The 144,179-nt window shown below is 40.0% G+C and overlaps 4 protein-coding genes across 8 annotated transcripts in view; 2 read left to right on the forward strand and 2 right to left on the reverse strand.

Moving 5' to 3' along the window:
* dctn2 (dynactin 2 (p50)) overlaps positions 1 to 4,166 on the reverse strand; it is a 14,759-nt gene extending 10,593 nt beyond the window's left edge. The window contains exons 1-3 of the mRNA XM_023282930.3: positions 3,965 to 4,166; positions 3,580 to 3,648; positions 1 to 52 (exon numbers count right to left, since the gene is read on the reverse strand). The exon at positions 1 to 52 is cut by the window's left edge and continues 45 nt beyond it. Coding sequence (XP_023138698.1) covers positions 1 to 52; positions 3,580 to 3,648; positions 3,965 to 4,000 — 157 coding nt within the window. The 5' untranslated portion in view covers positions 4,001 to 4,166. The remainder of the gene's footprint in view (positions 53 to 3,579; positions 3,649 to 3,964) is intronic.
* A 2,209-nt stretch (positions 4,167 to 6,375) lies between these two features.
* Positions 6,376 to 71,828, forward strand: kif5ab (kinesin family member 5A, b). 2 transcript variants are annotated; one of them, XM_023282926.3, is made up of 29 exons: positions 6,376 to 6,935; positions 25,855 to 25,942; positions 27,425 to 27,498; positions 27,854 to 27,958; positions 28,374 to 28,422; positions 29,665 to 29,720; positions 31,377 to 31,464; positions 31,677 to 31,801; positions 33,291 to 33,395; positions 35,477 to 35,625; positions 37,034 to 37,182; positions 39,972 to 40,192; positions 41,096 to 41,164; positions 42,436 to 42,642; positions 47,812 to 47,958; positions 48,742 to 48,930; positions 49,594 to 49,711; positions 52,405 to 52,469; positions 53,162 to 53,271; positions 55,150 to 55,251; positions 55,780 to 55,840; positions 55,964 to 56,035; positions 56,124 to 56,228; positions 58,883 to 59,099; positions 60,636 to 60,900; positions 62,203 to 62,267; positions 64,753 to 64,780; positions 65,366 to 65,478; positions 67,799 to 71,828. In XM_023282926.3, exons 1-28 carry the CDS (start codon positions 6,807 to 6,809, stop codon positions 65,463 to 65,465), a joined length of 3,258 nt encoding a protein of 1,085 aa, XP_023138694.2. In that variant the 5' UTR covers positions 6,376 to 6,806; the 3' UTR covers positions 65,466 to 65,478; positions 67,799 to 71,828. The 2 variants fall into 2 exon arrangements, with proteins under 2 accessions (XP_023138694.2, XP_023138695.2); XM_023282927.3 differs by having other exon boundaries at positions 65,396 to 65,478.
* Positions 71,829 to 86,485: 14,657 nt separating this feature from the next.
* On the forward strand, positions 86,486 to 100,558 carry soat2 (sterol O-acyltransferase 2). 3 transcript variants are annotated; one of them, XM_023293025.3, is made up of 16 exons: positions 86,486 to 86,642; positions 88,905 to 88,991; positions 89,232 to 89,290; positions 89,529 to 89,668; positions 89,783 to 89,836; positions 90,944 to 91,051; positions 91,755 to 92,037; positions 93,135 to 93,210; positions 94,057 to 94,141; positions 94,536 to 94,581; positions 94,870 to 94,999; positions 95,387 to 95,484; positions 96,621 to 96,719; positions 96,913 to 97,048; positions 97,599 to 97,744; positions 99,098 to 100,558. In XM_023293025.3, the coding sequence occupies exons 2-16, from the start codon at positions 88,913 to 88,915 to the stop codon at positions 99,149 to 99,151; spliced, it is 1,593 nt and encodes a 530-aa protein (XP_023148793.2). In that variant the 5' UTR covers positions 86,486 to 86,642; positions 88,905 to 88,912; the 3' UTR covers positions 99,152 to 100,558. The 3 variants fall into 3 exon arrangements, with proteins under 3 accessions (XP_023148793.2, XP_035814426.2, XP_035814427.2); XM_035958533.2 differs by having other exon boundaries at positions 86,488 to 86,642; positions 88,889 to 88,991; XM_035958534.2 differs by having other exon boundaries at positions 86,494 to 86,642; positions 88,908 to 88,991.
* A 2,652-nt stretch (positions 100,559 to 103,210) lies between these two features.
* Positions 103,211 to 120,576, reverse strand: igsf8 (immunoglobulin superfamily, member 8). 2 transcript variants are annotated; one of them, XM_035958535.2, is made up of 8 exons: positions 120,407 to 120,576; positions 120,089 to 120,255; positions 115,942 to 116,322; positions 114,007 to 114,468; positions 110,673 to 110,869; positions 110,218 to 110,470; positions 108,294 to 108,740; positions 103,211 to 105,930 (listed from the first exon to the last, which is right to left on the reverse strand). In XM_035958535.2, exons 2-8 carry the CDS (start codon positions 120,141 to 120,143, stop codon positions 105,800 to 105,802), a joined length of 1,926 nt encoding a protein of 641 aa, XP_035814428.2. In that variant the 5' UTR covers positions 120,144 to 120,255; positions 120,407 to 120,576; the 3' UTR covers positions 103,211 to 105,799. The 2 variants fall into 2 exon arrangements, with proteins under 2 accessions (XP_035814428.2, XP_023148797.2); XM_023293029.3 differs by having other exon boundaries at positions 110,691 to 110,869; positions 120,407 to 120,575.
* Positions 120,577 to 144,179: the final 23,603 nt, after the last annotated feature.

Here is a 144,179-nt window from a genome sequence, read left to right on the forward strand (position 1 = left end):
CTGCGTTGGGGTTGACCACAATCCTCTCCACGCTGTCACTGCAAAGCTCCTCCTGTCATCGAAACACCAGGAAATGAAGTCAGACAAACATTAACAAAATCACAAAAGAGCATGGAAGACTAGAGAGACAGCAAAGACTTAAAAATGAGCCTCGGCTTACTGAACCAGTGAGCCAAAAGTCCCAAAGCACAAGGTACGCTTGAAATACGTTGACGGGCCGATAAGATGTGACGAGAAAACCTATGCTTGATCATTACCCCGAAGGATGATTTAAAACATACTGAATCAAGTGTAATATTGCTTACCAAGGACAGATAGGCTCAGAAAATTAAAGTTATTGTAGGCATGAATCATACAAATTTGCAAGCTCCCTGTCTTGGGGAGATCTGTATAATTTGAACCTAATTTTAAAATAGCAGGCAAGAGACAAATATGCTAAATGATAAATGTCACAGCCACAATTTTCACCCAGGATTGGTTGTAGAATCTTAAGATCATCTTCATGTTTAACTTTCATAGCAAAAAAAATGCATTGTCCATGTGCTATAGGCCTACTAAAATAAAACAATGATACATGAATGCAAAAGCAGAACCACAGCTGGATGTCGCTAACACCTTCTTTTCTAAATGACACTTCTTTGATTAGTGATTCTGGGGAGCACATGAAAACATGGATCATTTGATCAAAACGTTCTAGTGATCGATCAGTTATGATGAACTATGTGCTATGGATGGGATTAGAACACCACTGACACATACAAGTAGATGTCATGAGTGGGCTCACACACATCTGGACAAAAAACACACACAAAACAGAAGACAAGTTACACAGATGTCGGGAGGGAGAGGAGGAGGAGGAGGAGTAGGAGGAGGAAGAGGAGGAGAGTTAGTCAGGCTCTTACCAGCTCCTTGGGTTTCCAAAGAGAGTTAGAGAAAATAACGGAAGAGCAGAGGGAGAGAAAAAAAAAGTAGGGGGGAGAGAGAGAGACAACACAGATTAATGTGGTTATCACATGCCATGCACACAACAGGAACACTTGACCAGGGTCGAGGAAAGATAAGAAAGAAAGCAGTGTTCTGAGAGTTGCTGCTAAAAACCCTGAAGACACTTTGTTCACACAGTTTATAGTGTCTCCAGTTCTTTCTCTCTTTCCTGATTCAGGGTGGTAAGATGATCCATTAACACCAACAAGTTACTTTCTCATTTGATACCTACTGTAATATATAATAAAGAGACTGCCACTTAAAAAAAAACAATCCCTGAATCAGAATGAAGGGTAACAGGTGGTTTAAGGGTGTCTAAAATCAGTCAGGAGACAAAGGCCTAAACCCCTAAAATGCATTCTTTCACAGAAACTGTTCTATCATGAGATCATTCAGTTAAAGTGAGTTCTTTCTTAGTAACATGCAGTTCATCCTAAATGAATCTGCTAGCCTGAACCAAAGCAGTTAATGAACTTTATCCTTGTTAAAGCCCCTGTACATTGTGTGATTTGGGATTTTTCCAGTCAAACATAATGATAACCTTGATCATCAGTCCAAGACAGCAGTCACAGATCGGCTGACTTTTGGTCATTTGAACTTTGGTGACAAAAATAACCCTGTGTTAAAACAAATGTAGGACTGAATCTTCTCTGTGTGACTGATTGCTGCAAATTAATCGCACACCAGTCTAACATCTATGTTTGCCTCAAGAAGACTATGATTCTACTACTGTTACTACTTAACTGTGGCTGAATTAATACAACAGTAGAAACAAAGACATTTTTAAGACCACTGACAAAAAAAATAATGGTCTCAACTTGGATCAATCACCTACCTCCTCTATTTATTAAGATCAATATCGATGCAGACTGCAGTCTGTTACATCTCTACCTGAAATGATGTAGAACACACTGGCCAACACCATATTTGAAGTGTAATTTTTGAATAAAGTAACAGGAAAACACCACAAAGATGGAGGTAAAACAAAAATTAGCTTGTGGAACTATGGCAAAGAAGTAATCTTATGGAACAAAGAAATGCCAGTCCCATAGCCAAAGCTTAATTTTTGTCTGGCTACATTTTCAATATATGACAACAATGCAGGTGGATTGCAGAAGCAGACATATTTCTGCTTGCATCAACCTAACATTGACTCCCCAGGCATTCACTGAACTTCCTCAAAACTGATAATTACAGTCCATCGCAGATTGTGATTCATTTTATATCCTTCTTGCATATTGTGACATACAATGAGCATACAAAAAATCATCACACAGTGTAAAGAGGCCTTTAAAAAGTCCAGTTAGTCAAAATAGTGTGTGGTTAGTCCAGAAGCAATTGTTAGAACATGACAACAGGCTAAAAAGGGGAATCTCTCAAACAAATAGACAAACACCTTTCTTTCCCCTGTCAGAGCTTCACACTCACACAGATGCACACCTGAGCCTTCACTGTTTGTCAAAGCATGACTCAGTGAAAGAGTGAATTAGTCCTGCTGAAGGCCCATCAACATCATTATGCCCTTGAAAGGTTTAAATGAGCAACACAAATAGGAGGAAAAGAATCAATTTCTTGCACTTCAAAACAATCAAAACTTGATGAATTATAGAGCACAAAAAGGGTCACGCCATCGATCTATTTCTCATTTCAGCCCAATCAATAGAAGTAGAAAAAGTGGATATGAGATTTAAAAAAAAAAAAAAAAAACATGCAAAAAAAAAAAATAAAAAGCTTTAAGCTCACTGAGAGAAAAATGGAGCCAGTCTTACTTGTACAAACTAGGGTCCCGGAGGGGTTGGGGAAGTGTCAAAACAAGGGCAAGGGAATGGGGGAGAATGAATGTGGAAACATGGAAGGGAAAATGCCAATTAGGATTGACTCAGCTGATCGGTAAACAGCCCTGACATATTTAAAAGCAAAGTCAGACCAGCATCCCTTAACTTCTTAACTGCTAAAAAAAAGACTGATCTCTCGCAACTCCATTACTAGCTCCAGATGACAGAAAAGACCCATTTTTATAGGTCACAAGACCATTAACACACACAGTGTATTCTGATCCCTTTAGGACCTTCAGGATCATTTTCAAAGGCTTATTTGTCTACTGTATATATATAAATGGGCAGATATAATAATATGCATAGCAAGTGAAAGATAATTCATAGTGAAACATGGACAAAACATAATACTTTTTTGTTGAAACTCAAGATTTTCATATAAAATATTCATTAAGCATGTTATTAATGTAGAGTTAAAACATTTTTCTAAAAAATGTGACGAACAGAGTTAGTAAGAACAGTACAAATGAAAAGACAGTATTTACATTTCATAACCACCATCTCAGTGATTAGGTGAGAACACATTAGCTACAAGCAGGACTAAAGTACTGCTGACAGATCAGTGCTTTGTCATTAATTAATTGCATAGGTAGGTGTTGAGTCGTGGCAGGCATAATGCACGCCGATTACGATGCAGAAATCCCTACTTTGCTCTTTAAAATAAGTGTAAACACTGGCTAGCTAGTTAGCTTAATATGCAGCAAATCGGCTAACAGCGAACAAACTCGACACTTTGGGAGAAAACAAAACGTCCACTTACCGACTCAAACTGAGCCTGGTCATCTTCTGGGAGGTCACCGGTCTCGTACACGTCCGGCTCGTTAAATGCCTATTGAAACAATTAAGTAAACAATAAATGGTCCGGTTAGTTATCCCGTTTATTGCCGTTAGCATGGCCAACGCCCCGGCCCATTCAACGAGGACTTGCTAACCCTTGTCCCTATCCCTCCGTGGCTCCTATCACAAGACACAATATCACCTGAAGGGCTAGCAACTAATATTCTTCAGTTACTGGCATCAATTTTTTTACAGTGTTTGCAAACAGTAAACAAAGCAAGTGATGTTAGCCAACCTAGCTGTCACAGCTTGAGTTAGCATTACCAAATAGCAGTTTAGCTATGTGTTTGCTAGCGTTAGCCACTTACAATTCCTGGCAAGTTTGCGTATTTAGGATCGGCCATTGTGAGCGAGGAGCAAAAACGAGATTAACAGATGACGACTGAATATAATAACTGCCCTTAAAACGTGTAAATTATCGATGGGCCGAATTGGATTGGGACGATGGATGAGCCAGCAGTCTCTCAGCCGGCGGAGCTTCCCAGGCTGATGTGGTCACTGGCTCGGTTTGACAGCGTGGACGCTCGGTTTGCTGCTGGCACAGGCGGGTGGGCGGTGCTACGTTTACCGCATCGATGGGAAACAGTGGGACGGCTTATGAAAGACAGCATATCAAACACACCCGTAAACGGGAAGCGCCGATACGCATGCGTTCTGTTTATCCAATAAGATTTAGCAGCGTACTTCGGTTGTTTAGCATCGATTTATTTATTTTATCATCTGGTTTATTTCGCAGTATTTGCTACCACATTCACATTGTCTTCACTGGCCAATTTAAACGAATAAAATATAATAATGTGTATTTATTAAAGTATCATGATTTAATTGTATAAGTCGTCACATGATGGCGCCAAAGGTACGAGCAAACAATTTAATCAATGGACCAAAGATTGTCGATTAGGAAGAGAAGTCACTCCGTTGGAAAAAGCAATCCAATCATCTGAAGTGTAGTAAAATAAACACTGAAATTAGTGTTATGGGGAGAAGTTGTGTTGTTATCGCATTTTATTTACCACTACACAGAGAGGGGCAATAAAATTATATTAAAATTTTTATTCTTTCAAAACCAGGGAAAATTCTAAAGATCCCCAAAGTGCAATCTGTAGGCTACATTACATTACAATATGATCTAGTAATGCACATTTGTTTTTCACGTGATCAGCTATGACCTAATCTGCACAACCAGGTAGGCATCTGATCAGTTCCAAATTCATTCAACAACGAAGAACCCAAATACAATTCAAGTAGCAAGAAACATTGTGTCTAGCTGTAGCTATAGGAGAAATGGTGCTGACTTAAAGGAAAGAGTGGTCATATCCAAATGCTGATTTTATTTAGGTGCTTTCTATATCTTTTATGAGGTGAATTAATAAATAGAACCTATAAATGGTATTATTTTTTGAAGTGTTGTCACTCTATGTTCAGTGCCGTAGCCTTTAACACAGTGCTCCAAATCATGCTGCTCATTATTATTACATTTAACACAGTGGTGATGAGAATAATTACTAGCGTCTTGCAAAATATCATTGACCAGCTGTTACAGAATTTTATAGTGAATGAAACAATCCTAAGAGCTTCAACAGAAGACTTCTCTTTTTGCTTCTTGAAGACATTTCACCTCTCATCCAAGTGGTCTCTCCAGTTCTAAGTGACTGATGGGAAGTCACAAATATATACTGTCACCCCCAAATCACAGAGCTTATGGACTCACATGCCTTAAGGTGTAAATGACTGTGAAACACACCTCAGAGAATGTTAGTTTTGGATCGTTAATGAGCCATTAGAGTTGTGATGTGGGGGTGATGATGTGTATCTGTGACTCCTCACCAGTCAGTTAGAACTGGGTGAAAGGAGAAACATCTTCCATGACCAAAAAGAGACATTCAGTTGCCTCCTACTGAAGCTCTTCTGATTACCATGACTTGGAAGATTGAAAATCTATAAACACAGAATGTAAGTAATAATCTGCAGATGGGTAATCAATTATCTAATTTACACATGAAGATCTGTTTAGTCATTATGGCAGCTGTATTAACTATTTTCCTCTTTGGCTCTGAATCCTCCAAACATCTGGGGATAATAACACCTGATAATGCTGTGAGTGTTGACCTGAGATTCTTCATTCTTTAAATGCATAACAGAAAGCCTGTAGTACAAATTTGGAGCATGTAGTTTAAAAGAGGTGAGCATTTGCCAGGCAGGGAGGATCTGATGAAAGAGACAGGTGCCATTTGGAAAGTGCAAGATTAAGCATCTTTGAAGCTTGACTCAGACTACACACTAAAGGTGAGAATACCAGTGACTTTGATCTTTGTTTTGTGCGTTGCAGGTTTCTTAACTTCACGGTCCAATGCCACATCAAAGAAAAGTCCCTTTAAATATCTGGGGACAAATTAAGGCAAGACATGCATCCCACACATGCAAAACAGCATTGCCATGACGACCAGTCTGGTGCAGACCTGGAAAAAACAGAGATGCTCTCTTCAAAAAATGCAGGCCACAGAAGACATCTCACATCTCACGACATGCAATAATTTCAGCATTTGTGCAAGTTGTAAGTGCTGGATGGTTCAAAGTGAATGCTTAGGAAAGTTTTGCACCGAGGCTACTAGTATTCAGATAAATATGAAGCAGAGTTGGAGCTCTTCTCCTTGCACCTCGGTCCCTGTGCTCAGCGGTGCAGATGAGAGAGTCGCTACTTTAGTACGCCCCGCCCCCAGTGAGAGAGCAGGGATGACAGTGATGCAAGGCATGCTCCTGAGAAGCCTGCATCCTATCCACACCGCCAGGACCAGTTTGGACTACGCTCCTCATTTACAACTCTCCATCTGTTCCCCACCGCCTGTCTGCACCTGAGTTTGGCTTGAGTGCATTTTAAGCAACAGACGCTCTCTAACTGCTTCTTTTTTTGTCATGATTTTAAATTTTTTTCAATGATTTTGGATCCCCAAACTCGCAGCTGTCCAGTCTTCCAAATGCTTCGCCTGCCAGTGACGCTTCGCATGTGGGTCTAACCGGTGGTTTCAGTCTGCGTCCAGGCACTTTAGGAGGAAAAAAAAAACCTTGCACGGGGAATATTTGATTCTTATTTTTATTATTTAGAAATTCCTCTTTATCATCTGGAAGCGCATCCACTGTTTTGCTCCCACAATGGCTGATGCCAACGCTGAATGCAATATCAAGGTGTTGTGTCGATTTCGTCCACTGAACCAGTCCGAAATTATCCGTGGAGATAAGTTCATCCCAATATTTCAGGGAGAAGACACTGTCATCCTCGGGGTAAGTTATTTCTAACCGTCCGTTGCTTTTTTGCCACCTATCAATGCAGTTGGTGAACGTTAGGGATTACACTTACCATCTTATGCACACATCAGATACTCGCCAGACCGAGGTCTGGAAGCTTTAAGGCTTCTGACAAAGATCAAACTAAGTATAGCCTCTATCAATGCAATCGATATTGCTGTGAGCATGCTGCATCATTCAGGTGTGTGCTGCTGCTATTAGAAGGCAACCAAATTTTGTCAGTAGATTAAGCCTCTCTGCAAAGAAAGCTCAAATCAAAATGATGAACAGCCATTAAATGTATTGTTTTTAGATGATTTGCCAGCATCCAAAGTCCATATGCATGAGCTTTGCAAGCCTATGATGAAGGGGGAAAAAATAAAAATCTGAAAAAAATGCATCTGGACCCCACCTTTGAGATGCCACACAAGGTTCATTATTTGCTCCTTCTCTATATTGATCTGCTGGATTTTTGTCACAGAAAATTGTGCAGGATTGATTGATCTCCCTGTTGATGAATCATGCAATCAGCCTTCAATGCTCAGGCAAATTATCAGGTGGTGCAAATCTAATGAGAGTCATAATTGTGCTCTGTGGGTTGCTTCTGTTCAGTAAATGGATTTTGGCTTGGTCTCAATACAAACTAAATGGAAGCTGAGGATTATTCTCATTGCTCTAAAGCAGTAATGAAAATGAATAAAGCTGTAAAATGTTTATCAGTCTGATGGCTGCATAACTGAGGCAGAGGTTAACAGTGTGATTGTGATCCCTCCACCAATCGCATTTTAACAAAATTACTGCTGTGCAGGAGGAAGATTAAAGTCCTCTAAATGCAAATGTTCTTGTTGTTTAGGTATGAAGCACATTTGGGCCAGGGCCAACACGCACACACACACACACACACACACACACGCACACACAGAGGGAGAGAGTATGTGAGGGAGAAATCCACACCCATTTGGCCTTAGGGGTGACTTCAAGTGATGATGAAGACAGTAGAAAATCTCTATCGGCTTACTCTGTTGTCACCCACATGCACATAAACATACACACACATGCACGTACACACACACACACATTAAAATGCATCACAGTTTTGTTGGGGTAGATGTCTCTGCATGACTGTCTTGCATATCTTGGTTGTAGCAGCAGGATGTCTCTAACAGACTGAATGCTCATTATCACATGATTTTCATGCTTTTCAGGATGGGAGGTTAGCAATACAATGACTCCAAACCATTCATTCTCGCATCAGTCTTTGTAACTGTATTTAAATGTATTCTGGGTGCGCTGGGGGACCAGAGAAGAATGGAAAAGTAATTCAAATGTTTTTTCGCATAGATGATGAAGCTATTTCAAACCAGTGTATTTCAATTTTTAAATATACAAAAGACGTGAATCGCTTCATTGAATTATTTATCTGATGCCACTGCTTGCATTTCGTTCAGGTTAGAATGTGTCAGGCAGAGGAATGCGTACTTCTTGTTAGTGTACAGATGATGACGTTTGAAGCAGTTTGTGTGCAGCTGAAGTAGAATCATGCATCGTCATGTTGAGAGAATTGTCATCCATCACAATGGAAAGAACCTGCTGTTATTCCCTGCCAGTATTTCTGGCAACAGGAGCTTTCAAAACTGATAATGTCTGGGAACAGAAGCATGCAGTTCTCTCCTCTTACTTAGTAATTTCATGTACTAACCGCCCCTCAATTTCCTTCTGTTCGGAATGGATGTAATCACAAGAGCATGTGCAATTTTCATCTTCCTGAATGTAATTACTTCAGAGATGTGGGTGTACGGGATTTTTAGGTGTGCAAATGTATTCGCCGTGTGTTTTTGTTTCTTTCGTAGTGTTTCTCTGGTATCTGTGGAATACTCTTAGAGGAAGTTGTAAAGAAAAAAAACCCCTGAGAGTTGAAATGCTGCGGCCGTCAGATTGGATCAGGATTTAAAATATCAGGCCGACAGGCAGGCAGGCTGCAAGGACCCTGTAGCGACAACTAAGCACTCGCACTTTGGTGGCTGATAAAAACAATTCGCATCTAGGCGTTGCTGATGGCCCCACATTTGTCTGCTCAAGGAAGCCTCCTTCCAGAACTTGTCAGCTGACAGAGGCAATGATTTGAGTTGTTGACTGATGGTTTGGCTGTACCTGGGTGGCAGGAGTGCGAGACTTGGAGAGATTAAAGAGCGGAGAAAATGGTGTGTTGGTGTGCTCAGAATTGACGAAGGGAACCTCTCTAAGGGCCTCAAAACATTTTGAAGTCTAAAGGCATGTGCGAAAAAAACAGCAACTACTGGATCAATTTTGAAGTCAATTTTAATGACTTCAACCCACTGATTGGAGCATCTGTCAATGTGATAAAGTCTACGTTTGCAGTTAGACCCTGACAAAGAGGACAAATTACCAAACAGTCATTAAAATAACTTCTAATCAATTTGTTTGCTTTTCTACTCAAACTGTGTTGCTCATGAATTTAACTTTTTAATTATAAACTAAATAACCTTATTTATTCTCTGTCAAACATTACATAATCTTGCCTAAATGGTAATTGATTTGTGCTGTGGAAATCACCAATTGACATTCAGCATACATGGATAAACATTAGCATTCAGGGGGAGCTGTGTTTCTGGCCACCTGAAGAATTTCCAATGATTTGGTCTCCACCTACTCCTCAATGTTTCACAGTGTTCTCCTTGTACTGTGTCTGTCTACTGTTTGGTGTTGGGCAGGTGCATTTCACCTTTGAGGACTTAGAACTTTACTTGAACCTGGGGTTAGGTGACTTTTGTGTCATGACAGAAGGTCATGAGTGCAGCATCTGTTTGGTATTAGAGCTGAGCAATCAATGACATTTATCTTAAATGTAGAGCAGCAGGGCAGCAGGAGTGCAGGAGGCATGTAAAATAGTGTTTCCTTGATTATATCATTTGCAGCACAAACACAAGTAGACTGAATTTGATAGGCGGCAAAGCAGAGTCACTGATTACAGTCTGAAGCCAGCAGTAGAACATAACATGGGATCATATATTGTAGATTGTGCGTTATAGTTGTGGTCAAATAAAACTGTGCATAAATGAGACAGTCAGTCTTCTTATCAGTTCCTGAAAGCACTTTCAGATAATAGCAGCATCATTTTTCTTCTGATTAATTTTGACAACACTGACATAACAATAGCAGTATCCTCTACCTGTGTGATGCAAGATTAAATGTGTTTATTACTAATAATTTGTTCCTTATCTCTGTTTTCATCTTCACCTCATGGCCACCTGTGGAGCCCCACAGGGCCCTGTGGCAGAGTGACAGCAATAATTACTCAGCATATACTACCCTAAGGCATGGTCTTTGTGTTTGCCTCACACCGGAGTGACACAGCTGTCTCTAGTATTTCACTGTCTGGAATAATGTGCCGTCACTAGGGCCAGATTGTCCCCCCTAATCTTCTGGCAGCCAAAAGAGACTGCCGCAATGAATCGCACGTTCAGTTCTATGAATAAATAAATAATCATGGCAGCCTCAGAGGCAGAAAGATGTGGAATTTTCTCAGTCTTGTTCCTTGCCAATGACGTATGGATATCACATGCCTGTGCCACAGCATAGGCTTATTAAAAATGTATTCCATTCATATATGCATTATACCGTTGGCAGCGTAGGATGACAAAATATGAGTTAGGAGTCTGTATGAAATAACTGTCATTTCAGACCTGTGCGATTCATGCCATGTTTTTTTTTTCTTTCTCATATCGTGTTAATCTTAAGCCGCAAGAGCTTTAAGATCCTCACTAGTGCTGAAGAGGATAAACAGCAGCATTTTCATACGCTTTGTCCAAAATGTAAAAATGTTACGGTTCATTTGGCTGCCATTGTTGAGCACTCTGGTGAGTATTTTTGGCTGCACTCAGGCTCATTTTAACTAAAGGGGGTTGGGGAGGATGACAGAACTTGTTAACACACATTATTACATCTCCATTTCTAAGAATTTTAAGTAATAAAAAGGAAAAAAAATTCTCCACAGCGGATTTCCCCCGTAGTGTCTCTAAAACGGAAGGTCAATGTGTCTCTGAGGGTCCCTTTGTATCAAGGCTGCGACTTTCCAAGATTAGTGGAACAATTTAATGAGCCAGCATCCCAGAGCAAGGCCACACTGATTCAGTTCTGGACTAAAAGACAGTAAACAAGAAAATTCTTTTCTCTATGTTTGGTTACTCTAGTCCAGGCATGGGCAAACTACGGCCCCCAGGCCACATACGGCCCTTTGGGCTTTTCAATCCGGCCCGCGAAATAATTTGGTCAATATTAAAATTGACGAAATTACAGTAAAGACCACATTCATTTGGCCTTCTCCTGCAGAACCCGGCGTTTCTGTTGACCCCACTAGATGGCGCACTCCAGACACAAGTGGCCTTTGTTGGTTTATTCTCTCTTCTTCTTGTACTTTGCGACTGCATTGAGCTTCTGTAACAAGGAGTAGATCAAAGAAAAGTCGACAGTGAGTGTCGAGTAATTCAGAAGAAGTGGACTACTAAATAGTTTTTTCGTTAAAGTCCGTTCAAAGGCTGTATGTCTTATTTGCAATGAAACCGTTGCGGTTTTTAAAGAATACAATATCAGCCGACACTTTTCCACGAAGCATGCTAACTACGCTAGCAACCAGTCAGCACAAGAACAGACAGCTACGGCTCAGAGGTTAGCAGCCAGTTTACAGACTCAGCAAAATACTTTCTTCCACAAACTACGATTCAAGAGTCAAGCACGAAGGCAAGTTATTTGCTAGCATTCAAAATAGCAAAGGCTAGCAAGCCTTTTCTCCTGTGTCCAGAGAGCAGAAACAAATTTGAAAAAATTAGTTTATCACGCAGGAGAGTTACTCGCCGTGTTGAGCTAATCTGTGAAGACTTAGCTAGCTCACTGAACGAAAAAGTCCTTCAAGTTATATTCATTAGCACTGGACGAAAGTAGTGACATAAAAGACACTGCTCAGCTTTTAATTTTTATTCGAGGGATTAATGACAATTTTGAGAGAACGGAGGAATTTTTGACCATGGAATCCATGAAGGAGAAAACAGGAGCAGAGGACTTGTAGGACAGGGTGTCTGGGGTCATCAAGAGGCTGAAGCTGCCTTGGTGTAAACTTGCCAATGTCACCAAGGATGGATCGCCCAACTTGACAGGAAAAAACATTGGGCTGCTGTGAAGAATCCAGGATAAGGTGAAGGAGGAAAACCCTGAGCTGGATGTGATTTTCCTGCTCTGCATAATCCATCAGGAAGCTCTCTGTAAGTCTGTTTTGCATCTTGATCATGTCGTGAAGCCAGTTGTAAAACTCGTTAACTTTATACGAGCTAGAGAGCTTCAGCATCGTTGGTTCATTAAGTTTCTTGAAGAAACTTATGCTGATCACCAGGACTTGCTTGACCACTCTCATGTCCGCTGGTCAAGTTTGGGGGGAAAAAAAAGGGTGACCAACAACACTGTTCCCACTGAAACTGAATGTGAGTATTCTTTACTTTGTCAGTGATGTCTTTAACATGTAATTCATATTAGTTTGCACAATTTCCATCCATCTGATGCTGGCCTGGCCCATCTGTCGAATTTCAAAACTCAATGTGGCCCCTGAGCCAAAAAGTTTGCCCACCCCTTCTCTAGTCTGTCTAGCTGTTTTAGACATAGTATAAAAGGCTCATTATATCAGGCTAATAACCTCTACAGTGACCTCCCTGTATGGAGCAGTCTGATTATTGTCGTAATTGTTGACCATGATAGATAGACAAAATGTAATGAAGAGGGTTCCTCCACCCGTATCAGTGGACCCAATTGAAATGTGCACGTTAAAGAACTATTGATTCTCTATTTTCTGCACACCATTTGTAATTCTATGGATTACCTTTCCATGGCTGCTCTTCCTGTGTGTGCTTACAAGTCTTCTATAGAAACTCCAGTTGCTTCTGTATTCATAGCTGCAAAAATACACCCTGTTTACATTTTTAGGATGAATAGAGGATTATCAGTCTAGCAGGGTTCAAAGTGATAGAGGATATTCTGCACTTGAGCTTTCTGTTGTCATTTGGGCTTTGCTCTTTGCACAGGAAGGGGGTTATTCTCTCCTAATGCTTCTTCTGAAATTAATGAAAATAAATTAGGGTCATATGGTATGCTACTGCAGAAAAAAGGCATGTAATGCATTTAAAAATTAACTGATTATCCATCAGCGGCCACTTAGTTTCTCAGATGCTGGTGAGTCTGATTTCTGAAGGACCGTGGCTCTTTTCCTGCCACCCTCAGCTGAGAGATGATTTTCTTTTCTTCCATCCCCTTCTTGATGAGGCCCTGTGGTAGAAAATAGGAGGAGGAAACAGCTGCTGTTGAAACAAACTGTTGACAGTGCATGTCGGGCGCAGCGTAAAGTCATCTACCTGTCTCATACCTTTTGTTATTTATAGTTCCACTGAAGCCGTTTCTCCTCAAGGATATTTCTTCAGAATAGCTTTAACTGTCTGCAAACCAAACAGACTCGCAAATGGAGGTCTGAGGGCTCCCCTTGCTCTCTCACCCCTGTGCACACTTTAGTGCTCTAATTCTATCACTGCAGTGCACACAGCCTATCCAATTAGGCAGTGTAATGGGATTGCTGTGTAGGGTCAGGATCCGCACTCATTTCTCCTGTTGGATGCCAGCATCTGAGCAGCTACCACTTGGGATCAGACCTCCTCTTCTCCTTCTCCCTTCCTTCTCTCACTTTTTCCATCATTCTCCTTCTCAATAAATGCTGCATTTTTCTCTGTCTAGCTGTATTTCATGGTGTACTAATTCCGCTGCTCATTTCCTCGTGACTCAGCAGCAGTTTTTGGGAAGATGTGAGAGGAGAAGCTCAGTCTCGTCTGTCATCTCATTAATTTTGTGAGATGCTCCAAGCGGGCTTTAATGGTGTCAATGGAGAGACTCTGCTGTCAATCAGGAGCCAGAATACTGAGGAATCAAGAAACTTTGGTGAAGTTTACTTCATGGTGCCCTGTCAAAATATGAGGATGTACAAAATGAGAAACAGCCTTGTTCTTCAATAGAGAAATCAATATTTGAATTGCCACTGCTTTAAGGCTAATTTGTCCTATTTCACAATGTCAGACCTTAAGTATGTGTCCCATACCAATAAGGACTGCCAGCTCTCCCTCTCATCTTTTCCTTAATGTTAACATTATACTGACACCAATTTAGTCAGCAGTCACACTCGACAGGATATTAGCTGCCACTTCCTTCAGCTCATCTTTATTTTTACTCGATGTGCACACGTGCCAGGGTTAGATAAGCTTGTGCCAGTTCATCAACACATTTTCCATCCATTTTCTCTCCCCGTATGACAGAAGAAGGCTGTGACTACCAGGCATTTAGCTCTGGGGAGTGTTAATGGACCATCCTCCTCTCATTAGCCACAGCCCTGCCCAGGATGCTGCCTGGTCCCCATGTCTGCCCTCAGTGTCTGTGGGCAGCACATCGTAACCGAGCGCACATGCTTGCACACGTGTTTGCACATCCGAGCCTGAGACCCCGAGCAGTTGGTGCTATATTAGCTTGGTAATAGAGCAGCAACAAAATCCCGGAGAGAGGAAAGGAGCATCCCAGCACTCTGCATGCCAAGGCCTTCTTTTTCTTGCAGTTAATCACAGTTCAGTTTATCGAACTGACATTTGAGAACACTGACATCTACTCTAGATCACTGGTTTTATTTTCCTCTTTTCTCCCAGGGGAGGTGTGCTTTAAAGCGCATCTCCCTTTACAGTTTTTGACTGAGGTTAATCTAATTTACCCTGATTTTAGGATTTTATTCAAACAGCGTCACATAAAAGAGACTTGGGAAATCTAAGCAAACATAAATTTCAGGCTCATTTTAATCTTTGCATGGCCAAGAATTGGTCCCAACACAGACTTTAAAAAACACTTTACTCTGGGCTACAGCACCATGATGCTGTTTCTTTATGTCTCCCAGTAGGTGCATCCATAATCACAACACACCGATTTATTTGCTCTTTTGCTCCTGTCTCCCAGAGTTTCTCATTATTTCCATTTTATGTAGACTTTTAACACCAACCACTCTTTTATTTTTTTTGTCTGGAGGCCTTTTATTATCCAAATTACCTCACTGCATGGCTCCGTCATTAGTTGTGGCTGAATTACAGAGAAAATCCCCATAAGCATGTTGTTGATTTTTACAGCAAATTTAAATCATTGTTCAGTAGTTGTTGGATTGCTTCATGCCCAGCTGCTCCCATAGCTTCACTGGACTTAATAATTGCCGCCAGCGTACACAACTTGAAGAGATGTGCCCTTATGTTGCTACATTTCTACAGCATTTTCCATTCTCCCCTTTCATGATCTAATTTATTATTCATTCTCTGCCACATGTGGTCATTAACGCTGCTCCTAATAATGGTGCGATGCAGCACAGTGTCGTAGCTGGTAGATTAGTGCACGTGTCTTTCTCTGGCACTTGTGCTTTTGAGGATCAGTCACGGTGAACTAGGACCACACAAAATCTCTATTTCAATTTGGCACAGAGTTAGAAATGTCTGCAGTTGCTGCATTATAAGTAGGCTGCATTATCATTACATTGGAACATTATTTCTCGCCTAAATTCAGCCAATGCAGTTGGCTGATGGGTTTCTGTACTAATTGAATTACTGGCAGAGAAGGATCAATTCCTTAGTTAAAAGGTTTCATTGTGAACATGGCTTCGCTTTGAAGATGAGAGGGGCATTAGTGCAGTTTTTGTGCGAAATATGTTTTGGAATCAACTCATTTTACCTTTCTCTCCCTCTATTTCAGTATTTCGTAACAAGATAAATGGATAAATATATGATAAATTGATGCACTGTTTGTTCTTTGTTAGTAAGTGTTGATTGAATTACTTTGCATGTTTTGAACTGTCTTTATGCTTAGCCACAGTGCTTTTGTAAATTGCACTTGCTTTCTAAAAAAGAAGATTTTTTCGGCATCACATGCCAAATGTGTTTGGCTTTTTCTCCTGGTGTGCTGAAGCAGTATAGACAGAGACAAAGCTGCCGTCAGGAGCAATCTTGTACCCTGTGTGAATTAATTTTGACTGCATTTACTTACGTGCAGTTTGAGCTGAAAGCAGTTGGAAAGGGAGATAACTGTGAGGCCACAAGACCTTAGTCGTATCCTTTGCAATCAAATATTCCCTTAGTAAGGAAGGACAGCTAGTATAGGCTCTCAGACTGTTTGGGGTTGAGATCAGATCTGTTGTTTCCAAGTTGAGATTGCTGTTCTCAGTTAAACAAATAATTTCTTCCTCTAGGTTCATTTTATGTTCTGCGAGATTTCTATAATTATATAACATAAATAGGTGGAAAGCACGTGAAGGCTAGGCGCCCAATAAAAGTGTCATTGCATAAGCACTGGAGCAGTCAAGTGTCACTCAAATGATGAGGCATCTTTGTAATATCTAACAAGTGTTTCCTCTCCTCTTCCAGCTCTTTACCTTCCTCTCCCTCTCTTTCGGTATCTTTTATTTTCTCTGTCTGCAGCATCTGCAATTCAGCTGGTTTGGGTTTTTTTAGTGCTTTGCTGTTAGAGGTTGCTCTGGGCTCTGCTCAGTGTGTGCTTAGTTCTTCTCCATACAATAAAGAGAGGTGGGTAGAAGTGTTTGAATTTTTTGTGATCCTAGAGTCAACATATTGCCTGGATTTTAATGCCAATGCCAAAATGAATCAATACCTTGCTTGCTCTGTAAAACCTTTTTCTCTCATTTCACAGTGTCAGTCAGACTTATAAAGGGTATGGCGTCAGTGTTATTTTAACATTATCAAGTAGAGTTGCCCAAATAAAATACGAGAACACTGTCAAAATGCAATTGACAAAATAATGTAAAAGAGGCTTTTGGTCTTAGCCATTTTCATGAAACTGAGCTTGAAAACATGGAGTGGCAGCACAGTCTCCAGACTTAAACCCCATGGTGCTGGTTTGGGATGAACTGGACAGAAGAGTGAAAACAAAGGACCTACAAGTGCCACTCATTTATGAGAACTTCTGCAACAGAGATGGGAAGAACTTTCTGAAGAATATTTGATTTCCATTGTGGAAAGAATGCCACGAGTGTGTTCAGCTGTTATATCTGCCAAAGGTAACTACTTTGATGAGTCAAAAGTTTAGAATACATCTGGTTTCTAAATCGATTTGTTAAATTTCATATGTTTATCTGTTCTATGCTTTCATTTCAGAGTACAATGAGACATTAACATGCATAATTTCCAGTAAAAAAAATGGAAAAGTTGGGGTATTGTAACAACAACAACAGGTTGACTGCAATGGCTGGCGTGTTTGGGACTGCTATGAGCTGAGTCTTGTCGTCACCGTGAGATAGAGAGATGTAGTGTGTTAATTAGTCAGCTTTAAAGGTGCACGTTTGTTCGCGTCAAAGTCAGGGTGGCTGTTTCCCCTATACCATGAGGTGAGACTGTGCAACCAATTACCATTTCCAGTGCATTGATTGGTTTTAAAATTGAACTGTCAAATCCCAAATGAGAAGATTAACTTTAACAAGAATTTGATGCCATCTTTCAGTATGTCGCAGTTTCAAATAGTCTGTGCTTGGGTGACAGGTGTGATCTTACATTGTGTCATATGAAGGCACAACAGACCAGGACTCCTAGTTGAGTTGATTTAGCACTCCGCCAAGGAGCGTGGAGTTATGTGACAATCATTTGTCTGTTTGTTAATCTGTTTGTCTGTGCGCAGCATTACTCAAAAATGGACCAACGGATTTGGATGAAATTTTCAGGGAAGGTCAGAAATGACACAAGGACCACCTAATTAGATTTTGGCAGTGATGTAGCTTATAGTCTGGATCCACGGATTTGTTAAATATTCCTGTATCATTATGAGATGGCGGCATGGCATCACTGTAACTATGACAACAAGTGAACACTACGTCAGCTGCCTGCTGCGATCACATGATTGCGATCCTACTACAAATCCAGCGCTGTAGACTTATCAAGACTTATCCGTCAGAAATCATACAAGGACTGAGCAGCCTTCTGATAATAGAGAAGGAATGTCATTACTGAACTGTTCTGGAACATGTATTTCAAGCAGTATTGATACTAGACATATAGAAACACTAATTTTACCACATACGCACGCACACAGCTTGGTAATAGGTCAACTTTCAATGTAACCTACATGCTGTTGATTGTGGAACAGCTATAGTATAACAACCATGCTAAACCGTAATTGCAAAAGTGTCTTTGCTGATGTCTAAGCACTCCTCTGTACACACATTGATGTAATGTTTTGCAATCTCTTCAAATAATGTGCACATTGTTATAACCATGCCCTACCGCTTGCACGGGCAAGTTAAATTTGAAAGACCATAAGATGAGTCACTTCCTTAAAGGCAACCACGCAAGTGTTCTAACGTGATGGAAAACTAGATCAGAATACATGTATATACACTGCTGCTGCAATGGCAAATGGAAGCATTGTTACGCCTCCAACACATTTAGATGTGTATCAAAGAAACACGCAGGCAGGTCTAGCTGTGATGGATGTTTCACAATAAAATGCAAAAGAAGATATCATTTTCTAGATGTAGTCAGAACAAGATGTAATATCTGCTAAGATTTTTTCAGTATTTTATTGCTTTATGGTCTTTTTGGTGTCTATCATTTGTGTAAATCCCTGCCTCTTGTCTTAGTGTATCTGCCATGATTGTCATTCTCAAAATCCCCTTTTCTGTCTCACTCTACTCAACATGGTTTTGATGGGGCTCCAAATCCCTCCTTTTTCTCACTCCACCTCTGTCCACAGGGAAGCTGCTGTTCCTATTTTTTGGTCTGAATCTCAGCGAACAAGGCCCAATCTTTCCTTCTCTCTCGTTTCCACTCCTGTCTCCTGTTTCCCACTCACTCATCCTGATGAATTATGCAGAGTGTTTCACTTTGATGGGCAACTAATTGCTCTACTTCTGTGCGTGGATCATAGAATAAACAAGTTGACACAGGAAAATAAGTGAAATTATTAGATGAGTGATAACAATGTAATGCTGGGTGGTGGTAAGCTTCAGTTCCCTGAGCTAGTGATTAAATTAAATAGCTACAAAATTTGATAAGTACATTTTGATAAGTACAAGATAGCTGCAAGAAAACTCAAAAAAGAAATCACGACCACTGGATCTCAGCATTCAGACTTCACTGCTGTATATATGAGGCGCTGAGCTGCTTTGCCCTCGAGGCACTTTGCCAGCCGACTCTGCTATGGGCTTGTCAGCAGAGCGAATTAGGAAATACAGTAATGTTTGGTAACATTCTGTGACTAGAGCTTTTGCAGTTGTGCGGAGTTTTCTGTTGTCGAGCGAACCGCTAATGATGCTGTTATCTGGGACTCGAAGCCTGATTAGCTTGACGGACGAGGCCGACACTGGCAGCCTGAACTCTTCTCTCCTGTCAGTCTCGCTGTGCTTCTATGTGCGTTTGTGTGAGGAGAGAGAGGAGAGTTGATGAGTTTGTGGGTAAGACTGATGCAGACACAGACACTCTCTCACACACAGACCCTGATAAGAGAAAATAGGAGAACGACTTCTCTGCTTCTACCCCCAGTTGAGCTCACACACCAACACCAAACAATTGCAAACAAGCCATGGTGCAAAATTTTTAAAATAAAGCAGCCGTCTGCCTGACTGTCAGCCCACCAATGTGCTAGAGGAGGAGGATCACATGCCTTATCTTCTTATCATCTCATCCCACACTTTCTCTAAAATGTTCAGCTATGTATGTCTGTTTAGTGGGAGGGACTTGAAGTGTGAGCTTGATGGGGAGGAAGGCTGCGACAAGACTGACACCTCTCTGAATGGTAGTCTAAATTTTATGCATGGGTTGGGGAAATATTGTTCCCTTGCTGCAAGCTTTGGCAGTCACCAGTTCATCATATGCAGAGGGTGTTGATTTCTGTTGTTAGCCTTTTCTTGCTGAAATTGTCGCTGCGTCTTTGAAACTGTCCTCACCGGAAAAATGAAGGCGCCGGTCAACAGATCAGACACATCAAACAGATTCCTGGCAAATGGCCTTCTTTGGCCGTGTGAGTAATGCGCACCGTCTGTCAGATTCAAAGGTTGATGCAGCGTGAGGAAATTACAGAGCTGAAAAAGCTCTGAGGGAAGAGGTCAAGGTGGACGAGAGGCACGATGCAATGAGGCATGCGACTTTGACATGGAAAAGTGCTGTTTGCTGCTTCCGTCCTATCAGTTGTTGTTGTTGTTGGTTTTGTAACAGACTGATTTGTTGTAGTCATGACCAAAGCCCTGGAGTTTTCCTGCAATCAGAGTTCAGTGCACTGTGTGTTTACATCGACATGTTTCTCTTTCTTGACTGTCCTGACAGTGACATAGTGTTGAATTTCTTGGTGCAGTTGCTTAAATCGCTTGAAACTGGCAGTAGGAATGTCTTCTGTATTGCCTTTGTACAAGATGCAAACAGGATTATGAACCCACTCATTATAGAATCTAAAGCTACACAGAATACCCTTGAATCAGTTTCTATAAGCCAATTTAATTCTTAAACATGCAATAACAGATTTATTAGGTACTTAGGGGCAGAAGGCAGAAAATATGTGAACACGAATCCTCACATATTATCACCTTTAAAGATAATGTGGTGGACTTGTAGCATACAGCTGTCAATACGCTACCATTCAAAAGTTTGGGGTCACCCAGACAATTTCATGTTTTCCATGAAAGCTCACACTTTTGCTCATGTGCTAAAATAATTGCAAAAATGTTTTCTAATCATCAATTAGCCTTTCAACACCATTAGCTAACACAATGTAGCATTAGAACACAGGAGTGATGGTTGCTGGAAATGTTCCTCTGTACCCCTATGGAGATATTCCATTAAAAATCAGCTGTTTCCGGAGTGTGTGTGTAGTTCAATGGGTTAAGCGGGCGACTCATGTACAGGGGCCTCCCCGACGCAGAGGCCCGGGTGCGATTCCTTCTCGCGGCCCTTTGCTGCATGTCTTCCCCCCACTCTTCTTCCTCCTTTCCTGTCCGTCTCCACTGCACCTATCAATAAAGCCGAAAAGGCAAAAAAATAACTTGAAAAAAATCCGCCGTTTCCAGCTAGAATAATCATTTACCACATTAACAATGTCTAGACTGTGTTCCTGATTCATTTAATCTTTTCATTGAAAAAAATGCTTTTCTTTCAAAAATAAGGACATTTCTAAGTGACCCCAAATTTTTGAACAGTAGTGTATTAAAGATAAACTGTGTGTAAATGTAGTCATGTGTTCATTTCAAGCTGTGTTTGTGTCCAGGTAAGTAGACACATACATGACTGCGTAATATTCACTCTGATTTAGGATTATTTTACCAGCTCCTGAGGGAATGTCTGTCTTTTATCGCAGCTTAATGCTCCACTATGTTCACCTGCTACTTGTTAACCTTGTCTGGAGCTGGTCAGCCGTGGTACAGTGCGTTTGTTGTTTTTTTTTTTTTTTTTTTAAGAGATTTTTTCTCTGAAATCAGCTGCTGCAAAATGTGGTAATTTTTCTCTGGATCTATCACCACCTGCTGCCCATTTCATATAAAAGCAGAGGTTAAATTGGGATTTGTTACGTGGGTGGCCTCTGTGGGTTCTGGTTTGCTATTAGTGCACATGCGTGTGCAGATGATAACAGTGACAAAATACTTCTACATACAACTGACAGTGTTTGACAGACAGCATATGAACTTCAGCAAGATCCTAATTGTGCTAATAAACCTGTTTGCCAATGTGAGCTAGTAGAATATTGGTGTGTGAGACCCTGCTATGCCCCCTGGTTAGTGAGGAGCGTCTACAGTCCCCGGGGTCCTTAACACGATCTACCATCAGGTCCCCGTCTAAATTCAGCAGCAGCTACCGCAACCCTTCATCCTTCTCCTTTCTCTTTTCTCATCTCTTATTCTTGTCTGTAGTTGATTGTCCTTCTTGTTGTATGTTTTCCACCTCTTCCCTCTGTGATTTATGATCTTGATTGTTTTTCTCTCTCAGCCTCTCTTTTTTTAAATTTTTCTACTTTCTTCATTCTTCTCCGGTAATTGTCTCTTTGTTTTGGTTCAGCTCAGTCTTGTGCTTAATTAGCAATTCTTTGCCCTCTGCCAATGATTCTAAGAGTTTCTGTTTATTATTGCAGTTTTTAGCTCTCTCTGTGTGTCTCTCTGTCGCTCTCCCTTTATTGCTTGTCTTCCTCACCCTGCACTGCCTTCTTGTCTCCTGGCAGACAGCAGCAGAGTGCAGGCTGGACAGGCCATGTGGGTGTTTGACATGGCACATAAAGCTGAGGGCCATGAACAATCTCTGCATGTACACGCATAATTGGCCGTGTTATTTACATCCATGCATGTGTACACAAACACACGCAAACAAGCACGCTTAGGCCCTCACGTCTGCACACACTTTCCTTCCCATTCCTGCATCCTGCAGTAAATCAGCATCCATTCACATAATTGAAAAGACATCTGTTAAATTATACAAGCAGACAAACAAGCAAATGTGTCTGTACCTGGATGGACAGACAGGCCTGGCAGGAAGATGGACATGCAAGATAGAGAGCTTACAGAATGCTTTGTACATGTGTGCTATTATCATATTTATGCAGCGCAGGAAACAGATTAGCGCTTTAACAGTGGAGCCAACAGAACAAATGATTGGCAAAGGGCTGTTTTTCATCCAGCTTACATAACTAACTCATTTTATTCACCCCTATGAAGACTGCATCATGATTCCTCCCTCCTTCCCTTTTTGTTATTTAGCAGGGTTTGCATGTGTTTACTGTGTAGTGTTACAAATGGCTCATTGGGAAAAGAGTCAGTTGTAATCATTTCTGATGGGGAGCTAGCTTGTACCTGCAGCTGTGCTTTCAGCACTTGAAAACAACAGCTAAACAGTTCGGCTTATTAGGGAAGTGGAATAGAAAATGCATAAAATCGGAGCTTGGATTTTGCCAAACTGTCTCCATACTCTGTCACGAACAAATTATTTTATGCAAAGCTGGGACTGTACAGTGGGAGGTCGTTGTGGGAATGCTCCCACTCATTGTCTTTCATTCTGCAGTAATACAGCCTGATTTTCAGCTACTGTTCTTGGGAGTGGCACAAAATGTTTTTTTCCTTCTTCCTGAGTGGAGCAACTTTTCCCTGTGAAGTAAAAGAGGAAAAACGCTGTGATTCTCTTGGCAGATTAAAATAATCAGCCTTATCTAATCTCTATATCATGGTGGAGCTTTACTCAAACTGTTCTTTACTCGAGGCAGGTGATTTTAGTGTCAACTGTGGCAACACTGCAACGGTTCACAAGATACTGTGCAAAAAAAAACAAACGCTAATTTTATTTTTATTGTGGTAAATCATTCTAATGCTGAACTAATGCACTGTCAAGTGGTTTCAATAATCCAATAAAACATGTATTCCTATAACATCTTATTCACAAAGTACTTGGTCAACAGTGACTTATAAGCTCTGATAGAATACAGAGTTGCTTTTTGAAAAACCAGCAAGTCAAACTGAATTCAGAACAGATGTGAAGCTAAATAGCAGTGACTACATTCTGATTAGTTAGTCAGAGAGATTTTCTGCTCACTTAGTCAAAAATCTATTTTTAAGCTCCAATATCTTAGTAATTGAACTTAATACAACTAATTAATATGGCAGGGACTAATGACAGAGGGGGGGAAAAAGTAGCAAATAAAAGATTATTTCATTTGATCAAAGTGACAAGAGGGTTGAGAAAACACATTCTGTTTGTGGATGTAAAATAAAATTTTACAACTCACATTTCTTTTGGACTACTTGACTAAGTACCCTTAAAGTTTCAAATGATTTTTCCTCCTGGGTTTTTATCCTTCATCGTCGCTTCCCGTAATCCATTATTGATCATACAAAGAAATCTGTGACAAATCTGTTCTTATTACAGTGCTAGAAATTCTTGTACGCCAACTGACAAATAAATGCCACAAACCACATAACAAATGCGCTTATAAGCTGAAAAGGAACATCTTAAATTGTGAGTCACACCACAAAAGCATCCATCTTTTAAAGCCTGTAACAGAATGCATTATTCAAGCCACTGATAAAATTGTCTGCTTTGGGATTTTGTGTTTAGCTTGCTGTTGACTTTGTCATTTGGAAGGTTGAGAAGCAGCGGGGCCCATCTGTAATACTTGCAGGAGGTGCAGGGGATTATTGGTGTATTTTATTCAAGACCGCTGGTGCAGTGATAATCATGGTTTAGACCATCATCCAGGGCTGTAAGGGCAAAAATGCATGTACTGACTAGAATGTCACTTTATCGTAGATTAAGTAACAGTGAAAGGCACTTTCCATTTATAATCCCTAACTTATGTTTTAATGATTTCCCAGTTGAATCATTCTTGTTTGTTTAATCTTTATAGTAATAATAGCGATAATAATACATTTCCTCATAGGAAAACAGCTGCAGTGCCGCTTTCAGTTATATAGTAAAGGCTTTAAATTCTCCCCGTGTCATGAAAGAAATACTAAACGATGAGCAGAGTCAAACAAACTGAAGAAAACTTGTCTCATAAAGGCCACAAACACTTCTCAAAAAGATTTAATATGTTTGACCAGATAGAGGTGCAGTTGCTCTGATGTGTCTGCTTCTGGCAGAGAATTTCTGCAGGGTTTGTGGGTGGTTGAGATGGTCCTGCACAAACTCAGCTACTGTGAATTTCATGCACATATACAGTATATGCCTCTCTGCACCACCTACGCACACATATACACATACACTGTGCATGAAGTTAGGCCTGCGAGCTGTCAGGCATGTGTTTCTGAGGAGACAAGATTGCTCTCAGTCACTATGTTCACCATCAGCACCAGAGCTTGTCCGATGTGTGACTAAATATGCTGGACTGACTAACTGGCTTCTCAGCTTAGTAGTGTTAGCTGGCTAATTAACCGGCTGACTTACAATCCAAGCCTTGTTAGCATACTGTATCTGTTTGGTTTTGTGTTGTTTATTCCCAGACAGTCAGCTGGATGACTGGCTTGTTCAGTTCCTCACTGGATTTCTGCTTGAGAGATTTGGCAAATCAGAAAAACAGCCTCTCTTGTCTTTTTCTCCTGTCTCAGTGCATTTTTTTCTCATGCTGTCTATCTCACGTGCAGACGCAGGTTTCAGGTCATCTGCTTTCTTTTGCCCTCTCTGCATTTCCACTCCCCTGCTCTACTCTTCCACTCCACTTTCCTCGCTCAGCTCCCATCACTTCACTCTTCAAGTCCTTGAACGCTGCCTCTAATGGCTTCACTTCAGATGCAATCTCTCTCGCTCTGTCTCTCTGTCTTTCTTGGGGTGAAACGGCCCTTTTGCCCAAAAGCCCCATGCTGCAGTGCACTCATTCAAAACACCCACTGCCTCTCAATAGCACAAAACACACACAGAAGATGCATACTGTACCATTCAGAAGGAGACAGATGGGCCTCTTAATGTGATATATGCATTGTTATTCAGGCCTTAACAAACACAGATGGACACAGCACCCATAAAGCATGTTCACTACGCACTAAGGAAATATTGTTGTGATGCTTTTTTATAGTGGCAATATGGGTTTACATAATGTTTTAGTGATGAATATGATGTGGAAGGTCCCCCCTCAACCCCACCTCCACACGCACGCACGCACACACACACACACACACACACACACACACACACACACACACACACACACACACACACACACACACACACACACACACACACACACACACACACACACATATACTGTTGTGTTCTGCTTCACAAACTGCCCAGAGTGGATTTTACAGCAAGTCACAGGGGACAGTGTGGTGTTGACAATAATCTAAAGCACTCTCTTAACTGTCTCCACTGTGTTGTGTTAACCTCCGCAGGGGAAGTCGTACGTGTTTGACCAGGTGTTTCCCACGAATACCACACAGGAGCAGGTCTACAACACTTGTGCCAAACAGATCGTCAAAGGTGAGTCACATACGTGCTTTGTCTCGAGTGGCACAAAAGCTGAAGGAGAAAAAGTCAACAAACCTTGAATTAACATGTCCATAATCATCATCTCTGTATTGGCTTTTTCAGATTTACACTTCATTCACTGGTGCAAGAAAGACAATTTTCCTGACATGAAGTAGCCCCATGACCTACATGTATGAGCATCACATTGCATAAATTAACATCATGCGTGCTCATCACGTCACAACCGGACTGGTATATCCAGAAGGCGTGAGATCAAATAAAACCATGCCCTGAAGCTCTGAATTTCTTTTCCTCTCCTCCTCCCTATGTCTGCATCTCCCTACATCTGTCTGCCTCCCTTTTTTTCCACTGTTAGGGTCTCATTTTTCTTCCACCTTCAAAGCAAGCGTGGAACTCCATTGAACTAGTTCTAGATGGAGCATGAAAAAGATTGATTTGGTGGGCGAGATTACTTATAGAGTGTGAGATTACCATGTAGACTGAGGAAGGAAGAAATAAAGAGGCGAGGAAAAAAAATAAGGTTGAAAAATTTCAAGGTGGTGATTTAGCAAAATGAAGGAGTGTGATAAGAAGTGAGATTTGAAATGTGCCAGGGGAAAAGGGTAACAGAGAGGGCAAGCAAGCCCGGAGTAAGCTGGTTTGTAGGCGCATAACCATGTTTGGAGTTTCCCCACTGCATGGTCTGTAGTTGTGTTTCTCTCTCTTTGCCCTCTTCATTGTCTTTCTTTCACACTCAGGCTGTCTCGCCTCCTTTGTGCCTCCCTCTGCGGTGGCCTCTGTTGTTTCTCGTCTCCTGCTGTTTTTATTTCCTTTCAAAGACATGTTCTTTATTATTTCTTCTTTTATGTGTCACACTATGACCAGTGTGGCAGCAGAGGAAAAGTCGCTGCTGAGCTTAGAGCTGTTAAAGGTAGAAGCAGCGCAAGAGAGGAGGAGAGGAAAAAGGGTTCTGCGTGGTTTCAGCTGAGAGCCTTTGTGATTAGTCTGTGGTCAGGGAACCTGTGGCAGCAGGCCTTTCAGGGTGATACCTTTTTCTTCATCCGCAGGAGTCAGCAATATGACATTAAGCAGCATGGTTCTTTAGAGCATAAACTGGTGAGGAGGTGTTGTTTTCACTGTGGCTTCTACCAAATGAATGGAGGAAATAATATGTTAGTGCCTCCTGGTGACCTGAACCCTGCAGGTATTGTTGTTTATTGTGTGCAGCCACAGAGGTTGTTCAGCATCTGACCAAGCTGAAATACCACATATCTCTCTCAGTGCACACAGACTTCATGAGGCTCTGTTTGATCAATCTTTGGAGGCAAAGGTCAAAGATATTTGTCTCTCTGTCTTGTTTTTGCACCTGTCTGGCAGAAATCTGTAATTCAGACAGTTTTATTGACGTTTTTTATTTCCACACTGTTTTCCTCTTTGCTTCCTTTTCGTTGTTTTTCTCCTTGACACGTTTTTGTTGCTTCCTCCTGGTTTTAGATGTGCTGGGTGGATACAATGGGACTATCTTTGCCTATGGGCAGACTTCCTCAGGAAAGACACACACCATGGAGGTACAGTATTGCTAAATAATTGAAAAGGTGGCCCTCTTGCTGTGGCTCACACACACACACACACACACACACACACACACACACACACACACACACACACGTTTCTCTTCCTTTGCTTTCCCTGACAGTACAGCTACCCCCATCACAGTCATCACTCTCTATCTCTCTTTCCCAGCCTTGTGTGGGAACTAACCTCCTTTACAACTCTCTCAGGGAAACAACCCTGTTCCTTTTCAAGTCAAAAGCCTCTCTGCTCTCCTTTCTTTTACTGTTCTCCCTACTTAATTCATCCCAGGCTCTACATGTATCCCAGTCATCACTCACCTGTCCTTATCTCATCTCGTTCTTCCTGTAGGGGAATCTTCACGATCCCAAGGGAATGGGAATCATACCCCGGATCGCAGAGGACATTTTTGAACACATATTTGCCATGGATGAGAACCTAGAATTCCACATAAAGGTTTGTGTGCTTGGCCATGTGTGTCTGTTCATGTCTGCATTTGTGCAGTTGTCAATCACACACGGGGATGTACATGCTCAATTTTTTTGCTCTTACACATGATACATTCAGTGGGAATTCAGCTGAAGCTCTGATGTAATCCTCACATGGAGGGGCTGAGTGGAACCAGCCAAGCATCAATAAGTCATGATATATAAACCATGATCATCCTACATTTTTTTCCCCTTTTACAGCACTGTTTTATAATAGAGGATAATACCTCACCAGACTCGCAGGAGGACAGATTACTGCAACATCATATTGCATTTTGTGTTTGTACAATAAGCAGCTATGCCATCCTCCTCATTTATCTGCATTAGATTCTCTTTCTGTCTCTGGGAAAAATCAGCCGCCACGTGTTTCTGTTTTGCTGCAGGTCTCCTACTTTGAGATCTACTTGGATAAAATCCGGGACCTACTGGACGGTATGTTGATGCTCGGATGCTGTGAAAACACAAGACATATTTGTTGAAACTGAAGAAATTACACCCGGATCCATCATCTCTAAACATTGACATTCTAAATAACTTACTGTGTTGAGGCTATATGCAGAATGAGAGGCAGATGCAGATCTAACTCAATGCTTAAACCTCATCTGCATGTATATATTTTTTTTGTTTTTATAGTTTTATTTTCCTAAAACTGAACATGCAACAACACACAAAACAGGGCTCTTTATGGGGATCTTTATTTGTTATATCAATATTACAGCTAAAAAATCAAATTGAATTGTAAAGTTATGATTGAAAAAGCAAACAATCTTGATACCTTCCTTCATATTTTTCTTTATCTACTCCAGACAGTTAAGCTTTGTGGGTTTTATTTATTTTTTTTGTACTATACATACAAATGCACCTGAACACTGCAGCTCACTCTCACTCTCTTATCACTGACGTATATAACCAGTGTAAAATGATGGAGAGTCTTGGGTAGAGAGCTGTGCACAGCATCCTTGTGATTACATCTTTAATGGGGCCAGAAACAGCGGTGAAAGCCCCATCTGTATGCACGGCAGTTCACAGTGGCTCAGGAACATTTAAGCTACTAACAGCCAAAAAATAAATTAAAAAAAAGAGTCAACAACAAGCGAGATGAATCAAAGCAGCAAAGAGAGCAACACCCTGCGGGGGTATTTGAGAGACAAAATGACTGTAGGGTGACAAAACCCGCACACAAACACACGGTCTCCAAAGAAAAAAAGGCCTCCACAATCCGATGAAATTTAATTAACATCGACATATGACTTTCAAATGCGAAATGAGTAACGCAGGAAGTTGGGCCAATATACTCTCTTTGCCAAAAATTAGAATTTTGTTCATGACGAGGCGCATCTTTTACCCTCTCAGTGACTTTAGCAGGAATTTCTATTAAAAACATTCCTAGCGAGACCCTCCGAGATGTGTATATATATATATATATATATATATATATATATATATATATATATATATATATATATATATATTTTTTTTTTTTTTTTTTTTTTCATGCCGCATTACTGGAGGCTGATTCACAAATACGAAGGGAACACAGTCATGTCTGATTATAGTCGTGCTTGGAGGAAGAACGCTTATCTGCAGATACTCATTTGCACAAGCACACACACATATATACGATGCTTTGGGTGAAACAATGACCTCTCGCCTTGTTTTCCCTTTGCACCGCAGTGACAAAAACCAACCTGTCAGTGCACGAAGACAAATACAGAGTTCCTTATGTGAAGGTGAGTCATCTGTGGACATGATTTCGTTTGGCAGCACGTTGTCATTTTTCTCTGTTATAATGATGTTGTTTGTGTTGTGGGTGTACCTATGTCGGAAGAATAGTGCAACATACTGGAAAATACACTCGCTCACCTTCTGTCAGAGATGGGAAGACTGATGTCACTCTTATGTCTATAAAGTAAATGCTACAGCCAGCAGTCTGTTTGTGCAGCTGCCTCAGTCAAACAGGGACAAAACACACCAACCAGTATGAAGTCTCCACTGGTTGAACTGGCTTACTAATTAGACCCAAAACTGCTGGTTCATTGGAGCCATTATTACACTGTCTAGAGGATCTAAAATTATGGTTGGACATTCATTTTCTTTGTCTCAATGAAACCAAAACAGAGATTGCTGTTTTTATCCATCCAGACCAATTAGTTGACTGTGTCAGTCCTCTTGGCCCTCTGGAAATCTATAATCGACTCTCCTCAAAAAAATCTGAGTGTGATCTTTGACAATGCTTTTAAATTTGACAGACAGATCAGTTCTGTTGTGAAAACCGGATTCTTTCAGTTGAGGCTGTTGACCTAAGTACAGCCCTATCTGTCCCACAAAAAAATTGAGAGAGTCATACGTGCCTTTATCACGTCTAGGCTAGACTATTGTAACTCTCTGTATGTCAGTCTCGATCAGATGTCTCTTCGTCAGCTCCAGCTGGTACAAAGTGGTGCTGCCCGACTTCTAACGGGGACAAAGAAACGGCAGTACATCACTCCAGTTTTAGTCTCGCTTCACTGGCTTCCTGTCTGCTCAGAGTTGTTTTAAATATTTTATTGCTTGTTTTTAAGGAGTTAAATGTGTTGGCACCTTCTTATCTATCTGAGCTTTTACATGTCCAGCTCCAGTTTTAGCGCTGAGGTTGACCAATCAGATGGTCCTTAAAGTTCCCAGATCCAGACTCAGAAACAGAGGCGACCGAGCCTTTTCTGAGGCTACACCCAGTCTGTGGAACCGCTTACCTGTTCAAATTAGAACCGCTTGGTCTCTTGATACCTTCAAGTCCCTACTCTGTGTCTTTTAATTGTAGTTGAGCGTTGACACCTTGACATACGTTATTGTTTATCTTGCTCTATATATTTCCTCACAGATTATGCCTTGTTTTCTATTTTAAACTGTAAAGCTCTTTGGTCAACCTTGGTTGTTTTTTTTAAATGTGTTATATAAATAAAGTTGACTTGACTTAAAGCTGGGAAATAGTCACGCAATTTTTGTTTTCTTCAAATGAACCAAACAGCATAAATGTTGTTGGTCAGTGCAGTTTGACAGAACCAGGCTATAGTTGTTATTTGTAGCCTTACACTATATTTACTATTCTGGATAGAGAGTGGAATCAGACTTCTCATCTAAGTTAGTTTGGTTAACTGATACCAAAAAGCAAACAAATTTCCTATAATGTTGTACCTTTTCTTTTGTAACTTTGAGGATACTGATCAAAATGTCAAAGTATCAATGCGCTGCATAGTTATGTGGATCTATATTTGTGCATTTCTGAAAATTGGTGTGCATAAAGGAGAATTGATTTGCATATATGTATATGTTTCTTTAAGCATGCATTGTATGTATATTGGACTACAGTGAAAATGAATGTTTGCATGTGTGTTTGGTTCATTAAGGGCTGCACTGAGCGCTTTGTCACAAGTCCAGAGGAAGTGATGGATGTGATAGATGAGGGGAAGGCCAACCGACACGTCGCTGTCACCAGTGAGTCACATTTTTGATCTTCCTGATGTTCCGACACTCACACTGTCAGACAACTCGTGAGATTTTCCGCAGGGTTTATGTATAGCGTTATTAAGGTGTAAGGGGAAATGCATGGTTAGTACTGAATCAAAGATCTCACTAAATTCTGTCTATAAGAAATAACGACTTGATTAGAGCTCTGTGTGAAGAGTCCTGTCCTTGTCTTTCTTTAGACATGAATGAGCACAGTTCCCGCAGTCACAGTATCTTCCTGATAAACATCAAACAAGAAAACGTGGAGACGGAGCAGCAGCTGATTGGAAAGCTGTACCTGGTCGACCTAGCTGGCAGTGAGAAGGTAGGACGAATGGGGAATTTTATATAAAAATAACATGAACAATGGGAATTTTCATTACTATGAACTCACAACATTTGCTGTTGACAGGATTTTGAAATGCTTTTCTCAGAAATTGTGTTTTCAGACATCAAAGAAGCAGATAAGGACTGCATTAAAGCCCCAGACTTCACCCTTAAAGCACTCACTTTCGTCAACTGCACTGGATTTTTGTTGAATTTCAAATGATTCAAAAATTAGATTTTGCAGACTGAACCTTGTTTGGCCTTTGTTGGTTTAGTCTATCGCTGATGCAATATCAGGATGAGTGTTTGCACATCTTGAAGAATCCAATTGGTTTCGCTGATAAAGACAACAAAACATTTTCTGAGAAATAATAAGCCCTCAAAAATTATTTTTCATTTTCAGTTCAGATAAGCTCTAAAGGAGATTTCAGCCAAGGCAAATGTCACATTGTTGGGAACCACAAGCAACAAATAGTTTTATTCTTTCAAGGTCTTTCAGGTGAAATCTGAGTCAGCTCTCCCCATCACACCATCTATACAACAATTTATCTCCAGGACATAGGTCATACTCTGGAAAACAAGCAGAAAATACATTAGAGAAATAGTTGAACATTGCCTTTGGCTCCTGGATGCAGTCTTTTGTTGAAAATATTGATGTAAAAAGATAGAATAGTGGACTCTTAGAATGGTATATGGCCATATAGTCTGGATAGATGTGTATGTCTGTGGTTTAAAGCTAGTAACTGCTGAGTGCATCTCTAACTTGTCTTGGTCATCCCTGGGGGAGAATGAGGAAGTGGTTCTGCTCCAGCAACATCTGAGGCTTTGTTACAACATATTATTGACTGAGCAGAAAAGTGGTGCATGCTCTACAGAAGGCTTTGATTGGACAACTTGCTCCCCTCTATAATTAAGCCCCTCGTTATCTTGCTGTAAATAATTGTATCCCATGACGATAATGACACAATATGGTGCGTCTTTCCTATTAAAGTTAAATCTCCTGCAGAAACCTTCTCAAAAGCTAATTGGCTCCCATTGTTTCTGTTTTTAGTAATCAACAGTACAGTACACAAATGTTTTATTTTACAGGTCTGATTTCCTTACAGTTTTCTTGCAAGTTTCCATTGAAAAAAAGACTAATTTCTAATAGTTTAGTTTAACTGATTCCTCTGTAAGCAAATTATTTGTTAATTCATTGTTAGCTTTTGATTTGTACCTTATATGTCCATATAATGTTGAACCACATGTACATTTACATTGCAACTAATCAACTTTAAGAGTACCACCTATATACTGTTTCTGTTTTCTGTCTAATCAGTACCAAATCACATTATGGTGTACACAGTCATTATCTGGCAACTGTCCTATAAATTTACAGTTACACTTCGGCTACAGTATTACCAGGAAAATAAACATGGTTCCCCCCGAAATAATGTACTTTCTGAACTAATTCCTCTGATGTGTGTGTGTGTGTGTATCTGTGTCAGGTCAGTAAGACAGGCGCAGAGGGAGCAGTGCTGGATGAGGCCAAGAACATCAACAAGTCTCTGTCGGCTCTGGGGAACGTCATTTCAGCTTTGGCTGAGGGAACGGTATGGTGGAGAAATGTTCTGCAGTTTGTCTCATATGTCGGCGGTTGCCTGAGGCTGCGCTTCTTAATTGTTTGTTTTTAACAGACATTTAATGTTTGTTGCCAAAACAATACTTTTCCCAAAATGGAGACCGACCAGGCTGCAGTGAATTAGCTGAAAGTTTTCCATTAGAACGACTTAAATGACCTGAATGGGGATATTAGTTGATACCAAATGACACCAACAGTGATTCAAGGCCAAATTGTAAAGCACAATGAGTCTGGCTAGCATCTCAAGGGAAAGCGCTAATCCTACTTGAAAGGAATAGTTCATTGAGACATTTTGGGACAAAATGTTTACTAGTTTTCTTGCCAAGAGTTAAATTAGAAGATAGTAGTCTCATATATAAACAGCAAATGTTATGTGGCTGCCAGCATCTGGTTAGCTTAGATTAAAGCTGGGGTGTTAAGAAACCTGACAAGATTAAAATGCAGACAATCAAACTAAAAAACAAAACTCATTTGTGACCCTACATGGGATTCAAACCAAGCACTCCTAAGTGAAGTCCTCCATCTCTCCTACTGTGGACCTTGTTGGTGTTTATCAAACCTGCTCTGGGTGAAAAGACCTGTGATTAGCTAAAATCTCCCAATCCAAGATACGTTTCCCAAATAGGATGCAGAAGTCTAGTTCCCTCTCAGAACACTTGAATTTCAATATGCTGAAAGGTTTGTAGAACCCAATTATCCTCCTCGAACAGTACTGCCAAGATAAAGACTGTGCACATGGGAAAACAGCTTGCTTGGCTTTGTCCACGTCTTGAATGTTGCCATTATTGCAAATATGTCAAGCAATCATCGGAGATTAAGCAAAGAAAACCAAAAAAAGGGCAGTTGGTGAGCCTCGGAGGTTCCATATTTCATTTTCCCATAACCACAATCTTTTCCTAACACCATGGCAACACTGCATGTGGGACGTGCAGATCATATGTGCAACACTATAGTTCCATTATATTTCCAGAAACTGGCTACACCAGGTGTGTGCACTGTGTGTAAGTTATGCATATGGAAATGGATGGTCTTCTTTTTATATTTTTATGGTCATGAAGCGTCTACATGTTTTAAATTAAATGACCAGTTTAAAAAACATGACTGCTTTGTATCAAGCAGGAATTGTAAATCTTGGTCACCCCGCCGATGGTAGTTTTGTGTCTTTATCCCCCGCAGAGTCTGCTGTAGTCTGTAAATGTTGACTTACTCATAGTATACAAATAAAGTTTTACAGTGTTGTGCGGGGTCCAGAAATTGGAGACACAACAGTCCTAAAATGAAAGCTCATCATCTTGTTTTTCCACCATGCTATGCTGCACATGAGCTGCAGATGTAACCACTAAAAAGATGCGGTCTGCTGCACAGTGTTGCCTCGGTTTTAACCTCAACTGTTCCGTAGTTGCAATGCATATATATTAGGAAAACAGCAAATGTGAGACTTTAACACTGGAGGTAAAACCAACCTACATATATGAATGTAAACCAAGATTCTGAATGCTACCGTAGTGACATTGTTATCCTGCAGCTGTGTTAAATGATTGCTGCAGCTACTTTTCTGTCCCTCTTGTCCACTATTCCCAGTGTCGCCACAGCTGGTTACATGATCCATTGTACCCACTCTGCTGTCCTCCCAAGCTGTAATTAAAACATTTACTATCTCTTATTATATAACTTTGAAGGCTTAGGGAACTCCTCATAAACCTAATGGAAAGGCTTGCAGACTGTAAAATACCTCACAAATCTCTTCTAAATATCCTGGCATTCATTCTTCATTCATTGCAGAAGGACACAGTTTTTTTGAAGTTATTTCAGAGGTTAAAGAGGTAATATTATGAATGAGAGAGAAAGAGAAATCTCCTCTTTCTTTGTTGTCTGATGATGCATGCATGCATGATGCACAGTGCATTTTTTTAGTTTTTCAAAGAAAAGCGTGGTGGTGCAGCAATCCAGAATTTCTTTAAGCTTTATAGTCACTTCCTCTGTTCTTTTTTTCTGCCTTTTCTTGCTATCTTTGATTCCCTTTCTTCTTCCTTTTATTATCTCCCTCCGTAGAAATCCCATGTGCCATACCGAGACAGCAAAATGACTCGCATCCTGCAGGACTCGCTGGGCGGGAACTGTCGCACCACGATGTTTATCTGTTGCTCTCCCTCCAGCTACAACGATGCAGAGACCAAATCCACCTTGATGTTTGGCCAACGGTAACATACTTGTCTGCTACATAGCCACGAGTTGTTGCAGCACATCCTTGTATAAGTCAGCTGCAGCTTTTTGCGATGTTCACCTCAGATGCTGCTCACGTATTACTGCCTCCAACTTCACCTTTGACGACCCACACAGTGTTTTAAAAGGCAGAGTTTGTGTTGCAGTTTGGTCTCTGATTGTGCTGGGACTGCTTAAAGCCTGTTTTCCCCCCTAATCTAAAGCTACGTTCAAAGAATCAGAGATTTGGTGTGTTTGCCAGCTTTCTAGTTCCATTGCTCACTGTCAACTCAAAGAAGCTCACGAAGGGAGAAAAAGATTCTAAAAAAGCCTCCTTATGCATTTCCCCAGCACCATTAAATTGTCACTGACAAGGGAGTGTTGGTTGAAATAAATAATGTATTACTGACAAAGGGAGTGACAGAATTCAAAGCAGATATTTGAATTTGAAAATATCATCTCTCTGTGCTGTCAGTCACCAACTTGAGCTGTTGAACGCCACACTTAATTTCATTTGAAAAGTCTGTGTGATGTTCAAAGAATACTTGGGGATGATGTTTAACATTTTGGTAATTTAGTGTTTTCAGTGTTGCAAACTGACCAAACTGTTTCAGAAACAAATGTAGAGCTTTGAGTGAATAAAGCAGCAATAAAAGCACTTGAAGGTGACTGAAATTAAAAAAAAATTTAAAGATTCCTTTGAGAGTTTGCTTCTAAAAATAGAGATTTTTCGGTTGGATTAGCCTTTTGTTTTTTCCAGCTTTCACTTTTTGCCACCTAATGTTTGATTCTCAGCATTTCACTGTCCAAATAATGTGTTATCTAAATTCTGATGCGATGAGACAACTTTAGATAGGGTCCTTTGTCTGGCTAATATCAGGGAGTAAATGAATAAAGACAACAGGATTTTGTCACTGGAGCGTGAAATTAAGATAGCCACTGAGGGCTATGTATGTAGAGCATCATGAATGATACTGTGTTGCTACTTATTTGTGCCATAATGTAGGAATCATTTATAGTCACATGCATATTCCATCTTATTGTGAGTTATATGACGGCTATATTTTGATGTTGTGATGTGACTGTGTGCCTCAAGCAGTCTGATTCATTTTTACCTTTTGACTTTTTGCCTCTGTGTACCTCTCTCCCCTTACATGCACCATCAAACACAGTTGGCAGAAACCCAATTTGCATACCAATTAATGAGATGCAAGCCCATTCTCACTGAGCAACCAGGGCTGAAACCCCTTCTTGACAGTTTCTCTGTTCTCTGCTGTTGTCTCGCACTTTCATTTCCCCCCCTTCTCTTCTATACCTTTTTCTCATACCCTCCTACCCACATTCTGTTTCCTTCCCTTTCTGTCTTCCCTGCTCTTCCTCTGTTTCCCACTGTATTCCTCCAATTAGAGCCAAGACCATAAGAAATACTGTAACAGTGAACCTGGAGCTCACAGCAGAGCAGTGGAAGAAGAAGTATGAAAAAGAAAAGGAGAAGAACAGGTCAATGAAGGAGACTATTGAGAGACTGGAGGCTGAGCTGAACCGCCTGAGGAATGGTAATATTCGCACTCACTCACAAAAACCACTGCATATCATCTGCTTCTGTGAAAACTGTTGCAGATACTTTGACATTATCAACACTTTTTATGTTTCAAGTCAGAAGCATGACAAGTGTTTATTTTCAGCCAAGCCAGAAGCAGTAACTTTCTTAGGATGTGAGCGTCGGCCTGCTGGGGGCCAATTAATCCTCTTTGGCTCAGATTACAAGATAGATTGAAGTGAAATCTAGCACACTCTTTCGTAGTCTCCAGAGGTTGGTCTTCTCTACAGCACCCCTGCTTTTAGTTTTGATCATCTCAAGAAATATTTTATGGATTGCCCTGAAATTTGGCTCAGACATTCAGGACTCCTCAAGATGAGTGATAGCGACTCTGCAGCTCCCCTGGCATTTTATCTAGTACCACATTCACTTCCTAATTTTGTGTGCCAATACTTTGCCTAATTAAGAAATGCCTGCAAAACTAATTACATTCCCAGCAGCATCAGCTGCACTTAATCTCTAATTAGCAAATATTAGCATTCCAACATGCTACACTAAAAAGGTAAAAATGGTAAATGTTCTACCTGCTGAGCAGCAGCACGTTAGCATTGTGAGTTGTTGCTCAGCTCGTGGGACTCTTGATCCTACTCACAGAGCTGCTAGTGTGGCTGTAGACCTGTTAAATTACCACAATGAATTATAGAAAAGGAATGGAAATTCAGCACAGTTTAGTGAAAATGATTGCAAGGCAGGATCCTGAATATTTTTTTTATGTGCAGCTGAAGGATCAACTGCCTTCTATACAGTAAAAACCACAGAAGTGTGGTAAATCCATGTGAAAAGCTAGTGCTGGAGACTGATGATACTTCAGAAAACCCTAGTCTCTGTATAGAAGATTCACTGCAGTGTACAGTATGTCCTTGTTCCAGTCCCGGTAGTCACTAACAGGAATGAAAATTTTACCAGGCGGCAGACATTATTTTTCACAGAGTGTAAGTGCAGATTTAACCTCGTTTGATATCATCTGAATACCTGCCAGCAGGGATACGAGTGAAGGCACTGCCAAAGCAGACTTATTGGACTTGTGCCCAAAACACTTAAAAATTCCTTTCTGGCTATTTATATTCCATATTATTCAGACTTTTACACTTTGGATAATTGGATTCTGCCTCACACTGCACTGAAGGCTGGGAATGTTGGGGCCTTTATATTTTATGAATCCTTATGTATTAGTAATCCTCAAAGCTGCAAGGGCTAGTCACATCTACAGAGAAGTCATAACTTACACTGATCTTCTCGTGTCAGCACACACACACCTGTGTCAGTGCACACGCTCAAACACAAATATAGGAAGCGCTGCACACACACATTTACTAGTAATTACACACACATCTGCGAACACATCAATCCTCTGCTGGATTAGGTCTTTTCAAATGCCAGAGCTCTCAATGTTAGTGATCGGCTGACATTCAAGTCGGGTAATGAATCTTGTCCGATGTTTTTCTTCATCATTCCCTCAGCGATTGACCTGAATTTTAGCACATCTTTATTGAACACACATCAGTGAAAACAATTTCTTTTAATGCTTCCTCATATTCAGCAACTCTCATTCTCCTTCACACACACAATCTTTCCCTCGACTCTCCTCCTCTCTATCTCTCTCACCATTTAGTGCTTTTAATTTTGTAATGGATCATTTTGACAACATCGTCGCTCCGGTTCCCCTCTCGCTGCTCTCTATATTGTTGCCCACCTCAGGCCAGGAACTCCCTGAGATGGATGCTGTTGACCTCCATCTTGTACTACATTACCCAACTCTTTAGCCAAGGATGGGCCAAAGACAAGAACATCTGTCTCTTACACTCAGTTTCATTAGGTCACACTTCTTTACAGGCAAGATTTGGGATCTCCTGTAGTGTGCAATGGAGAGACATGTGCAATCAAGTTTTAGCTGCATTTAATTTGACGGCTGCTGGTATTGATTAGCACACCTTCATGTAGAAGGGACAACCTAATTGGTGAAAGGTGTCAGCTGGGTGCATTGCTCTAAGTATGGATGACTTGACCTTGTCTTAAAGTTTAAAGCACTCAATTTCCAAATTGATCTACTTTCCAGCTACAGTATATTTCATCAGACAAATCAGTGCTGTGCTGGAGTCACTCAAAATAGACAAAAGCTTCCTGACTGGACACAATGACAAAACAGAAAGCTACACACTGAGAAAATCTAAAAAAAAAAAGTGCATTTGTGCACAAATGTATGCACTCAGAGACTTGAGGAACACAAAAGCATGGACCGAGAGCTATTCTGGATTCAGTATGTTTCAGTCTTGATGCTCATCCTCCAACAACATGAAGATGTTTATGCTGATATGTCCGGAAATGTCAAGAAATTAAGTGATATATACATTGCAACACATAACCTTGCATCATAAAGCTCCTGATGCTGCCTGAGGAAGACCATTGAGCTTGGAAGTCCTTGCAGTTTTGTTTTTCAATGGTCTTCATGCCATAAAGTGCACAGCTAGCATGTTTAATTTTCTCCCAAGCCAACTGGCATATTGCATAAATGTGGTGTTTTGCACTGCTGTTGGGTTTGTGTATGTAGAAAAGGATGCTGAGTTATGGCACTGATACATCTCAAACCTGATATTTAAATGCATTCAGGAGTAAGGAAAGGACATGTGCTAAAGATTAATCCACTAATCCTTTTTTTATGCAGTAATCCTCAGGGAAGGATTTGCCAGTGAAAAGAGCAACATTTTACGAAAAAAAAAGATCAAATATTTTGTCCCTTGTCTTTAGGTGAGGATGCTTTGGGGCAGCTGAGTGAAAAATCGGAGAATGCCCCCCTGGCACCTCCAGAAATGGAGGAGCCGGTTCTTGATATATGCAGCCCCTGCACTCCCTGCAGCCCCTGCAGCCCCTGCTCCATTGCCTCCTCTATTGTGGTTCATATTTCTGAGGAGGAGCGACAGAAGTATGAGGAGGAGATCCGTAAGCTTTACAAACAGCTGGATGATAAGGTGAAGAGTGGATGCTGCATGCAGACCATTTGTCCATGAATGAGCTGATTGCACACCATGACTGAGATTTTTGTAATGATATGCATGAATACAAAGAGCATATCATACATGCATTATTCATTTGAATGAATTCAGGATCACACCATAGTAGTGACTGATATAGCAACCCCTAGGAATACATGTCATTGGGGAAATAACAGTGTTTGACATTAAAAAGCATTAGTACTTTAATTTATTTAAATTTTTCTGTACATTTGTACATTTCTAGGCTATATATATATATGTGTGTGTGTATATATATATATATATATATATATATATATATATATATATATATATATATATATATATGGTTTTCAACATTTTTTACACATGCAGACATATCTATGTGTGTAGATGTGCATACAGGGCAATCCACAGGGGTGGATAATTTTTTTTTTTTCTCTACCTAATGGGGTAGACCTGCCATAAAAGACCTGATGAATAATGTTCTATGCTACATGTTCATTATTTTTATACTCAAGAGATACCTTGACCATTTCTTCTACTACATGCAGTGTTTCTGGTTGAAGGTTGCTGAGTTTAGCTTTGGCAGAGTTTGCTTTCACCATTGTGGTGTGTATGATCACTTGACCATAGACCATCAAATAAATGGCTTTTAAATGGTAATTGCACATACCTTTATTAATATAGCATGTTTTTGTTTGTGGTTACATTGTAGTAATGTTTTTTTTCTCTCAAATTGTACTGAAACTACTGCATTTTATATTTGTACACTTAAGTGTAACCTGACAATGTATGGCTAGATGATGGTGTATAAAGTACCTGTTCTGCACCAGTGTTTATATCACCCTACACTGCAAATGAGCTGCAACTCTTCCATGTTTCTGTTTTCCACTCAAGGATGATGAGATCAACCACCAGAGCCAGATGGTGGAGAAGCTGAAGGAGCAGATGCTTGACCAGGAGGAGGTAAAAGATCTTGGTTTTACATCCTTTCATCAGTTTAGTTAAACAGCTCACAGTGGGCTGCAGTGCCTGCTAATGCGGCAATAAAAGTCACACTTTGAATACAAGTCAGCTGCGAGAGGTTTATTATCCTGCCCTTGAGATGAATGAGAGAAAGAAAAGACTCTCTTCAGGTGTCAGAAAGCACTTGCAGAAATTAAGTTGTCATTGTTTAATCAGACGTGTATTTACAGTACATGTTAGTGACGGTTTGAAATAGATTCCAGTGGCTGCTCAGGCACAGTTTGTTCAGAAAAGAAAAAGAAGTAAAGAGAATAATACAAAGAGGAATGAGGGACTGAATCTTGATGTGCAATACCTGCAGCAGCTGTTCATTTTTATTCATGTTGTTTCTTGATTTTTGAGAGGGGAAAGACCTTTGTTGCTTTTATTTAACTGCCATTATGGTTGATAAACAAACAAGCAAATGCTTTCTAGTGATCAGATATGCGATTTCATATGTTGCAGATGAACACAGTTCCACCATCTTTGTGAATGCAGTGTCTGTTTATGTAAGAGGGTGGTTTACTCTGCTTTATTACACTAATGTCTACAGTAAATAAGCAGGCTTGTAGAATTTGTACAGCATATTCCACTTGTGGGAAAAACAGCAGTTAAAAGACTTTGCTAAACGGTAATTAGGGGGGTATTTACAGCTTTTCCTCATAGCAGAGGCTAAGCCAGTCAGCTAGACAACCTGAAACAGGCTTTGGCATGTAGTACATTCCCAGATAAGGGACTACACATTTGCACAGTTTGCTCTTTCACATCCCAAAATGATCCTGCTGTGGGTTAAGCTGACACTGTCATAACTACCCAGCCATAGTTTGTGTATAATAACACCAAGTTACATCCATTTGTCCAAAGAGAAGCTGTACGCTGGAGTGTAAATTTGCCGGCACCCCAGGCAGAGCAGCATCTACATTTAATGACATCCATTCAGTGAAATGACCCACAGTGGGCTGCAGCAGTACAGCAAACAACATGTTGGTAAAATAACATCAGCTCTTGCAGCGCTAACTGACTATAAGATAAATATTCAAAATATGTTTCATCTGTTCAATCATACCTGTGTTGCGTAACAGGGTTTGTATACACACTTATCTCCTATTATGACAGAACAAGACAAACAGCAGCGTTATGTTTTATTAAAATCCAGCAGCTCTGCTCTGTGAATAATGAAAGGGATGCTCCTATACACTTGACATTCTCAGCTGAATCTCTGTGCCCCTCAGCTTCTAGCATCATCCAGAGGAGACAGTGAGAAGGTGCAGTCGGAGCTCGGCAGGCTGCAGACGGAGAATGAATCTGCCAAGGCGGAGGTTAAGGAGGTCCTTCAGGCCCTGGAGGAGCTGGCTGTCAACTACGACCAGAAGAGCCTGGAAGTCGAGGAGAAGAGCATGCAGAACAAGCTCTTGGCTGAAGAGCTTTCGAAGAAAATGGTGGGTCAAACTTTCAGGAGGCTCGTTGTAAATATTTCATACCACAAAGGCGAATATCTTGCATTATGTAAATAAAATGTAGTTTAAAAAAAGAGCAGTGAAGAGAAAAACTTAAAGAAATAGGAGGTGTAAGAGTACAAAGGTGTACAAAGGTGAAATTGTAAATTATTCTCCCAGGTTTTTCATAAAATGATAAAGGCTCTAATGGACAGGGGCTGTACTGTGGCATATATTGTCGGAAAGCCGATAAAGGAACCTTCAGTTAAAAAAATTATCTGTCCATCAGTCCATTTAAGCCACTATCTTACATGAATTTGTCAAACTACTGGTTCAAAATTCAATTAAAGAGATAATAAGTCAAATTAGAGCTGCCTGCTAGGAAAGATAAGAGAGAAAATTCTGACAAAATTGTGCCACCAGCAGTCATGAACAAATACATGTAATAAATACAAAAAATAGTAGGAAAAATCACTCTCACAGTGACACCGCTGACTGTTAAGCAGCTGATACTGCTGGCATCTGTACTTTCACAACCTGGTTCAGAAGGTAGGGCACAGGAGTGAGTGACATCGCCACCAATTAACTAAATTATTTGAACAAATTACATGAAATAAACACAAAACAAACCAAAAATACTGTGAGATGAAGTTGTCGGTACAATCAGTAGTGAGGCCGCGTGTGTGTATGGATGGGTGAACAGTATGATGTTAGTCATGTTGAATAACACAAAGTAAACAAAGATGTGCAGGTGAAAAGAGCTGAAGTCACACTGAGAAGGGTGAGGATTTATAGAGCTGAAACACTGAGTCCAGGTGTCTGCAGCAGACCTGATGCTCTGCTCCTGTCACCTACTGCAGAACAGAAATAGAACGTATAGACAAGTGAGCACAGCATCACATGCACTGTGGCTGCTCACAAATATGCAATACGCAAAGATGTCGACAACTGCAGGCACAGAGAGTACACTCCAAATTTTTCTTGATTAAGGTCAGAGGAATCTCAAAAATTCCCACTGTTATTTTTAATGAAGGGCTTGTTTGCATGAGGGAAACAGGCAATGCTTTAAAGAGGAATTTATGAATTTTTTGGTAATGAAATCCAGCAGTTTATCTACAAATCCTGGGAATTTATTAATGATATTCTGCTTTAATGAAGCAAGTCCTTGTAGTGGCTGTGTAGAGCATTGGCAGTTTGTAAAGCTTTGGAACGAATGAAAACAGTATTGTCAGTCTGTGATGTTTTGAAGTTGTTAGATTTTTGACGTCACCCATATGCCTCCTGAACAGCGGTTTTGAAACTCCTTGTGGTGGCTCCAGCCATCACCATTTTGGCACTGTATGATTCCACGTAGTCTGACTCACTGGATGTAGACTGGCTATAAATTTACCATTTGCCATGCATGTTAACTTCTCCCACCTTTCTGGCATCTATGTGTTACCATTTTCAAAAACCCTTCACAACAGCAAAGTATTTGAAAAGGTACACATCTGCTTGTGTATTGATCATTTTCCAACAAGGTTTGTGTGTGGTTGTCCCTTTGTTCAGCATTTCAATAAATGGGAAAGTCCTTTTGAAAAAGTGAAAAAATAGACATGGAGGTAAAACAGAAGCCATTGGCAGAGCTGGTCAGGCTTTAATACAGTTATCGTGACTTGCTCAGTGGAGCGAATGGACCATTATTCACCTTCTTAAACCTCCTCAATATTTCATGTGCTATTTTACAATCTGCCAGAGTATCCTCACCGGCCTCTCTGTCTTTCTCAGAAGCTGATCCAGAAATTGATGAAAAGAGTGGACAGTGAAACTTCTCACTGTGCAATTTATTTTGCTGGACCCAGCTGAAATCTTTTATTGTCCACATTCTTTTCACTTAGCACGATTCCTCTATGGCCTTTTTAATCCGTTGAGCCTTCACCTCTCACCTGACAGTTCGTTCTCAGGGTTGCTGCCTGGCCACCTTACAAGATGTGAAAATGAATACGAGCAAGACTACAATGAAAGTAAATGTAGGAAAACTGAAGGAGAAAAGAAATCCCTTTACCCCAGCCTCTCAGGGCCTATTCCCAGCTTCATCCTGAATCTTTAGGACTAATTCTCCACCTTCTACATCCCAGCTGTTATGCAAATGTTCAGTGTTGCTGTTGTATTTTTTTCCATATCTATTGTAGAAATGGGGCAGCATTGACCTAGAAAAATTGTGCAATGGAGAACATCCATCACTATCATCGTCCCACTGTCTCCTCAGTCGTCTTCATCACTGTTTTCAGTGGAAACTCCTCTGTTCTTCTGCAGGAGGCCACGCCATCATTCATTGTCACTGCTATTCATCTACTCCTTAAGCAACTCTTTTCATCCATCTGTCCACTTAAAGCTCTTTCTTTCATTATGATTAACTCCATTCATCATTCCAACCAACCAATTCTTCTCCTCAATATCTCTTCATAAATCTGTCTTCAGCTAATTTGAACATTTTTCATTAACCTTTCTTCTCCTCTTGTTTTACGTATTCATAATGAAATTGATTTCAGTTGATTATTTACTGGCATTTCTGCTAAGTTAATGTTTTGACACAGGAAGTGACCTGGGAAATGATAACAGGGCTCGAGGGTAACAAAAGAGATGAAGATGGAAGACATGATAAAGGATAAAGTAGTGACTGTTGCTGTATTTAACAAGGCGGTGCTTTCAATTGACTGATGACATATGGGGGCAAAAATGTCACATGTGCCATTAAAAAAAGAGCTCATGTGCATCATTTGTGTGGTAACCCGTGGTATGAATGATACACCTTCAGTGTGTGCCGTAAACAAGATTGATTTCTGTGGTGGCACCAGTTTGGAAACAGACTAATTATGGAGAATGCATTTCAAAAAGCAGTTGAAATTAATATTTTCTTGCTGCTTGTGGTCACCACGCACTTCATAACCAAGAACAGAGTTGCAGCTCTGACTGAGGACACAGAAGTCATTCATTGGTGATATTTATGAAAATGTAGGTATTTAGACAACTTGAGGAGAAATTTTACAACCTATAATTGCATACAAATTACACCAAGGAGGTTTTTTGAAGACTAAATGTATAGATAAAGGATGCAGATGTAACAAGCAAAAAATAAAAATCCCAGCATTGAGGAGAGTCGTATAAAGAAGCATAATTGTACACAAGGAAACTACTCCAATTAACAGAAGTGTTTACAATTTGTTTTGATATCTTGTGAAAAACCTTTCAGGGGAAATGAGGTTAAAGTGGGGATACCTTACATTCTCTCTCTCTCTGTTTTTTTTTTTGGTCATACCTGTAGAGTATCGACTGAACCCACATTGTTTCATTGTATTCGAGTCATTGGTACGGCACCTTTGTTTAGAGGCTGCCTGCTGTACAAAGTGGAGAAGGATAAAGCAAGCCCCATCATTCATTCTCCCAGATCCTTTCATCCTGCACCAACACCATCAACCTCTATCTCAGTAGTTTATTGATTTGTAATTTAGTGTCTATTATGTTTTCTACTTGGATTTCTTGGATGAGAATGAGGTCAGGGGTTAAGATGCGTCTCGCAGCTGTGCTCTCAGGTTAAAGGAATCAAAATCCCCTCTTCTTTTAGTGCTTTCCTGTACAATTTGGTCCCCCTTATATTGCCTTATTTTTGCATGTTCTTTCTCATCTACTGTCATTTGGATATTCTCTCTTGCTTATCTGTTTTTTCCCCCTCTCACACAACCACTCTCCTCCAGCCGGTTTTGGGGTCATTAATCAAACAATACCTGACAATGTGTGTTGCTTTTTGAAGACATCATCTGGTGAAAATCAGGTTTTTTAACCTGTTAACATGTCCAACTGTTGTTTTTACATGCTAGAAAACATTTCATGAGTGAAAGAAGCTGTGAAGTGGCTGAGTATCTCAAACTGAAACTGCTAAATACCAATGACATTCTCAAAACAAGGATTCAGACCTTCATGATTTCATAACAAACTAACCTCATGAATTCATCTTGCCAGCTTACAGGGTGTCATTTTCCTTCCTCAGAATCAGTTTCTGGTTCAAACATCCATCCATCCATCCATCCATTCATCCATCCATTATCTATACACCGCTTCATCCTCATTAGGGTAGCAGGAGTCTATCCCAGCTGACATAGGGTGAAGGCAGGGGACACCTTGGACAGGTCACCAGTCTATCAGAGGGCTACATATAGATACAAATAATCACACTTACATTCACACCTGTGGACAATTAGAGTTACCATTTAACCTCAGCATGTTTTTTGGATGGTGGGAAGACATCGGAGTACCCGGAGAAAGCTCATGCATGCACAGGGAGAACATGCAAACTCCATGCAGAAAGATCCTGGGATGGCAATGGGGTTCTGGGTTCTTCTAGCGAAACGTGCTAACCATCAAGCCACTGTACAGCCCTGGTTCAAACATGCGTGACTAAATCACTCTAATATTACAACTTGCCATTATGTCGAGTACTTTCACAGTGTTTGAGAGTGTTTGAGCGGAGCCATAGATGAGTTGGTGTGCTTGATCTGCAGCAAGAAGGCAACAATGTAAACTTACATCTAAACCATTTCATGATAGGAAGGGATTAGGTTCACTGAAAAAAAAAGTTTGTCACCTTTATTCACAGAGATGAATTTTTAGAGGTTTGATTCATGACTGGAAAGGGACTTTAAAACAGTACTGCTTTATTTAACTTATTTACTCCCTGTAGTACATAATTTATTGCATTACTCTTTACCTTCCCCTTATATTGCTCTGCAACATCATCTGATGTGCATTGTCACATACTGTAATTTCCAGCTGCCTATATATGAGCACAATTCCCTATGCTAATAACAAGGACATGCATAAGATTTTTCTTTTATACTCTTTAATGAAATATTTCCACAAAGCCAACGGCAAAATTGGTAATAATCAGCCCAAAATGCACTTCACAGAAAAATGTTGTGATGAGGCTTATTTGCATGTGTAAGACAACTGAGGTGGTATTAGCTGTAGGCTGTGCTGCTACTACTGAATTTTGAAACGGTAATGTGTTACTGCATCACTGATACACGTATTGTGACTGCAGCAATGTGTTGCTCTCAGCGTTGGCCCCGATGCCGCTCATCTTTCGTCGCTCTTCCTCAGTGTTCACTCACTTGCTTCACTGCTCTCCTCCCACAGGCTCACCTCATGGCGCTAGAGGCGGAGCTGTCCCGTATCCAGGAAGTGAGCAGCCACCAAAGAAAGCGCATCGCTGAGATCCTCAACGGGCTCATGAGGGACCTGAGTGAGTTCAGCACCATCGTTGGAAACAGGGACATCAAGCTGGTGAGTGGTGCAGAAAATGCGAGCTTGGAGACACTGTGTTCACTTTATTGCCAGTTTCCCTTCCCCTACTATCAAAGCAAGGAAGTATGCATGCATTATGAGCAGGCAAATGTCTGCAACTACTGTTTAAGAGATATAATGCTCTGCAGAATCTGTCAAAAAAAAAAAAACACACACATCCTGGGGCTCAAAAGCTCATACTGTAAAATATTTTAAGATATGTATATTTTCTAGTCTGTTGGTTCCAAAGCATCATTAAAGGTTCAACACACTTGCAGTGAATGAAATATTAAAAACTAAGACAGAGAGGAAAATTCAAGATGCGTACACTCATTTCTCTGTAATTTAGCTTGAGAATTTGGCATCTGTGTAAATTTATGTATCTTTGTGAGCATTTAAAACCGACGTCTGTGTGTTTCTGGCTGCGTTAACGATGATGCTCGAACTGAAAAGCTGTATATTATACAACATAGCCAGTATTATGTATTGCTTTTGACAATGATGTATTCCATATAAACCCCAAGGATAATTTAGAGGCATACACACTGTCATGCGTAATGTTTCGACTGATGTATATATTCCATCCTCCACTGTTCATTTCAGAGCATGAGTCGTCACGGCATCTGCTAAATGATGCCGCTAATGGCTTCGCGAACAAAATGCCAGAAAGTGTTTTTTAAGATTCCTCTCTGCCTGCCTCTGTAATTCCCTCGCTGTCTTTAAATCGCGTCCGCTACTGCTCTTTTAACGCTCTCTTTTCCTCGATACCTCATTCATCCACAGCCCATGGAGATCACTGGTGCGATCGAGGAAGAGTTCACAGTGGCTCGCCTCTACATCAGTAAGATAAAGTCGGAGGTGAAGTCCATGGTGAAGCGCTGCCGCCACCTGGAAAACCTTCAAATGGAGTGTCACCGCAAGATGGAGGAGACGGGCAGAGAGCTGTCCTCATGCCACCTCCTCATCTCACAGGTGAAAATACAGAGATGATGAAAGGGATGAAGAGGATGTTGTTGGTTATGATATATAGAGAGGGAAGAGTGGTGGATGTACTAGAGAAATGACAAGTAACTGGTGTAAGAAAGACGTTTTTATACCTGTTTGTGTAGAGGAAAATGCTGGTGTTGTCGTGGTAAAATCAGGACAAAAGACACCGAAACCTCCCAGTGCAAAATGTATTTCATCACCACAAATGACTGGGTGACATTTCAAGTGCACTTCTCTCCATCAGTCTAATTGCCATCACATTCAGTTGCCACGTCCTTTGTGTGATGTTAATTACTCTGATGAAGAGCTGTGAGCTGAAAACATCATTCATCTGTTTGTGGGAAAAGCAGATTTTTCTTTGCGTCAAAAACTTTGTGTGCAAACTGTGCCGATCCTAAAAAAATGACCTGATTTATATTCTATGTGTTGGTGTGGTTGCCTGAAGCTATCATAACGTAAATTTTTACTATCTTTGGTATTTAAAATAAATTCTCCTTTGAATAGAAATCATAAATATTCAGTGTAAACCATATTCATTCAACAGAGAGAAGAAACACCCTTTATCCTTGGTGCAAAGTGTTCTCTAAAGTAGAGGTCTTTGCTCATCAGTAAACTTTATGCGTCTGAGATCTGTGTTCTGACTTTCAGCACGAGGCAAAGATCCGCTCTCTCACGGAGTACATGCAGAATGTGGAACTGAGGAAGAGACAGCTGGAGGACAGCTATGATTCTCTGACTGAGGAGCTGGCCAAACTCCAAGCTCAAGGTAGAATTATTATAGTCATTATAGTAAAAACTCAAGCTCATAGGTAGTTCTGTCTATGTATTATGAATACCAAAACAGAGATAGCCAGTAAACAAACGCTATTAGAAGGCCACAGACATTCTCACAGGTCTGGGAGGGTGGAATCAGGCACAATGGATTCGATTACTGCTAAAGTTAGCACGCTAACTTGTGAGCATATTAATATGCAAATGTTAAACATTTTTAGTTTCAATTTTAGTTATATAGAGCGAATTCACAACATAAATCACCTCAGGGCACATCACATACTATGATCAAGGCCTTACAAAGTTATAGTACAGAGAGAAGCACAGTGAATCCAAAATCGCTTTTAACTGGACAAAAGTTCTGGCAGAACCACGCTCAGAAAGGACAGCCTGCCTCAGCCAGCTGGGATGAGAGGAGAGCGGAGAGAGAAAAAAATAGTCGTGAGAACCAGACAGACAACAAACAAGAGGGCAGGTCGGTGGGGTCAGTAACCACAGATCAGAAACATGCAGCTCCAGAGCCATAGCTTACTGCAGAGAGGACAAAACACAAATTATGTGAGAGAAAAGACACAAAGTCAATGACATACAATAATGCACAATAATGCTACCTATATGCAATAAAAGTGGAAGATTGGGATTTAGTAGAGGTACTTAGTACATCATTGGAAGTCCCTTGGCAGCACAACTAAGGGATGTTCAGGGTCACTCGAGCTATAAATACAAGCATTATCAAAAAAAAGTCTAACCTTAAAAGTAATGATGATTTTCACCTCCTGAGCCCATTTTTAACGTCTTAGTTTTGCATATTAGCATTTTGCAGGTGTTTAACTGTTAAACCAAAGTACCTGACACATTATAAAACCTGCTGGTGCTGAAGGAGAAGTGAAGGACTCGAATTATTACAGTTCATCCTTTACAATCGCTGACTCATTTCACAATCTCTGCCTTATTTATTATTAACACATATATATTATACAACACATCATCAGGGCACCATGAACACGATTTTGACACAGGAGGGAGCATCATTACATCAGCAGGTGCAAGATCATCCTCGGCACCATGAATATCTTTATAAAATTTTAGGCTTATCAGTCCTACAGGCAATCTATTGACAAGCTATATATAATCAACAGACAACAAAAACAATGTTTTATTTTAGTATGGACCAAAGTGGTTGAACATCACCAACAAACAGACACTATCCTCAGTGTACTGCAGCTATTCTGACTAAAAATACAACAGTGGCAATTGATGTAGGGCAATGCTATACAGTATACTACCCAAAAACCTTTTTTTATATTTGAAAATATATGATTCTAGCTTTTGAGGTGAAATCTTACGATGTAGCCAGACCCAGACAAGTTCAGGGCTCTGTATTGCATAAACAGTAAGTTTGGCACATAAAACATACAGGTACTACTTTTGTAATAAAGTGTCTTTGCCCCAAGCTCAGGTTGAGATGTTTTACCTACGTGAGCGGAATGCCAATCCAAGCGTAAAGATTTTAACATTTATACAGACTCTACAGTGAAGGAAGGAAATTTCAATATAGTCTGACAGGCACAACAGCAGATTTATGGTTGATAAGTCGGGCCAAATACAAGCATCTGGAAGCAAATCCAATCAACACAGTCAGACAGTCAGCAAAATAGAGATCTTTGCTTGATATAAATCCAAATAAAGCAGAGTTTACAGTCGCAAATTCTTCTAATGCACACATACTTCCAAGATGACGTTGTGCTGAAGGAATCAAAACTATGAATGATGGCTATAGATGCTGTGTGACATTCTGGGGCTCACTGCACAGTGAAGGACAACATTTAAATTGAGATGTCCAAGTCAAATATAAGGTCAGTGTTGTGACACAGTCAAACAAAATCATGTTTGGACAAGTAAATTAAAAAAAACAACAAATCTCTCACTGCATTTTAGCTTCACTGAGCTTTAACTGGGAGAAAGTGGCTACCTATTTAAAACAACTTTGTTGGCTTTAATAGAGGGATTTATTCTGTGCCAGAGGCCTTTCTATCCCGTTGAGGCAAAGAAAAACAAGCGTAATATCTGACAAACAGTTTAGGCTCCCAACATTTCATAACAGCAGCAGAAATAGGTTAATGGTACATCTGAAATATTTGCAAAGTCCAGCTGACTGCAAACACTCCCAGCACACTGACACAGTTCGCAAAACAGGCCAAAGGCAATGTAAGTCACTTTTCCTGTTGGGTCCTGCAGAATTGCATTAAGTAACCAGCGGATTTAAGGGCAGGTAAATCAATTTTGGCCCTGCTCAACACTTGAGCCAAGCGGTCCTCTAGTCATTACGGAAGTAGACAAATACAAAGTGCTGCAGCTCTCGTTGATCACACAGCCTGGTGCGAGGCAGAGAGCTCTCTAATTTCATCGTAAGACACCAGGAACAGCAGTACGTCAATATCAGATCAGCGTGATACAATAGATGTCACTTGCAAATAGATATTGTAATACTCAAGGCATGACTTAGATCCCGCTGACCGCGCTGTCAACATGAATTCCTGGTACTGCTGTGATATCAAAGTCAGGTCACTGTCACCTCTTTCCTCCACGTCAGTGTGTTGCTCCCTTTTATGTGTCGCTCTCTGTCTTCTTTCTTCCTTCCTCCCTGCACATTGGTTTTTATTGTATTTGTGTGTGTTTGTGTTGCAGAGAGCATGTCACAGGTGACCAATGGAGAGAATCGCACGTCTTTCCAGAGCTCCTGTGATGTAAAGGTAACCATGGTGACAGTGACAGCAATTTAGTGTAATGACCTTTTATCACACTGCCTCAGCAACTCAGCTTTGCATAAAGACTGAAACAGCAAGCCTGGCAATGAGCAAAAAGCATGGAGTTTCATTTACTGCCCTCAGGAAGTGAAACTTTTGACGCTCACTGGCCAAAAAAAGCCTTTTTCAATCTGAGCCGTAGGTCTTACGGATAAGATAGTTGGTAGAAATTTGTGAAAATAAGGGCTGATTTCTAAAAACAAACCATGTGTGGATAATGAAAACTTGAACAACAGAGGTGTTCAAGTTATATTTTGATACAACACAACACACTGTTACTAATGACATCAAAGGATTAAACAGATGCACTTTTCAGCTGCTAAACGCGCAGCTGACAGTGTCTGTTGTCACATTCTGCTTGTAGCTGTGCACGTGTTGTGTGTTTCTGTGCTGCAGTTTTATTAGCCGGATCTCATCGTTCTCAGTGGCAGCGTATGACAGCAATCTGGTGCGTGTGTGTGTTCAGTGCCCATGTGGCCTTGCATGTCCACATGTGCACTGGTGTGTGTAATTTTCTCCTTGTTATTTAGTCATTTTGTTTTCATCTTGTTCCCACTTCGCTGTACTCTCTCCCTCTCTCCCTCTCTCTCTCTCTGTATTTATACGTCTCTCATCCCCCCTCGGTGTCTGTATCTCAGAGGGCGCTGGAGCAGCAGATGGAGTCGCACCGTGAGGCACACAGCAAACAGCTTGGTCGCCTTAGAGATGAGATCAATGAGAAACAGAAGATCATTGATGACTTGACTGAGTCAGTACTCTTGTAATTTTTCACTTTGTCTGATACCAGATATATTTTGATATCAAGATTCCATGTTATATATTCTTAACTTGTACCAGAGTAGAAAAAACAGACATACAAGAGTATTTTAAAGCGGAGCTGTCAAATCAAGAAGTGTAAAAAGCATCTTACAAACTGAACTGTGTGGCACCGTGCCGTGCAGGTCGTGCATGTTTCCAGAGACAAGCAACTTACCAAACACTCCCATGTACAAAGTGGCATAGAAATGCTCAAATGGGGGCTGCGTGGTCAATTTTTTGACCTCAGTGGAGAGATTTATTCTGTGCCAGAGGCCTTTCTATCCCATGGAGAAAAGGAAAAGCAAGAATAAACACAGATGAGCAGCTCAGGCTCCCAAACATTTCACAGCACCAGCACAAATAGCTTAATGGTGCATCTGAAATTTGTGCAAAGTCCAGCTGACTGCAGATACTTCCAGCACACTGACACAGTTCACCCATCTTAGAGTACTGCGAGGTGGGAGAAAGCATATTTTTTTGTATCTTTGAGAATGAACTGTGTGGCAACATATAATGCGACTCATGCATGTTTCCTCAAAGAATTTACCAAACACTTTTGTGTCCAAGTGACATGGAAATGCTTAAATTGGGGATGTATAGTCTCAGTATTAAGTTGTCAAAAACATCTAAGCTCTGCCGTAGCTGCAAGAGTAGCTGAGATGAATGCGTGTGGGTGGTTTACATGTTGAAGAAACTTTAGCGTGGGAGGACTTAAGAGCTGAACCGCTGCTGAACCTCACTCTGAGGAGACGCTATCCTGCTTTGGCCTGTGTTTTAATGATGTACTGTACCAAGCATGACCATCTGGGAGGAGACCACTGGACAGACCCTCTCCGGGGAATAAAGTACATTTCCCAGCTGGCATGGGAGTGTCTGTTAACACCCAAGGAGCAGCTGCAGAGAATCTGTGTGAAAAGACATTTGGGGCTGCTCTGCTTATCCAGCTTGCACAGCCTGATTTGGATAAGCAGCTTGAAAAGGGATGGACGGATGGATGGATGGATGGACGGATGGATGGATGGATGGATGGATGGATGGATGGATGGATGGATGTCAGTGAGGTAGAACGCATGTGAAATAGGAGCAGCGATTCCTTTCAGATCCCTCAAACAAATATAAAAAGTGGCTATGCAGTTGACATTCTACTAAATTGCAAGGCTAAAAGGCAAAGAGGGAAATCAGTTCAAAAAAGTTGCCAAAATGTAGCGTACATGAAGTAATGTGTACAGGTGTGCATCTTTTTGGCAAGTGGCCAGTTACTTTGAAAACTGCGGTGTGTCTGTGATCTAATGGGACACTACAGTGATTCAGTTTTGACCTAATTACACACTCGAGCCACTCAGGTGCCTCTGTGGTCTGGCAAAATGCCTTTCTGGCTAGTACAGCTCTGATGTGAATTTAGGGCAAAAATAAATCCGAACCCAGCATGCAGAAATGGTGCTTCTTCATCATTTTTGCTGCTGTGCGCGCCGCTGAGCTTGAGCCTTATGCCTCCGACTGAAGACAGACAATTTCCCCCCCCCCCCCTGTTTCAGTAAAACTTGAATAAATCTCTGTGATGCCCCCCAATATTTCTAGTAAAATAGGTGAATGAAGAATATACATAATGGTAACATTCAAATGTGGACTTTCTATTACAGCAACAGAAAGTTAAACAGAGGAGGACTGACATCCGTTTCTAGGCTGTATTACAGATTCTGTTTGCCATAATTTATCTTCTGCTGCATCTCTTGGGGGACTTACGGCATGAGCTGGCATTAGATAAATTCCTGTATTTTCTAATATGAATGAATCCCTGAGTGAGTCACTTTTCACCTTTCCCCACCAGTTGTAACCAGAAGCAGCAGCTGGAGTTGGAGCAACTGCACAGTGACTTTGAACGTCTCCGAAACCAGGAGCATCACAAGAGCCGGCAGCTGGAGGAACTGACGTGAGTCACTAGTTTACTGCGCTGGCCAGCTTTCAAACGCTTCACCATATGGAGGCCTGGAGGCGAGCTGCCTCTTTTGATACACATCTTCCATTTCTCTCTGTCATTTGTCTTCCTTTTGTCTATTTATTTTGTTCTCGCTCTGCAGCTCTGACTGTCATTCTATTTGCAGTGTGTGAGTCTGTGGGATGGTACGCTGCTATAGAATGTGGCCAAAATTAGCTGTTTTAACTCTTTCTTTACCTGTTTCTCTCATGGTCTCTTTCTTCCATGTAATTCTCTTTGCATCTCCATTATGGAGTTTTGGAATAATGCAGCAGCTGGTTGCTAATAAGCCTCTTTTTGCACTGACCTTTGCAACATATTGCATCAGATGGCAGATGGGTAACAGCCCACGAGCGGGGCAGCCGGCCTAGGCCGCCTTTGTTCTGTATTCATGAATTATTCTGGCAAATATGTCCTAATAATTTGGGTTTTGGGGCATCATTTGGGAAGTTCAGTTAGAATTTTCTGCCTTTGTATCTATAGATTTCTCCATGAACGACATGAGCAGTCAAAGCAGGACCTCAAAGGGCTGGAAGAAACTGTTGTAAGTCATTATTTGCTGTCACGATTCACTTGGCTCTTTCAAAAAACCACTTATCCACTAAATACTCTCAAACTGCTTTAACAGCACTATTTTCCTCTCACCGGTTCTCTTCTCTTGCTTTAGGCTCGTGAGCTCCACACCCTGCACAACCTCCGCAAGCTTTTTGTTCAAGACCTCACGACTCGAGTTAGAAAAGTAAGCCAAACATAAGCTTGAATTCACCACGGCAAGCTTCCAATGTTTTTTTCACACTACAATAAAAGATCTCTGTTTCTTTTGACAGAGTGCAGCGATGGAGCCTGATGATACTGGAGGATATATCACGCAGAAACAAAAGATTTCCTTTCTTGAAAACAACCTGGAACAGCTTACAAAGGTTCACAAACAGGTACATATTATCGCAGCGCAGACAGAAAACATTTCAGCCGTCCATCACTTCTTTAAAAATTTAGACAAATGAACTGGTTTCCTTCAGCCTGGAAGCCTGTTTCTCACTGTGCAGTACTACAGCGGTAATTTACAATTGTCTTAGATGGATACCATACAAGACAAAAAGTGTGAAGCAAATTAAAACACAGAGCAGTGTGCACTGTTTGTCATCACTCTCCTATGGGTAAAGCAACGCTCAGGCCATCAATCATTTCACCACAGCAACTTCACATGAAAGTCTCCTTGAACACGGAGCAGCAGGAGGTGTTAAACCTTGCTGTCTTCAGGGAAAGGAAGCCACAGCATAAACCTCTGAGTCAGATTTGATAAACACAAATGGATTTATCCTCATGCAGGTGCAAACAAATACCCTCAGTCTTTCTCCTCCTCTCTGACATACACACAAACTCACCAGCAACCTCAGAAACATTAGAAATAAACACACACGCCTCACATCTTTCTTTAATATTCCTAAATGGACTGTAGCCATGGACTCGGTGTTGATGTGCAAAACGTTCTGCACACTGGCACATACTCTCATGCTGGCAGATTGGTGAGAGCTGCACTGCAGCAGTTTGTCAGGCAGAAAACCAAACCTAAAGTGGCTGCTGGGAGACACCATCCCATCCACCGCCTGCTGATACTGTGGGAATGGAAGACGAAAGCCGTGGTCATAAATCACCAAACTTCCAGTGGAAAGCGATAAGACGGGCAGTGGACGGTGCATGGGGGTTATGAGTTTCTCCGCCTCACAGATATAATAACATCTGTCTGTCCATCTATCGCACAACAGTCGTGATTTCTGTTACATCACCAACCTCTTGTGTGAATCTTGCCTCTGTTTTTTTCCTCTTTAAAATGACTCACTACCATATAATAAACTTGTACCGCTCAGCCTCAGGTGGATATAGTGAATTTGTGAATGCTGTGCTTGTTAGATAACTTTGCCCTGTTGCTAAAACCCTCAGGTCTTACACTCGGTATCTCTGCAGGCTAAGGATTAGTTTGCATGATCACGTAGCAGCAGACTCTCAGTGTTTAAGGCTCTCTCTCATTACGTTTGCCGCTAACAGGAAACATGCTGTGTGCCGCAATTTCAAAATCAATAAATCTCAGCATTCATTTTCCCTCATTGGTATAAACATACATAAACAAGTCAATTAAGTAAAAACAGCCATGCTGCAGTTGACATCACATGCCTTGGGATTATTTTTTTGTCATATTGTTACATTAACATATATTGAACATTCCTCAAACTTTGTAGGGAGTGTTGTATTGATCAAAGAATGAATAAACATAGAACGGAAACACTCTATTTATACAGTCCATTGTCCTAAAATATGTGTACCGATCTTACAAGTAAACAGTGAAGCATTTAGATTGCTGAAAGCAGTTTGTCGAACTGTGTTTTGAGTCAGTAAAAGTGAAGATATGTTGACACACTGCACTATTGTTTGTTAGGTAAACAATATATTATCGATCATCATTACCTCCACTGACTTGTGCATTCATATGAACAGAAGACGCTTTATATGGTAGCAAGAAAATGTATCAGAACTATTGAAATGAACAGGTTTTCTGCATTAATTATTCAGAAAATCTTCATCAAGGTTACAAGCGACAAAGACAGTGTGCTTAAGCAAATGACACATTTGATTCAAATATTGTACGTGTCTTTACTGAACACACTCATTATAGATTCACAGTCGTGGTGGAAAACACTAAGAGGAAATAATGTAAAGCAAACGTATCTGGTAGCTGCAGATCAGATGTGCACAGCGTTAAGAAGGAAGTCTGCACCGTTCGTCTTTATAGAGCTACTTTAGCTCAGCCATATTCTCAGGATGCCTCTCTCTTGAGGTCATTGCACAGTATATCTGTTGAGTTAAATCTGAGTTGACTTGTGAACAGCCACATTACTCTTTATATATATATTCAGAAATGTATTTTTCCCTTGATGCTCAGGTCCAGACTGTGAAATCATAACTTTATTTTAAGATTCATTCGTAAAACAGGTATAATTTTAAATCACTTCGCTGACTTTTTCTTCTCTAGCTGGCAGGCTGGTCCTGTGTGTTGGTGTTTTCAGGGGAGTTGCCCTTCAATTTCGGCATCTTTCCTTAAAAATATAAGGCAGTATGGCCCGTCGTTTCCTTTGACAACTTTCAGGTCACGTTTTGACGTTCTTCCGTTCCACCTCACTGCACCGATTTGGCTTTAACTGACAAAGATGTTCCACTTCAAAACAAGGGGTTATGTGGTCACATTCATCCATCGCTGTTTATATTCTGCAGTGTGGTCCTAGCAAAGAGAGGGGATCTCTCACCCTCAGGAGGATGCTTTTCCAGTGGCTGTGATTTAATAAACATATTCTGAATGACAGGAAAAATTACACATTCAAAATATCAATCCAGGGTTTCATATGTAGCCGTCTAAATGGGTTCTTTTCTATCCCCGACCAAAACATGGAAATGCAAGTGTAAAAATATTACTGGCTTTTTCTGTGAATACTGCGATTTTCTTTTGTGACTGACAAAATGTATTACAAAACCACTGGCATCTTTCGTGACACGTTGGGCATCCTGTGTATCTGTTCTTGTGTGTTTCCTACAGCTGGTGCGTGACAATGCAGATCTTCGTTGTGAACTTCCAAAGCTGGAGAAGCGCCTTCGGTCTACAGCTGAGCGGGTCAAGGCGCTGGAGGGTGCACTGAAGGAGGCCAAGGAAGGAGCCATGAAGGACCGCCACCGCTACCAGCAGGAGGTGGAGCGAATCAAAGACGTAATGAGAGCTCGTCCTCCCTTCCGACGGCCCCACGCTGCACTGATAGGTAACTCAAGTCTCAGATTCAGACACAGACGTTGACGTTAGATTACATTTCTGCATGTGTCATTTTGTGATCTGTTGTATCCATCCATTACTGCATCCATTAAAATCTGATTTGTAAGTATTTATATATATTATTCCAGTGTTATTGCACTGCTGTTTGACATTAATACCTTTCTTATAATTCCTCCTGTTAAGTCCACAATCAAATTCCATGCACGGCCCTTTTTATGCCAACAAATCCCTACATTTAATTTTATAGACACATATATCAGTTTTTTTTCTCATTTACTTAGACTCATTTTATGCACTCACCACAATAATTTATACTGGAGAGCATGTTCTGACTAAAAAGAAACAAATTCATCAACCAGTACTTGTAAATTACGGTGTCAATGATGATATTGATGAGTCTGCTGCAGTTTGATTGCTTTGTGGGGTTTTTTTTCAACTAATTTGAATTCAGATCCACTCCCACTAATAAAGCCTATTTTTCTATGCAGCCAACTGAATGATCATCATTAAAACGCATATCATTGGATCCTCATTTAACCAAAGCATATTTGTTTTTATTGCAGTAATAGTTAGAGCAATGTAAGAAAAAAAAAGGATGACATAAATGTATCCGTATGCAAAATCTACATCAATTACTGTAAGAATCATTGTTGCAATAAAATGTAAAACTATAAATCCTCTCCAGCATGTCAGCACATGTTAGGTTCCACCATTGTCTTTCCAAGAATAGCACTCCTCCTCCTTCACATCTGACATTTCCACTTGCAGTGCGTCATTATGAACACCATTCAGCCTGGTGCAACCGCCCTTTTCATGTCCCTGCTGTGATTTCTTCTCGGGCAGCATCCATTGTGTGCTTTACCTCCTCTCATAACTCAACTGTCATCTCCTCCCTTCCCCTTTACCAGATCAACATGTTTTTATTCACCGCATCAGTGAGCTGCTGAAATTTCCTGATGGAGTTTTTGCAGCTGATCTTGTTCCATATTCAGGAAGGAAAAGCGCCTAAAATGCAGATTTACCACTCGGCCCAACGGCTTGTCCCAGTAAACTAATTTCACCAACATTGGTTAGGTTGTTTAGCAGTAGCAACAATTCACTTGACTGAAAGAAAAGAAAAAAATGTTTCAAAGGGTATAGCGGCTCGGTGGGATATTTTCATGTGAGGATGCTCTTTTGAAAGGAAAATGAATCAACAGAAAAGCAGAGTAATCCATTTTAATCACAGCTCCCTTCATCACGGCTTCAGTGCATATGCTGATGCTATGAGAAAATGAGCTATTGATTTAGGTGAGTTTTTTTCAGAAAAATGATTTTCATTTGAAGATTATGCCAGAGCAGTTGAGGATAACTGTTATCCTTTGCTGTGTTTTAATAGATCGTCAGTATTCCAGGGACATTAAAAATATGATATTTCACTGCAGTGTACCGTGAAGCACCATCCTTAAGGGAAAAATAAATATTTCTTTGTCCTTTCTGGATGAGTGGCTCAATCAATACATCAGTCCCCTGTTATCTCTTACAGCCAAGCCGGTGCGTCCTGGCCACTACCCAGCCTGCTGTCCCACCAACCCCTTCTTCATCCGAGGCTACAGCGATCACCCCATTGCCTTCTGCAACGCCGTTTTCCACAACAGAAACAACCAGCCAGCTGCCGCCCCTTCTCCTCCCCGAACACCAGAGGGCGAGCCCATGTTAGCCGAGGAGGACAACCCCAACCAGAACAGCCCCGTCAAACACGTCGACCCCCACAGCAACGACACGCACGACAACGATGTCCAGAACAACACGTGAGTGGACACAGCTGAACGCATGTAGAGTTTGCACTTTAGGTCGGCTTTTGTGGTTCTTCTGACCACATCTCACTTCTTAGATGTTTGAATAGTTTGACACAATAATTGGAACTAACCAGCCTTTCCAGCTGCTTTTAACCACATCTTATTTTCTGGAAATAATGGTTTATTGAAATAGCTTTAACTTTCGTTGCTTTTAACCAGATCAGGATGATAGACATAGTGTCTAGATGAAATAATCTTCACTCAAATATTACATTTCTTTGAAGCTTTCAAATGCATTTCACTTTTTCTATCATGTAAATAGTAATTTGATGAAACAATCTGAATTAAAGGTACACCTAATGGCTTTTTCTGATGCTTTCAACTACATCCTGTTCTCTGGAAATAGTATTTTGTTGAGATACCTTTAAGTCAACATCCACTTACCAGCTTTCTCTGTGCTTTTAATTGTGCTTTTCAGGATGCTGAAAATAGTATCAGGACAAAATAATCAAGTCAAGTCACTAACTTTTTCTGGAGCTTTAAATGGCATTTCACTTTCTCAAACTAGAAAATAATACTTTCACTAAAAATCCACTTACTGGCTTTTTCCAGTGCTTTCAATCACATCTTATTTGCTGAAACGTAAGTCAGCATCCACTTACCAGCTTTCTCTGTGCTTTTAACCCAATCAAGATTATGAACACACGATCTAGACAAAATATGCTCAAGTTACACATTAACTTTTCCTGGGGCTTTAAATGGCATTTCACTTTTTCAATCTTGGAAATAAAAGTTTGACTAAACAATCTTAACTGTTTCATGGTTCTTTCCAGTGCCATGACCCATATCTCACTTCCTTGACTGGAGAAATTAGTTTGGCAGAATCTTTTAAACTCAAAGTCCCCAATCACAGTATGGTTGTCGTGACAACCACATCCACTGTTGAAGATGCAGTTAAAACCTCTAGGCATGGCCAGCAAGTGGACTTTGTGTTAAAATAATGTTGCCGAGCTATTTCCAAAGCCAAGAATGAGCTTTCTCTCTCGATTATAAAAGCTTGTTTCATCTATTACTGCTGCAGCTGCAAATAATCTGTGCTCTGCTCGCGAAAAGGTCAAATGTCTTAAAAGTTAAATGTGTGTGACGTACACGTGCAGCATGAGCATTTTTCTGTAATTTGTTTTGACACTGATGTATTATTTTCTGGCTGAGCGAACAGTTAATTTCAGTTTTCGAGTACAGTTTTATTTTGTTAAACGCAATAGCCATAATAAATACTACGCTGATGCAAGCTGTGTCTGTTTCTGTTTGCAGGTTTCCAGCTGAACCTGCAAGTCAAGCAGACAACAATACTCCAGAGATGCTCGATTCAGAAAACGGTGAGCCGCGTTCAGATAAAACCTGTTAAATTAATGAGAAATATCATGATTGCCATCAGCAGGGATAAATTCACTTATTTTTATGACGGTCTTTTTAGTGATTGCCATAATGCTATCATACCAGCCATTATGTTTGAATGTTTTATTTATATACCCTTACAGAGCGCTGGCTGTTAAACCAGTTTACAGCGATTGCCCTGCTGTGATCATAACAACTCAGTGTTTTTTTTTGCTTTTATCTTCATGTAATGCACTTCCAGTCAGTTCATTTAACTGTCGTTCTGACCCACTGATGAGAGAGGTGGAGGGTTTCAATATGAGTTGAACAACTTTCCATTAAATGTCCATATATTACCAAGACACGGATGGAGAGGTTTTATAATTCGCCAGGAAAATGTGTAGTTTCATGTAGGATTTTCCTGCCGCTCAAGGCTCCTGTACGTCTTCATGTTTGTGTGCGAGTGTGTGTGTCTGCGAGCATCAGCGACACACTCTGGAGGAGATAGATTAGGCTTGCAGTGCCATTACTCAGATAGAGATAGATAGCCAGCAGACAGGCTGGCTGCCCACCTCCGCTGCTGACCCAGTGATGACAGCTGTTGAGTTGTGTAACAACAACGCACCTCTTTGGTTCTCCTGGAATATCAATAAAAGTCAGAAACAGGGCCGTAGTCGATATATCAAACTGCTGCAATAATATCTGCCATTTGTTAAATATCAAACACCACTGATGTTGCCCAGTGAGCTCTTAAAGGATTTAATCAGGTTGTATTTTTCATTCTCCTTCCCGTGATGCTGTTTCTCCCGTCAAGAACATTTTGGGGAAACACTATTATATTCCTCTTTTTTCCACTAAAAATACCCAGTTCTGGCAGCTGTTTGACTGCTGCGATATTTGACATTGTGTCTGATTTATTTACTACTCTAGCCTCAAAATGGACACATGGCATTTCGGAAAGAAAGTGTGAGCATACTGTCATATATTCTGTAGTCAAACTTCTGAAGCCAAATTTCCTTCTGGTTCCTCGCTAGTAATTTTCACGCTGGTACTCAGTGTCATGAATTTCAATAAGAGCTTATGGGAATGTGTGTGTACAACTCAAATCCAAATGGCTCTGCAAGGCCTGTAGCCCAAATGCCTTATTTCTTATTTTTAGGTGTAGCTTTGACAGTTCAGATTGCCTCGGCAGGATAAGGGTTTTATTAACTGCCACAATATTTTCTCTACTTAGGGGATTAAATTGGACAGCCTTATAATCCAGTCAGCCATGAGGTCCCATGATGATATTCAACTCATCAAATTGCTCACAAATTAAATAAAGTTGCCTCCATGCATAACAATGAATACATTTGGACTTACCAGAGAGTGAGCAACAAATGAAGCTTCTTGTTACATCTGGTTGTCGATATGTTGTGTTGCACAAAGAGCCAAGTGAGTGTTTCCTGAAATGAATCTCTGTCAGGTTAGTCCATAGAGAATAGTGGCCTCCTAGGATTGCAGTGATACAGCAGCTGCCAGGATCAGGAGGACTTCTGACATGACACATAACACCTGGAAAATGAATTCAGTTCATCAGACTCTACTGAGTGTAACTGTGATCCAGCAACTACAAACAGGGCCAGATCCCATTTTCCAAGTAATCACAGTTCTGCTGCACTGTTGGCCTGCCAGTAATGACAGCTGTGAAGAGACACTCTGTGGATGGGAGCTTTTAAAACTTGAGGCACTTGTGGTTATTTTTTTACTATTAGCTGGACCAGTAGTAATAGTGGCAGCAGTGAGATTATCCTCATCAGAAAAAATGGCATCACTTGTCATTTCTTCCTAACATTTAAAATAACCCATGTTCATGTTATCACATGAATCTTGGTTGTACTTAATGACTTCACAGATTTTGGAGTTTTTTACAAAATCTGTAAGGAGCAAACGATTCATTGCATGGCATTTCTTTAATGAGACATATAGAATAACGTAATTTTCTGATGAAAAATGACCAATTTAAGCTTCGCTCTGGTTGATTTTACTCACTGCAGATCTCACATGATTAGTTCAAAGACTGTTGGAAAATTGAAAATCTTACAATTGCTTCTGTATTCACAGTTTCTGACTGTGATAAATGTTGTAATGTTGGCGAATTTTTAAAATGACATGCTGTTCAAACTCACCAGTGGGTTGTTGGGGTTTGGCGGATTAGTGGCGATGCCCACAGTCTTTCCCTCAGGGTAGCTGGCTAAACCTGAGAAAAGTGCCGCCTTACTGATGAGGTTGCCAGATCAGCAAAGTGCTCATAACATCCTCTATTTAGACCTCCAGGCGTGAGGCGTTGTTGTCTGATTACACATTATGCAGCTGCTTGTTTCAAACTCACGTCTCTCAAGTCGGCTGTTTCAGTTCAACCCATATGTGTCCGTTACAAACCCACCACCCCACCAACCCCATCACTGTGCACCTGCCTGCCTCCTTATGCACTCTCTCTGTCCACAGGAAACACCACAGATATCAATGACAACAGGTAAGACTGGTGTACCTTTTTCTGATTACTGCAAGACATCTGCTGCTGTCTGTCGCCGTCTTACTGCAGGCTTTTGTGTTGAGCTGAAACCTACAAAATGTAACTTGTGTTGATTTTTTAGGAAGAGATATATTTAATGGTTTATTTTGGACCTTCTATGAGTTACTGGTGGAGAGAAATATTACCTATATGTTGGAAATGATTATCTGGCAATTAATTTCTGATCTAGAAGTAAGTGACTTGATGCACATAGTGTGTTTTGGTAATAGTCAATCACTGATTGCATCTTGAAGAATTGCACTGCCACATTCACCTTGCATGCACTGTTCCCACAACATTTTTTTTTAGAATTAACTACTCTTAACATCACAGACTTGCCTCCCTCACTGCTGTCTTTCTGCTCTGTTGCTGCCCCCTTGTTGCTGTCACTGCTACTGCTGCTGTGGATGCTGCTGCTACTGCTGCTTCTTCTGCTGCTGCTGCTGCTGCTGCTGCTGCTGCTGCTGCTGCTGCTGCTGCTGCTGCTGCTGCTGCTGCTGCTGGTGATGCTGCTTCAACGGCCTGGGATTCTGCTGTGTTGTTTAGCATGTGTCTGAATGTGACTTCTGTGTCTAGAACTGATGTCTGTGACAATCAGGACAAAGCCAAACTCTACGGCCTGCAGCCCGAGGCCTCAGCCAGCTAATAGTCCTGAGCAGGTAAGAAAAATAGAGGAAGTCCTTATTTTTGTTGTCTGTGCTCCACAATATAACTGTAAGAATCACAGATCAGCAAAGTAAGCAAGGTCCTAGCTAACTAATTAAGTGATTAACAACTAAAGCATGAATAAATAAAAAAAAAACACTCTTAAAAATGCTATTATACTCTGTAAAATAGATACATTCTTGAAAAATCAGAAGAGAACAGCTCATCATTTGAGAGCTGCTATTCTGTTTCTGATGTAAGAGTTAAAAAAACATATCTGCTTTATACAGTACTGCAGTGATTTTGAAGCGTTTTCCCAATTAAATTACATCTGACACTTGATATAAATGTTTATTGTCCAAAAATCTATCTCCAAATGGGAGCTTAAGTCCAGATAAAGGGACCTCCTGAGAACACTGAGCCTGTCCTTGATTTGTAAGTGAACACTTATACCGGTGTCACCAATGTCAAATCTCATACAATTGAACCTTTTCAGATTGTAGATACAGCTGTGAGGCCCACAGGACTCTCACAACTGAATGCATTATTCAGCAGTACTGTACGACTTTTATGTTGAATAATGAAATGTGTCAGCATTAAGAGGAGATGATCTAATAGCGCAAATTGTAGGTCCTTGGAAGTTAAATAAAACAGTGCAGCTGCTTATCAAATACAACATTAATAAATGCAAGATGAAACTGAAATTCTCTTCTTTTTTTAAACTTTTGCTTTAACCCTGTTGTCCTCATTTACGGGCACCAAAAAATATTGTTTCCTTGTCTGGAAAAAATCCCAAAATTCAGCAAAAAAAAATCCCCAAATTTCAGAAAATTTGCAAATCCTTCAGGAAGAAAATTCCAATAATTCCTTAAAAATTTCCCTTGAAAGTTTTATTTTAAAAAATCCCCCAAATTTGGCAAGAAAATTCTTGTAAATATTTTCAAAAAATGAGTAAAAATCTTCCCAAAAAAATCCAAAAAATATCTCAAGTGATTACATATATATAGTAAAACTTCTAATATTTTCTTTAAGAACATTCACATAAAAATCAACCAAAATCCTACTATAAGTAAAAGATGCCCAGAAATGTATATAAAAGGAAAGTCTGTACTGCATAAAGAGTGAATTAGTAACTGTAAACATGTGCTCTTTCCAAATAAAAATAAAATGTAAAAAAAAAAAAAAAAACAACCAAAATCCAGTGAATTTCATTGGATTTTGGTTGATTTTTTTTGTGAATGTTCTTAAGAAACCTTTTTAACATTTCTTTTTTCCACCAAAAAATGTTCAAAGATTTCCCAAAAATGTTGAAAATGTGGACGTCAGAAGTTTCACTGTGAATTTTTTTTTTCCCCCGCATTTTCAAACTTTAAACGGGTCAATTTTGACCCGCAGGACGACATGAGGGTTAATATTGACTTTTTGTAGCATTTCACACATGTCTGTGGTATCCTGAAATAACGTTAGAACTGATGCGCTGGGCTGAGAGCTGTTCCCGGCTTACATCACAGTGTCTTTAGGGGCTCTTTGGTCTCAGCTCTCTGGTGCTCTGGGAGGCTGCAGCTGTAACGCTGCCAGCTGCAGGGTGAAAGAACAGATTTTTTTTCTGGGGCCTCCCTCACTAAAAATACCTCACTTGGTGCACTGTGAGACACTTGGCACAAAAATGAATAACAAGCAGCATCTGTCTGGGTCAGCATTTTCTTTTTTAAATTACCTCCAGATCCATTGCTCCAGGAAACACCCATATGAGTAGTGGGAATTAAATTGTCACTGCTTCTGTGTTTTCATCTCAATCTGCTACTTTTGCTCTCGCAGGATTTGTTTTAGTCGCCGTTTTTGCGTATTACAGTTATTGCATTTTCACCTCCGCTTGTTTCAGAGGCAACAGAGCGAATTGACCTCAATTGGAGTGGTAATTTAATGTAATTTATGTAATTTTCTACTTTAAGTAACTAGTATACCATTCAGCCTGCAGACTGAGAAGTGCACTGAAGGTGTTTTATGATGAAACATAAAATAACTTAATCTTTCAGGCTCTGTAAACTGTCATGAAGTTTTCAGCAAGCAGAGTAAATATAGTTTTGCACAGAGCTGGTGAATTTTACAAACTGTGAGGTCTAAAAGTGGCACCAGACTGTTCTGTGCACTTCCCAAAATGACTCCGAGTGAAGACACCAGACATAAAGTGACTCAAGACATGTTCCTTCTGGCAGTGTTGGCATGACTCACTGGCTGCTGCCTCATCTTCTCTGCCGTCTTTCTGTCTGCCTGTTTCTCTCAAATGAATCTGACTGTTGCTTTTCCTCTGTTTCTCTCTCTCTCTCTCTCCAGGCAGACATTTTTATCTGAGGGCCTCCTCTGTAAATCTGCATGCAGCTGATCACTGTCCCCCCAGACTCCCCTTCCTGTCCCATCCTCACCTGCTGTAAACAGACCTCCTGTGTCTCTTTTCTGTGCCCTGCTTGCTCTTCTTCAATCCCCTCTCCTTTCTGTGCTGTGGTGTGTTTGGGGTATATGTGGGTGACAGTTTGGCAAGCACAGCATCTCAAACGCCTGACCTGGCAGCCTACACCCAGATTGCCGCTGCACCCTGCTCCCCCTCGACTTGAAATACAGAAGGAACGCAAATAGAAGGTGGGGAAGAGAAGGTGCAGTGCGGTGGGTTACCACTAGGATGTACTGTTTGACTCAGTGAGGGGCACTGTGAACATGAAACTCGTGAATTCAACAGTGAGCTGAAGTTAGTCTTGAGCATTGTTAGTATTATTATTGTCATTATTATTATTATACATATGGAATATCTGGACACGCAAAAATACAGATATCTGAAAACACAAACTTGAAATGTGTTGAACAACATGAAAACAATGTGAAGCTTGTGCTCACTTTACTGATATTTACACCTTTGACTGCATGTTGATTTTTGATGTTGGTCTTCGGCATTTTTTGGAAAATACGTGAGAGAGGAGAAAGCTAGTCAGGCAGCATTGTCATGAAATGTTTCCATTCCAACACCTAAATGGAAAAGCGAAAGAAATTAGTTTAAATCCCATTAAAAATCCCATTAAAAGACCAAAAGCCGACAATACCCTTCACTGTCTGTCAGTTCTATCTGACTAACCCAGTCTGTCTGTGGCTCTGAATAAATATTTAAAAAAACAGGCCTTGATTATATTGTTTCATTTGAAAAAAGGCTTAGTAATTTCCTAAAACCACAGGGGCCTGCAGTTTTTAGCAAACATGACTCAGAACAGAGTAAATATTACATTTGTCAGGGACTATTTTCAGCCGTAGATTAAAACCCAGTCGGTGCTCTAGTGAGCATTTACAGCAGCAGGATGGAGTATGTGGGATTCACTCTAAATAAATCTGCATTCCCTGACTTTATTGTAATGAACAAGATATTAACAAGTGAAATATCATCATGTGTCCAATTAATGTGTCTTTAATAGGTTTTGCACACAAGACGCTATATCAGGCTTTGAAAACACAAGCAGTTCTTCTCAGGATCAGCAATTCATTGTTGACTTTGGTCTTTTAATGGAATTGGTTGGAAAACAAAAGAATAAAAACAGACTTTTCATTTGGCAAACTAATTCTTGAACATTTTTCTTGCATCCTCAGAATATCAGCCCGATTATTATATGAATTTCTAGTGTCAACACTGTCAGCAATCATAGTAACAATAGTCTACTGTTGTCAGTTAGACACAGCTGCATTAGCTGAAACCTGGCCAAGCTTTAACTTTTGACAAAGATGATTTCTGGCATTTGACCTTTTTTACTCAAGTTATTCAAAGTAAAATTTAGTTTATATACATAGTATAGTATGTAAAGCTCTGCAAAACTCCTGAAGAGTTTTGTGTTTTGCCAACCTACAAAACTAGATTCCATGTTACAGTGTTTTCACTTATTGGATCAAAAAGAAAAAACCTTCTGACCTCTCACAGGTTTTAGAACTTTTCAGCTTTTTAAATCTTGATGCTTTGGCTTGTTCTGGCAGTGGCATTATCTCACAAAGCACAGGGACAACATAGTGAGGAAGTTGGTTAGAGCATTGTTTAAAATAAAAATACGCAAATATTCAGTGGTTAACATCAGTCGCCGCAGCATGTCTGACTTTTGATTCACATCACTTGCTTTAACTAATCTGAACCAACCGAGTGAAGACAAAAACACACAAAGACTGATTGTTTTTAAAGGACTCATTGTGTCGTTGTAAAGAGACTTTTAAGCTGTAAATCATCCCTAAAAAACTGCCTGTCAGGGATCGTCTGTGAAATATTCAGTCATTGTCATGTCATCTAAGAGCATGGCGGAGTGATAACAAAAAAAAGTGTAGCAACTATTTTTATACTGCTAGTTTTAGTTAGAAAGGATAATATATCATTTAACATTTGCGCTAACTTGCAAATGTTATTCATTTGCTATTTATTCCTAATTTATACCAGTTGTTGAATGTGAAGCATTTGTATTTTGTTTTGATGCATAAATGTTTTATCCTCATGTGTTTCTTACAGTAGAAGGTTTCAGATTTCCACTGTCTAGCCATTTTTTAAAATGTATGCATGTGTGCGGTTCCAAAATGAATCCGTTAAGGAGACGACGACTCCTACGGTTCTTTGATGAACCACCTCAAAGTGAAACCAAAGCCTGAGTTACATAAAGAAGATCTCGGTCCGTAATTACCTGTGTCTGTTGGAGACATGCACGGAGGGTTACTGTAAGTTACCAAGAGCTGATACAGTCTTCTTATCCCACAGACACACACACACTGAGATATAACCCCTCATCTGCCAGTGAGGTGTTTCACCGTTGACCTTTTGCATACAGATAAGTTAGAAATCCTGGTTTACTTGGGGGCAGTCGGAGTTATCTCAGCAGATAAGTTGACTGACTTATGTACTGTCTGCAGCGGCGGTTAGTTATTCCACGTAACCTGTCAGACTCCCTCTATTGACCTCCTGATCAGACAGTCAGGATGAAAGAGTCAAAGGTAAAAGTGGAGGAACTGTACTGAGTGTGAGTGTGTGTTCTCGGGAAGGCCTGATCATCAGTCTCTTGCTGTTTGACTTTCTGTGATCTTTGAAGTAAAGCAGACTAATAACATTTTGTACAATAGCCTCCAAACTGCAGTGTAAATAATAATTGCACATATGGCGAACAGATGACCAACTCGAGAGAAGACTTACAGGGATAGCAGCAAACACATCTGTGTTTAAGAGGAACGTTCAGTGTTTTTTTTAACCACTTGGAACATGAAGTGAAACATTTTTTTCCCCTAAACTTATATATATATTATGTGATTCATAGACTTTAGTTGTGCACACACTTCTCTGTATTTCTGTGCTGTGTGTTGTGCAGTAAACCCCAGTAAAATTTGATGATGATTTGAAGTATTTGCATTTTGCTCTATAAGTATTTTGAGCAAAACCTCGTCTAGGTTTTTGTTCCTCATTGCAGCCGTTTTAAAGTCTCCAGCTCACCTACCATGCGTGTCTTTGGCCTGCGTGAGAAAACACCTGGAGAAAACCCGCACAACCACAGGAAGAACATGCAAACTTCACACAGTATTTGGAATTATTTTGAAAGCATACACATACATTACATCACTTACGAACATACACACAAGGTTATGATTTTGCTCTGCTGCAGTTTACACAAAATTTATAGCAATTTCCTTTTAATCGCAGAGGTGTTTCTTGTTAATGACCCTCCCCTCTCATGACAAAATTGGAAGTTTATCAGAAATGTATGCAGCACTTTATCTTATTATTTTCCTAATGCTTTCTTTTTTCCGCTTCATTGCCCTTTACTCTCAATATAACACTGCAAATGTTCAAATTGACTCATTCTGAAAGGTCAAAAAAGGTAACTGCACTTGAATTTGTTTACATAACCTATAGAAACCATGAGTTGAATGTGAATGGCCTGTGTTATGGTTTTTTTTTTTGTTTGTTTCTTTTTTTTTTTTGTCAATCTACCGTCAATCAGAGAAAACAGATATTCTCCCGACGTGCACTATGGTTGCACAAAGATCTGTAAATGTTTGGATGACTGAGTGTACGTTTCTATTACATTTCTCACTGTTCTGTTTGTCTCACAGTAACTGTAACCAAACTGAAAATATTCTGGCAAGATAAATAATATGTGATACCCTAAATATGCAGAAATAGAACTCTGAGAATGTGAGTGGTTTAAAAAAGACAGAGGCAAAATGTCTATGTTTGTATGTACAATTGTGCGTTGGTTGGTTTGTTTAAAGCGTGTGATTTAGTGCATGGAGTACTTTCTTCTGTAGCCACTGAGAAACGGTCCTGTTATCTCACGAAAACTCATTTCAATAAATATGATCCTGTGTACATAGTGTTATTACACTGTCTCATTTACCTCTCTTTTATTTTCTTTAATGCCATTTTAAAAAGCATATAAAACCCAATTTCCACTTCTATTTGATGTGAGACATTGTTTAAAACCTCATAACAAATGGTGTAGTATACTGTCACTAACTTCAGATGTTCCTGCAGGCTGATAGAGAACCAGAAGAATGAAGGCAGCTTTAAAGCAGCAGCAATGTTATCTCAGGACAAAACTAATCAGCAACAAAAATACTGGATTTGTCTCTTGAAAACTCTTCCTGTGACTAAATTCCTTAAAAATATATTAAAAATGTCCTGAAACAAAGAGCACTTTTCAGCACGTTGTTCCTAAATAGAAAGGTTTTGCCATAAATTCTACCCTTACTTCTACATTTTCAGTTTTTTATGTCAGAAAGGTGATATTTTTACATTATTTTATTATTGAGGTCATAGTGGGTGCTGGTGTGCCACAATAAAATATAAATAAATAAATAAGGAAATAAATGTGGAAATATAAAGATAAATAAATAATGTGGAAATATAAAGATAAATAAATAAATGTGGAAATATAAAGAGAAATAAATAAATGTGGAAATATAAAGAGAAAAAATTAATAAATGGAAATATAAAGAAATAAATAAGTAAATAAATAAAAAGGAAAATTTTGTCTTTGCTTTTGCCTTTTCGCTTTTTTCCTTTTATGTTTCCATTTTATCATTGTCTTTTCCGTTTTGCATTTGCGTTTTCATTTTGTCATTCCTCAGTCCACCAAGTAAAAGCAAAGACAAAAGCCTTTGCTTTTAATTGGTGGACTGAGCTGTCAATCAAATGGCTCTGGGCGGGGCTTTCTGTCCAGGATGGGTTGTCCTACCCATAGATATGAATGAGTAGATAGGACACGCCCCTTTGAGCTGCGTGCTACAGCGAGGCTAAGCTAGTGGGGCAAAGTTTCAGTGCATTCAGTTGATGTAGACGGCGTGAAAACGGAAACAAGTATGCCGGCTCACTGTGCTGCATACAATTGTACACTGCGTCGTAAGATTGAGACAAGTAAACCTGGAATGACTTTTCATAGGTAAGAATAGTTTTTGGCTCTTTTTCCAGTATTAAATCTTGTTGAGAGCTTCCAGTCTATGAGAGCTAACTAGTTAGCCACTAGCAAAACACTAACGCGAGCTAGCAGCTTGACAACCAAATACCAGACGATTAATAGTAGCTGTAGTATAGTTGTACAAGCAGTAGTAGTAATACTAAAAGTACAAGCAGTAGTAGTAGTAGTATAAACAGCTGCTAGAGTCGTAGAAGTAGTATCAGCATTTGTAATAGTATTACAAGTTGTAGTAGCAGTGCCAGTATCAGCAGCAGTAATGTACTACTACTACTACTAGTAGTAGTCACATTGCTATTACTACCACCAATACTACCAATAGTAGTTATAAAGTCTAACTCATATATATCCAGATTACCATCTATGTTGTTCCTCCAAACCGATTGTATAATTGGAATTACAGACAGTTCTTTAAGACTGCTCACAAATAATTGAAATTACTAAACAAGGTTATACTTTTCAAATTAAATAGCTCTGGTCTCCAGTATATTGGCTAATTTGGTTCTTTGTACTTAATTTATTAGCATGATTTCTTTTTAAATATGTTGTGTACAGACTTATTTACTTCTCTACTTTCTTTACTCCATGTAGGTTTCCCAAAGACGATGGGCTGAGGAGGAAGTGGAAGCAGCTCTGAGGACAGAGGGGTTTGCTGCAAATGATGAGTGGGTGCTCTGCAGTGATCATTTTAAACCTGATGAGTTTGACAGGGCTGGGCAGGTTTGTCGGCTTAGACCTGGTGTCATTCCATCAGTGTTAAACTTCCCAGTTCATCTTGGAAGAGTACGTGCCAGAAAGACCACGACCAAGCAGCCTTGAGATCTTAGGCAGCGTCTCCCTCAGGTGGGTGTCGACAGCTTTCACGGTCAGGTCTGTGGTAATCCCGTCAAAAAACAAAACTGGAAAAAGTCTACATTATAAATCAACATGTAACCAAAGCACTCTGTGTATAACGCCATAGTATAGGATGTAGTTCAGAAAATGTCAAAGTATAGTATGCTTTACTCAAGAATAACATAGTATGGCCTGTAGTTCATAGTACAGCATGTTGGCAAGAAAAAACAAAACATAGATTATGATGTGGTTCAAAAAGCACAACATGATAGGATGTTGCCTAAAATTGTCATGTATGATATGTGGTTCAAAAAATGTCATAGTGCAGTATATTGTCAAAATAGTATGCTATTCAAGAAAACATCAGAGTATAATATGTCGTCTAGAAAATGCTATAGAATAATAGTTCATTGCACAAGTAAAAGTATAGTAATTTTTAAAACTGTTCAAATTCTTATATGTTGCTACAAAACAACAAAAAAACTATAACAAAAAAAAGTCATAGTAATATGTCAATTTAAAAAGGCTATAGTATAGAGTGTCGCCCAACAAACATCATAGTATAGCATGTCACTCTAAAAACGTCACAGTGTAGCATGTCACTCTAAAAACATTATAGTATAGCATGTCGTCCAACAAACGTCATAATATAGCATGTCGCTCTAAAAACGTCATAGTATAGCCTTTAGTCCACAAAACGTTTTGTCCTGGCTGTCTGAAGTAGTTGAGGAGCAACAGAAAAACAGTCCAAACGCTGGTTTCCAGAGGGTTAGACGAGTATTTATTTGAAAGAGTAAGTTTACAATAACACAACATGTGAGGGGGTTAAAAGCAAATGGATGTTAGTAAAATAAAAATAAACAGAACTAAAAGTGAACTTCACGTTGACATTGATGGACATTCCAACCAGGAACAAAGTAAAAGATAATCAAGACGAGAAAAAAATCTTCTTGTTCACCTCTTAAAACCCAAAAACACACCGCAGTAGCACCCTAAACTAAAACCACCAATGGGTTCTCTGTTTTCCTTTCTGAACAATTCAAAGGTCCCTCTCTATCTCCCCACACATCCACCAACCACTGGAACACATCTCCAAAGTTCTGCTGGGCCAGCTCAGCTTCCCCTCAGAAGAAGTGCCGCCACCTGCCAGATGAAGGAGCCTTTTGAGAGGCAGCTGCTATCGTGATTGGACTGTACTTTGGTCTGTTCCAATCCAGCTTCAGCTCCAGAGACGGCAGGCGGGACAAGTCAACGGAGGCCGGGTGGACGAAGGCATGCAGCTGAGTTGAAAAAAAAAATGCGATTTTTCAACATGTTGTAAAAACGTGCCATATGATGAAATAATGTAAAGTAGGCCGTGAAAAACACTCCAGAAAGGTTTTCTTTGAAAAAAAAAATCATCATGAATTTTGACGCAAAAAAACGCCAACTATGTCGAAAAATGTCATTTTTCAACATGTTGTGAAAACATGCCATATGATGAAATAATGTAAAGCAGGCTGTGAAAAACACTCCAGAAAGGTTTTCTTTGAAAAACAAATCATCATGAATTTTGGCGCAAAAAAAGGCCATAGTATACTATGTCGAAAAAAAAAGCGATTTTTCAACATGTTGTAAAAACGTGCCATATGATGAAATAATATAAAGTAGGCCGTGAAAAACACTCCAGAAAGGTTTTCTTTGAAAAAAAAAATCATCATGAATTTCGGCGCAAAAAAACGCCATAGTATACTATGTCGAGAAAAAAAAATACAATTTTTCAACATGTTATAAAAACGTGCCATATGATGAAATAATGTAAAGGAGGCCGTGAAAAACACTCCAGAATGGTTTTCTTTGAAAAAAAAAATCATCATGAATTTTGGCGCAAAAAAACGCCATAGTATACTATGTCGAAAAAAAAACGTGATTTTTCAACATGTTATAAAAACGTGCCATATGATGAAATAATGTAAAGGAGGCCGTGAAAAACACTCCAGTAAGGTTTTCTTTGAAAAAAAAATCATCATGAACTTTGCCGCAAAAAAAAACGCCATAAATGTCGAAAAAAAATGCAATTTTTCAACCTGTTGTAAAAAAAGTGCCATATGATGAAATAATGTAAAGTAGGCCGTGAAAAACACTCCAGAAAGGTTTTCTTTGAAAAAAAAATCATCATGAATTTTGGCGCAAAAAAACGCCATAGTATACTATGTCGAAAAAAAGACGTGATTTTTCAACATGTTATAAAAACGTGCCTTATGATGAAATAATGTAAAGGAGGCCGTGAAAAACAGTCCAGTAAAGTTTTCTTTGAAAAAAAATTAGCATGAATTTTGGTGCAAAAAAAACGCCATAGTATACTATGTCGAAAAATGTCATTTTTCAACACTAAATCTTATTGAGAAATATGTTTTACTTAAGTCCACCTGTTTCAGCCATCTCTGCCCCTCATTAGGTACCACTCTATGGTACATTATACAAAAAAAATCCAGTAGATGTCACCGTGTTTTGAAATAGCATGCAGAGCAAGTTAGTCTGCTCACAGGAAGTTAGCACGAGCAAAATCACTCCTCACATGAGGCCTCTGCTTGCTGTGATTTTCAAAGGTAAAGTAATACTTTTGACATATTATGGTGCCTACGGAGTTGCTGAACACAAATGTGTCATTTGAAATGTAAAAAAAAAGATTTAAATAGGTAAAATAATTTTTCTCAACCATTTGGTAGAGGTCAATATTTTAAATATCGCTGGATCTCTTCATAAAAAAAAACATTGATTGTTGTTATTAGTGCCCCAAAGAGATAAGAAATATAAAGAAATAATTTTTTCATTGCCTTTTTCTTGGTGAGGATGTTTAAGGGTTAACTTAACATCTGTAAACAAAACAAAAACATATCAACAAAGTTTTCTGTTAGAGTTTGTGTTCTTGTAAGTTTAACTCCAAGATTTTAAATACTTTCATGTACTGCAAATGAATATCTACTCCAAATGTCTCAATAATAATCATTATCAGCCTTAAAAACCCACAAAACACCCCTCTATCCTGGACCACACTTAGTACAGTCCGGTTCCCCCTTCTATAAATCTGCTTGGAATCTTCCACTTCCTGTTTGTCAAAGTGGCCTTCTACCTGGACAGGTTTTGTTGGAGCTCATGCAACAAACATTTTGGGTAACTTCACTTTAATATGGATGGATGACACTGAATTAGAGTCTGTTTTAATGAGACTGAGTTAAGATGTGTAGCTCTGTCATTAAATAGGAAATTATTTCTCAGAATTCACAGAGAAAAATCTGAAATGTTTGCTAGGTTAGCGTCCCACATGTTCTTTGGCTCAGCTAAAGCTAACTCTCCAACTTCTAGATCTCTTGAGTTGCTTGTTGTTAAAATATCTTGCTAGAGGTGCTGAAGCTCAGAAAGTCTGAGATGTTTGTTCAGAATAAGCTCATTCTCAAGTCTTATCTGAACTGTCCTCTTTTGTTTGAACTTTCCCTAAACTTAGGAGTTAATGAAAGAGCAGCACATCCAGAGTCAGTCTCATTTATGTAGAGATTAAACTTTAGTGTCATTCATTGATGGTAAAGTGCAGTTTTTCAAATGTTTGTTGCACATGCTCCTGACCAAACCAGTCCAGGTGGAAGACGATGTGAAGAGAAAGCTCCAGAGGATGAATATCACACATTTACATTGGAAATAAATCACCTTTGACATTGTCATGCAAATGATGTTCAAATCTTTGAGTGTTTTGTTGATGTTGGTTTCTAAATGTTTTCTGACACTCGGCCCCAAAGATTAAAACCTTCTACGGCTCAGAAGCTGCAACGATTCACACATTATCAACTATCTTTCTGACTAAACTGAGATAAAAAGTGAAAAACTGCCTGATTCCTGCATCATGAATGTAAATGTTTTTGTTTTTTATGACAGTAAACTGAATATATTTGGGTTTGACATTTTATAAACTAAAACAAGAAATGAATTACTGGAGAAAACAACAGATTAATGGACAAAGAAAATGTGTTTTCCAACATATATGGCTGAATTACTCCATTACAAGATACATACAGTTTTAATTCAATTTTATTTATATAATTCCAATTACAGGTCAAATTGTCTCACAACGCTTTATTTTTATATTTTTTTGTCATATTTAAAATATGACAAAGTAAGAAATGTAAACTTCTTGACTAATCCAATTTCTTATTTGGTTTTTAAGACTAATTGACAATTAAAATAACTTTCTCCACTAAAACTAATAAACATGAGGTCAAATAGAAGGAAGACTTTCAAATACGTCAGTCCCACGACGACAAGAATAAAGTTTGTCAACAAAAAGTAAATCTGCTGGTGGATTCCATTAAAGTCCTAATAAATGATAAAGTGTGATACTAAAGGTTTGTGGTGCTAAAATCTCTAAAGATAGAAAGTTGAACATCTGGATGGAGGTTGATAAAATTTGACCTCCCTTCATTTCTCTGGAGCCGACTCCATGGATTTTATGGATGGTGGGTAAAGACCTGCTCTTCTAGTGGTCTTCCTTCTAGTCACTAAAAAGTCAGTCCATCCTGGCCGACTTCAACGCCTCTTCATGACAACTTGTCCTGCCTCCAACCTCGTGGAAACTCCAGAAACTCGGGGAAAACCCGTCGAGACTCGAAGAACTCGTGGAGACTCGAAGAACTCGTCGGGCGGGGGAAGGTGTGGTGGGTGGTGGGGGGAGGTGGGGGAGTAGAGGGGGGAGGCCGCCACCCACCTCCCCACCTACTCTCCGCCCTGGCTCCACCCAGACTCCGCCTCAGCTCCGCCCATGTGGTGACTTCAGAAACTACGATGCCAAAGGGACGACGAAATTATTTCTTTGTATCTGATCTGTAGCTCAGTGAGTTAAGGATTTGCCTATGGAGCTGCAGGTCGCTGGTTCAAGACCAGACACTTCTTAAATTTTCTCAAAATACTGACAAAGACAAAGAATGAAAAAGGCCGGTGGCGGGTCTTGAACCTGCGACCTTCCAGTCACTAGTCTGTCTCCTTTTCCCCTGAGCTATACGCTCAGATACTAATTCTTCTTTTTTTTGCGCATTTATCATCTATTTTTTGTCATTTTCGAGTTTTTTTTTAACTCGAGTCTTGTCTCGACCGTTTTTCTCAGGAGGTTGGACTTCAGCCTTTGTGCTGGAGGGTGGAACCCTCAGTTCCAAGACTTTCCAAAGCCTCCACACCTCCCGAGTCCTCAGGACCTGAGCTTTCACACAGTCTGAGGGCTGAAATTTTCTAAGTCCCACAGTAGTTCTCTGTTAGATTTAACCTTCAGACAGTCCAAGGACTGAAATCTTCTCAGTTCCTGAGTAGTTCTCTGTCAGTTTGAACCTTTAGACAGTCTGAGGACTGAAATTTTAAAAGTTTCTCAGTACTTCTCTGTAGTTTGAACTTTCTGGTTCACAGAAGCCTTAAAACTTGTGACCATGAGTCTTGATTTCACATTTAGACCATCCGAGTTCTTCTCAGACCTCCACCTGTGGGTTTTTTTAGAAATCCTCAACAAACTTTGATTGTCTTCACTGAACAGTAAAGTTTGTGGAGATCAGAAGGTAACATTAGTTTGATCCATGCCTTCAACTACTAGTAGACTTTATCTGGAAAGCAGTTTTCTGAAATGAGTTTAGTAAATCTGTCCACAATCAAACCAAGAACATAGAAAGAGGAAACGTTTGAAGAAACAACTTGTTTTCATTTCAGACTAGAAAACTCTTTAAGACCTTTATCTGTTTTTGATCGTTTTGTTATGTCTTCTGTTTAATTTGATCTTCTAAAATTTAACTGGTGTCTTTTCAAATGTTTTGTCTTTAGTTTGATTCTTAAATGTTTAGAAAATAATAAAAGGTGAGAAAAGAGCAAAACTAATGTCTGATTTGATTTCCAAATGTTTTGTCTTTTTTAATGTTTAATTGTTGTTTTTTCAAATGTTTTATCGGCTTGTTTGAAAAATTTCCTTTTCTTTCCCAATGTTTAATTTTTCGATTAAATCTTTGTTAAGGTTTTTCTTTTTAAATGTTTTACCACCTTTTAATGTTTAATTTTCTTTTTAAATGCGTCATTGTATTTTCTGTTTAATTCCTATTTAAAGTTTTATTGTCTTTAAGATTTAATTTTCTTATTAAACATTTAATTTTTTAATTAAATGTTTTGTCTCTTTAAATGTTTAATAATCTAATTATGTTTTGTATTTTTAAAATGTTTAATATTCTTGTTTAATTGTATTTTTTAAATGTTTAATTATCTAAAATATTTCATCTTTTATGTTTAATATTTGTTTAAATAATTGTATTTAATTTACAATTCAATTTCATAATTACATGTTTTGTATCTTCTGTTTAACTAATTAAATATTTTGTCTGTTTAATATAATTTAATTGCATTTAATGTTTAATTTTCTTTTTAAAGGTTTTATTGTATTAAATATTTTTTCCTTTCCTTTAATTGCTTTTTTTTAAATGTAGTTTATTTCTTTAATCTTTTTTCTGTCAAGATTTTAACCCTAACCTTAAAAATGAAACAAACCCTTAAATCACAATGAAAATACTTCTGTTGTCACAATCATGAGTTAGTCAATTATTCAGTTTATCAATTCAACTTTATTTGTTTAGCACCTTTCACACAGATGACAAAACTAAACAAGCGAAGAGAAAAAACTATGCAAAAATTATGATTAAAACTCAAAAACACATTTAAAAAAAAAAAAAAAAGATTTAACATGGTAATAAAATATTTTGTGTCCAGGGGATGGAGGGAGTTTATTGAAGTCTTCTTGGGCTCACATGGTAAATCATTTAAAATATAAACTTGATATTCAGTCTAAGTAAACTGCAGAGCGACAGAAGAACCATCAATATCTCCTGTTTTCTCCTTTAATGAGTCAACTCTTCTTGTGCTTTCAGACCAAAGAACTACAGACTCTTCACAACCTGCTCAAACTCTTGGTACAGGATCTCACCACACGGGTCAAGAAGGTTTCCTTCTCCTCATTTCTACTCTGAAGCTCACCTTCTCCTGCTCAAACTGCTGACAAATGTTTCTGATGCTCTAAAGTCTGGTCTCCAGAACTTCCTAAAAACTCTCAAAGTCTCTTCTGCTGCAGGTTGCTTTGTAGAACTGTTCCAGAAAACCTCACTAAACCACATGGAGGGGCCTCAAGATAGTCGTCCAAATGAAACCGTACAAAAACCAAACTGGCACAACCCAAACGCTAAAGTCTCCTGCAGTCTACCAGAGAACCTCTTTAAACAGAGAATCAGGACAGGAACTCTTACCTTCTGGACAACCAACGTGTGTATGTGTCTGACCAAAAACCTCTAAAGACTCACTACAGCCAAGATAAAGACAACTCAGCTGCACCAAATCCACTAATCACTGCAAACATTAGCACCATGTGCTAACTGTGGCTAAAGAACCACATGTACCAAGACAAGTATCCAGTACAAAGCCCTAAAACACACCAAGAAACACATTAAAGCCTATTTTACTGCTGGAAGCTGCAAGCTAACGCCTAAAGAACAAACTAAAGCAATGGAGCCAAACCCGGTTCAGTGGTGAAGAGAAACAGAGTAAATGTTTGAATGCAGCTAAATAAAGCAGGAAGACACAGAGCTGCTCAGGTGTTCCTGATAACACCAAGCTGCTCAGGTGTTCCTGATAACACCAAGCAGCCACCTGGACAGCCAATAGGAACACAGCTTACTGGAAGTCCAGAGGGCTGGCTTAGTGAAGTAAATTTAGTTTAAAGTTGAGGCAGAAAGTTAACAAAAAAAGTTGAAAACCACCTTCTGATACCTGAAATCTCTGAGTTTTCACACAAAGAACACCTGAACATGTCAAACTGGTTCCATAGTAGAACCATCATTGTAAAAACGTCATAGTATGGTGTGTTGCTCCAAAAACATTAGGACCCGGCTGTCTAGGGTTGCAGAGGAGCAACACAAAAACAGGACAAACGCTGGTTTCCAGGGGGTTAGGAGGATATTTATTTGAAAGAGTATACAACAACACAACATGTGAGCAGAAAAATCACAAAGTCTGTCTTTAGTTCAACTGAAAATATTAGTTTTTGTCTTTTTTTATTGACCAAACTTTTCAAGAAGTAGATGAAGAATAATTAAAGCTCTCATGTAGAAGTCCAACTTATTTTGGATCCTTGTGGAGAGTTTAATCTTAGCATTTGTAAAGCTGTTGAGTTTTTAGAGTCACATGGATTGTTTTGACATTTAATAACCGAGTCCTGAAATAAAATTAGTTGTAGATTTCTGTCATTTAGTCTGGACTAAACAAATAACAGCAGCATAAATCTCAAACGTCATTATGAGGAGTCTGGACTGAGGTTTCTCACTTGATAATGATCAAAACATGAAATTTAGGTTGATTTAAAGGAATATTCCACCTTCAATATTTGAATGTTGACCTAAAAGGTTGGTTTCAGGAAGTATTCCACCTACAAGGTCCTCACACATCCGCCTTAAAGGAACATTCCACCAAAAATCTTTGGACATGCACCTAAAATGTTGGTTTAACCGAGTATTCCATCCAAAATCCTCAAAGAGACCTGAGGGGTTGGTTAAAAGCAATATTCCACCTCAAACCTCAAATATAGACCCGAAAGGGTGGTTTAGAAAAAAATCCTTCAATGTAGACCAAAAAAGTTAGTATGGATTCCACCTGAAATGTAGACCTGAGAAGTTGGTTTGGAAGAATATACCATCCTAAACATCCTTACATGTAGACTAAAAGATGGTTTGGAAGAAAATTCCACCTAAAATACTCCAATGTAGACCTAAAAAGTTCATTCAAAGGAATATTCCACCTAAAATTCTTCAATGTAGACCAAAAAATCTTGGTGTAAAGGAGTATTCCACCTTAAATGTAGACCTAAAGGATGGTTTGGAGTAATATTCTACTCTAAAATCTTCCAATGTAGACCTAAAAGGTTTATCTGATGGTATATTCTACCCAACATCCTGGAACATTTACCTAAAAGGTTGGTTTAATAGTATATTCCCAGAAGAACCCTTGAACATTGGGCTTAATGGTATATTCCACCCAAAATACTTGTACATATTCCAAGAAGTCAGTGTAAAGGAAATGTAGACCTAATAGGATTGTTTAAAGGAATATTTAAATGATTATTTTCATTATTTAATAATCTGTTATCAGTCAGAACCCTGGCAAACTTATTTTCATCAGTTTTTTTAGTGGAAGTCTCAAATAAAGGAGCTCTTGGTTTTTCCCGGCGTTACTGAGTCCAAAGCTGCTGTTTCAACACAGAACGTTCACATGCATCCACAAACCTCTCAGCACTCAAACACCCACAGACAGGAGGCCGGCTGGGCCGAGACTCGGCGGCGTCCTCAGACCCACGAGTCGGGGAGTCGCTGAACTTGTTGGTCCGGTTTGAAGGCCTCCGTGTGGTCCAGTAGAAGTCCACGTAGTCGGTGTTGGCTTTGAACCGCAGCGACTGGCCGCCATCAGGTGGACCGGCTCGTCCTCGTAGGGCTCCTCCTGTAGCCTTGAGGGAACCACAGGAACATTCAGTAGCTGTTGGAGTTCTTCCTGTCAGGCTCATGGTAGAACGGCTCTGAAGTATCTTTTACTTGTCTGGAACAATCTAACAGCCTAAACTGTTAACAGCAGTGTAAAGAAGCAAAAACACAGGCATAGATTAGGACTCAAACTTCCCAGCTCATCTTGGAAGAGGACGTGCATCATTGACAAGGATGCAGCAACTCAGTTTTATTGAGTTTCATTATTTTCATGAAAATTTACAATTTTACTGTTTCTTTATAGACGACCTACTGTGACCTAATGCACACTTATTATTCACCCTACTTGTGTTTGTATCGAAATAAATAACACTTATCTGCTTGTATCCCTGCTTTCATGCTATTAGCATTTATATGTCAATTGTGTATGTCAGTATTTGAAATTATTTTTGTTATGCTTAATGATTCGGTTCAGTGTACCTGTTTCTTTTAAATTGCAATAAACTCTATTCTGTTCTATCTCCATGTATATAACAGCCTATAGCTGTAGAGAGAGAGCGATAGATAAAGAAATATAAATTATTATTTGATTACCTTTACTATTAAATCTTTTGATCTAAACACATATTATATATATATATATATATATATATATATATATATATATATATATATATATATATATATATAATCTTTCTCTTTTTTTGTTCATATAGCTATATATCTAATTATTTACAATGTAAATTTTACATTTATGTATGTAATGACTGAATGTAGAAAGACTTTGTTTTTTTAATCAAATGTTCTGTATTAATCGCACATTTTGACATTGACAATAAAGTAAACCACATGAAAATCGGCTGAGAAATGAGCAAATTATGATTTATTTTCAATGTACATAGATTGCTTTTAATGGGAAATCAACCATGGTCTCTGTTTACCGTGTCTTACCAGTGATAAGACGTTGCTGTTACGTGCTGGAGGTTGATGTTGACAGGGTCGGTGTCCGAGCTGGTACTGGTGCTGAAGCTGGTGCAGGAGAGGAGCCGCTGCTGGTGCTGGAGAGGAGGCAGGGGAGCTGAGGGCTCCATGACGGAGGTGGAGTAGGCTTCGTACGTGGAAAGGATTCTTGAACACAAATAAACATTCACCCTAAGTACACGAAAAACACGACATTGTAACTTGTGAAAAAAAATAAACCTGTACGACCACAAGCTTTGTTCGTCATACTGACTGACGTATTAGCTTCTGAGAGCTAAACGTTAGAAACAGCAGCACGAAATACAAGCGGAGCACGGAGCTAGCGCTGATGGCTAACTAGCTAGCGCCGATAGCTAACTAGCTAGCGCTGATGGCTAATTAGCTAGCTTATTGTCTGCTACAGGAGACAACAGCGTTACTTTCTAAATATACTTGTTTGCTTAAAGGGAGCTTGCCACCAATGGGATAAATGATGTAAAAGTTTCTTGAAGTCACAAAACACTCACCGTCCTCGAACGTCTCCAACAATGCAGCGGCTGAGTCTCCCTCGGTGCCAGTCAATAGCTTCCATTAAACCTCTTCCAACACCTCCTGGTTGACCCACGCCGGCCGTTGTGGTCCTTGGTGAACCAACAGTCATTTTTGAGCTTTTTCAGCTTCTCCCTACACTGCTTCTGTCCTCTTTATATACAGTCTACTGTATATGTGGGCGGCCATCCGCTCAGAGACCTCCTGATAAACTTCCTCCGTCCAGCTCCCTCTGTATTCTTTGGTCCACCACCAAAGACAGAAAAGTCTCGACCTCTTCATTCACCCACGGTACAGATCTGGCTGTCATATTAAAACTATGAAGACAGAGAGGTCTGTGAAGAGCAATGCACACCGTTGTTGTTTAGTTTTTTTTAAATGCCGGATTTGTTTTCGTGCTGGAGTCGCTCTCGTGTGTCGTCACTCCCTGTCCAATCAGTGGCCTGCACTATGTAGACGTCACATCTCGGCTCACTTCATCTCGCTTGGAACCTCAGTCGAGAAGGTACGGAAAATCGTGCCTGATACCGTGCACTAATCCATATGGAAACGCTCGCAAACAAAGACGAGCCGAGCCGCACCGCGCTGAGTAGGTGCTTGTGGAATCGCGGCTTATGGGTACAACTACCCACCCTGGACAGAAAACCCCGCCCATAGCCATTTGATTGACAGCTCAGTCCACCAATTAAAAGCAAAGGCTTTTGTCTTTTCTTTTACTTGGTGGACTGAGGAATGACAAAATGAAAAAGCAAATACAAAACGGAAAAGACAATGATAAAATGGAAAAATAAAAGAAAAAAAGCAACAAGGGAAAAGCAAAGACAAAATTTTCCTTTTTATTTATTTATTTCTCTTTATATTTCCACATTTATTTATTTCTCTTTATATTTTCACATTTATTTATTTATCTATTTCTCTTTATATTTCCACATTTATTTATTTATTTATTTATTTACATTTTATTGTGGCACTCCTGTGACTCCATACTGGTGGTGACTGCATTACATTTCTTAATTTTTGTCCACCCAATTAACATACATGAGGACACACAAAATACTCTTTCTCTCTCTGAATAAAAAAGTGTGTCTGATGGTTTGTTTTTGTTTTTGTTTTTTGGTTTGTTTGTTTGTTTTACAAATAAAGTTAAAATATCTAGTGAGAAATTCTCAAAATGACACCAGTTACACCTCCCTTATTAAAAAAATCCAGATTGCACTTCAGTAAAAGTGCACTGGCGGTTTAAGTTTCTCCATTAGATAACTAGTTATAATATGATGTTTGTTCACACCCATGTTGAACTCAGATTTAAGGTGAGTCGATGAATGTGAAAGCTGCCTTCTAGTTTAAAACTTTGCCACACATCAATCTACAGTGTAATAATAAGAAAAGCAGATTTTTTGAGTAGAGGAAGGATTTTAACATGGTGAGTCAAAGCAGAGAGATTTTCAGTTTCTGACTTGTAGAAAACCTTTGACCTGGATAACTGAGAACCTTTGCAGTAAAATATCTTCAGCCAAGTATAAGGGAATTATAGTCAAACATAAAATAAATGATGTGAATATATTTTGCAATACATGATACTTTAGGACAAACTCCAGTGTTCTCTACGTGACCTCATGCATCCAGCAGAGGAGATGAGTTGGGGTTGGGCAGTAGAGGATCGAGCCTGTCCGGGGCAAAAAGCCAAAAGGGCAAAGTGCAGAACATCAGCTGAGTATAGGACAGGACACAGATCACAAGAACTGGGACACAGACTTACTTAAACATTCTCCAGCAGCTCTCGCTCAGTGGGAATCATCCAGGGAATCTGTGCCTCTCATCCTGTGGACTGCTGACTGAGCCCCGGGCTAAAAGTCTGTGAGTACAAATCTGACACGGTGTTTATGAACGATGCCACATCCACCCGACACATTTCTGTCTCACATCTGTAGGTTTTATGATTTCAATTCTGTAGTTTCTGCTGTCTGCACTTTTCTGAGTTTTAAAATATTACAAAGATACAGAATGACACAAAGTCAGTGACAGCTGTAACCAGCTCTGACAGTTCTTTGAGAAATATCACTTTGTTCTGTACATACAGGAAAGTAATGCGAGAAGGAAGCAGTAAAATAAAAGTTCCACTGTCAGATAACATTGATGAGACTTTGCACTCAGAGTAAATGGACCTTGATGAACATTATATGCTGATAGTGCAGTAATTACTAAAACAAATACCACAGAATAATTTGAGACATGAACTTGTCTGTTCTGTTCAACAAACTTTAAAGGTACGTTTATCAGTCAGTCATTAGCTGAAAATGACTGATATGATAACTGACAGCATCAACATAATTATTCAGCAGGAACTCCAATACAGCTGCACTATCTGTTCACCACATCCTGGTTTCACTGTCCTTTCTGCATCATCTTGACAAATAAATACTCAGCTTATATTAACATAAAGTGTAGCTTTAATTACTCTGATCACTCATCAACAGTAGTAATTACCTTTCAGCAAAAATGATGCCGTCAGTGTAACATACTAATCAAAGCCATATTTCATATTTCAGTTTCTCCGAATATCTACAGAAATTAGAACCTAATGATTTGTAGTGTGTCACAGTCTCTGATCAGCAATGAAAACAGAACCAAAGCCACAAGTTTTGAGACCCTCTCAAACTCTAAAATGTTTTTTCTGTGTTTGAATCCATCAAATCAGCAATGAGACATTAAGCAATAACAGCACATAGGCCAGCTATTAACCAAGTTTGGATTTTCTGGCTCTTTCATGTGAATGAAAGTAGGCCATGACGCAAACTCAAACATTCAAAACAACTCTCTAGAAGCATGTGATGTTTCAGACCAAATAAGATGGGTTTTATGCTACTGAAGGATTGGGAAATTCATTTGAAAGTTTGTTTAACATGCACCTTGTTGGAATCATTCCTAACTGCTCTTGAAGTCAAGTGATTAATTGTTATTTCTATCACAAACTACAAACCCATCTTGTACTTCTATTTTACTCTTGTCACAGACTTGATAAGTTTATCAGCAAGTAAGAGTAAAGTCATGTACGTCTATACGGGCTGCAGAGAGGACAAGCTGGTGAATGTTTTTTTAAACGTGACCAAGAATCATCCCTGTTGCATGAAGTGATTGGCTCAAAACATCTTTTTCCTTCGTCTCTCTCTCATCTACAGCCACATAGTATATAATCTGTACATCTGCACAAAGCTTATCTGCTTTATTACAGTTTTCCTGAGCATAGACATAAACAGCATAGATTAGAAAATGAGGTTTCTCGGGGTCTTTGACCCCATACTGGAGGTCTAACCCACCCTCTCCACCAGTCGTCTGTGTATCTTATCTAACCTATGTATGTAAACCTCTGAGTACCGCTAGCTTTATCTTGTGTTTACGTTGTTTGGCTTGAACTACAGTGACTGGGGACGACCCTCGTGCTATAGATTACCGCTGTAGGTAACCATCGTTCAGAACCCCTGACCTATATGCTCCCATGCGCAGTTTGTGCACCACCTCAGTTTGTGATTCACATGAGTTCCCTGGCACTGAGGCCCGCCAAGAACATTAATGCTTTCAGACATGAGGCAACCTGCCAGCAATGGGCCAGTGACCTGATCTAATCTCTCAGTTTGTAGCTGAACTTCCCTGTAGATTGTTAAACTTTAACAAAAGGTAAATCCCATTTGAATGACACTGTAATTGGAGACTGTGGCTGTGCTGCTCCCTGTTGGTTGAATCTGACAGGTATGTTGCACCACTGCCAGTGACGCTGGGGGTCAGATGTTGTTTATTAGGGTTTTTCTGTATATACTGAGTCATGCACCAGCCTATGAGTGATTTGAAACTGGTTTCCATAGAGTATAGCAAATCAAGATCCACATATAGATCTAGACTATGGTGTGTAAGGTCAAAGGGTGCTTTGATTTCTCTTTCATTCATAAATAATAGTCTATATGGGAAAAATACAAATACAAGTGTTAATCAGCCATTCTCACAGACTTCAGTGGGATATCACATGCTTTACTCTGTTAGTTTTTTTATTTATCCTCAGAGAAGCACCAGTGTGTGTGAGACTAAGTCCCAGTTGTTGGTCCTAACAGTTGTGGCATCTTCCAGTAGTAACCATGACGACTACAGAGCGGCCTAACGGACTACACCATCGAAACATCAGGACCCATCAGTCAGATGACACGTCCAGCTCCGGTATGATCAGAAACATGTTTTCTTACGGTGTTTTTTTTTTTTTTTTTTTTTTTTTTTTTTACAGGATATTTCTCAGGCTGTTATCTGATTTACATTGCACAATGTGTACAAAATTGTGGATATTCATTTTTCTCCTAATTAATCTTCCCAAGCTTAGTATCTTTCCCTTTCAAGCATAATGTAAAGTACATTTTCAGGTTTGGTAAACAATTTGGGCAACATCTGCTCTTCTCTCTGCAGATGGGGCCCGTGGAAATGTGCAAGAGGAAGATTTGAGGCAGTGGCAAAACTATGCAGAGGTAACTACTTCTGTTCTGTCATTTCAAGGCTAAAATAATCTAATCCGTGTTTCTGAACAGGAACAATAAGAGGATAATTGCAAAAAAGTGTTTCACAAAGCATAAGAGTAAAAATGACTCAAGTGAAAACAGTGATGTACATTCCCAGATTATAGACGTACACAGTAAACACACCTGCACAGAGACGTTCTGTACGGACAGCAAAATAAAACATTTTTCCCTTTACACCCTGCTGTAGAGGGTAAAGGTGAGAGTACTGGCGCAGGTCCAGGATCACCTCAGTGAAATCATCGACAGAGCTCTGATTGAGTCTGTTCAGCCCCCCAGCAACAGCCAGCCGCCAGTTAATGGAAAGACAACAAAACAACACTCATCCGGGTGAGAATTTTACTATTTCAGCAATTGTTTCATGTTGTTCTGGGATATATATATATTTATCTTTTTTTATTCACTGCATTAAAATCTGTTGTGTATGTGTGTGGTGTATTTTAGATATCAGAGAATGGATGATGGCAAAGTGTTTATGGACAGAGCATCACTGTTGGAGTGAGTATAAAAGACTGCCGCTATTTTCTGTTTTGAGAAGGAAAACAGAGCAATGAAAGTGCACCAGTCAACTTCAACATCATAATTGTATATGAATGTATACACTACTGTTCAAAAGTTTGAGGTCACTTAGAAATGTCCTTATTTTTGAAAGAAAAGCATTTTTTTCAATGACGATAACATTAAATGAATCAGAAATCCAGTCCAGACATTGTTAATGTGGTAAATGACTATTGTAGCTGGAAACAGCTGATTTTTAATGGAATATCTCCATAGAGGTACAGAGGAACATTTCCAGCAACCATCACTCCTGTGTTCTAATGCTACATTGTGTTAGCTAATGGTGTTGAAAGGCTAATTGATGATTAGAAAACACTTCTGCAGTTATGTTAGCACATGAATAAAAGTGTGAGTTTTCATGGACAACATGAAATTGCCTGGATGACCCCAAACTTTTGAACAGTAATGTGTATATTTATATACATACATGATGTCGATTATGGACTAAATGTCAGAAAATAGTGAGAAATTTCATCATAACTTTCATTTTCTGTGCTTTTTTGTCTGAACAATCATACAATACCCAAAGATATTAAGTTTAAAATAAGATACAGAAAAGCAGCATTTTTTTTTTGGCATTTTTTGCTTAAACATGGCTTGATTATCTAGATGCATTTTACATGAACTTTCTGTTAATAAATCACTTGATTTAGCGAGGAATTCAGTACAAGACTATCAAAATTAAGCAAGTCTTCTCTATTAATTACTTTCCTTGCCTTCCTTATGTTGTTGATATATTTACCAAATCGATTTGTCCTAAAATAAACTTGTAAGATTTGTACATAAAGAAACAACCTCATGTACCATTCTGGTGAGGGGAAGTTATGGATATACTGTATGTGTGGCGTATTGTAGAATCCAACACAGCGTTCTATCCAGTGTTAATCATCCAGATAATCCCACTGCCATGTTTGTGTGTATTGTAATGCTGTAAACCTCTGACATGCTCAGCACAACAGCTGCACATGACTACAGCATGCATCTATTTTTATGACTCTATTCTATATTTTTTTGTCTCTCTGTGTGTGTTTCCTCATTTTTATGCAGTGAGCTGTTTGAAATCAGCCACATCAGAACCATCTACCACATGTTCATAGCCATACTCCTCATCTTCAGTTTGAGCACGTTGGCTGTCGACTACATCGATCAGGGCAGGTCTGTATGTATTACGTGCATGTAGTAATGTCTGCACATGTCTCAAACTCTGTAACCCTGAACCAAAGACAACAGAAACTCAATCACTCCAAAGTCTTTAAAAACTTCTTCTTCATTTCTTATCTTCAGTTTCTCCTCATTGAGCCTCTCTCCCTCCTTCCCTCTCAGCCACCCCACTCATCTGGCAGCAGAAAGATAAAGAAAGATCAGTCGCTCTGAGTATTTCTGCTGCGTCTCTGGGCAGCTCCGTAATGATTCGGTTGGCAGTTGCAAATGCTTCTCATCTGAATAGGCGCCAGTGGGTGATTCCAGCATGTGCAAACTATTTGATATTTTCACCCTCGGTTAACATTGATTTTAATGTGGGCAAACTGATGAAATAAAAATTAATAATGATGCACTTAGTACACATAGCCATGCTGAATTCAACAAATCCTAGCGAGTGGGTGTTTTAAATCTATTATTATTATCACCACCAGGTGGGTCTTTTCAAATGAGAGAAAGTAATAAAAAGAAAAAAAAATTCAATGCATGTAGCTACTCCTGTCATCAATTAAAGCCTGTCATGCTTTAATATCATTAAAACGGTTATTCAACAGATCACAGTATCAAACATTTACATTTACTTCAGACTAAATAAAACTTTCTAAAGTATCTTCCTAATAAAATGAATTCCTGATTGTATTTTTTTATGCACTCTCAGGTTGGTCTTGGAGTTTGACCTGCTGCTCTATGCCTTTGGGAAGCTGGGGACGGTCACCTGGGCCTGGACTATTATGTTTGTTTACACCCTGTGTGTTCCCTACTGCACTCTGGTGTTTTGGGGTTCCTTGTACCACAAGTTCCCCTACAAGCTGGGTCTGTCTCTGGGGACAGGGTTGCTGATGTCTGCCATTCAGATGTGCGTGCTGGGAGTGTTCCCCATCTACGTGGTCGTACATCACCAGCTACCTCCTGCCTCACGCTTCATTGTGATACTGGAGCAGGTCAGTGTTTCAGAAATACATCTTTTTTTACTTTGTGGGTGGGAAGGTAGCGCTTCATTTGGAATCCCATATAAACCCTGAGTTTATTTTTGTAACTGCAGCTATCTTGCAGAAAATTTAAAGTTTTTTTTTAAGGTTTAAAGATTGTTTAAAGTTAAAACAGCATCACATTTCTTTTTTATCACCCCTGCAGTTTGGTTCAGTTTGCTTTTTGTTGTAATATAAACTGCTGCTTTGCAAAAAATAATAATTTTTTAAAGAATAGAATGACCTGTGCTAGATATACTCTGTACTGTAAATAAAATGATATTCACTGGTAATCAAAATTACAAAGGCATCCATTGCTGTCAGCTGGAACATTGTGATAAGGAAGGCCTGCTGCCCAGAGATGGAGGCCTTCCAACTGGAAAGTCACCAAAAAGCATTCACATCTCAGTGAAGCCCGCATTTCCACATCACAAACCCATACCATAATACGTCCTCATCCTCTGTATTACACTGGCCCCCGGTCTGCAAAAGCCGTCTTAGTACTAAGATCATTTTAGAGCGTTTGATGGAGTGAGATAATCCCAGGGCTTAGATGCTTTTGGGAGACCTGGGCCTGATCCTCATCTGACCTGGACCCAATCAGTCTATTTGTAATTTGGATTCTGTTCATCCCATATACAAATTTCTCTTTTGCTGAGCACGATGCATAAATGAATTCTTTACATTTGTTAAGTAGCAAGGAAAAAAAAGAGTAAGTGCTTCCCTGTGGCTGTATAATGTGGCTCCCTGCTTTAGGCAGATTGATTATGCATCATGTCTGAACTGCAGTTAAAGACAAGCTAAAACGATAAACCACTTCCCCAACTGCGCTGCTGGCTGTCCTGTCACGCTGTAACACTCCCATTTTGTTGTTCTCTTTACTAAATACAAAAGACCTTAGCATACAAATAAGTGATGAATCTACATGCACAAGAAGATGTTTAGACTATAAAGATGTGGTTCATTTCAGACACTTTGTCACTTCATGCAATAAAGACATACAATGTAGAAGCTGCAAATACTGACAGGCTGTCTCACTTCACATAATAACTGTATTAAATTTTCCTCAGATACGATTCCTGATGAAAGCCTACTCTTTCATGAGAGAAACGACTCCAGTTATTATGAAGAATACACCAAAGGAAGGTACCGTATTGCATTGATGTCAGGTGTATTTACTCCCCAGGCTCTATCATTACTCACAGTGACGTCCTGAGACACCTAAGAAAAATTGCTGAAACAGAACTCAGCAGGTTCCGCATCTAATGATTCATGCTGTAGTAAAACGAACAATGAGCACATCTACGTACAATAAATAACCTTGAGTGTGTGCAGCCCTATGAGATGCTAATGTAATCTGTTAGCGGAGATGAAGTTAAGAAACATGTAGGTGAGACTGTAAAATAATAGCACAAAACATGAATATATAGTCACAAAAAAAAACTGTATAGTTCTGTAGAAAATAGTAAAACTGAAAGGTCTGATTAAGTGTCCAGTCTGGTTTCAGTGTAGTTTCTGAGTGAAACTGAAATAAGGCCACTGATTAACACAGAATGTCTTTTAAGTGCAGTTTTTACAGAATAGTGCTGTTCCACAAGTTTTAAATGTCATCAGCCAGAATGAAGTACAGCAAACAGTTCAGGAAAAGTAATTGGAGGGTTTCAGCTCGGCAGTTTGCTATAATGGCTTAACGATTTCATGATAAACCCACAGCCGTTTAATTTTAAAGATAGTCATTTGTTAGACGCTCCCTGCATTGAGGCACGGTAAAGCTTTAGAAACTGCAAATGGAAACGTTAAATGACTGATATTATGGCCCCTTAATGAAGCAAGAAGCATGAAATGAGAAGCAGAAGTGTGAACCACAGACCTTAAAACTGCTGTTTATATTTAAATTCTTAAAAAAAAATTATTCAAGGAGCATGTGACTGAAAAAAACTCTCAATCTTATAATGTGATGGTCACACTTATTGAATTCCATTTTCTTTTCAGGAGAAAGTCCCAGATTCCCAACATTTTCCAGCTATCTGTACTTCCTCTTCTGTCCCACACTCATCTACAGAGAATCATATCCTCGGTAAGACGCATTGCCTCCTTGCCCCGATCCCACAAACTCCCGCTGCTTCGCTCTGATAATTAGTGACCTGATCGGTGTCCAGTACAAATGTCGTGGGACTAATTGGGTGTCATGTTAACCTTGTGCCAACGTCTCACAATATGTTGAAATTCAAAACAAGATAGTAGCAATTATCTTTCTTTACGACTTCAAAATGCTCAGAGTACAGCTCGACAAATGCATCCATTATCCAGTAAAACAAGCTTGTTTTTTTCATGGAAGATACAGTTAAAGTCTGAGATGCATTGTGGAATCCCTAATTTAGGTCACAGAATCATTCAGCATGACACCAGGAGGCAGATCTGAAGAATAAAGCACACATTATGTATAATATAATGTTGTTTTTTCTACACAGAAATAGCCACATACGATGGAGGTATGTTGGTGTTACTGCTGGCATGGTGAGAGTTTTAATGTGTTTTATATTCATATTTAATTACCTTTTGATTGCAGTATGCACCTTAATCTACTAAGATGACATAAGATGAAGTGTTACTGATGTGTGGTGTGATAATCTAAACCGATCCTTAACTACAGGTGTTTAATAGCTTTAATCTAATTTCTTAGATCACACCACTGTCTTAACATTGGCAGTGCTGATTTTCAAATATGTTCCTCGTTTTTTTTCTTTCAAGAATCTCCTCCTAACTTTCTTTTTTTTTTTTTGCATTTCTATGCTCAATTTGCAGACGCTGGGATGCCTGTTTTACGGCTACTTCATCCTGGTGCGTCTTTGTATTCCCATCTTCAAACCCGACACCAAGCAGCCATTTAGCAAACGAACAATGGTTCTGGCTGTGTTCCACTCTGTATTACCAGGTACTTTCTACCCTCCAGCAAGCACCAGTTGCACACACAGTCACTGGTAATGTCAGACGGAAGTCATGTGCAAAGTTGAAGTTCATCTCTGACTTTGCTTGTGACATCTGTTATCTCTCATCCATATGAGTCAGTGCTGGTTAATGTATCACTTACAATTAAATGGAGGACGGGAGTCTCTTCTGTTTTTAGGTCAGTGATAAGATTAAAGATGCTTTCATGCCATCAGACACGGGTAATAAAAGACAGGTACATTTATTGGACTCTTTAAGTAAAGAGCTTATCAGACATTAGAGCATCAGTATCAAGTTACAATTCTTGTGAGGAGCTGGGAGCGATGCCCAAAATGAACTTGTCCCTCATGATCTCCTTCTCTCTCTGTTTCAGGTATAATGCTCCTTCTGCTGTGTTTCTTTGCCTTCCTGCACTGCTGGCTCAACCTCTTCGGGGAGCTGCTGCGTTTTGCTGACAGGATGTTCTACAAGGTGTGTTGCACGGTTGAATTTCTGTGGCATCACCTCTCCTGTGGTTGCATTATTCTCAAAAACGCTTACATACTAGGAGTGGAAAAATCTGATTATGACAGGGGGAAATTGCAGCAGGGTGGCCTGGTGGTCCCCAAACAGTTTAACTTTTCCATCATCATATCCTGTCAGTACGTTTGAACAAGAGGCTCGGTCTGAAAATACCTGCTTCCCCTTTGTTGTTGTTCCGCTTCCACTTTGTTCTCACACGGCTCTCTGCACGTTTGGGTCAATTCAAACTGGAAGATGGATTTAGATGTAAAAAATATCATGGCACAAGGAGATTTACTCATATATTGTTGATGTTAGTGTGTAAACCAAAAGTCAGTCTTCATTAGGGTCGCGGGGGGGCTGGAGTCGATCCCAGCTGACTTGGGGTGAAGGCAGGGGACACCCTGGACAGGTCACCAGTCTGTTGCAGGGCTACATCTACAGACAAACAATCACACTCACATTTACACCTACGGGCAATTTAGAATGATCAATTAACCTGAGCATGTTGTTTTTTTGTTTTTTTTTTGGGGGGGGGGGGGGGTTTGTAAGAGCTCGATTCCGGCTCATGGCCCTTTGTCTGTCAAAAATGGCCATGAAAATAACTTTAAAATAAACAGCGCAATCAGCAGTGCCTTAGCAAAGATAAACTGGTTCAAAGCTCTCATTTTGCTGAGTATTTTTTTTGTTTGTCGTTACAATGTGGCTACGCATTTGACTTTCATTTTCCAATGTACTGTCGGCCTGTGATACACACTAAGCCTTTACACTGAGGATCACACTGGCTTAAACTTAAAGAAATTATTACAGCAAAAGACTATTTACAATTTTAAGTTGGTTTTTCCTGTAATTGGATCCACTGCTCCAAACTGCCATGGCCTCAGCTCCAAGGCTGACTTCTTCCAAAGCGCTGAGGTCACTGAGTTTTGAGACCAGAATTAATATTAGATGCTTGGATGCTTTCAGAAAGATCATACTGAGTAGACTCTCACTAGTATAACCTAAAAGCAATGTTAAAATAAAAGCACTCACAGCCATCCCTTATAATGTTTGTGTTTTTGATCCATACTCTTGGATTTAAATATCTGTCTCTGTCTGTTTTCCAGGACTGGTGGAACTCGACGTCTTTCGCCAACTATTACCGTACTTGGAACGTGGTGGTTCACGACTGGCTGTATTACTACGGATACAGAGACATCCTCTGGGTGAGCAGAGTTCCAAAAAGGCAGATTAAGACTAGTTAATAAAATGACAATAACAAGCAAAGCTCAGTGTCAGATCACAGTAGAGTTTTCTGTTTCCAAAACACCCCATGATGAAGTGTGTGTAGTAGTTAAACAGCCTGACCTCTGAACTTTAAGCCAACCCCTCTCTGTCTTCCTTCTCTGATCCCTGCAGCTGTCGAAAAGGAAATTCCGAACAGCTGCCATGCTCTCGGTTTTCATCGTCTCTGCTGTTGTCCATGAGTACGCTTTAGCCATGGGCTTTGGCTTCTTCTATCCCGTCATGTTCATTCTCTTTGCAGTCTTTGGAGGTGAGGGATCTGCTCATTATACAGGAAATAATCTCAGCTGCAGCATAGACAGCAGTTATTGTGATCTTGTTCTCTGACCCAGCTGCAGAAAAAATATATAACAACTTAAAAGCCTTTTCAAAAAGGAGGAAATATATAAATAAATTTCAGGTCGGCATCATTACCGCATTTAGTTAAAACTGTGTGCCTAACTTGCCTGTCCATAATTGCTTGCTAAAAAATATGTAAATGTCCCGTTTTACATTCTGGACTGTGCCTTGGAGCCTTCAAAGTTGAAATCTGTAATTATTCACTCTCACACACTGTCAGTAACTCTTTTCAGAGGACTCTCATTATATTTAAAGAAAAGCACACTGGTGCATTGTGTCCAAAATCCTCTGGGACTCAAAAGGTCTGATGTTTTGGTTTTTCATCTTCTCAGTGTTTGTCCTCGTCCGTCTTTGGACCATCTGGCATCTCAGCCGCAACACAAATAAAACATTACTAGACTACAGATTAAATTAAAAAAAACCTCTCGCTAACAACATCCTCTCCTGTCATCCTCTTACAGTGATATTCAACTTTACCATGAACGACAAACGAAAGAGTCCCATGTTCAACGTCATCATCTGGATGTGTCTCTTCCTCGGTCAAGGTGTCCAGGTGTGTCTGTACTGCCAGGAGTGGTACGCACAGATACACTGCCCACGGAAAGGGGTATGTGCTCCATCTACATGTTTTCTGCAAGTAGTGAAACATGCTCTAGGAAAAATATCTTCCTCGGACCTTAAAAATGTCACTTGGTATTATAGACCTTAGAAGACAATCTCAACAAAGGGCTTATTTTCGAAAACCTGCAGTTCCTCTGCATCTTCTTCACTGGCTTCAACACAATCTAATGGTACAATCATTCAGCCCTTTAAAAAGCTTGTCAGAAGTCACACATCACTGTGTTTTATCGCAACAGAAAAGGAACGCTTTCAGTTGGGTTTTAATAAACTGTGGTTTTCTTGGCTACAAGGACGAAACCAAGTACTGTTCTGAAATAAATCCAATAAAAACTGAAGAAGAGAGCGATTAGTGATCCCTTTTCAATTTTACTTGTACTGTGAGGTTCTACTTCTGGTGTCTGAAACATAAACAAGCTCAGTGAGAAGCTGCGAGTATTGAAGCTATTGTGCATGACAAAAAACAATCGAAACGCAAACCTTTATATTGAATACATATACATAAACGGAAAGCACGTGACTGCATTATGTCCATGTTGTTATTATAAAACAGACAGTTTGTTTGTCACACTTGACCTACAAAGATGTCAGATGACATTACTTTGACCTCGATATCAAAAATAGGCCAGTAGGTGAATAAACTTTAGCTACAGCTGATGCCAAATGAACTCTTGTACACACTGCTGGACGTCACACACACACACACACACACACACACACACACACACACACACACACACACACACACACACACACACGTCAGCAACCAAATGAGAGAAGCAGTCACAAATAGCTGCTTCTGCATTATCCTGGCTTTGTCATCTGCTCTCATCCTGTCGTTCATTACTACCACTCAGTCTCCATCTATTTGTGTAAACACACATGTAGTCCTGTTCTTAGAGATATAAACCCAACTATGAGTCCATGTAACCGAGTCACATGCAATGCGTAGTGGATGTGCGTAAAACTCTGACATGTATTTAACCCTTGAAAAGCCTCCTTCCGTCATCAAGCCTTGATGAAATGGTAAATGTGAAGGATTTACATGACAGATGGGCACACATGTACTTATCATACTTAGTCCACTATGAACCACAGCATCTCTGTGTATCCCCGGAGAAGGCATCCTCTAAAGCCAGCAGCGTCATTCACACACACAATGGCTTAGCACAGATAACTGCTGTCTAAAAATAGAATTTCTGTCAGCAAAACAAGATTATTACATGATAATAACTGGATGTTAAACAATGCTGATAAAAACGTGTAACAGGATTACAGACAGTGTTGCTAGAAGTATGTGTAAGAGGACTGCATGTTTGATTCTTCTGCTCTTTCTCATCAGGATAGTCTGTGGGAGCTGCTGGTGCCTCGATCTTGGTCCTGCAGCTACGAGTGATGAAGCTGCTCTTCTCTTGGACTGGATGAATTAATGATGCAGGTGTAAAAATCAAGGTGGAGCTCTGAACTGATTGAACATCGGAGAGAGCGAGGAAGGACAGCGGCTTGAAAGGCTTGTAAATAGCAAAAGTTTTCTGTTTAGTGTGCAGAAGTTTTATCACGGTCAAGATGTGACCGTAACCTTTGTTCAGGTGTGAACACTGAATTATTTCAGGTTTTTATTTGCACTGGTGTTATTAGATATTTGTTAGTAAGTCTGGCGTGATAGAATACCGTACATTAATTACGACCTAGTTTGTTGATAGAAAAGTGCATATAAAGTGCACAGTTTGGTGAAAATCCAAGTCGTTTTCACAGTCCTGTTTGTGTACAGATTAAACAAGACAGAAGGTGGTGTTTTAGAGAGCTTTAGACAGGCTGAGGTTTTTCACCCACAGATGGAGCAAATCCAGCTGTCTCCTCATTTCTATTCTTAATGCAAAACTAGGTTGGTCATGTACATAATAATGCACATGTTAAAAAAAAGTACTGTATGTAAGCTATAGGAGATCTTAATTTATAACCCTAACATCCCTGAATGTAATTCTTGAAAATTTTTAATATATTTAAATGTTGTAATACAAACCCCTGAAGACCTCAGACCAAAGAACAATTTTATTGTAGATAAAATGCTTAATTCAATTTCAATTCAATTCTATTTATATAGCGCCAATTACAGTCAAGTTGTCTCAAGGCGATTTATAGAACCCATATGCCTGACCCCCAGAGCAGCCCTAAGGTGACAGTGGCAAGGAAAACACCCTTTTAACAGGGAAAAAAACCTTGAGCAGAACCAAGCTTTTATGTGGGGTTTTATTTTTATTAAAAAATAAAAATTGCATTTTTATTTTTAATGTATTTATATTAAACCCATGTTTGGTTACAAAACCTAAAAGGAAAGCATCATTTTCTCTTAGCTTCTTAAAGATTTGTATCTTTGATTTTTTCTTTGTTATAAGATTTACAAAACTGGGAACAGGTCAAATGAGAGGCAACTTTAAACAGGATGGAGCCTGACCTACAGCGTGTGCTGCATGTTTAATCCCGCCTCGGTTGCCATTCAGCTGGCAGGGATTGGTCAGGAGAGCAGGTATGCTGCAGCAACCAACCACAGGCCACATGGTGTCTTATCAGTGGGCCACAAAGCCTCTGTGTGTCTGCCTGCAATGTCATACAGGAAAGAGAGGATTAAGGCTGGTACAGTGTTTGCGTTAGTGATGTAATGCTCTGTAAACTGATATACCGTAATGCCATAAGAGCTCAGGGAAGCAGTTTTAGAGGCAGCGCCAAAAGAGGAATTGCTTTTTCTGTTGTCTACTTTTGACACAGTGTATAATAAAAATGTGTTTTTTGTATTTTCATTTGACATGCTTGTTATCTCCACCTTTCTTTTAACTTACACATCAAAGGGCTATTGCACGTTTTATTTATCTGATTTATGCCATTGTCATTGTCAGCCATTAATGAGCCAGAGCCTCCATCTTCTGCCGATCCAAAGTGAAATGTCATCTTTTCTGGATGATACAAAGGTGGGAATGGAAGTCTGTTAAGTCATCTAATGTCCACTTCCTACAGTAGAATTTAGTCACATGGTGGCATGGCAGAGGACCGACTTGAAAAGACAACAATGACATACACCATGTGACATCATTCTAGCAAACTGTTGCTTTTTAACGAGCCCAGCAGAAATAGAACACGGTTAATCATGTGGAATCGTTTCGCAGCATGTGACAAACATAAATCTTCCTTTTACAGTCGCTCAACACTGATCTCCACTAGCCTGTGTTGCAGCTTGAAAAATGGTTATTGAGAGAAGTGAGAGAATCCAAACAGTATCGTTGTCAACCATTAAACAAAGCAATGAGCCCAGAGATGCCGAGACGTTTTGGAAAGTTAAAGGAAACTGCCAGGAAGAAAATGACAGATACACTAGCAGTCAAAAGTTTGGACACACCTTCTCATTTAATGATTTTCCTTTATTTTCACGACTATTTACATTGTAGATTCCCATGAAGGCATCAAAACTATGAATGAACACATATGGAATTATGTAGTAAATGAAAAAGTGTGAAATAAGTCAAACCATGTTTTCTATTTAAGATTCTTCAAAATAATCACCCTTATTGCTTTGCACACTCTTGGTATTCTCTGGATGAGCTTCATGAGGTAGTCACCTGAAATGGTTTTCCAACAATCTTGAAGGAGTTCCCAGAGATGCTGAGCATTTGTTGGTCCTTTTGCCTTCACTCTGTGGTCCATCTCATCTCAAACCATCTGGATTGGGTTTAGGTCAGGTGACTGTGGAAGCCAGGTCATCTGACGCAGCACTCCATCACTCTCCTTATTGGTCAAATAGCTTTACACAGCCTGGAGGTGTGTTTGGGGTCATTGTCCTGTTGAAAAATAAATGATGGTCCAACTAAACACAAACCGGATGGGATGGTATGTTGCTGCAGGATGCTGTGGTAGCCATGCTGGTTCAGTGTGCAGTTTTGAATAAATCCCCAACAGCAAAGCACCCCCACACCATCACACCTCCTCCTCCATGCTTCACAGTGGGAACCATGCATGTAGAGACCATCTGTTCACCTTTTCTGTGTCGCAAAAAGACACGGTGGGTGAAACCAAAGATCTCAAATTTGGACTCATCAGACCAAAGCCCAGATTTCCGCTGGTCTAATGTCCATTCCTTGTGTTTCTTGGCCCAAACAAATTTCTGCTTGTTGCTTTTCCTTAGTAGTGGTTTCTTAGCAGCTATTTGACCATAAAGGCCTGATTTTGTCAGTCTCCTCTGAACAGTTGATGTAGAGATTGTCTGCTACTAGAACTCTGTGTGGCATTTAATCCAAGGTGCTGTTAACTTGCAATTTCTGAGTCTGGTGACTTGGATGAACTTATCCTCGGCAGCAGAGGAGACTCTTGGTCTTCCTTTCCCGGGCCAGTCCTCATATGAGCCAGTTTTGTCGTAGCGCTTGATGGTTTTTACGACTGCACTTGGGGATACATTCAAAGTTTTTGCATTTTTCTGACTGACTGACTGACCTTCAGTTCTTAAAGTAATGATGAACTGTTGTTTCTCTTTACTTAGCTGATTGGTTCTTGCCATAATATGGATTCTAACAGTTGTCAAATAGGGCTGTCAACTGTGTACCAACCTGACTTCTGCACAACACAACTGATGGTCCCAAACCCATTAAGAAGGAAAGAAATTCCACCAATAAACTTTGACAAGGAACACCTGTGAAGTGAAAATCATTTCAGGTGACTACCTCATGAAGCTCACTGAGAGAAGACCAAGATTGTGCAAAACAGTAATCACAGAAAAGGGTGTTTATTTTGAAGAATCTAAAAAATGAATATAAATATATTGACTTATTTCCCACTTTTTTGCTTACTACATAATTCCATATGTGTTCATTCATAGTTTTGATGCTTTCAGTGAGAATCTACCATGTAAATAGTCATGAAAATAAAGAAAAACCATTAAATGAGAGGGTGTATCCAAATTTTTGACTGGTAGTGTAAGTCAGGTAATAATTATCTGTAGGGTCGTGACCTATTCACACATGAATATCAAGAAGTTATTATTGCAGTTTATTTTTAGCTTCTTTGTTCTTTCTTTCTTGCAGTGCTTCATGACAGTTTAAATCAATATTCTGACTTATCAATAAAAATCTAGCTTTTGTCAAACAAATGTAAAACGTAAAACAAAGTTGACTGCATCACAAAAGGCTCACAGAAACTTGAGCTGAAATATAAGCCTCTGCTTTCCTGCTTCAAACACGGAAACTGCAGCGACCACAAGAAATCTTTTGGTTTTTCGTTCTGTGGATGGAAAATATGCTCAACTGGCTCATGAGCACTTTGTCAGACAGATTGGATTATTTTCCTCCCCGCAGAATGTCCTGCAATACCTCAGATGTCTCCAGAGGCCTCCGATAATGAACGTTTCCAGGGTTTTCTGCTGAAAAGACTTTTATCAAAGCAGCAGAAAATAAAAGGAATAAAATAGGTGAAGTGACATTAGAAATCCAGAGTGGTTTATTGGTTTTATCAACTGGCAGGTTTGCCAAAGCACCGTAAGAAACAAACTGAGCAATAACCTGTCTTTATGTTTCACATGGCAGTAAGATGCATTCGGGAACAGTGGTATTAAAGCATGAGTGAACAATCCAAACAGAACGTAACGCCTCCATGAAAGGGTTTAATACATCTTCAACAAAAACACGACTTCGACAGCAGTTCTCATACTCTGCACACTATGTGCAACACTGTCTACAGCTGGCAGTAATTCTCTGGGAAAAGAGATTGAAATGAATCGAGTGTGAGCCACATTTCTGCTGTAACACACAGGGGGGTGGGGGAAGGGCAGCAGGACACACTGCAGCCATAAACAGGGATTAGAGATGAACACGCAGATATTCACTTCCATGTAAAACACCAGCCAGCACCGTCCTACTGCTGCTGCTGCTGCTGCTGCTGCTGCTGCTTGCATCCATGTATGTGTGCACGAGCGTAATCGTGCGGTAGGTGGGTATGTGGGGGAATAAATCAGCTTTGAGTAGTTGATCTGGAACAAAGTGGCTCGGGAAGCAAGCAGAGCTGTGATTTTATTCCCTAATGTTCATGAACAACATTTATAATCAGGGTTTAGGGAGCACAGGTTAGGGAGGAGCTTTGGAGCGACTCCAACACAGACAGGCAGAGAGTAAAGATAAACTGAGACAGTAAAGTACAGCTCAGTGCAAACAAATTTAGACGAGTCCGAAAAGTGAGCTGAGATCGCTTCAATGAGAGAGTGACGAGCGGGATAACGACAAATTTTGCCTTCCTCCTGCTTTCTGCGAACATGTATCAAACCTGAAATGATCGCACAATGTGGGCCCGCTTGCACGACCAAACTTTTCTTAAGTGTTGCTTTCAACAGGAAGAGGAGGATGGATTTCACCCATTTTAAGTGCGCAGACACAGTAAATCTGTCCAACAGATTGCTGCGGGCCAGCAGTGGGAGCTATAGACATAATAAGTCTTGGCAGCAGAAATGTGTGGCCTGAAACCACATGATAACTATGATGACGACGACGACGATAGCGAGGCTCCACTAAACTGTCTGGTCAAATGACTGCACTCCTCAGGAAATTCTCACCTCGGGGACAAGAATCCTGAACGGCATGAAACAACACAACAGCTTTCCTGTTAGGCAGTGTAACAAACAGGGAATTTCTTTTTCACAGTACTGTTTTTTTCTATCACAGTCACTCGACAAGAGCTTAGCAACGATAAATCCCCACAAAATAAGAAAGAAAAAAAGCAAAGAAATGACTTTTCAGCTGGAAGAAAATCAAGTAAAAGGATACCAAGGGGCTTTGGTCTCAGTCCCGTTTTTTTGTCCAAGTGCTTCAGAAGAGCAGAACAGACTGCTGCAGAATGTTAAACACAGGTGATCGCCAAAGAAACACGGTGCTACAGCACACTTGTATCTACATTAAGAAAATAAACAGCTAAACTCCATAGAGTATTTACATATTTCACCTCAGTGCATATTGGGTTTCTCTTCCACTTTCTCTGTCAAATCTATAAATCTGTATAGAAAACTCTACAGCCTGAAGCATCACAGGCGAGGAATGCATTGAAATTGGGAATCGTACTCGATTGGTCTGTATCAGAAAGTCCCCTGCCAGCGGCTTCCTTATTAAGTAACAGACTGAGACATTGTTTACATGCAGAGCGGTGCTGGACTGCAGGCGGTGGAACGTCCCTGCTCATAGTAAGTTTCTGGAGGCTGAACTGCTCCCATCAGCATTCATGTGACTGTCAGTGGCAGTGCCTTAACCATGCACGTACATTTAGACATAGTTGGTTTTTGTATTATAAAGGGAAAAAAAACATGCAGTCTGAGGAAGGAACACTATCAACAACTTGTAAAAACACAGAATGTTCTTTGTTTGTGGGAAACTTGCACCATTAGTCGAAGCAGGATGACCTACATATCCAGCATCATATAAACCGTCTTTGTAGCATCACATTGTAAAAATCAAGCCATGACTTCTCAGAGGGCAGTGGGTTCTTTAGAAACAACACTTTTACGATCAGATTCCTCATATTTAGGAGACCTAACACAAACCTGCAGTGCCCTCTTTACTTTAACCGTGTTTGTCTGTGGATTCTGACCCCTTTTCAGTTGAAACGATAATAAGCTGGGAGAAAGAGTTCACTAAAAATGTGGTTTAGACTAAGATGGAAACAGGAACCAAAGAAAGCGTCTTTTCCCACTTAAAGCGTGGAGAGGAACGGCGGGATGGTGGCCTCAAAAATCCATGCGACTATGTCTATTGGTGCACAATGCAGCAATCACAAAAATATGCTGTGTCCAAAGGAGGTTTGGATATAAAAATACGAGAATACAAAACCGACTTTTTTTTGGCATTGATCGTTAAACGGGAAGGTCAAAACACAGACAATCAACTATCAAGGTGACAGAGTCATCTTATACTTCATTTTGTGAAGTTATTTTGTGGGCCATGTTTTATCCATTATGATGTGTGCATCACCTCTTCGTGCCACTTCATGAACAATCGGATTCCAGACAGCAGGCCACAGCGGACGTTTACTTCTGGTGAGCACGCTGCCTCGCCAGCCGCTTCATGAAGCAGCAGGTCACCGTGGCGATGATGACAATGCCGACAAACAAGGCGGACGAGACTCCGATCACCAGAGGGATGAGGAGCAGATCAGCGGCTGAGAGGAAGAGGAAGATAAAAAGAACAATTCAGTAACATAAAGCAACATTTTTGTTTAGACTGCAGAGCTACTGAAAATTACTTTGAATAACTTTCTGTGCAACATAAAGTCCTGCATCTTTATGGAAAGAGCACAATGATGGATAGAAGTAGAGAGAAAGTCGTAATGTTATAAATCATGAAAAAACTAAAGTTTATTTTACAGATATTGAACAAAATCCGGACTCAACGTGTTTAACATTTTTCCAAGTGTCCACAGGTGTTACCAATGTTGAAAAAACGTCAGCTCCACGTACTATAGATATTTTATTACTTAGATTATTCTTATTGTGTCTCCATACTTGTCTCCTATCTGCTCTGTGTAAACACAGCCTGCAGTTCAGCTGAAAAGACCCTGAGTTTTTATTTTGTGATTGTGAATCACAGCTAATGGCTTCATGGCTGCACTGTGAAGCACAGAATTGTAGTTTACTTTTTTCAATTTTAAAAAAAGAGACATGTAGAAAACAGTGATTCTAACATATTTAGGCTTAGATTAGTTTTCCAACAAAAGAAGCACCTAACAGTTGAGTATTTCAAGGGCTGAAAACCTGATGGTTCTTTCTGTTTTTTCAGTTTGTGGCTCTGATAAATGTTGTAATTTTGTAATTGAAAAAAAAAAGACAACCTATCTTTCAAACCCGCTGGTGGGTTTTGAGGTTCAGTGGATTAAATGGAGAAAATACAGCAGGCTGAGTTGAATTTTTTTCATGGATATGCACCATAGTTTTATATTGTTAATGTGAATGTGCTTTAACTTTGTTTACTTTGTACAGTGTCCTTGGGTGTTTTGAAAGGCGCCTATAAATAAAATGTATCATTATCTTGATTATTATTAATTTATATGCTTTGATTAATCAAATTTTGGAGAACTACACTATGGTTCAAAAGTTTGAGGTCACTTAGAAATGCCATTATTTTTGAAAGAAAAGCAGTTTTTTTCCAGTGAAGATAACATTAATCAGAAATACAGTGTAGACATTGTTAATGTGGTAAATGACTGTTCTAGCTGGAAACGGCTGATTTTTAATGGAATATCTCCATAGAGGTACAGAGGAACATTTCCAGCAACCATCACTCCTGTGTTCTAATGCTACATTGTGTTAGCTAATGGTGTTGAAAGGCTCATTGATGATTAGAAAACCCTTGTGCAGTTATGTTAGCACATGAATAAAAATGTGAGTTTTCATGGAAAACATGAAATTTCCTGGGTGACCCCAAACTTTTGAATGGTAGTGTAAATACTAAATTAAAACAAACAAAAAATGAAAGGGAAAAAATGTAGATAAAAATCACTGATGACCATTGATGTCCACTAAGTTCACAGACTGTCGCTGACAGTTTGCTTTGGTGATTCAATTAAATAGTGCAGAAAACTGAGTACATTTAGTCTCAATCCAGGATCCACAGCATGTTCTGTGAAACTGCAAAAAGGTCAACAACTCACTAACAACCAGTGGCAAACTAAAATGATCATGTTCACAGTTTTAAAAACATCACTGGCTTGTTTTTGACTAATTTTAAATCACATTATATTTCGATCGTATCTGTATGTGGACAGAATGCCCAACAATACAAATGCACCCAAGATCTAGTAAAGATCATTTCACCCAGCAGCAGATACACATGTGGGAAGATTAGAGTATAATCTCTTCTTGTTGGAATGCCCCTGGCAACACAACAAGCTCTCTGTTCATGGCCACACTAGCTTCACCGTAGATATGCTTTAATCCTTCAGAATACTAGAAAAATTTTAAGTGATAAACGCATAAGCAAGGTTTGAGGGACTGCAACTAATCCCACAGAAATAAACTGCTGCTGTCCACTAATCAGATACTTGGGGCAGTAACAAGTGAGATCAAGTGCAAATTTATACATTTAACTTGTACCAACAGAGAACCTTGCTCTGTTGTTTGCTACGAAGGGCAGGAAAATGATCTGGGGTGGAATCAATCGACAAAAAAGGTGCAGTCACCATTCAAGGTTAAGAATAAATGCTTTAAATTTATACGGGCTATCCTCCAACTTGGCACCAGAGGTTGCCAGTTTGATCCCCCGATTGATTCGTCAGTTCGATCCTTAAACAACCCCAATCAATCTTGGGAGCAGGACTTGCCCCATTACCCTCCAATAGCACCGGTGAAGCTGCTGAGTGGCCAGAATGATGCAGCTTCCACATGTGAGAGACTGTGCAAAGAGGAGAATCATGGCCTTGGCAGAAAACCTCCCCAGATAAACACCTTAGTAAATAAGGTAGCTCTTCACATTTATCCACTCTGCCTGTGATTACTACAGAAAACAAATCCACTAGGAGACTCTTACCTCTGGCATACAGGTAAACAGTCACTGCATTGGACTCTGCTTTGGCCCCTGTGTTGTACCAGCCTCCATGTGGGTCCTGCCCCCACGCCTCAGCTCTGCATGCGTACATGCCCTGGTCCTCCATGGTAGCCGTGTGGACCCTCAGTCTGTAGGTGACAGCTGACAGGCGGTCGATGCTGATCTTGTTGCCATTGGTGTAGATGTTTACTATGCCGTTGTACTTCAGAGTGGCTATCAGTGTACGTTCTACTACAACAGGTGGGTCGAGTGGAGCGACATCAGACGCCTTCTTGACAACCTGTTCAGGGATTGGCCACCGCAGGAAGTCCACCTGAGCCTGGGCGGGGCCTGTGGTCGTCATGGTGGCGTTGCAGATTAAGGTGACGGTGCTGCCTCTTTTCAGCAGAGGACCAGGAGGGAGCTGAGCCACAGCAGAAACCAAAACATCTGCAGAAAGGAATGAGCATTTAAAACACAGTTTAAAGAGGGTAAACTAAACACGTGACAGTTACAGAAATGATTTTCATCTGTGGTAAAACAGACGTCTCAAATGTTAAAACAATGAAATAACCAAGATTTTGAAGTCTGCCCAAGGGGACAACAACTGAAGAAAACCACACAAGCTTATAAATTTTTGATTTCAGCAAAAGCATTGTTCATAATATACAAAGTAAAACACGTCAACATGAATCTATTTAAGATGTTGAGGAGAGTCTTGAATATTTTAGAAAATTTATTAGAACGTTGGAGGCATATCAGTCAAGCTGGAACAGAAATTTGGCTGTACTGTTCCAGAGTTCAAGCACACTGTAGCCAAATGGCTCCTGTCCCAGACCTCCAGGCCACCAAGACTCTCAATACACCCAAAACTGTAAATCATTTGTCAGACCAAAACAATACAAAAGTTCCTGAACAGTCAATGTAATCAACAGCAGAAAGAACAACACTTCGAGTGTCAGTGAGACTAAACTTGGGCACAAGGGCTCTTTGAGTTGAACGCTTTACGTGAATTTAAATTTAGATTAAATGGCATCAGATTAAAATCAGCGGATCATTAAAGTTATTACAAACTGATGACAATCAATCCAGACAAACTGGCACCAAACAGTGGTAATCCAGGATGAGAATTTCACATGATCACTATGATATATATATATCGCTTTTTCATCAGCTCCAAAGTGGTGGACACTGCAGTCCTTACAACACCATCGCTAGTGTGGTTAAAACTGCTGTAAAATCATATCATACACAACTATTTTCAGGAGATTTTCATTATACCAACATTTTCCATACAGTTTTGTCAATTTTAGGTGTTCAATTTCAAGATACAGGCATTTTCCACAATGTGCAAAAACAAAAAACTATTATTTGAATTCGACACACCCTGAACTAAATACATTTTGATCTACTTTTTAATTTTCATTTGTGATTTATTACAAATAAATGTTTATAATCCTTGTGTGAAGCACTTTGTCTGCAAACCCCAGGTTTGTGTTTGGATTATGCTTCCCTTTAGCTTTGTGCTTTCACTATTTTATGTACATTTTAGGGCTGTAGTGACCGAATTCTCATTGGCCAGAGAATCACCAGTGTTACTTTCATAAAGAAAAAAGCGCTACATTAAGAGGCTTCCAGGATTAATCCATTTTTGGATTAATCCTGGAGGGGGACGAACGGACTACCTGCGAAGAGCTCAGCTTTTTTTTTTACGACAATCTCATGTAGGCTGCTGGGCCTCGTAACCTTATGCACATTTTTGTGTGATGATGAGCATCTATTAACTCCTGCTTCAAAGGTCAGGAATAAACTTTAATGGTCAAATCAGCAGGATTTCCTTCCAGTGCCAGTATGTTTAGATCTGGTGCGTTAGCAGCCATCATCTCAATCCAAGGCAGATGACACAGCTGAAGCCTCTGAATCTCACCTTTGGTCTTCAGGTTGACAGTGACTCCCTCGGACTTCTGGGTGAGTGTTGCAGGCATGGACAGGCCAGGATTTCTCCGTCCAGCATACACGCTCACCACGCACCGATACAGCCCTGAGTCAGAGGGCCGGGCTGAGAAGAGCTTCAGAGAGTACCTCCCCTCGGCCACCTTCTCCATCGACCCTCCGCTCGCTCTGCTGAGGTCGTCGCCCCAGCTCACGATGCCATCTGGGCTCATCCGGGCAACCTCGACCTTCACGTAAAACACAGCGCGTCAGCACATGTTTGGCATTTTTACAAAACTATACCTCCAGCATTCTAGCACAAGATATTTCACATCTTATCTGTCATTTCAGCTGATTTTCACTATCAGTTAATGAGTAAGTTAAACCTTTCATCTTTGTCTCGTCCCACTATATTCAAGAAAAGACCATGAGTGACAACACACAACAAACCAAGGAGAATTCCTGCACCTCCACTCCTCCGCTCCCCACTACATCGCTGCTGACAGATCCCCTTTTCATCCACTGAACCAGCAGGCCTGACTTCACTTCAGACGGCAGCCCGAGCACCTCACAGGTCAGGATGAGAGGAGAACCAACCTGCAGGGTCACCTCACCTTTGGGCGAAGATGCTACACTCAGAGACTCGGCTGGAGAGAGGAAGAGAGCGCAATAAAAGGTTAACCACCAGAAATTCGTCTGGGAGAGGCCGCAAACAAGCACTTAGAGTGTGACAGTGAACATCTTTACAGGAAGTCAGATACCATTTCTGCGGCTAGAAAGGGAAGAGTGGTTTCTCTGGTTCATTGCACTCCAAAATGGATTGGAACTTTAAGCAGGAAGCAAAACTCAAGCAAGCACAACTCTAATAGTATAAAACAAAATGGAACATTATATCAGAGCAGTGATTAGAATGGGATTATTTTCTATATTGTGCACTAATGGGTTTTTCAGATCAGTCAAATAAATCTGAGGGATAGTGTAATGATTAACGATGAAAGTAAGAAAAAAATAATTTTGCTACATAAAGCAGCAGACTTTTCTTTAATCTGTGTTTCAGATTCAGGCTTCTGAATAAATCGCATTAGACAAAAATCTTTAGTATCCATTGCATACAGCATCAATGACTATAAATACTAAATGACTATACTAGTTGGAAACAGCTGATTTTTAATGGAATTTCTACATAGGGTAGGTTGGGGTCACTTAAAAATGTCATTATTTTTGAAAGAAAAGCAGTTTTTTCCAATGAAGATAATATTAAATTAATCAGAAATACCACTAGACATTGTTAATGTGGTAAATGACTATTCTAGCTGGAAACAGCTGATTTTTAATGGAATATCTCCATAGAGGTACAGAGGAACATTTCCAGCAACCATCACTCCTGTGTTCTAGTGCTACATTGTGTTAGCTAATGGTGTTGAAAGGCTAATTGATGATTAGAAAACCCTTGTGCAGTTATGTTAGCACATGAATAAAAGTGTAGAGTTTTCATAGAAAACATGAAATTGCCTGGATGACCCCAAACAGCAGTGAACGGTAGTGTATAGATACACATATAAGATAAGATAAGATAAGATAAGATAAGATAAGATAAGATAAGATAAGATCTACTTTATTCATCCTGGAGAAATTTATTTCACCAGGGTACAATAAACAATAAACAAAGGTTAGTGGAATATACACAATTACACATAGGTTAGTAGTAAAATAGAAATAACAAATAATATAATATAATAAGTGCAAAATGTAAGTTTCTAAAAGTGTTTGCTTGAAGTGTCACAGTGTGTCAAGTCTGTTTAGTGTGTAAAGTGACTGTATACTAACACTAAAAACTAGAAAGATGAACAGAAAATGAACTGAAGTAGAGTAAACAGATGTATTGCATCGATGTATTGCACTTGAATCTACTACATATATAATATCCACATGCTGTAAGAAATAATTATCATATTTATTATACTCTAGTTTTCCTAATGTACTCAACAGCAGAGAAATGATGAAGGGCCGTGAACTGACAGCACAATTATACTGCATGCATAAACATCACCGCAGTCTACAAGCTTACAGTGCAAATACATTGATTTTGTAAGTAATTCACAAATTACACAAATTCAGCACAAGTGAGTTTGTGCAACTTAAATGTAAGATGGTCTTATTAACCCTGTATAATTCAAAGATACATTAATATTATTTATTACATGTATATAATGGACTATAGAAGTCAGAGTCCATTGTGTACGCACAGCCTCATCTAACCACAACACTCTAAACACAGATGCTTCTTGATAATAGACACATTATGTATTTAAACAAAAGGAGACGCGTCAGACCGTTGCATTAGTCAGACGACAGGCCAGAAAACATAGAACTAAATAGTACTTGTCAGTGAGCGTCTGTAAAGAGACAATACATGCACTGATGAGCTCCACAGCTTCCACTTCAGCTTTAGTTTTGGTTCTCAAGAAAAAAAATAAGATCATACAGTTTTTAGCTCTGTACCTCTCATCAGCAGCACATTTATTAAAGATGTCACAATGCTGATTGATTATTTAAAACCAACTCAGAGTTTAAAGCTTAATTGGAATATAAACTTCACAATAAAATTTAAAGGTGAAGAGGCAGTAATATATTCACAGCGGAGTCCTCTGAGCAAATATATTGAATATGCTGTCTACACCGAGAGCCCTTCTCATTCTGCTAGATTAAACAAGTCTTTGAGGATGGCTAAGCACAGCAGTGCTGGAATGGACACATCAGTCAGACAGTATGATCACGGTTCCCTTTGCAAGCTACAAAAGGCCGAGGTAGGAGAAAAGATTACTTAACCCTTTAGACCTGCACAGATGCTTTGAAATTTAAATTGAGGAGAGCATCAAGGCAACAGGCGGTTATGTAGCTGCCCAGCCAGCCTGCTATTAACCTTTTAAATCCAGCTGGATAATAAACAGGAGGGCTGAGCATTTAGCTTACAGTCAGGTAGTCTGACAGGTGAAGTCCTGACTGACAGAAAATGAACTGGTAAGCCAAAGTGCAACAAAAAAGGAAAAATAAATGGAAATTCTGACAGAAAAAGTTGTCAAATGCCAGATTTGGCAGCTTTTCTTGGTCGTGAAATATGGCAGATTGAAAATGATTGGATTTTACAGCAAACAGCGCATTTCGATGATGATGAGATGGGATTTTTTTTTTTTTACAATAAATAACTGGCAAAGAATGAAAACAGCCTTTAGCTCCAGAGAGGAAACAGCTAAACATGCAACACCCAGATACCCAAACAGCCAATCAGACAGAAACTGCAACACTTGCCGTGTGCAAGCAGCTAACAAACAAGGCAACAAGTTGAATGTAAATGTGCACTCAGTTATTTAATCAGGCGCCATCCATCTAGTCAGAAAACTGGCCAGCCAGTAAGCCAGGCATTCAGTTAAGTAGTTAAGTAACACAAACATCCAGAAGCTGAAATCTGGATGGAGTCCAATTTACTCAATGGATCTACAAGTCCAGGCCAACAGCTTCCTTGGCAACATCAGAGAAACAATACAGAGCCTTGAACTGACAAGTAGAAACCAAACCTCTGATGTTTGTTCCTGTCTCAGACTGATTGCTTCATTTATTCTATATCGTCTTTAACCAGTGAGGCTGACTATTTCAGAACTATATTACGTGCTGAAGGTTGTATTTCTAATATCGTCATCTACCAGTGTGCGTTGTGTTCGAATGCAATGAGCCACTGTACAATGTGCTTGTCACAGCTTTGCCACAGTTTCTAAGTTACACTGACCTAGCTGCTGAACAGTCAGGTTGCCAATATCCAGCGTCCTCTGTGCAATCTTCTGCCACGATCGATCAGGATCCAGAATCCACTGAGAGGCCTCGCAGAAGTAGGAGCCGGTGTCGTCCGGCTGCACCGCCCTCATCCTCATCACGTACACACCCTGCCCGCCCTCTCCGTTCCTCTTCTCCAGCGTGATCTCTCCATCATCGTAGCGCTTCTTGTAGAAACGTCCGGGGACGACCCCCAGCAGCTTGTCGATGGAGATAATCTCTCTAACGGTGCTGACTTCCCCTCCTGCTCCGCTCGCCGACCCGTCTCCACCGCCACGCTTCCCAAACGTGATGGACAGATGGGTGAGCTGCTCCGATTGGATGCTAGCGGAGCAGGTCAGAGTCAGTTCAGCCCCCTCTGGCATGGGCTGGCCGGTGAGGGCGCGGGAGTAGCTGATCTGGAGCGTGTCAGGGATCACTGTACACAGAGACAGACAATTATATTAGAGTGAGCCGCTACAGGAGACAGATGGCAGGAAAAAATATGCCAAATTCAATTTCTCTGTCCTGTGTGCTGTTAAGATGTATATGTTTAGAACACTAAAGCAAATAATAAAATGACGCTGCTGAGAGAGAGTCCAAGCCTTTTACCACCTCTGGCTGACGCCAAAGGGAGAGGGGATTAGCAGGCTATGACAATACTCAGCTGCAAATCCAACAGCCAGCATCCTTCAAACATAAACTATGTCTCAAACAAAGCAGATGATTAACAGAAACAGAACTGGTAACCATATGGATGATGTACAGTTGCCTAAATATTTTGGACAGCTTGAGCAGAAGGATCTCAGTGTACAAGTATCAAGTTCATAGGGAGAAACAGAAAGGAAAAGGCAGAGAGCAAACTCCAGACGGAGAGTATAAATAATAGTTTAGAATGAGGAATGTTGCCGTGTACCAAGTTGAACACGTACAACAATTAATCAATGAAACATGCCATCCGTCTGGTTGATGTAGTGTAGGGTTGTGTACTCAATCCCCTCTTATGGTGAATACCATCATGGAACATGAATGCAGCAGTTTGCTTGTTTTTCATACATTACTGCTAAACTATGATTATCATCTGGCTGCAACAAGGGCTGGGTATCATTTAAAGACTTCTGACAGTAATTGTTGATCCAAGGTTTGCCGTACGAATACCAAAACAATCATTTTACAATATTTTACTTTTAGAATATTTACAGGATTTCTATAAAACCCTTAAAGCCAAATGTTGCAGTTGTACTCAAGATGCTTCACACTATCAACAGTGCCTCAGAAGTGGCCAATTATATTCATTCATTTGACCTCTTTATAATAAGAATTTATATACACGTATAAAATTTTGGCTTTTATAGTTTGTGTCACTGATCCCTGATTACTCTCTTTGTGTTTTTTTGTTAACTTTATTATGTTTACATAGTATTTTTTGCTATTTATATGATCTATTTGCTGCATAAATATTTGGCTAAAACTGATTTTGAGTCTCTCTTTTTTGGTTTTATGCACAAGTCTGGTGATGTTCTGTATTTTACTGTCAATAAAATCCAATGAAAAAATAAGAATCTATCAATGAATTCATCAGACTTAAGAGTATGATGTGTTTTATTCCTCTGTATTCGTTGCCCAAGCATTATTGCTGCTGTTAATATTTACTAGTGCACCAAATTCATGATTAAAATTAAATCTAACACATGAAGAACATCTCATGTTGAAGTATGTTTGCTAAAAACTACAGTGTCCAGCCACTTAAACAAATTATTCTGGGTTTTAAATTTTTTTAAACTATATATTTGTGGCCTCTGTACAATTTTACACCATCAGTGCGGACTAGACAATCTTCTACTGACAATCAGTATACTGAATATATCATCCAATCCTTTATATACTTAGAGAACTTAAACTCACATCTTACCTTTGACAATGACCGTCTCGCTGTAGTTCCCCTGGTAGGTGCTGTCCGTGCTGGGTGTGTAGCACTCATACTTTCCCTGGTCTTCACCCCGGAGCCTCTGGATCATTAGTCTGACCTTGTCTCCTGAGTCTCTCTCCACTCTCACCTCCCCATTCCTCACCCGGGCCTGGAACGGGGCGTATGGGAAGCCCTTGTCTCTGGTGGACACCACTCCCATCTGTCTTCCACCAGCGTCATCCCTGTACAGGAACCACTCAAAGTCCTGCGTGCGTGGGCCTTCGTATCCTGATACACTGCAGGGAAGGGAGAGGGGGAATCCGGCCACACGGAATAGGGGTCCAGTGGGAAGGGTTACGTCGCGGCACAGAGCATACTGGAGCACTGGAAAAAAAGAAAAATAAGCAGAGGCAGCAAGAACGTGAAAGATGTGCCGATGGGGAAAGCATGGAAACAGCAACAATGTCAATTTCTGTGAGTGACAGTCTTGCCTCGCAGCATGTTTAGTACATGGACTGACCGATCAATATCCGGAGCTGATGACTGGCTAACAGGGAATCGATGCATTAAATAGCTGTGGAGGAAAAAACACTAGGGCTGGGGCTCTGGGTCAGCTTTCACAGGATACAATGACGTGTTCAATGAATGAGATGCAATCGTGTCAGTAATCTAATGCTGTAATTATTTTTGTTGGGGGCAGTATTTAAAGGTACAGCTCACTAAAATACAAGATGAACTGCCGTCTCACAGCAAGTAAATGATACGTTCCACAAAGTGTGTCCACCACTTTCAGACTAATGGCGGCAGAGCTGCTATGTACGGTGCTCACCTGCTGTTAGAAAATTATAATGATGTTATGATTAAATACTCTTTACGATTTCAAACTACTGTACAACCCAATGTACCCAGTAAATTTCCATGATTTGACTCTGACCATGAAAATATAACAAGCTGGTCCTGCAAGCAGTCGGTTGGAAGTGGCTGTTTATGTGCCTGCTTAAAAACTAAATTGCTTCCATGTATTGCCAGTCACTCGTTCAGACTCTGCTCTGTTCAAGTCATTCCTTGCGCAAGTAAAACTTTGCTTTGACTTGAGAGACGAGTCTGAGTATTAATTTGGAGAAGTCAGGACTCCACTGAAGAATTTTCCTGACACCTGCCATCAGGAATGACCTAGGGTTCAGCGTTTGCCCAAGGACACTTCAGCACATTGAGGGGCCAGAGACTGAGCTACCAACCTTACAATTAGTGGGCACACTCACTCCATGGCTGATGATTTTGTCTATAAAAGGTGTGAAATAACAAAAAAAAAAGTCTTAAAGCCTCGCTTATACTGCTCAACAGGCTAAAACTGAAAGATGAGACGTCGCTTATCTGTCCCAACAAAGCAGCGAGATAAGCAACTCAGAAGATGAAACTAGGTCATGCATTGAACTTTTTCTTGGAAAATGAAACCTAAAAACCTATTTCTCATCAGTCAATCAATCAGACATATCAATTAGAGCAGCAGTTCAGTGACCTCGGTGTATTAATGCGAGCTACAGCGTTGTTACATTTTGAAAAAGATGTTGCTGTTAAGATACACAAATACAGTTTCACAGTGCAAACGCAGTCAAAGCCAAAGGCCACAGAGCACATAGTAATGAAATGAGCTAAACCTGATATCTCTGCACTGCAAATCACACAGGAATGGAGTGAAAACACTTTAGTCAAGCCAAAAGGGAAAACTCAAATGAGCTCTATCTCCGCTGTCTCACTGTTTAATGGAAGTCTGGCAGATATTCAGTGTTCTGTTCATGATAAAAAATGTTCCGAGAGCCTAAAGGGTGAGAGCAGCCAGCTTCCAGGTCCCAGCATCACTATTTCACCGTCAGCTAGTGTCTGGTTTCGTCACACAAACTTCCCCTAAAATCTCTCTGAAATAGTGACGGGCTCAGATCAACCTGGAGGATTTAATTACTGAAACTGTCCTCCAGCCACAGGCACTGAAACTTCTTGTTCCACGACTACAGTATTCTCTCAGATTTAGGGTAGTTGTCAAAAATACTCACATGTCCATATTGACTCTGTAAAAGGGTCAGAGTTTAAAACGGTGATAAATGTCAGCTCTGCGTCATTTAGAGACATATTGGAAGTACAGAGCTTCCTCTTTAAAAGAAGCAAAATCCAAAATGACATTTACACAGTTGACTTCAGATTTTCATAAGAAAAGTCCAGTATTTTTGTTATACCAAACGACTCAAACAGTCCTTAACATTTTAAATATACAAAGAGGCTGATAAGAAAGGTAGATTGTAAATAAATGTTTTCTGCAACATTACATTTTTTTCCGGTGTCGTTTTAGCCAACCATATGACAAGAGACACTGAAAATACCTGCAGCTCCATTGATTTGTTAGGGAGTTAATAATAGGAAATAAACTGCCAGATAATTAAATTACAGTTTCTTATATGGGAAGATTTAATGCTATTTATCACACTGGTCAGTAAACTGAATATTTCGGAGGTTTGTTTTAACAAAATAAGCAAATTCAAATGTCACAGCTGGATGAAATGTTAAAATGATAGAATTGTTTGTTATAAATTCTAATTTTAAATCTAAGAAGACTGTAGGCACTAAAAATATAGAACAAATTCAAAGCAAAAAGACTCGAATGGCTTACAAAAACTAACATTGCTGTAGTCATAAAATTATTAAATACTTTTAAATACTTGAATTTCCCTCGGGATTAATAAACTATTTATCTATCTATCTATCTATCTATCTATCTATTAGCATTTAACAATTAATGTGACCACCAGCACAAGGTCAGAGAGCTGATCTACTAGATAAACTTCCATATTCTGGGGAGCAACACCGGGGCTTGGTGCAATTTCAATTCAATTTTGGTTTAATACGAAATATTTTCAGTCTTGATGCGGTGCCAAAAGCTGAAGAAATAAACTCATTTGTAAATGCAAATGAGATGCGAGTATCCCACCATGACAAACACACGCCCACTAAACTGACAACGAACAATGGATCGCCACCATCGACCAACACGCCCTACAACCGATAACTACCAGAACAACTAGAAATACTAGATGAGTGACGCTCTCAGCCTGGGTGTGTGTGAGTCCTGAAAACACAACTGGAGCTTTCTCACAGGCAGAGCCACGGCCCCAATAAAAACACGCCCATAGATAATGACATGGGAGACTAGTGGGAGGCTTAAGCGGATCAAGTCCTAATTAACATTGGGCTGGGACTGATAGGGCTGGGGGACACCACGGCTCGTCACTGTCTGGATTAGACCCGGTGCAACGGGGGGGGGGGCGCCTCAATTTCTAATCAGGAACCCACAAAGAGATGCATGTTGGACCACAGACCTCTGAATAATGCAATCCTGCCCCAAAGAAGCCTGGTTTATTATTATTACCATTATTATTAATTGTCAATACTATGATCAGGGGGATAAAAACCATCAACCACATGCATTATCTCTCCCTCTCTGTCCAAACTGCTACCTCAAATTGTAAAATGTAAGTTCAAAAGTTTAAAGTTAAAATAAAGACAAATGGAAAAAATGTTTAAAAGCAGCCGTGTGCTTTATTGTCCTCATCTAATTCTGCATTATTGGCTTGTGTGTCTTGCTTCAACCCTAAAAGCTACTTTTAACTTTTATGTGTCTCAGATGTGATTGGTTAGATTATGTACATTAAACATGCAAATACAACTGCATAAAACCAGTAGTAAAAGCATAAAGATGACCACAGCTGGACCATTAAGAGGAATAAAATACATGAATAAATAGAAACTACCTATGATTTTCACAAATATGTAAATAAATAATGTAAATTTCAGAGTTCTTATATGCAAATATTTGTTATTATGACTTCCTGGATGCCAAAAAAATAACCACCTGTACATCCAGTGAGTGACTTTTCTTACTAAATGGACTATTTCATCAGTTATTTCAGCATCTGAATAGTAAAAATGATTTTTAAAGATTCTGATAACTGCCCCACAGATTGCACATCATGCATATTAACTAAAAAACTGCAGATTGCATGGTTAGAAATGAATCAGATGAATATTGCGGTTGGCAACAATTGTGCAAACGCATCTCCATGTGCCAGACAGCGAACAGGTACAACACGGATGGACTCACCCCCGTGCAAAAACACGAATAATGCTGCTTTCATCGAAGCCATCATGGTCCTCATCTCTCCCCCTGATGTCCAGATGGATTATGTTGAGTCAGATTTCTCTCTCCGTGTTCCTCTGCCTGTTTACCGCCGATCATAGTTCGAAACGCCGCGGAGAGGCCAACTGCGTCTGGATTATTAAGGGAGGAAAAGCAGAATGTTAACACAGAGCAATGTAGCAGAGACCAGTACAGATTGCACAGAGAGAGTTGCCGCCATCAGCCAACTACAAACCGAATTTATATTACAATTAATATTGCAAAAGCTGCAGATTCAGTCACCTTCTTCATGCACCGACGCGTCTCCATCGGCGCGTCCGCTGCTCCAGAATATGTCGGTTTGTTTTTTTATTTAGAGCATAACGCCTCGAGAAACACGCCGTTTGTCCGGTGCAAACCGTGGAGCGGCCGCACAATCACAGGGGGTTGGGGTGTGTGTGTGTGTGTGCGTGTGCGTGTGTGTGTGACGGTAACGAAAAGGGAGGAGCGTCCATGCAAAACAAGCTTTGTGAAAAAGAAGTCAAGCCGGTGCCATTGGTCAAGACAGCGACGGTGACATTTTGAACCAATGACAATAGAGAGTTGGAGAAGAAGGGGAGACCTTTTAGGACCGCTAGGGGGCGCCACAGGGACACACATATTCTGTCTGACCTGTGGAATAAACAGGTGGATTGATGGTTCAGGTAGAGTTTCTTATGGAGAAGTGTGCTGCTGGGGAGTAGTTTGACTTCTGTAAAGGGGATAAAATGAAGAAATGATTTAAAACAGGAAGACACAAGAAGAACAAGGTGATCAAAGCGAAATGGAAGTCAATTTGAAATGCAAATTTTCAAAATAGGAAGCGGCTGATTGGTGCTATTTAAGGAAATTAGGGCAGGTGCATAGATGTGCACTGCCGTTCAAAAGTTTAGAATGACTTAGAAATGTCCTTATTTTTGAAAGAAAAGCAGTGTTTTTTCAATCAAGATAACATAAAATGAATCATAAATACAGTCCAGGGCTGCCCAGTGGTGTAGTGGTTAGCACTTTGGCCTTGCAGCTAGAAGATCCCCAGTTTGCATCCTGGTCTTCCCGGGATCTTTCTGCATGGAGTTTGCATGTTCTCCCTGTGCATGCGTGGGTTTTCTCCAGGTTCTCCGGCTTCCTCCCACAGTCCAAAAATATGCTGAGGTTAATTGATAATTCTAAATTGCCCGTAGGTGTGAATGTGAGTGTGATTGTTTATCTCTATATGTAGCTCTGTAATAGACTGACCACCTGTCCAGTTTGTCCCCTGCCTTCACCCCAAGTCAGCTGGGATAGACTCCAGCCCCCTCGTGACCCTAATGAGGATTAAGCAGTGTATAGATAATGGATGGATGGATGGATAAATACAGTGTAGACATGTGTAATGTGGTAAATGACTATTCTAGCTGGAAACGGCTGATTTTTAATGGAATATCTCCATAGAGGTACAGAGGAACATTTCCAGCAACCATCACTCCTGTGTTCTAATGCTACATTGTGTTAGTTAATGGTGTTGAAAGGCTCATTGATGATTAGAAAACCCTTGTGCAATTATGTTAACACATGAATGAAAGTGTGAGTTTTTGTGGAAAACATGAAATTGCCTGGGTGACCCCAAACTTTTGAACGGTAGTGTAGATTACCTGGAAACACTGTGAGAATCTTGTTGTTGCTTTGTTTTTTTGCTTTCGACACCATGCAGGCCACGTTCCTGACAAGCTGGAGACATGTTGGACGCTGGACCACCACCTCACAGCTTAGATCATGGATACTAGGCCTGTGAATCCGACATGGTTGTCTGCAGGACATAGCAACAGTCCTGGCTCTCCTTCTTCTCTACTGCAGACTTCATATACCGATCTGCCTCTGACGACTCTGCGAGTGTCGGCCTCATCACAGAGTAGAATGTCAAAGAATGCAGAGACTTGAGCCGGAGCTTTGTGGCAACCAAAGAACTGGTGGTGCAACAACAATCACACCAGTGAACAACCAAAGAATGGACATTTAAGTGGTGACATCTTCTAAGTACCTGGGTGCTCACCTGAACAACGATACTATCTGTATGCTGAGGAGCTCTTTTGGAGTGCAGGAAGCGCTTCTGAGGTCATTTCACTGACTCTTGGTGGCAACAGCTATCGGAACAGCATCTGTACAGCAGACAGGAGGAGACTCAACAAGCTGGTAAGGAAGGCCAGCTCTGTTCTGAGACGACCCCTCGACCCGGTAAACGTGGTGGAGACAGCAGGATGATGGCCGAGCTATCATCCCTGTTGGAGAACATGTCCCACCCTCTGCAGGACACCCTGACAGCACAGTGCAGCTCCTTCAGTGACAGGCTGCTTCGCCTGCAGTGTGTGATGGAGAGATACTACAGCGTCTTCCTCCCTGCTGTCAGACTGTCAGGCAGCACTGCTCCCAGTAGACCACACAGAAAAACTGGCAGATTTGACTGCTGTGCAACATCAGTGCATTCAAAGCTGTTCGTTACATGAGTGTGCACAAATATTTTTCTATATTTAAAAAAGTGCCTGGCTTTTGCTTCTGCACAGTAGTAATTTTCTATACATAGAATAAATCTGTTATTTCCACAACTGACAAAACAGTACTTGTTTATATTGCTTGTTTATTTTTATGTTTCTGTTTTTATGCACCTACATTTTTACACCATCGCCTTCCTGCTCCTGTGCTGCTAATTTTCCCACTGTGGCATTAATCAAGGCTTTTCTTATCTTATTAAAATTAGAACACGTGTATGTTTGTTTTTGTTTTGCATAAATGAAATTTTCAACATAAATTGATGCAGATAAGACATAAATCAACGCATTAGGATTCACCAGAATGTAGGAAATTAACAGTTTGATGCTCAGAATATCCTGGGGGAGGACATCCAGACCACTGCTTAATGCACCCCCCGGCCAGAGACAAGTTTATAGTGGGTTAAATCAATGACCGGAGAGGAATTAACACATTTGACCAGAGGTTTCAAGGGGAAAAAATGCAAGATTTTACAAATGCTAATGACTTTTTGCTACTTAATATACTGAGTTATGTAAGTGGAGAAGTCAGTTCCAGGGGTAAGGGTGAAAAATTAAAAAATGGTTTCTATTTGTGGAGGCACTGCTGCAGTTTCAAGCTTTTGATTTCAGCCTTTGGCATCATCCTCATCCTAATTAAGACAAGAGTAATCATCTGGTATTGATTAGCTGTGTTGTCTAACACCTCTGATCCTGATGTTGGTTAAAATTCAAAAGTAGCTACAGCAATGCCTCTGCTCTTTTCAGGTCAGCAAAGATCATGGAAACTAAACTGTTTAATTAGTTTTCATTTACTGTTCAGTTTCAGGTGTCACAATCTTAAAATTAATGGTTTTAAGTCTTATTTTTGTTCAAATTAAAGTGGAACTGCCATCAAAAATGCATTTATCGTCGCTACACTTCCAGAAATATTTGTGTATTAACAGATGTATTATGGGTTTTTGCGTTTTTTTTTTTGTTGTTTTTTTTACAGAAACTGTCCATAGTTTGTGGTTCCCAGATGTATTTCAGTTTATTTACATTATAAAATTGCATTATTGGGCCTTGATCCTTGCTCTGCCAACGTTTTAAATTTTCCATTAGCTTAAGCGAAGCAGAAGAAACTTTTATCCCAGCTGACTTAGGGTGAAGGCAGGGGACACCCTGGACAAATCACCAGTCTATCACAAGACCACATATAGAGACAAACAATCACACTCACATTCACACCTATGGACAATTTAGAATCACCAGTTAACCTCAACATGTCTTTAGACTGTGGGAGGAAGCCAAATATGAGGAGAAAATCCGTAGGCTGCATAGGGAGAACATGTAAACTCCACACAGAAACATCTTAGGTCCAGGCTGGGATGCGAACCAGCACAAACCACTGAGCCACTGTGCAGCCCCATAATTAATTATAGTCCAATAAAATATATTAGAATGAGACATATCAGTCTGCATGAGGAGTACTTTCAATTTTGATCCTTATACTTTTGTACTTTCCTTAGATATAAATTTAAATGAATGACCTATTTATAAGTATTTCTATACTGTAGTGCCTTTATTTATTTACATAACAGCAAAATGTGAGCTTTTGCCATGATCACTAGATACAAATGCAGGTTTGCTTTGTATTGTCATTTGTAATCTTCACTTTACTTGTTCAAGTTGCATCTGTACAAAATGAACCACTGAACTTTCTACTTGAAGGAGTTTCACATTGACTGAAAGGTTTACAGTTCTAACACATAAAAATGTCACTGATACTATATTTACTTTTATTTAATTAACTAACTGTAGAGAACAGTGCTTTCTTTCTAAAACTGACATTCTATGTATTTGTTGTTGTGAAAGATTATCATACTAATGGTGTTGAATTTTATTAACACTATTATTGTAATTTCATTTTTCCATCTTGAACTTTCATTGAATGTACATCATAACAAAGGGGAATGAGCAGAGGTTTTTGGCTCAGTTAATTTTAGTGAAATTAATAAGTTTAGTCGAGGTAGATGGTCAGTTAAGAAAGACTAATAGGATTTAGCTGCGATAAAGAGGTGAGAGCCCTTCTTCCAATGGAGACCCCGTGGCCTCTTCCACCACCAGGAGGCACCTCTGACAAATGGTGAAATGGTGTTAAAAAAAAAAAAAAAAAAAGGTTAACTTGGGCTAAGACAGTTTCCATGGTAACAGTCAGTGAAAACTGATAAACAGCACCAACTGACAAAATTGTTAAAACCACAGACTAAACATACCTCAACATGAGTAAGAAAAAGATGAGAAAAAAATAGGATTTTTCTCCCTTTAAATGAAGATTGAAAATTCTCGCATATAAAAAAATAGTCAAAGAAAAAAAATCAAAGACAAAAAAGCTAATTTTAATTTTTGTTAATTTTTTTGAAAGGAAATGAAACCTATGTAGCCCTATATATATTTGGAATCAGAAAAACATAATAAAACAAAGGAAAGGAAAAGACAAAAATATAAACAACAAAAAAGACAACGAAAAAGTGAGACACAACGCAAGCAAGAAAGTTTAAAAAACTGAAACAATGGAGACATTAAAGGAAAGTTTTCGGAAATGAAACCAAATATAAAACCAAAATAATGTGGTGAAAAAATGTAAGTACATTTCTGAGCACATGAAAACAAAATACAATTATTTGCAACCTTAGTTTTGGGAGAGCAAGTTCTAGTCCTGTTTGGGAAACTACATGTCAGATGATTGTTTTCATTTCAGCTGGAACATGATCCACAGGGAAAAGATAAAGAGGGAATACTGAGACAGAAATGAAAAAGAATAAAACATAAAAGAACTAAAGAAAAAAATGTATATAAAAATTCCAAAGATGTCTTTTTACAGATTCGGAAGATACGGTCATGATGATAGGAGAATCTCAGGTCACTGATGCTGCTAGTTTGTCAAAGCAAAAGTCATATTTTAGTTATGTGAGATTTGGATGTTTTTTTGTGGTGGTTGGTTGTTACATGGTATTTCTCATAATTATAATGTACCTGATTAGGCAATTGACTTTGCATTGTCATTTTCAAATTTGCAAACAACACCTAACAGGGACTAGAATTCACTGCATGGATTTTTATTGGACAGATGGTTGCATTATTAATCCAAGCTTGCTTTGTAAAATCTGTAATTTTACCCAGATAAAAACAGTATAAGATAACATTCACTTGATAGGAACATGCAAATGAGGGGACACTTTTTCATCTGTATGCCATGTCTGCCTATTATAGGAGCATCAGGGCTTGTAGTACTTGTCTTTTTTGTTTGTTTTACCTGCCAATGCTTTCCCTGGGCTCATTTATTTCTGTAATAATAGCTACCACACAGAAACATGACAGATAAAATACAAACTGTCAGTCATCTCCTTTTACAGGACTCTGGGTATAATTTCTGGTAGGTTTCCGCTTCTGACCTGAAACCAAAATGGTAGGTCTTGGTGTCAGCAGGGCCCAGAGGGCTTGTTGTTGAAATCAATAACAGGTTTGTGAATTATAGAAGATTGTTGGGGACGAGAGAAGTAGCCTAACCACCTACTCAGAATCTATTTCACAGCTGTACGGTTCACTGTGTTCCCCACAGCACAGATTGCAAATGATGTCGTACTTCTGCTTACTATAACCTTTCTCCTTATCTACATGAACATAAGTCAAACATCCGTGTGAACTCAGTGTGTGCTTGTCTATCTAGAATGTACATGCACAGATGTCTGTGCCCTCACACCTCACTGAAAGACTGCTAAGTTCCTCCTGGAAAGTGTTGAAAGCTCTTTTGCAGGACCACTTTACATGTCTGATCTGAAGAGCTGAATTTGTCTACAGATTCCTAAAATAAATGAGTGGATTGTAGAGCTAGTTCAAACAGACTAGGGTCTTCATATTCAATATTAGAACCAATAATTCAGTCAATTTAAATAGGTAAATGCTCTGATTGTACTGTTTATTATCAGTATTTGCCTCACAGAAGAGAATAAAAAGAAGAGATTTCTGAGGAGATAATGTAGAAAATATTTGACAAGCATGTTCCCAGTAAAGGCTACAAGACCAACTCCAAGCTCCTTGTTGTCTGAGAACACAGATGCTGATAACATTAGAAAGTTAAAGGTCCATGGTACTATAATCCACCTCCATGGACATGATTGCAATAGTAAAACTGACCCAGGATTCAACAGAAGTATAGCTGCAATTCACATTTCTTATGAAAGAATACTCTTTGGACAGATTAAACAAAATTAGAGTCTTTCTCTCAGGATAATGACCCAAATCATACATCTGAAAGCTCCAAAGAATGTGTTCTGAAGTGGCCTGAAATGATCTTCATCCAAATTGAACATCTGTGGAAAAGGGCTGCAACTCACGTTCAGGAGGCGCCCATCAAACTCTCAAGAAAACTGGGACTAACTACTAGTTGAGAAGTCTCAGAAAGAGCTGCAGTGATTGTCTCCAAAGAAAGCGCTTCAAAATCATAGGTTAAAGGCCACGATATTTTTTGAGCATTATTGAAAAAGGTGTTGCAACAAAAATCTTAAGAAGCGTGCTTATTTGAGACAAAAAGTTAGTTTTTTTGTGAGTCTTAACTTATTTTAAGAGAAACTTATGTTTATTTGTGTTTTTAACAGGAAAATGAACAGTAATTTTGAGATCTTTGCTGTCACTACTCAAGGTTTGTGTTTACGTTACTGGGATGTAAAGAGCTTTACCTCCTGGATAAGCTTCTTTGTGTGGGATTATAAAATGTGAGTGTTTGTGTGCAGATATGTATGCTTTTGCACACGTGTGCCTTTGTGTATTGCTTTTATTGTGTCTCTTTAATGGCTTTGCCTGTGTGTTTGCACAGTTGATCATATCGTGTCTCACATATGAAGCACAGAATTGTATTAGGGACAGTTTTCTTCAACCACAAGATGGCGACATTTAGTTTCCATATCAGGAGCTTTGGGCCTCTACATCATGTATATGGACTGTAAAAGCAGCAAAATTCATAATAATAAGAACATAATTAGGATCATTATTGATACAGATCCATATGAACTAACACATTGTTTGTCACTCTTTGTGTGACTATTTGTCAGATAACATGCTGATACATAATGTGCACAACTATCTGTGAAACAAACCAGGAGTTTTTAGATCTTCAAACCAGAATCATCCATACGTAATTTTTTTTGCAGCTACAATGTGACAGTGATGTAAAACAGCGATTAAACCCAGCTAACATTTCTGCGGCCTGCAAAAGCAGAGCCGCTACATTCCTGCCTCCTCTGCCTCTTTTTTTCTTCATATTTCCCTCAAAGGCGCAGCAATAAATGAGTCTCATCAGTTATTATTACTCTTACAGTTACTATTTTTCCACAACTGAAGTGAAGTCAGGAGACACACTGAAAGCCAAGAGGAGAAAAATGGAGAAACATCACAGCTGCATGGCACAGGATATGGTTCTGTAGCCTGCATAGTTATGAGTATAATGTATATGGGATGTTCATTAGTGGACCGAGCCACTCAGAACGAGCATTAATGGCATCAGGGCACACATTATTAAGGCTACAAGTTGTACTTCATCTTGTCTAGTTTCCTTTTCTTTCCTTTCCTTTCCTCACTTTAGGCTACATGGAAACATGGATGACTTCACAGTGTGGCTCGGCAGCGAGAGAGGGGAAGTCATTAGGGTATTCTGGGTTAACAAGGCGGCAAGCAGGATATGCAGACTTCAGCAGGAGCCTGCACCAGCACTGAGGGATGGCACTCATGCAGAGTAAACTTCCTCAGTCTTATGGCTTCCAATGTATCGCAGCTTTAACCACGTTGGACAGTTAGAGCATGATGTAGTGAGATCCCCTTCCAGGGAAATAAACCTCTAAAAGCTGCACTGATCTGCCCTCTGTTTGTTGCACGTGTCAGTGTATTACTTATGACAGGCAATACTAAAATCCTTAAGTCTTTGCTATTAAAGTTTTTATTCTCTAGTTGTTAAAGCTTGGCTTCAGCAGGTTCCAGTGTTTATCAAAATGCTGAGTATCAATTTAATGCTTTCAGACAATCAGTACTGTGTCTATGTCCAGTTTTGAAGTGTTTGTACTATACTTTCCATTTTATCCTGCTTTATACTTGTACTCTAGAGGCATATGTTTCACTCGGCTACTTTTATTTGACAGCTAATTACTTACCAAATGAACATCTTAAAAATCTATAAAGAACACATTAAATGAAATGTACTGTTATATAGCATACAGTTGCTAATAATTAGCTCACTTCAGCCACCTATTACACACGCATCGTGTGGAACATACAGTGCATCAGTAAGAATAATTAAATCATATTTCTTTGTAGTGCATACAGTACTTTTATACATTGTTAATATAAACATTGATTAGAGCATCTTTAAGTAACATTTTGAATGCACAACTTTGTGATATCGCTAGTTAAAGTGCCATCACCTTATAAGGTTACTGCTTTAACTTATTGTTGCTATAACTTTATTATAAAGTGGAGATGTCTGGCTGCCTGATAATTCCAAATTTCTCCTTCCCTTTAGCTCTGTTTTTGTGTCCAGTACCTCCTGATGATCACGTTTGTCTTTAGCCTGCTGGTTTATAATGCTACTTTGTCTGCTGTTTGGTGGTGAACAGGTAGCATCAGTTTATCAGATGTTAGTTTCTGAAAATCGCTCCTCGCTGCTGCTAGAAATGAGGTTCATAAGAGCAGATCTGGAGGTCACGAACACAGTCTGCTAAACTTCTTATAGAGCTGAGGGAAACTCCAGAGTCAGGTAACAACTCTCTGTAGGATCATCAATACAATACCTTTCACATTAGCGACATTAATCCATTGTTGTGTAAAAGATACTGAGAAAAGATCTAAATACTTTTCTACCACAGAACATAATTCTCCCCCATGATTGGGGATCTGTATTACATCTTCTTTCCACTTTTCATACACCTCCTCCTTCTTCTCACCTTCTTCTTTGTGCACTCACTCCCACTCTGTCTCTTTTAAGGCCACTATAGACTAAACTGTGACCCAGCAGAGACTGCCTCTAATTACTTTGTACTACAGTCACTACACCCCTGTCATCGCAGAGACCTCACCATGACTGCGGAGAGAATCCTTTCACGGTGTGTGGCATCGCTTCATACCGTAGATATGTACGTAGACTGTCACATTTTGTTCATAAATTTTGTTCATCTTGCCCCAAAATTATTTTCATTGGCAAAGACAGTCAGTGTTTCTGCCTCTCTGTATTTGTTTCTTTCTCCACATTTCCATCCTTTCTCCATTTCTCATGTCAACCTTAGTTTTTTGGTCTAAATGCCTCCCTTGGTTTATTTCTCTCACCGTTATATACTGGACATACACAAACATGCCCACCTACTGACTATACATCATCCTTCCATAAGTCAAGCACATGTACTATACACACACACACACACACACACACACACACACACATATATATATATATATATATATATATATGCTCCATTTTCTCCTCCATTCCTGTCAGCAGTTTTATCACCATGCTGTCTGGGTCTGACCGCTACAGGGGACACACACTCAGCGAGCCGTGGTGGTAGAAGGACCACTGCTAGACAAAACAAAGGAGCAAGGACATGTACACATACAGTTAATTTACTGCTGACAGGATATTAATAACTTTCCCTCAGAGGTCCTTTGGGTTTCTAGGTTTCCTCTCTTTATTACAGAATGCATCAGCAATGTTTAGCTAAGCATTTGACCACATCGTTTGACTTCTTCTGGTCACTGTCTTGGACTGGAAATGTGTGAAGCTGATCAGTCAGTTTTCCTTGGAACAGATGACTTGTCGGTTTTTCAAACATCTTTTAAAAGAGATGAAAAAAACACTAACTTTTGTGAACATATATGACATATATGTGAGACTCCATGAGGGTAAAACCAGATGTCATGTCGTACCCTCATGAACTATGTTTTTACAGTTTTATGTTCAGCTGCATGATGAACATATAAACCAAAAAATACAAGCTTTGTTGTAGACAAAGTAAACCTCTTACTGCACTTACTTAGCCAAAGTCACTGACATCATTTTCACAAACACAACACAAAAATGTAGCATTTTTTCCACCAGAGAGGGTTTGCTCTTCTTTTTTTTTTGCCAATGTAGTAATACAGTGAAGAATACATGTGTAGGTTATGCTGCATTATGCCAATAAATAATGCTTTTTTAAGTGCATTTGTGTGTAGAAAGAAGACCTAGCTGGCTTCTGGCAGCCATGTAGTATAAAATGTTAGAAGTGGTGTCCCATGGTGTGATTGCCATGGACTGGGGGATAGTTTTCGCTGGTTGCCACGCCACAGACAAGCAGGCCTGCAGATAGACAAACAGAAAGTCTAATGGGCAATTAGATGGACATGAAGAGAAAGATAGACGGAGCCGTGAGGAAAGCAGAGGAGAGGGGAGAAGAAAAGAAGAGAGGAGGGACAGGAGGGCAGGAGAAGGCCAGAAGAGGAGAGGGGAGGTCTGCAAGGGGGAATTGAAAACATATGCAGTGGTCTGACTGCTGGTCTTCCCCCCTCTGCCTCATCCAGACAACCACACAACAAAGACGGGAGACGGGCCAGAAAGGGTGTGAGGCGCAGTGCGAAGGTGATGATACATGGGCAGTGACTGGCAGTATTTTATAGAAGAAAGATGGCAGCTTGCAACAGCTAAACAAATGCAGATGACACAGTGGGCCATTTTAGTAGTTGTGTTTTACCATTGTGTATATTTTTCAAGGAAGCAATGTATGTGTTTGTTTATGACTGAATAAAACCAAACCAAATCCGTTGTGAATAAGAATAATAGTTGTGCATGTTTGCGTGTAACCTTACTGTGCATGACAGAATGCTAAAGGTGTATATATAATATCATGTAAAATATGTAAAAATGTGTCCTTATCCACACCTTTACAATGATTTGATCATGATGATCATTTTCACAACTAAATATTCTTCTAGACATCTCTTCTTTTTTTCACAGGCTGCCTTTTTAAATCCACCACTGGATTCTTGAGCTGTACCTAATTAATTTGATGAGCTGGCCAACTTGCAAAATGAAGCTCTCGGCTGTTGTTTGTTGCATGTGTTCTGCATTCTGATGTCAGTTTCCGTCTTGCCTGAAGAAAGACATACCATCCTGGACTGAGTTTACTGGCCAAAAAAAACAACCAAGGGCGGTGAGTCAAATGTATTTCTCTACGACAACAATATAACCGCAGCCAAGCGTGAAGATGACACATCAGATTGTGATTAAGTTTGATCACGACTCGTCATTTCAGGCACAGAATATGGTAAACATGCCTCCGACAGAAATGGTTGGCTTTCAAGTTGCCAAATGTTAGACAACCAAGAGAACAGGGAGTGTCTCTGTTAAACTTTCAACGCTATCAAATCAATATTTTAAGCTCATCATGGCTCACATAGGAAATGCGTGAGTCAGTCTACAACGTTATCTCATGTGTTAAAGTACATACCAGCTAATAATGTCATTTAGCTTTAAGGTAGACGTCATGACTGATTCAAAGAGTATTTAAATATTACATGTGTGATCGTTAGTTTGAAGTGACACATATTGACCATAAGTAATTTATTTGAAATGTGAATCTATTATAATTAATGTATTATCTTTCTTAGAATTGTATGGATTCTGGTTTGAAGCACAACAAATTGGACAGATCCCCAGACACTAAACTTTTTTTTGAATGCCATATAAAATTATATACATGAGGCTTTTTTTTCTCACACACTGCTTCTGTGCTAGGGATGTGTATTATTGTTTCATTGTTTACACTGCAGTAAATTCTGAATATTACAAATACGCACAATCTATACTGTAATAATAAAAAAAAGACGTTCTACAAATAGTGTGGTGGTCATTTTATATGATCCAATCTGCTCGCTTAAACAACTACATAAATAATGTGAATCTGATTGTGTGAGAAATGTGTGGGCCTTGCAAAATGATGTTGCTTATCTGTCAAACACATATATAAAAAAAGATTACAATCAGTAAGAATTCACAAATGCTGCAAGACTAAAATATGCATCAATCTCATACAATGTTTACATCTCTTCTGTGGAGTTAAACAATGAGAACAAATGCAGACAAAAAATAAATAAATAAACTTATCTTATTACTCTGTGAACAAGCTCCTTTGACTCACTCACTGAGATCATTTCTTTCACCACAAACAGGTATAGTACAGTTATAATAATTTAATTGCTTGTTGGCCCTAAACAAACCTTAATATAATAATTTGCACTCCAAAATATTTAGAGCAACACATATGAGACCCAGTTGTGATAATGAGCTGAGTTTTGGTGAACAGTTAATCATATTCTTTAGGTTTTTACTGATCTTTCATGTTAAAGTGTGTTTCTCTCACTCTTCCACTAGTTCAAATTTTGAACTATATTTTTTCGCAAGACAGTTTGTACCATTTTCTGAGTCGTTTCCTGTAAAGTATACAAGCATTTGTTGAATTTTAATGCCCAAACACAGTCACCATCTGGAACAGGATCAAAAATGTTCCTTTGTACCTCTGACTTTCTGAATTCATGCAAATTATTGTGGTATTTTTTTTTCTTGCTTCACTACAGTCAAACACAACCCAAAAGCGGAAATTATAAATTATTCATGTATGCTTAAGCAAAATTATGCCAACGTGTGCACGTAAGCACGTATGCATAAATGTGGCAGCTTGGAAGTTGCCCACCTGTGTACAGCGTACATTCATGTGTGTGTCTGCACTTGTGCACAAGCGTGGCCGGAGTGTGTTGGAGTGATCGCAGTGATTAAAGTCGGGGTCCACAGCAAAAAGAGTGAGAGAAGTGTATGTATCATCAGCACGATGATGGTGGTGGTTAGAAAAGGAGGAGGGGGGAGACGGAGGGGGAGGAGGGGGTCGGACATGGAGAGACAGACGCCAGCCTCGGTTTGGAGCTGAGCCTGAAGAGGGACTGTGGCTGACGGAGAGTGGAGGGACTGGGGAACGAGGGAGACGAGGGGAGAAGGAGAAAATCTGTGGCCTGAAACGCTGAAATATAGATGAATGACAGAGGAGAGGAGGAAGCAGCGGAGGAGATGAGTTATATGAGAATACTGATGTGTAGAGAGGCTGGGGGGAGGAGGAAGGAAGGAAGGAGAAAGGGGGAAAAGAGAAGGAAGGGGGTCGTATTAGCTTGCTGCTGGAGGGATGCCGGGGAGTGAGGAAGAAGAGGAGGAGGAGGAGAAGAGGGAGAGGGGGGGCTCATTAACCAGTGCGAGATTGGAGCCTCAGTGGCTTGCTCGCATTCAACCACACTCCGCCTTTGATGAGGGCTGGATCCTAAAGCTCAATCAGTCCCACATGAGTCCAACTGAGAGGGAGAGGGAGACAGAGAGGCCAGAGAGACTCTGATAGGGAGACAGAGGGGGTGGTAGGGATGGAGACAGAGAACTGAGGGAGGGAAGGAGGACAGGAAATAGTAGATGGTATAGAAGAGGAGGAGCGGAGGAGGAGTGACAGCCCAGGGGGAGAGAAAAGAGCAGTAAAGGAAGCAAACGTCAGGATTTGGGTAACGGTCCATAAAGAGCCACAGAGAACTGGTTTCCTTTTGAAAAACAAACTACTGTCCAGAATAAAATTGTTTTGATAATACAAAAATATTTGAGTGGACACGAGTCATTATGAGGGAGGATTCATAAAAAGAAAACACACAGAGATGTTTGTGACTGTGCATATATTTGCATCACCCAGAACAGCTCCGCTGTGGACCTGATGTTTGCACATCCCTGTGTCACATATTATGTGTGTGTGTGAACTGCATGCATAACAAGTTTGACTAAATGCTGTGCAACCTGAGAAAACAAAATGGGCAAAACAGAAGTAAATGCTGACAGTAAACTTGTATTCACAAACTGACAACACGTGGCACAGTGTAATGCTCAATGTAGCCAGACCACTCAGCAGAAAGGAACAGTCTGGCTGCACATCATTATTATTTTGCAATAAGTGGAAAAAATGCTCTGGCTCATTTGTATTTCTTTAAACCAAACACCATCATATTGGGCGAAGTGAAGCAAAGGATGCAGCGGCAGGGTTCCTGCAAAATAATGAACCGTTTTGATGGAACATTTGCATCCAGTGAAGTGTCACTAAGATGGCTAATTCAGCCAACAAACTAGCAGGGCTGCCTCATCACACGATCCAAATTGTTGGTAATACTTGAAATTTTCAGTGGGGGAATTTGAAAACAGGAACACAGACAGTGGAGGTGGAGGAGAAAAGCTACATGAAATGTGTGGCCAACGGCCGGCTGATACTCAAAGTCTATGTCCGTGGCATCAGACCATGCACAATGAAACACAAAAATACTATATTCATGCACAAAAAGAGGAATAGGGCTGGTATAATGAAGTCTCCAGTGAAAATTCTGCTCTAAGTCATTCATGTTGTTCTTTTTTACCTTGTGAACATGTGTAAATGGTGTTTCTATGTGCTTACAGACCAAATATCAAGAGAAAATTATGCAGTCACTTCCATGGCTGAGCATTTTCTCCCTGTGATGCACAGATGATAATCTCAAAATCCCGAATTCTGACTTCTGGTGTTTCATATGTAACAGAACAAAGAAAATCAATCCTGTCTGTGTCATTCCTGGTTCTGTCGTTCATGGTCAAATTACTCCAATATTGCATCTTGGAATTGTGTAGCATAGAGTAGTTTTTCAGTGTTTGAGCAGAGCAGGGAGTGAGCTGGTGTGCTCGAGCTGGCGTGTGTGGAGAGGGAGGTAGGGATTATATAGATCTGCACACTGCAGAGGAAGCGACAGTGCAGAACGATATCTACACCATTTTGAGGCAAAAGGGTTTTCACGGAAGACACTTGTAAATATATAATTTTGATACACGGAGATTCATTTTTAGGGGTTTAATCAACAGATGGAGAGGGACTTTAACCTTTAGTAATAGTAGATTGTGAAGATCCACTTATTCGCTTATTTTTGAGCTTTCAGTTATATCTTAGTGTTCATCAGTGGGCAAAGCTTGAGGTATAGATCCGTTGAAATGAAGCTCAGAAATCTGATCAGTGATGGATTATAAATTAAACATGAAAGTCTGTTTAAAAAAAAAAGGGTATGACGACAAACAATCCCAAAAAATGTATATCAAATCCAAAGTCCATGTGCTGAACAGAGTGTTATATGATAGTGAAGCTTATTGCAGTAATAATGTTGGGATTTTAGCATATTTCTCTATGCCATGTATGTGTTCTCAGATTTGTCAGAGTTGCTAATACTTTATTTTCTGTGTGTCAGGACAGCAAAGAGGTTGTCTTTATTTGTTTTGCCTGTGTGGGTGCTGTTGTCGGTCACTCTGTCTGATGAGTGTGTGTGCACTCCTGCAAGAAGGATATAGAAGGGGAGATGGAAGATATGTGTGTGTGCATGCTGATCGTGTGACTGGCGTGTGGCATGGCATCGCTGCTGCGGATGAATGTGGCAGCATTTAGTGGTTCTCCTGAAGCTCAGGTCTCTCTCTCTCTTTCCTTTCTCCTTTTCTCTCTCTCAACACCACATCAGCACCAGAGGGCCGCAGGATCATTACCCCATTACTGTGTCTCTACCAGAGGCTAGATTAAACCTACCGCCCCATCTGCCCCCTTCCTCCTCCTTCCTCATATACAGCGTTCTGCAGGAACCAATTAATCGCAGCAGCCAGGAGGGCTGCAATTAGTAAGTGTTTAACTAAATCAAAACATGTCCCTCTTACTGTTCCACTGTTAGTTGTGCTGCCAGTGGACGTAAACATTGACTTACCTAATGAAAGGCTACGAAGCTGGTGGAATGAGTTTGTCATGTAGAGAAAAACTGTGAAATGTGAGATAAATTAGCGAGTTAAGTGATTCAGAATCTGTTTTATATGATGTCCTGCTTCTGTTAAGGCAGCAGGGACGCAATTGCAGCCATAGTAAAAGAAAAAAAACAAAAAAAAAAAACTGGATGATGTTATCTGGATGATAACCTAAAGGCTGGATGTAACGCTATACTCACCAGTTGAATCCCCTCTACCACTTGGCAGACATATAGAACTGAGGTTGCTTTATTGGTTTCCCTAATTGGTGCCAGTTTCCATTTTCATTTCCAAAAATTACAGTGGCATAGTGTTCTGTTCTGTTTGCTCCGCGTGCATCCATACCGTGTGCGTGTTGGAGGGAGAAACGGCGAGAGAGAAAAGTAAAAGACGCAAAAAAAAGCCATGGGGGAGGGTGAAAAAGGAAAACAGAGATAGAGGGAAGCTGAGAGACGCTGCTGCGCTCCATGTGTAAACGTATGCAGTAACTCTGTGATGACTGTTTGTGCTTTGTTCTGTTTATGTGTGTATAATGAGTCATCAGTGATTGGCCAAGTTGATGTGGTCAGCGATGGAGGCAGAGGGAACACTTTACAGTAAGTGCATCAATGGAAAAGAAACCTCTCTGGAAGGGGAAGGGGAGTCGGGAGGAGGAGGAGGAGGAGGAGAGGGGGTGAGCGCAGCAGAGGAGCACATCGTTCCTCCAATTGTAGGAGTAAATTACGCAAAAATACACAAAACTCACCACAGCTGAGCACAAAAGCCACCGTGACGGAGGAGCAGACAAAAAAAAGAGAAGAAGAATACTTTAGAATTTGGATAAACACACGTGCAGGGGATGCAGGAAAAGTAAACAAGGCAAAGAAATTCTTGGCTGGAGTGGAGTTGAAATGAAAGAATGTAAAACTGCGTCAAACTGGTTGAGATGTATCAAAATCACAACGTCATGACGTCTGTTGACTATTCAAACATTTGCTCATCTGGTGATTAAGCACACTGGTAATCAAATTCCTTCAAGTTTTTTTTTTTTTTTTAACCTCACACACACACATACATGTACACACACACACACACACACACACATACACACACTATGGGAGGGGCCGAATAAAGGAGGATACACTGCCCCACTGCTACACCCACCATGACCCATTATTCAGCAGCTCTTCCCCGTAAATGTGATAATTATATGCTTCGCCATTCATAGAACAGCACAAATATACAAGCCATGCTGCCTCTGTTTATTCTCCCTGTAATTCCTCCTTTATTTCCTCCAACACGTAGTTAATTCATTATAAACCAACCTTGTTATACCATTAAGCAGTTTCCTATTATACGGTGGCTTGTCAGGGGAACATCTGCTGCTTTCAGAAGTCAAAAAACTGGACATTTATGAATATTAAACTATCAAGAAAGGTGAATTTTTACCAAAAAAAACAAAACATACTTGCTTGGATATACATCTGCATCTGAGCTTCCATGTGAGTCTTAAAAGTATGTGCAGCACGCTTGTGTGAGTGTGTAGGTGCATGTGCGTGCATCCATGTGTGTCACAATGTGTATGCGTGCTTGTGTGTGTGTGTGTGTGTGTGCGTGTGTGTGTGTGTGTGTGTGTGTGTGTGTGTGTGTGTGTGTGTGTGTGTGTGCTGGCAGGCCAAAGCACCATTGTGCAGCGGCAACCACAGGGCCTCCTTCTCCCCCAACCCGCCACAACAAAGGGCAATTAAACGCCGCTGCCTTGCCAGCTGAGGAGCCAACCGCCAGCCACACTTCCACAAACAGGCAGATCTGTTTAAAACCAAAGGGGAGAAGCAATAAAAGCCAACCTACCGAGAGCAAGCCCCTACAATCCCATTCCACTGATTCAAACCAGAGGGGGACTGGCAGGCTTCACCCTATCACTCACTATCGCCGTTCAGGCCGCATTACTGTCACGTGCAAGTTTTGCATGCAAAACCGTGCAATGATGTGTTATGCACGCTTAGTCTACGCTGACAGTGGGTGAAAAACTCAACACGATCAGCAACTGTGAAACTCTCATGAGATATGCTGAAAGATGCTAAAGTCAGCGTGCTAACACTGCATGTCACAGTTTCATTCAAAGCTCCAGTTTTTCTCTGTATGAAAGGGCTTTAAACGTGAAAAGCGAGCACAGATGGATGGGGTTCTTCAGGGTTTGTTGTTGTATGTTTCTTTCAATGACAGACTACTCCTTAACAGGATGCGTATATGGAATTGTACTGTTTGTTTGACCTGCCAAAGATCCTTTTAAGGATTAAAGCCTTTCCTTCACCACATTAAAACAGTGGAAATGGTAGCACATAGTGTACCAGATCATTTGGTTCTCTCATTTTTTGGCGTCAGCCCCTACCAGGCACCGACTATTGACTGCATAATCTGTCTGTGTTTTGCATGGGCGTACTATCACCTTTTTGTTTTAACTTACTTGTATCTACGTATTCATCAGGGCATGCAGATCCTTTTATATTGTGTTCTTCCTAACAGTGTGCTCCGCATCCAAGATTAGTACAAAACTATTTCCATCAAAATGTGGAGTTAATAATGCAATGTGACATTATCATATGCTGGATTGGTAATATCAGTGGATTAATGTGTGAGTCACTCTTTAATGTTGAAGTCAGTCATGTTTGAGGTCTTTTCTGTACTGTTGGTGGTCTAATCTTCAAAGTAACTCATGACTATTGGTGGCAGACAAATGTGGTCTGACAAAAAAGTACAACATTTCCCTGAAATGTAGTGGTGTAATGAAACCCAAAGCATATCTGCACTGTACTTCCATAAGTTCTACAATAAACACTAATAGAACTGATAGAACTAAACAATGAAGATCAATAGACGAATGAAAAAGTGAAATCAAATAAATAATAATTACACAAAACTCATAAAAAGTCATATAGTTTTCGTTGAAATGCTTCTTAACACCTGCCTGTGTTTAGTAGCTTTTCATGTAGCTTTGTTGGACGCTTCTCTTTTTTTCGCACATTTTTTTGGCCATCTTGTTCCTCTGTGACCCCAGCAGAGGGCAGGAGTGCAGGAACCTGCCATGGAGCAGCTGTGCAGCCTCTCCTGGCCCTGGCCTAGCCCAGCCCACTCTAGCCCGGCTCGGCCTGGGTTCAGCGTGGGCCGCATCGCGGTGTCTCTGGTCAGGCAGCCTGGAGCCCTTGGGCGCTGGCAAGGGGTGCGGGCGTCCGGGAGGGGCCCCCTCAAAAGCCATCTACGAGGGGCCACACCCACATGGCCATTACGGTGGAGGCTGTTCTGGGCTTCTCCCGAGGCCGCCCGCCTGCCATTTTTAGAGCAGCAACAGAGTAGACCACATGCTGTGGCTTCAGGCAAGTGGGGGGAAGGAAGGTTTCTTCTTTATTTTCAGTCTAAGCACCAAGAGCTTTGGGAGAATTTCTACATTTGCACTCCAGTAGACTCAGTCAGTGTGGAGATATTGTTTATCTCTTGGATGAAATTGAAAAAAAAAACCCATCAGCTTCATGATTAAAGTCTCACCCCCAACTTTTGTTCAGCAACAGTACACTTTTCATTCAGAAGAAATAAAATTCCATATCCCACTACCTTTAATCTGTCTGTTTTATTTGTGTGGTTTGGTGTTTCTCCCAATCACAAAAGAATAGATGAACTGAAAGTATTAAACTTAGTTCCAAGATCTTGTGAAATATGTTAAGTTTGGTTTATACAGTCCTGCACGGTCTCAGTGTTTTTCAGGAGAGCGTGTGGGTGAAGCGTTGGGTGGTCTAAAGGAGAGAAGACTTGAGCTTCCTCTTGCACACATATGGTGCGGCTTGGCCTTTTTGTTTTGATTTTAGGGGTTTTAGGTTATAAGTAAGTCCCCTTTAGGTACGACCTGCTTATTTTACCTACCTATAATGTCATTCTATTTCTGTATTGTACGCCTTGCCCACACCTCTCACCGTTTCTGTGAGTACTTACTGCCTTTTTCCAGTTTCAGTTTGAGAGTCTTGAACCCTCTTTTAGTCCACAACCCTTCCCTTTCTAACTCTGCTTTTCCTTATCTCAATCCCCCTCTGCCTTATTGATTAGCATCACCAGGAAGCCGCCACATCAGTCCCCACTCCAAAAGAGGAAACATAAGTCAAGAACACTTCAGCTCTGTTCCACACAATCACTCAATAGATAGAGACATCTGATACTCTTGGTCACCCGACTCGAACATGGAGGCAAACTTACTCTTTTGACCCACTTGAAGATATTATCCCTCTCCTGCAGCGCAATATGTCTCTCATAAATAAACGATAGTTCCAGTCCTCCAAACCACATCGTTATGGCACTAAGACATCAAATGTAAAGCTTTGTACGATCCTCTGTTAGGAGTAATGGAGCTGGAGAGATGGAGGCTTTGTCTTGTGAGTGGCAGACCACAGAGCTGAAGTGGGAGAAAAGAAAAATGCTATACAGACAAAAACAATCATAGCTATACTACAGGCCCTCGCAGTGTGAAGGTTTGTATTGTGTAAGATTCATTCATTAAATAAAACCTGTCAAAGTGCAGACTATTATTGTTTTTAAGCATCTAAGTGTCGCCATAGTTGTTTATTTAAGGCTAAGTATTTCAGTGGAAAAGAAGGACCATTTTATGCCATGGTAAATTTATCAACTGAGTAAAACGTCAAAATGTATAAATATAAGTAATATGACTTGTGAAAAAACAAATCACCAAAAATGAGAAGGCTTTACCAAACACAGAGTGAAATTCAGGCTATTTCAGTGCAATAAGCACATCCAGGAGGAGAGTTCATTAAATAACGGAAGTTATTTCCAGGGTGAGGGGACCAGAGCTGTCTGCTGGTGGCACACACACGACACATGGAACAGATCACGCGACGCATGGAGTCGGATTTGCCCGTACAAAATAAAGAAACCCAAAAAAGAAAACCTCAATTTACTCCCTTTAAAAATCCCTTCCTTCTTTTTGGCGGGGCACCGCCAAAGAGTAATGAGCTCCCACCCAAACCTCAGCACCAGCTGCTGTCAGGGTCTGGGGGCACTGACTAAATTATGTATAAACCAGCCATGGGGACAGGGTGAGGTGGTCGGCTGCCACAGTGGGTGCAAGTCAGTAGCTTCTGACATGACAGTGTTCAAAGAAATCAATAAGTGTTAACATGTGAGGGGGAAGGGAAGCTAATTGATCAGAGAGATCAGAGGCTTAACTGATAACTCAGAGTTATTTCTGCCCCCCTGGACTCAGCCACACCAGGCTTAATCAACTAAAATGAGTCTTCATGTGGTCATGTTTGCTCGTGCATCTTGGTTTGCTCAGCGTACTGAATAATCTTTATAGGAGTCTGCACTGATTTATCAGCTTTATTGTTCTACATTGATCGTAGCTTTAATAATATGAGGTTTTTAAAGCCAATTCAAGGCTAAAGTAATTCAGAGAAAATCTTAAGTCTTAAACCTTTGGTATCCCTGAAACATAATTCAGATATGAATCATCACATCTAAAGGCAAAAATCTTCAACATTGTTTGCAAAACCACACAACATAATGTTTTTCAAAGCTGTGTTAATGACTTTTTGTAACTAAGACTAATAAGGTACAACTTCAGAATTAAAATATTGCAGCAATGAGCCTTTGAAGAACTGGCTTGATATTATTTAATTCAGTTTTCTATGTTTGTTTCAGGTCAAATCTTGAGATGTGAATCACTTTTCTTTCCATGTTATAAGTAAACTCAAGTGCGAAGGGAGTTCAAGTCAAATTTGAAATTTAAGTCTGTCATTTTTGTGATTGAAGAGTTGTTCGATCAACAAAGCAAACGATGAGATCTTTTTAAATACTTATTTTAATATTTGGAATTTTTAACTATCAAATCCTTATTTTAATCAAAATCCAAGTGTGGATGGGCTTACAGCATTTAAAAAGGTTTCTTTAACATATTTTACACATTGTTGTTGGATTTTTTTTTTGTATTAAATGTAAAAGAAAAGCAAAACATTGCCAGATTACATATATGTTGATTACCAGACAATGTGTAGAGTTTGTTCAAAAGCGTAGTATCTTAAAAGTCCCTCTCATTTTAAAAGTAGGTATAAAGAGATATTGAAAGAGACTGTCATTGCTGTCATTGCGCCATCCCGAGCAATTGCATGCATGACGCCTGTTGGGGTCATTAGGTGGCCACAGGTCTCCTCGACAGACGGTGAGATTACAGGCCAGATGTCGGCTTGTATACAGCAAGAAGGCGGTGGACTGGGGTTTGTTTAGGAGTAGATGGACTTCTGTGTTTCTAGAGCTGATACTTGCATGTAATACCCTGAAGGACAAACAGAATACTCAGCATGTTGCACAACATTCGTGATTCCAAAGTGGGATAATAAGACAGTACGAATTCTTCATAGAGGAAAACAATTAATGTCTCCCCAGTGCCATGTGGGATTATTTCTGACATGTGTGGTCACTGAGACATTGCAGTAATATGGGAACTAACTAGACTTTGCTGGGGGTGGGGATGTTAGACTGAAATGATGTTGTTCTTCTGGAGGCACTATTCAAAGAAATAAGCAGACGGAAACATTTTGCGTCTTTTCAGTTTGCATTAGCAAAAGTTCATGTGAGAATAGGAAAAAAAACTTCATAGGGAAAGGATTACTGCTACTTTGTCCTCATTGCTGTATGAGATTGCCACCATGTCTGGTGACTGAATATGTTCTGTCCACTGGCTGAAATGCAGCCTGTTGGTGGTTCAGTTACTCAAAACCACCAACATGGCCCAAAGTAGAGACGGACCACTCCAGCCGGGCAGGTCATTTTATTAAACGCATGTTGCTGCTTTTCAAGTCTGACTCAACAAAGCATAAGTGACTAACATCTGATGCCATAATCAGCAGCATCAACAGCAGCACAAATGAACATGAGATTCACTGGTGCGTTGTATAACCCGCTACTCCGTCGCTCTCTCTCCTTCTCCCAGTCTCGCTGTCTATACGTCTCCCTCTTTCTCTCTTCTCCCCCACTTCGCCTCGTTTCCCCATTTTCCGTTGACAAGCTCTCTGAATCTTTGACCACACAGCCTGGAAAAATAGCACGGAGTCATGCTGCAAGGCAAGTCTATCCCTGACCCTGATTCCCTCTCACCACATTTCCATCAGCAGCAAAGTAAAACACATCTAATCATTTCAATTTTCCCCCTCTGTCGCAGTATTATTAACATTGTTAATTTTCTGAGGGTTGCAGCCCAGAGGGGAATGTCAAGGGAAATGCATTATGGCGAGATATTCCATTGATCCACCATTATACACACTTACTTGCTCGCTGTAATGGCCTAATGATACCAAGAGGCCAATTTAAAACCAATGTAGAAAACAGAAGGCTAGTCACCCCCAAAAGAAAGATGCATAAAAACCTAATATGGGATGTCAATGTGTAAACATCGTCTAACATCAGAAGACTCCCACTGCTATACTTCATACATGTTTGTACTGCTGCTGAGCTTTCGTGTTACCACCAAGACGAATTATCTGGCAGACTCTTTGCTGCCATTTCAAAAAGTATGTCTGCTGGATGAACTTACTAGTACTAAAATGTACACAAGGGATACTGCATGCCTACAGTACTTGAAAAACTAATCTTATGACCATGTATAGTTACTACAGAGTGATAGTCTACTTGG

This window comes from Amphiprion ocellaris, chromosome 5 (genome assembly GCF_022539595.1).
Source record: "Amphiprion ocellaris isolate individual 3 ecotype Okinawa chromosome 5, ASM2253959v1, whole genome shotgun sequence".
Taxonomy (NCBI): Eukaryota; Metazoa; Chordata; class Actinopteri; family Pomacentridae; genus Amphiprion; species Amphiprion ocellaris.

What these genes read in the sequence shown, in the direction of transcription:
- kif5ab (XM_023282926.3), top strand. Translation starts at nt 6,807, where the DNA reads ATGGCTGATGCCAACGCTGAATGCAATATCAAGGTGTTGTGTCGATTT. An exon ending in AAGACACTGTCATCCTCGGG is followed by an intron (nt 6,936 to 25,854) that starts GTAAGTTATTTC and finishes TAACCTCCGCAG; the next exon opens with GGGAAGTCGTACGTGTTTGA. An exon ending in ACAAACAGCTGGATGATAAG is followed by an intron (nt 40,193 to 41,095) that starts GTGAAGAGTGGA and finishes TTTCCACTCAAG; the next exon opens with GATGATGAGATCAACCACCA.
- soat2 (XM_023293025.3), top strand. Translation starts at nt 88,913, where the DNA reads ATGACGACTACAGAGCGGCCTAACGGACTACACCATCGAAACATCAGG. An exon ending in TCATTGTGATACTGGAGCAG is followed by an intron (nt 92,038 to 93,134) that starts GTCAGTGTTTCA and finishes AATTTTCCTCAG; the next exon opens with ATACGATTCCTGATGAAAGC. An exon ending in TCTCTTTGCAGTCTTTGGAG is followed by an intron (nt 97,049 to 97,598) that starts GTGAGGGATCTG and finishes ATCCTCTTACAG; the next exon opens with TGATATTCAACTTTACCATG.
- igsf8 (XM_035958535.2), bottom strand. Translation starts at nt 120,143, where the DNA reads ATGAGGACCATGATGGCTTCGATGAAAGCAGCATTATTCGTGTTTTTG. An exon ending in ATTCGTGTTTTTGCACGGGG is followed by an intron (nt 116,323 to 120,088) that starts GTGAGTCCATCC and finishes CTTTTTTTCCAG; the next exon opens with TGCTCCAGTATGCTCTGTGC. An exon ending in TGTTTACCTGTATGCCAGAG is followed by an intron (nt 105,931 to 108,293) that starts GTAAGAGTCTCC and finishes TCTTCCTCTCAG; the next exon opens with CCGCTGATCTGCTCCTCATC.